Source organism: Neoarius graeffei, chromosome 7 (genome assembly GCF_027579695.1).
Source record: "Neoarius graeffei isolate fNeoGra1 chromosome 7, fNeoGra1.pri, whole genome shotgun sequence".
NCBI classification, from domain to species: Eukaryota; Metazoa; Chordata; class Actinopteri; order Siluriformes; family Ariidae; genus Neoarius; species Neoarius graeffei.
The window spans coordinates 100,063,804-100,207,982 of record NC_083575.1 but is presented as its reverse complement, the minus strand read 5'-3'; the positions used below and the strand labels follow the sequence as shown (position 1 = coordinate 100,207,982).

Here is a 144,179-nt window from a genome sequence, read left to right as displayed (position 1 = left end):
GGTTGAAATGAGAAGCCTCATGTTTGGAGAAAGGAAAACACTGCATTCCAGCATAAGAACCATATCCCATCTGTGAAACATGGTGGTGGTAGTATCATGGTTTGGGCCTGTTTTGTTGCAGCTGGGCCAGGACGGCTTGCCATCATTGATGGAACAATGAATTCTGAATTATACCAGCGAATTCTAAAGGAAAATGTCAGGACATCTGTCCATGAACTGAATCTCAAGAGAAGGTGGGTCATGCAGCAAGACAATGACCCTAAGCACACAAGTTGTTCTACCAAAGAATGATTAAACAAGAATACAGTTAATGTTTTGGAATGGCCAAGTCAAAGTCCTGACCTTAATCCAATCGAAATGTTGTGGAAGGACCTGAAGCGAGCAGTTCATGTGAGGAAACCCACCAACATCCCAGATTTGAAGCTGTTCTGTATTGAGGAATGGGCTAAAATTCCTCCAAGCCAGTGTGCAGGACTGATCAACAGTCACTGGAAATGTTTAGTTGCAGTTATTGCTGCACAAGGGGGTCACACCAGATACTGAAAGCAAAGGTTCACATACTTTTGCCACTCACAGATATGTAATATTGGATCATTTTCCTCAATAAATAAATGACCAAGTATAATATTTTTGTCTCATTTGTTTAACTGGGTTCTCTTTATCTACTTTTAGGACTTGTGTGAAAATCTGATGATGTTTTAGGTCATTTTTATGCAGAAATATAGAAAATTCTAAAGGGTTCACAAACTTTCAAGCACCACTGTATAGACGGGCAGCGGTGAATTTCAGTTCAGTCCCATGCGGATTCGCAAGTGCTGTGGTGTATTGTAAGAGATCACCTTACATTTCGATTTCATTCATTACATACGGTTTCTACCAGCTTTTTTTAGTTTGTATATATTTTCATTGTAAATAAAGTGTAAATATAGTGTTGTCAAGTTTGCTATCTTAGTTCCAGAAATTTTGTTTATTTGAGTGACTGAACTTGAACTTGAGGGGGCTAGTCAGCTAGCAAGAAAGCTGCGCACGGGTGCCAAGCATTGCTGATTTAATTTTGGCGAAGCCATTTGCCAGTCTTCCTTTTGAGGAAAAAATTAAAATTAAAGAGCAGGGTAGACCAACGCCTCAAATTGACTTGGTGAAAAAGGTAGGGAATAATACTCATTCCTTTCAGCTCTCCTGGTACGAGAAAGTGAATTGGCTAACAGCAAGTGACCCACATCAACAACAGTAAATAGGCTACTTTAGTAATATGTCATGGATGGACCAAAAATATAGAATCTATTTAAAATGTTTATGCTGAGTATATTATATTGGAATATATATTTTTCTGGATATGAATTAAACACAGCTACAATTTGGAAAACATTTTTAAACAAAAACACAGCCGAGAACATTTCACACTACAGACCTGGATTAAAAGTGAAGGGTTATCAAAATTGTCAAACATTTCTCAGTCAAAATAAGTAAAATAGAGGGAAAGTGCCATTGAATGAAATGTGTGGCACCCAGCTCTATGTTTGGCTCCCCAAGGTCAGTGCTTGTGCCTATTCCAGAACACTCTGCTGTTACTGCTGAGGTTCCTGACAAAGAGCTGCTTTCAATAATCAATTTTTAAACATGCCACAATTTTAAAATATAAAATGTTAAAATATACCCCCCCAACACCACCATCATGTATATTGGACAGTAGGCTAATGGGCCAAAAGAACCTGTTATTTCACAGTTTGTGACCCTGCCAACAATCAGCCAGATCAGAGGCAAGAGTATGGGCAAAATTGATGTGTTTTCTTTTAAAATCTGGAAATATCATAACCGATCAGCATCCCCTGTTTGAAAGACTACCAGCCACCACTGCTGTAGCATATCTACTGTTTCCCAGGTTTGCTTGCCTCACTCTGATCTCAGTGAGGTTCCTTTGTAAAACCCAGATTTAGTGCTTTTCATGGACGTCTCTGCTTCGAAAAAACCCAGACTCAGTTATAAGAACCTTGGTGGGTTTCACAGTGGTCTCTGCCCATGAACCCTTGTTTCAGGGTTGCTTCCAAGTCACTCTTCAGCACTTACAAGTCACTTAGTTTGGCTGCTGAACTCATCTACTCACAAAGGCCTGCAAATTAGCAGAAGGTAAGACAGTGATTATATACACAAACAGTAGGTGGTGTTCATCCATCATTGTTGACGATGACCAAGGACATCACGTGGTAGAAGAAGATGGGATGCGGTGTGTCCGACTGTGGCTGATCAGTCCGATGCGAGCTCGGAAGGCTCTGTCGCAGGTGGGGCACAGGTAGTCTGAAGGGATTGGAGGCAGAGAATTGGCTCTGGACTTGCGCAGCTCACGCTTCCTTTGCACCTCTGCAATCCTGTTCTGCTCATAAGAGATGGTGCCTTTGGTGATGCAGCTATGGCAGTCTGGGCGATCTTGTGCCTGTGTTTCCCAGGTGTTTGGGTTGATGCCAAAGCTCTTCAGGGAGGCTTTGAGCATGTCCTTGAAGCACTTTTTCTGCCCACCTTGTGAATGCTTGCCTTCCTCCAGTTCACCATACAGCGGTCTCTTGGGGAGGCATGTGTCAGGCATTCAGACAAGGCAAGGCAAGTTTATTTCTATAGTGCATTTCATACACAGTGGCAGTTCAATGTGCTTTACAGAGGTAAAGGCAAAACAGTAAACAATAGAAAATAAAATTACATAAAATAAAGGGGAAAGAAGAGAGAAAAATAAATGAGAATTAAGCAATAGTAGAAATAAAGTAATAAAATGAAGTAAAAGTTCAGTAAAAAAAAACAGCAGAATAAAATGGAATAAAAGTTAAGTAAAATTTAAAACATGCAAAGACTGTAAAAATTAAGTTTAAAACATGTAAAGATAATGACATTTATCAGTTAGCAAAAAGCATCTGAGAACAGCTTGGTCTTTTAATCTAGATTTGAAGCTGCCAACAGCAGGAGCATTTTTGATGTCCTCTGGCAGTTGGTTCCATAGCTGCACTGCATAGTAGCTAAAAGCTGCTTCACCACACTGTTTTAACAACAGGTTTTACCTGTAAATTTTGCTGCTGCGATCTGGTAGATCTGATTGGGTTAGGCCGCTGCAACATATCCGAGAGGTAATTGGGCCCTGTACCATTTAGAGATTTGTACACCAGCAGCAATGCTTTAAAGTCAATTCTGTAGCTTACTGGAAGCCAGTGAAGGGACCTTAGAATTGGAGTAATGTGCTCTGTTCTTTTTGTTCATGTGAGAACCCTCGCCGCTGCATTTTGAACCAGCTGAAGTCGTTTGATGGTCTTTTTTGGCAGGCCTGTGAAAAGGCCATTGCAGTAATCAACCCTACTAGAGATGAAGGCATGTATGAGTTTTTCCAGATCATTTTTTGACAAGTCCTCTTAGTTTGGAAATGTGTTTTAGGTGATAAAATGCCGTTTTAGTGATTTGCTTTCATATGACTGTCAAAGTTTAGCTCTCTGTCAATGAAAACACCAAGATTTTTAACCATATCTTTTGTTTTAATCCCCTTTGTGTCAAGAATAGTGGTAATCCTGAGTCTTTCATCTTTTTTTCCAAATAGAATTACTTCTGTTTTATCTGTGTTCAGCTGAAGAAAGTTTTGTGACATCCAGTTGTTGATTTGGTTGATGCACTGGTAGAGACATTCAAGGGGGGCATAATCATTAGGGGATAGAGCAAAGTAAATTTGGGTGTCATCTCCATAGCAGTGATACAAAATTGAGTTGTTCTTGATAATTTGTCCAAGTGGGAGCATATAAAGGTTGACTAGTAATGGTCCAGGGGCGGCACAGTGGTGTAGTGGTTAGCGCGGTCACCTCACAGCAAGAAGGTCCGGGTTCGAGCCCCGTGGCTGGCAAGGGCCTTTCTGTGCAGAGTTTGCATGTTCTCCCCATGTCTGCGTGAGTTTCCTCCGGGTGCTCCGGTTTCCCCCACAGTCCAAAGACATGCAGGTTAGGTTAACTGGTGACTCTAAGGCCAAGTTTACATTAGACTGTATCTGTCTCGTTTTCTTCGCGGATGCACTGTCCGTTTACATTAAAACGCCGGGAAACAGGAATCCGCCAGGGTCCACGTATTCAATCCAGATAGTGTCTGGTCCGGTGCTGTGTAAACATTGAGAATACGTGGATACGCTGTGCTGAGCTCTAGCTGACGTCGTCATTGGACAACGTCACTGTGACATCCACCTTCCTGATTCGCTGGCATTGGGATCACACACACAGCGGCTCAGTCCCGAATCACTGCTCATGCGCTTCACTCGCGCGCACTGTGAGCTGTGCAGGGCCGGCGTGCGCACCCTCCAGAGGGCACTCGCTGTTCAGGGCGGAGTGGTTTGGTGCGCAGGAGGAAGCGCTGAGCTGCACTGAGGTTTATTTACACATTTCAACCTCCTTCAGGTGCTTAAACTCAGTGAGAACATGAACATCGCAGCCAGGTGTGTTTATCTGCTGGAGAAGGTGTTCGCTTGCCATCCTTCCACTTGCAAGTGGTGAGTGACTTGCGCATGCCCGATATGCACTGGGATCATGTGACGTGCCGTATAATTAGTCATGTGATTAGCGTATCCGTGTATTGGCGTTGCTGTGTGCACGCGAATCATTTTAAAAACGTTAATCTGATGATCCGCTGATTCGAAATAATGTAAACAGGGCCTAAATTGACCGTAGGTGTGAATGGTTCTCTATGTGTCAGCCCTGTGATGACCTGGTGACTTGTCCAGGGTGTACCCCGCCTTTCGCCCGTAGTCAGCTGGAATAGGCTCCAGCTTGCCTGCGACCCTGTAGAACAGGATAAAGCGGCTAGAGATGATGAGATGAGATGAGTAATGGTCCAAGGATCGACCCCTGGGGGACACCACAGGTCAAGGACATTGATGTTGAGGTACAATTTCCCATGGTAACAAAGAAGCTTCTATCTTTTAAGTATGATTTTAACCAATTGATAACTTTACCAGTCAACCCAACCCAGTGTTCAAGTCGATATAGCAGTATGTTGTGATCAACAGTATCAAAAGCTGCACTGAGGTCCAGTAACACCAGGACCGATGTTTTGCCTGCATCAGTATTAAGACGTAGGTCATTTATAACTTTAATCAGTGCTGTTTCAGTGCTGTGATTGGCACGAAATCCTGACTGAAAGTTATCAAAGCAGCTGTTTGATATCAAGAAGGCAGTTTATTGATTGAAGACAATTTTTTTTTCAAGGATTTTCCAGATGAATGGTAGATTTGATATTGGCCTGTAGTTGTTCAATACTGAAGTATCCAGATTATTCTTTTTAAGTAGAGGCTTTACAACAGCTTTTTTCAGGGACACAGGAAAAATGCCAGTCTCTAGGGATGTATTTATGATCTGAAGCACTTTTCTTTAAATTCGTTTCTTAAGACAAGGATTTTTTAAGATGTTACCTTGACAGTTTCGGCGATAAACTTCCGCCTTCTTCAAAACAGTCACCAGATGTCGAGTGGTGACGTGCCTTATCAGCTGATGTTACTCTAAGGAGGCGTGAACGTCCCGCCCAATTTGACAGGTAGTTCACGCCTCCTGCTGTCAGGTCGCTCCTCCAGGACGGCGCTCCAGGTGTGCGACAGCGCGTACGCTCCCTCATCCCGGTTCATAGTTCTCTGCGCCCGCTTTCGTATCTCCACTGCCTCTCCTTAGAGTAACATCAGCTGATAAGGCACGTCACCACTCGACATCTGGTGACTGTTTTGAAGAAGGCGGAAGTTTATCGCCGAAACTGTCAAGGTAACATCTTAAAAAATCCTTGTCTTAAGAAACGAATTTAAAGAATAGTTTCAATAGGTAGACATAATGAACTTTCACTACATATATGATCTGAAGCACATCTATAATTATGAGGTGAAGAACAGACTTAAAGTTGGTGGGCAGAATGTCCAATTCAGATGTTGAGGAACTGAGATTTTGTACAAAAGTCCTCCTCCCACTCAGCAGAAAGAGCTCTGAGCTCAATGTCCGGCAAGGGAGTTGTTGCAGCTGGGGTCCTAGGGGTGGGTCCAGCAAAGGCTGGTGTTGAGGGATTGATCTGTGGGCCCACTTCTGCCAATCACATGTGGCCCCCATCACACCCCACCTCCCATCCCTGCCAAGTTAATGTTAAATGTCACCACTGTGCCACAGTAGGTTACATTACAACCAAGATGAAGTACATCAGCAGAGAGAGAGTTCCCAGCAGATTTGTTCAATGAGAGAAAATGGAAAGTCAACATGAGAAGGCAAAATTTGGCATGCAGGGGCATTAACATTACACTGAGAGCTGTGAGATATCACTACAAAGAGAGACCACCGCAACAGTCAGCTCCCAGAAAACTGCAGAAGTAAGTATCCAACTCATTGAGGGAATGTAAAATAGTTTACATTACAGTACGTACGAAAACAATTGATTTTTACTCTGTTTTTCCTTAATTTTCACAGCAATATCCTTGCTGCAATAGATGATCTGACAAAGACAACACCGAAATGAATGCCTGAGCTGTTCAGCAGAAAATCAAGGCAGATTTTGGTGTTGAAGTGAGCGCAACAAGTATACGCCGCGCTCGCGGATGGATGGGTTGGAAATTCTCCAAGACCTGTTTCTGCCCAATGCTGAAGGAGCGCAACAAAGAGGTGAGGCTGCAGCAAGCTTCTTAGTGGAAGGCGTCAGGGGAGACATGGCACAATGTGCTCTTCACCGACAAAACGACAGTTGCACTGGAGCACTTTGCAAGGCAAAGTTTCCACAGAAAGGACCACTTCGTTTCAAAACCACAACCAAAACACCCATTAAAGCTGCATGTATGGGGAATAATTTCCAGGCTGGGGGCAGGTCCCTTTGTCATCTTTGATGGGATAATGGACAGAACCTACTTCGAGGAGACCATCATAAAACAATTTGCGGGGCCATATGTCAAGAAATATTTTCGGTCTGATCACTGCTTTTTCCAGGACAATGATCCAAAGCACACCACAGCTGCAGCTTGCATGGCATCAGAGGGCATCAACTGAGTTAAAACTCCAGCAGTCACCGGATTTGAATCCAATTGAACTGGTTTGGCACTCCATGAAGGACTATATCCACAAAGAGGCAAAGTCAGGTACAAAACAGGAGCTAGTCCAGGCCATACATGTGTTCTGGGAGACGAAAATGACTGTGGATTTCTGCAACAGACTTATAACGGGTTTATCAAATGTGATAAATCTGGTTATTAGGAACAAAGCAGGGCATAGTGGGAAATGATAACTGTCTCTTGTCGGTTCAAATACTATACTGTTTTGTGATTTACACTGTATGTGTGCACGTTTTAATAAAAATACACAAATGGCACGAACCTCTCTACTGTCTCTTATTACACTAAAGAAAGGGCCTGACTGAGTCATTGCGTATTATTGAAAAAAAAGAACGAACGAATGATACACGGATTGTGTATCATTTGTTCTTTCCATTTTTAATTGGCAATGAAAAAATGACTGGTTTTTCATATTTCAAGTTTAGGCTCATATAAAAAAAAAATAAAAAATATGAAAAACCAGTCTTTTTTTTGTTTGTTTTTGTGTTAAAAACAATTAACAAAATAACCGGTCACTTTTTCATTTTTTGATTGTCGATTGAAAATAGAAAGAACGAATGATATACGGATTCAAACAATTAAGCTATACTTTCATCACAAACATGTTGTTTAGCATTCCCTATAAGGCCTACTTCATGAAACACTAATCAGTGGCTACATTCAACTTGTAATAGATTTCAGTAGTTAGTAAAGTCTTATAAGCAAAAAAAGTCCATTTTCAGTCATTCCAACATTGCCACCATTTAATATTGTCTAGCCTATTTGAAAGCAGGACCTACATGTAACACTAAAAAGTGCACAGTGCTTCATTGCAAGAGTTGCGTTTTTTTTTTTTTAAATATTTATTTTTGAGTGAGTTTGCCTTTGTTTAACAGTAGCTGGTGTAGAGGTTGGCAGAAAACAGGGAGAGAGGAGTGAGGGTGAAAAACCCAAGGCAAGAATCAAACCATGTTTCAGGAGTTACAAGACATGAGCAGTAACCACCAGACTACCAAGACCCGCAGTTTCGCCTGCTCCTGCACCCTGACAGACAGTTGCCTTGGAAACATGCTTAGCATCACTGATGTTGCCAAAAAGCAACACAAAGAACGTAGGCCTATTACAAAATGATACGAGGGCTGAGGATATTGTTCAGATGAATGATCGATTGTACAGAAAAACACTCAAACATAACGATAAACTATCCAGCTGGGTCTGATCACACTCTCCCCACGGAGATGTAGTATGTGCTTCAATATTAACTGGCTCTTTAAGAAAAGGACACACCAGTCTGCAGGCTTCAGTCTGAACCAGCTTTGTGAAACCGAAAACCCAGAGTTTTCTTCATCTCTGAGTCAACATACTCAGTTTCCACAAAACCTGCTTTCTGAAATGGAGCCCCGTGTAGCCGGTTCTTTCGCTGGTAGCATCGCTTGCGCAGGGCTGGGGTTACCCTGCAATTTTCAGGTTGTCACAAATTGTAACGATTAACGATGCAGCAAATACAAAATGTCTCTGAGTTAAAGTATCAAACTCATCGAAAATATGTAGTGAAGTACCGTAAAAGTGGAAGTACTGTAGGAGAAAAAAATAATAGCCTACACCAGTAAAGTACATATACAGCATTTTAGTACAGTAGTGAAGTAGTGTTACTTTGTTAAATCTCTGCCAAAGCAATGTGTAAAAACAGTCAATAAAATGATTTCATATCCAATATCTAATCTATCCTAATCGTTTTGGGAAGAATCATCATTTGTAGTAAACTATAATAGGCTATACAGTCAGCAACTTTTTTTTTTAAATTTTGTTACTGTATGTGCCACCCGTCCTCCTGGCATTTGGCAGTTTCAAATCTGATGTATTTGTTTAACTTGCATAATATGCATTTTTGCCTCCAAACGGAATGACTGTAGGCTATTTTTTTTTTTTTTTTTTTTATATGAGAGAAGTGCCATCTAATGGCGGCAACATGGAATCGAATGAATGGGCGTGTTTAGAATTAAAATAGGAGAGGGAGGGGGTATAAGCCCTGGCTGGCAGCCCGCTGGCTTTCAGCTGGAAACTGCACAGAAATGGCACGGCAGTCGCATGGCGTGCGGTTGGAATGGGAAAAATTCAGTGGCTCCTACTCATAAAAGAATTTGAATTTTTCCTGGTCTTTTCGGTGTTTCCGTGACTGGCCCTCTGCAGGCCCTTGGCCATCCCCTGACTGGTTCTTGACTGTCTGCCGATTGGCAGACACAATGACATAGTCAATGCAGTCCTGACTGGTGATGCCCCTAAGCAGCTTGTGTGAAAACCAGCTGCTATCCCTCCTTTTTCCATGGGGAGGAGCAGTGATTGTCCGTTTCACAAAGCAGGTTTATCAAATGCTGAGAATAGCTGATTTCAGTTAGTTAATTCAACCTGGAGGAATTTCACCGTGAGTTAAAAAGCCATACGATTTTAGTGCGCTCATACAGCAAGTTTGAATGTTTTCTGAAAGGAGCGCAACACTGCTGCAGCTGCCAATCACACTGAGAAATACTAATAGAAATGAAGTTACTCATCGGTTACAGCACAGTGTCAATATAATTTAAAATTAATTCAACAGATCTGACAGGTGATTTATGTATGTGAAGGGAAAATGGCAGGGACTATATGCACCTTGGTAGCCCAGGGGTTACACTGCATGCCTCATGATAGTGTGGTACCTAGTTCGATTCCGACTCGGAGCCTACTGCAATTTACTCCCCTCTCAGGCTCTAAGACCATGTATGAAGCTTTTTTTTTTTTTAATGGGTAAAAGCCGTTTCAGATCGAGGCACACTTTTCTGATCGCCCTGCATACTGTTGCCTACTCAAGCATCTCTGATATTGTATTAAAAAAACTCCCATAAGAAACATGGTGCAACACACAATATCTGGTGGGATGTGAGAGCATTTATTCATTGATAAAAACCTGAGGTCCGTTTCACAAAGCAGGTTTAGTGAAAACTCTGAGTCTGTAAACCTTGAAATGAGGGAAACTCTGGGTTTTCCGTTTCACAAAAGGAGGGAACTCAAACCAGGGAAAGAAGGGAAACTCAAGCCTGTTTCACAAAGAGAGGGAACTTAATCTCTCGGACTGTTACTGTACGGTACCATATACTGTAACAACCTCTGTGAATCTAACCTGGTCGGGACCAGGTTTTTATCAATGAACCGTGGATTTTTCTCTGTCTCTGCCCTCTTTCACAGACACACACCGCTTGATCTCTTCATTCATTCAATCAGCAGAAAGAGTTTTAGCATAGTTCTGCCATCTGTCATTCAAATAAAATCATTAAAATAAAATCAGTAGTTAGTAGGCATTGGAAGTCCATTAGGTAACTTTTTCATGAACATGGCATGTCCTTTTGATCACGATCCTGTTGATGAAGGTGCAGCAGTAAGCGCAGAGAATTAATTCTCCGGGAGATGATTATCAGACTGCACATAGATGTTCCAGCATTTCCAGACAGTTATCTTTTTGAGCAGTACTGTTTCACATCACAGTTCATAATACACAACCTAACTGTCCTCACATTTGCAACAATATCATAGTCATGCTCTCACATCAGATTGTGTGTTGCACCGCGTTTCTTATGGGAGTTTTTTTTTTTTTTTTAACACAATGTCGGAGATGCTTGAGTGGGCAACAGTATGCAGGGCGGTCAGAAAAGTGTGCCTCGACCTGAAACGGCATTTACCCATCTTTAAAAAATAAATAAAATAAAAAATTACACATGGCGGTCTTGCCTGAGAGGGGAATAACCTACAGTACGGTAGGCTGTAGGTCACGGGTCGGAATCGAACTATTATTAATGTAACAAGAAAGACAGTAGAAAGATGTTTGCCATTTGTGCATTTTTATTGAAGGTACAAACAGTGGTGCTATCACAAACAAACAAATACAAAAAAGTCACTAAAAGCCAAAGTGCTGTGACTCAGGGTCAACCTTTCGGGGGCTTCTCAGTCTCCTGTTGATCCGGCTGCGGATTTTTGACCACTGGTTTTGACTTTGGACTGAAAGAAAACATTATCTCATCTCATCTCATTATCTCTAGCCGCTTTATCCTTCTACAGGGTCGCAGGCAAGCTGGATCCTATCCCAGCTGACTACGGGTGAAAGGCGGGGTACACCCTGGACAAGTCGCCAGGTCATCACAGGGCTGACACATAGACACAGACAACCATTCACACTCACATTCACACCTACGGTCAATTTAGAGTCACCAGTTAACCTAACCTGCATGTCTTTGGACTGTGGGGGGAAACCGGAGCACCCAGAGGAAACCCATGCGGACACGGGGAGAACATGCAAACTCCACACAGAAAGGCCCTCGCCGGCCCCGGGGCTCGAACCCAGACCTTCTTGCTGTGAGGCGACAGCACTAACCACTACACCACCGTGCCGCCAGAAAACATTATTTTAAAGTAAATTGAAAAATTATAGTTCTTAACTGAATCATAAATTTAATATATATAAGACAACTTAATAAAATTGTAATTACAGCAATTTAATTTAATTCGGTTTTTCCACAGTTTATCCAAAGTATCATTTTTTTCAGTGTGTGTTCTGAGTGTTTGCACTTAGCAGTTTACAGGAGACAGAAAAACAGGTTCTGAATGTTCTGTTTTGGGAGATGCCTTTTGCATTGTTCAAAGACAGGTGAGAATGGTCCCTTTTCACTGAATGGGGGGTAGGGCAGCTTGCGCATTCCAGCCAAATGACCTGTTACGCATTACAAAAGGTTAGACGCCATACTGTAGTTTACCCTGTAAGGCCCTGTCCACACGGCAACGGATTCAGGTGAATCTGATAATTTTTTTTTTTATCGTTTCGGCCTGGCGTCCACACAGCACCGGCGTTTTGGGTGCCCCAAAACGATATTTTTTGAGAACGGGTTCCAGAGTGGAAAAATCTGGCAACGGCGCCGTTGCAAAGTTGTCTGGATGAGTAGAACGGATTTGTTTACGATGATGTCACAACCACATGACTAGAACAAGCAGCACTCTCGCGTGAATCATTCATAACAGCAACAATGGCGGTCCCCAGAGTAGTAGTAGTTTCAGTGCTGCAGTTGCTGCTAAGTTTATTCGCATTATTGAAGCAAAATGTACAGGTGTTATACCAACTAGGCGAGCAGCAGAGACACTTTAGTAAACTGTGTGGGTGTAGTACTGTGAGGGAATTTTAATGGATGAACATTATTATTCTCTGTGTTTCTGTGTGTTGAGCTCAAGTGGCCTATACTGAGATGTTTTTCCTATGTTGTAGTCGCTTTTCTGTGGCCTTGGTGGTAATGAGCAGGGTGCTTGAGTTCATCCTAACTACGCATCTTCTCATGATGTAACCACCTTTTCCTGACCTCGGTGGTGATAAGCAGGGAGCTTGAGCTCTCCCTAACTCGCATCTGCCTGCACATACCAGAGCATGCCAGGTGCACTCATTCGTAAAACTTCATAGAAAATCTTGAGCCAATCACATGAAGATGCAAGCAGTAAGCGAATGCCTTTAGAGTATAATAGATAGCAGCCACAAAAACACAACTCGGAGAGCGCGCGTATACTCATCACTAGAGGTGATGTTCTGCTTTAATTTTCTTTCTTTCCTTTCTTATATACCTTTGTATGATTTACTATAATAAATGACTGAAAAGACAACTGCTAAGCATTCTGAAGTATTTATTAGAAATTTCCATTACAATTTTGCGTCCCCTGGGTGGGCCCTATGCGTCTGATCCTCGGACAACGGAACACTCCCAAGGCTACGGTGCGGAGCTGAGAACTCGGATGAGAGACCAGGCCATCAGGGCTCACCAAACCAGTAAGTGATTTCTTTACACAAGAATGCAAAGTTATTAGTGGAAACAGTATTTAAAGAATGATACAAGAGACCGACAGAGATTTGTCCTAATCAATGAAGAATGATATAAGAGATGGACAGAGATTGTCCCAGTCAAGGAAGACTGATATACGAGATGGACAGAAGTTTGTCCGAGCCCAGGAGGACTGCTAAGCTGTGGTACCATCAATATGTTTGCCGAAACGGATAAACAAAATTTTGAGACAATAAACCACGAGTAGTTTATTGGGTTGTGTAAGAGAATTATCCACCCAAGTGATGACTGGGTAACGGCTCACCTACTTGAGGAGGGGAAGTACGGGTGCGTGTCTCGACGGACTCGCGTTCAGCAATTCGTGGGAATTGAATCTTGCTCCCTTTGTTCTGTGTGAACAACTGGCCCGTCTGGGGAACGGGATAGAGAGGTTCGATCGCGAAAACGCAAAGAGACACCAGTGTGCGCGCAAAATATTGATGAATTAACAGAGTACTGTCCCAGATAGCAGAGGGACGTTGAAACGGCGCCGATTCTTGGTCAGAATGGTCGGTTTCCGTCGTAAGTCAGAAAATCAACGCTGAAACGACGCCGTGAAATGTCAATTTCTCCACCGTCGGAGAAGGTCGATTTATCACTGTTGAATCACTGTGGGTAAAGGTTGATCTGTCGACCGTCAGAGAAGGTCGAATATACGATGTTGAACCATCGTCACTTTTGCCGGCCAGTTTTCAACATTGGTAGGATGAGCAACTAATTGTTCAGAATATAAATTCTGGCCCGTAGCCAGGGGGGATCGGAGGGTTAGTTCGATTTTCCCCCCCCCCCCAGACACACGCGTGTACACGCCCCTCAAGATTACTCAAGATTTATTCATTTGTTCATGTCCGATGAATATACATTGATTCACATTTAAATTTACAATATCAAATCCAGACTAATCAAAAAAGAAAAGTAGACTAAGTGAGGGCGAGTTAGAAAAACGGGTTCATTTCTCCTATGTTTATGTTTACACGTTTTGTTCAGACTGCTTTACACCCCAATCCAGTGGGTGGCGGTAATGCCCCCATTAGACCCCTTTCACTGACGTCACCCGAAACCGGAAGTAAACAAACCCTGCGCCATATTGGAAGACCAACAAACTCGTGATTAGGGGGAAATAACGGCAGCGTGCGGTATGTGAACCCACGAGGCACTTGGTTCATCAAAAACCTACAATGGTAAACTTTTGTGCTGTGTTAGGGTTCTAACAAAGCTGATGGGAAAGGTGAAAAGAAGTCTTTCTACAGAATACCAGCTGTGATTGAGACACAAGCAAACCAAGGAGCTTTCTGCCAGGAGACAGAGAGAGGATTTAGCTGCTTTATGCAGAGCGGATCTGAATACTTCAAGTCTATTTTGTTACTGGTAAGTCACTAGGCTAGAGTGTTTGTAGAGCATTTTTTTAAATGTCTAAATTAGAAGATTTGAAGTGTGCTCGTGTATTTGGGGGGTACGGGAGTAGGGGGCCAGATGAAGTCCACCTTTGGGGGAAAAAAGATCCCCCCAATGCTGGCTACGGGCCTGAAATTGCCACTGTTTGTCTTATCCTGCTTACACATAGATACGAGTAAATGATATAAGTATAAGTGATCATGATAAGTAAATGATAAAAAAAAGAACAAAAACCAGTTTACTTTCTTAACTCAGCAATGGATTTGACCTTCTACCTTTGAAAGTTTTTTTGCAAATAACTTAACATTTCCAAGATGATCATAAATTAATTCTAAGAAGATTGAAAGTGTTACAAAACCTGCATCTTATACCTAACTGGTGGGAATGGTGGTGTTACAACTTATCCTGGTGTTACTTTCATACCCGGTGTCTCTCATCTCTGTTGTATTGACTTTCATTTCAAGGCATGATATAAAAAAGGGCCAGTACGTATACGTAGCGATATGTCGTTGGATGTCCCACGCTGTCCCATAATGCAGTGCGATTACCACTGCTGTTTACTGGATGATGTCATTTTCGTTATATACCTGGGTGCACGTGAAACTCCCACACCACTCAGTTGGATCGCGACTCTCTTGTGGATCGGCCTGCTGTTACGCTTGGACCATTGAAACAACATTGAGAAAAACACTGGACCACGCTACATTTTCATTCATCCCTGGACATCTGGTACGTACCATTATTCAGTCACTATTAATAAAGGGAATTTCGAATACAATTTCAAGCAGTTTAAGAAGTTATGATGAACTTCAGTCATATCACGCGTTGGAGAAATTTCCCTCAACTAGTATCCATTTGAAACAACAACAATGCAGATGCATTATTCAATCGAAAAACGAGTCGAAGTAGTTGTCTTGTTGGAGTGAAAACTTAGCGTTGGTGTGAAAACTTAGCGTTTAAATCGAGCATGTAGGCCTAGGTCGCATGTCGTTTTGAGCTGACCTGTTCTTTTGTGTAGCCTCATTATTGTCTCATTATTGTCTTCATGCTACATTTTATTCTATCAGGTGTCTACCTTAGCCCTTTGTGGAGGAACCGACGTAGGGGTCACAGTGAGACGGATGCTGCATAGCCTCCTGGTCAACAGCTTGGCCAGCCAATTTAACTGGGCTGGAAAGGGGGAAAAAACTGCGTTTAAGGACACCAAGATCCATGATGTCCTGTTTGGTAGGTTATGCATGTGCACAAAGCTGTAAAAGAGGGTAAAATAGTAAGCTGTCGCAAGTACTTGCACACTACTTCTAAACGTTCTTTGATAACTCCTTCACTAACTGTAACATTACGATTATAACAACAACAACAACAAACATATTGTGAAAGATGCAAAGGATTAAAAAGGATTAAGAAACTCACCAGGCGCCTTACTCAGAAAAAGCAGGTGTGCAGGCAAGTCCAGGGAGGCTGACTGAGTGACGAATGGTCCGGTAGTGGCATTTCTATTTCCGCTTTATGTCAATAGGGAAATTAAAATGTTTTTTTTTAATCCCATTTAAATTGTCACAAGATTCACATCTATGGTCTCTGATTTTTACATATATTTTCTGTACTAGTACCATTACTTGCCACCTACCACTAGAGTGTGACGTGCATAGTCTTAACAACTCAAACTTTAACAATTATCACCATGCAAAGTCTCAATGTTGTTTTGTTCTTTTTCTTTCAGATGCTCTACAAAAGCAGCTGCCAGGGAGCACACACGCTACTTTTAGTGACGCAATCAAGAAGTGGCTTAAGTATGCGCCAGAGAGAGAGGGAGGGATGAGCAGACGTGAGGTAGGGTGGCATTTAGAAACCCATAGCCTACTGCTGACTTTCTTTATCAATGCTGCATCAAATTAATTTTGGTCATGTTTTTCTGTTTCCATGTACAGGTGTCTGCGCCGCAGGAGGAATAGGCCACAATTATAAATTATAAATAAATCATAAAATGTTTCTAAGAACTTGTTCAACTGTGTTCTGTTCCTTATAAATGTTAAAAGTTATGCCTCATTAGATAGCTTGACAAACATTAGGAGAGGTGCATTGTTGCATGCATTTTTATATCCTGTTGTACATTAAACAGGACGTAGCCTACGCATATTGATATAAATTTTCACTTTCATGGTTGAAGTATGCATGTGTGTGTTCATCCTAGGCAAGAGCCCCGATGCTTTATTGTTAGCTAGTTTAATTTAGCCTGTTTTGCTTAATTTATAGCCTTCCTGTTGTACATAAAACAGGAAGTAAAGTTGGATGAATCATTGCCGAAAATTAAACTATAAATCGACCGAAGTCCGTAGTTGAATAAAGGGTGAAAGGGAGTCTATTCTCTGTCGGCCACCATCCACTTTTCAACGTCGTTTCAACGCAAACTCGTATGAGCAAAGCGGTGTTGAATCAACGCCGGTGATCCACGATGATTCGACGGCGTATGGTTGAAGAATATGCCAATGATTCCCCATCGAATCAACGCCCTTTTGCTATCTGGGGTCCTCCTCCTCCAAATTCTGAAACAGAGAAACAGATTTTGTACACATGCGCGAGTTGTCTTTGAGGTTGTTGTGTTAAATGATGCTTACTTTGGTTCAAGGCAAAAGTCAGATAAATTGTTTACTAATAAGAACACACCTAAAAGATTGTGTCGCATTTTTGGACATAGTCCAACCTGTTCTTTTTGTGATCCTGATAAAGAAACTCAGCCGCTGTTGTCACAGCCGGTTAATATAACAGTGCACAATGGGGAACAGAAGCAGCAAGTTAGAGAAAGGAAAGGAAGAAGCAAGTAAGCCTGAGACTACATGTGCTATAATAAGAAGTGGGTGTTCCTATGACAACCCAAACATCCAGTTTATGAAAACCTCGTATGGCGAGGATTGTTTGGCACAGTTTGACATACAGTATGGGTAAAGGACTTAGGATTCCCTGAAAACGGCAGTTTTAGTCCCAGGCAGATAGGACAGTTAGAAGAAAAGTTGAAACAGAAGGAAAAAGAAGAGTCTGCAGATAATGTTAAGTTCTTAGGGGACTGGAGGGCGTTTTCTGCATGGAAAGAAGAAACACTTAAGAGAGAGTACAAAAGAGAGAAACGACAGGCAGGGCTTTCACCCTCTTCTCAGTGTTTGAAATTTCAGAAGGACCCTGACCTGGAGTCTGCCCCACCACCCCAACACACACTGCCTCCTCAGCAAGGTGGAGCATCATTCGCACAAGCGCTTCATCCACAGAGAAGGGGAGAAGTTGAGACGAAGAAAAAAAACTGAGCCTCCAGAATCTCCTCCAGCCTACCAGCCACCTTCAGCGTCAGCACCTCCCCTCGCTTCTCCATCACACACAAGATCCGGTCTTACATATGGCGATGGAAAAGATACTCTCCTGGACCTGACCACATGCTCACCAGTGGGTCCACAAGGCCATAATCTAAAGTCTGAAGTCCTTCATCTTCCAATGGTGGAAGTGGCTGATGGCGTGCTTTTAGTCCACAGACCCTGGACGACAGCTGACATGAAGGAAAGCATGGCTTCTCTTCCCAACGTGAGAGAGGTAGGAGGAAAGACATTTGGTAATGAGCTGTTGATATTTTGCAGAGAATTCCAACCGACCAGCCATGAACTTCGCCGCCTACTCATGATCAAGATGGGTATAGATTGGAACAAAGTTTCCAAAGAGTGGCCGGAAGCTGACCAGCGAATGACTACACCAGACTCGAGCACGGCTGGCAATAGTGAGTAAAGAGATACCATCACTGCTCTCTGTGCTCGTCTGGACAGTGCTTTTCCTTTAAACATAGACATGACTAAGATCAGTATGTGTAAGCAAGAAGATGGAGAAGGGGTGTCGGCATTTCTTGCCCGTCTCACCGCTGTGCATGAGAAACACAGTGGCCTGACCAGACCCGCGACCCTGGCTGGAGTGGAAGGCACTCCTGAGGTCTGGGAAGCGCACCTGTGGAACAGTTTCATGAGCGGTATGAATCCAGCATTGGCCAAGTTAGTAAAGCAGCTCTGTCTCCTGTGGGAAATCACCAGTCTCATCAAGATCGAGCAGTATGCTGTGCATGCAGAAAAGCTGCTGAAAGAGAAGGAGAAGACAAAGTCGACACAAAGAGACCAAGACCTACATGCCGCCACTCTCACTCTTCCAGACTGTTCAGCCTGGACAAGGAGGAAGAGGAAGAGGTCGAGGTAGGGTCCGAGGCAGGATGACCTGGGGTGACCCGTCCTGGATTAAAGGCGTAACCTGCTACAACTGCAATCGGAAGGGACACATGGCTTGAGATTGTCTCCACAGTAACAGACAGAAGCCCTGTGAGGAGTACAGCAAAGCAGACTGATGGGCGGACTCCGGGAATGGGCCCCACACAGAGAACAGGGGAGGTAACACATACACACCTGATGATACACATAGACAGGAGCATTCACATAATGTTAAACACATTAGTAGCAGCACCTGTATGCAACAGCAAGACTACACAGAAACGCCTGATACACTAGTCCAAATAGATACACCCGAAGTTGCATCAAGTTTGTTAAAATACACAACTACTCCCTTTTCTAAACTCCCTTGTACAGTATGCCCCTCACTGTGTGTGGGCATGTGTTAACCTTTTTAGTAGATTCTGGAGCAGGACACTCAGTGATACAACATGGGGTACTTCCAGTAGACCCATCGCTCAGCTCAAATTATATTCAGACGATGGGCATCTCAGGACGACCTGTAACCGAAACTTTCTCAGTCAACCTCCCGTGTGAAAGCGAGGGAGGAATAGTTACGTCCCACTCATTTCTCATCTCACATACATGTCCAGTAAATTTGTTAGCACACGATTTAATGTGCAAATTAGGAGTAAATCTCATGTCCACTCCAGATGGGCTAACTATTGAAGTAAGTGAAATGTGCGGTGTGCAGTATGGGTTTGGAAACCCTCTGTATGTGTATGTCTGGCGGCTCTGCTCAGATCAACTCACACAAACTCCAAAACACCTTGTACAGCTCACACACTTGAACACCTCATCAGTTGACACAGATTATATGAAAGAGGAAGATTTGCATTGCACAGCACATGTTCACCAAGGGCAAGATGTAGAGTTTGAAAAGACTTGGTTTGCAGACCCCCATGCACGTGAAAGATTGACCCTCAAAACTACATATTGGTCTAAACATTATTGTGCTGTACAGGTCCATTTTACTCGTTGTCCAAACAGCTGCATCAATGTTCATCGCAGTGTTCTCAAACATGTTATACATGGCCTCATAACAGAGGACTCTGAGGTCGACTGCTGCCAACATGATTTCTTTGACATCAATTCTATACCCCATGTCTCATTAGCAAGGCCATGAGCCGCCCATTGGAAAGATGTGGGGAAATGGGTCAAGAAGTGCGCAGCCAATGACAATGAATGGTCCCGAACAGAGGACCCTAGTGTGTTGTTTTGTCAAAGGCTTGGGGTCTACAAACAAAGTCATGCTGTGTGTGTGTGCATGTTAAGCGCAGCGTAATATTAGTCACTGATGACCAGGGTCCTGGGTACCCCGGCCATAGTGGCCTGTTTGTCTCTGTTTCCACAGGCATAACTCCAGCAGAGGTGCACCCCAAATTGGCGGGAGTTCCAAATTCCGTTTGGGCAAAGGGTAAACATGATGTGGGCCTAATAAAGAATGCTGAACCAGTGGTGATCACCCCCAAATCAGATTTCAGTCCTAAACAGACCCAGTACCCACTCAAACCAGAAGCAATCGCAGGTATAAAACTGGCCTTTGATTTGTTGCTGAAGGCAGATGTAATTGTCCCTTGCCCAGACTCTCCAGTGCACACTCCTATTTTTCCAGTTAAGAAGGCAAGAAAACCGTCCCAGCCCGATGAGTGGAGGTTTGTCCAAGATCTGCAAGCAGTCAATGCTGCGGTTGTTCTGCGCACACCTGACGTCCCTAACCCATACACTATTTTGGGCCAGGTGCCCACTGACAGTAAGTGGTTTTCAGTGGTGGATCTAGCAAATGCGTTCTTTTCTATTCCTATACATAAAGACAGCCAGTATTGGTTTGCCTTTATGTATGATGGTCGTCCATACACTTTCACTCGTTTGTGCCAGGGTTACTGTGAGTCCCCAACCATATACAACCAGTGCCTCAGAGACAGCCTCACTTCGTTAACTTTGTCACCAAGATCAGCTTTGCTGCAGTATGTTGATGATTTAATGATTTGTGCCCCAACTAAAGCTCAATGTGAGGATGACACCGTAATGCTACTGTGACACCTCGCTAAGGAAGGTCATAAGGCTAGCCTCACAAAATTACAGTTTGCAAAACAGAAGGTGCATTTCTTGGGGCATGATATCACAGGGGAGGGGAAAACGCTGTCTGCAGACAGAGTCTCAGCTATTCAGAAAATTCCCAAGCCGATCACTGTGAAACAAGTTCTATTTCGTTTCTCCTGACCGCCAGAGGCGGTGCTTTCAGCACATGGATATCCATCACACGAACGTGCAGGTCGAGTAATAGTAACAACAAAGTCACGTGTGACCTGGGTGACGTCACCCCGTGACCCCGGCATAAAAGACCGGTAAACCCAGGAAGTGACCTCTTGCATCTTCTCTCGTTTGCAGGTTGCGAGTTGGAATTTGGACAAAGCGCTGTGTTAGTTTCGTTACCTGTAGGGTTGGGGCTGTGCTTACGCATCCTCCAAGAAACTGCGTTAAGTCCACCAATTCTTTTTCTCTTGTCGTTATATTCGTATTGATTTGTTACTCCGTTAAGCTGAGTGCTCTCGCTCGGTGGAGTTAGCTGATTAGCCCTCCGGGGCGGTGTCCTCACCGCTGGAGGCCGGCTTGTTTTTTGTTCAGGTAAGCGGTTTTCATTCATTTAAATTAAAGCGGTGTTTCTCGCCGCTGTTATCAGTTCTGTGGCACACGGCGCCTATCCTTGTTAATATTATCAACCGCCTTGTTTTGTGTAGCCTTGCCTCCGGCCTGCTCACGGGCCGGCTGTCTTGTGTGTTGTATTCGTATTGTTTGTTACTCCATTAAGCTGAGTGCTCTCGCTCGGTGGAGTTAGCTGACTAGCCCTCCGAGGCAGTGTCCTCGCCGCTGGAGGCCGGCTTGCTTTTGTTCAGGTAAGCGGTTTTCATTCATTTAAATTAAAGCGGTGTTTCTCGCCGCTGTTTATCAGTTCTGTGGCGCACGGCGCCTATCCTTGTTAATTTTATCGACCGCCTTATTTTGTGTAGCCTTGTCTCCGGCCTGCTCACGGGCCGGCTGTCTTGTGTGTTGTATTCGTATTGTTTGTTACTCCGTTAAGCTGAGTGCTCTCGCTTGGTGGAGTTAGCTGACTAGCCCTCCGAGGCGGTGTTCTCGCCACTGGAGGCCGGCTTGTTGTCGCTCAGGTAAGCGGTTTTCATTCATTTAAATTAAAGCGGTGTTTCTCGCCGCTGTTTATCAGTTCTGTGGCGCATGGCGCCTATCCTTGTTATATTCCCGACCACGGGTGTGTTCGCCCGGTCGTTTTTCATTGCCGCCTGATTGTTTATTTTGGGATACTTACTTGGGATGTTCTCGCCCTATTTTTTAAGTTCCCTTCTGCCAGCCAGGTGTCATGGACCTATTCTCTCGCTGCGCCAACTGCCGGGCCCCCCTCGAGCCGGAGGACGGCCACCGCGAGTGCCCCTCGTGCCTGGGTATTGATCACCTGCGGCAGGGGCTGACGGACATGGCCTGCGCAGACTGCATGTGCCTGAGTGTGGCTGCGCGGACCGCCAGGCTGGCTCGGTTGGATCCTCCGTCTGACATCCCCCGGGCCTCGGGGGGACAGGACATGGTGTCGGCTGCAGCAGCGGGGCCCAGCAAGCACCGTGGGGCTCCTCCACGCATCTCCGCTTCTAAGGCGAAAAAGAAGCGCTCGGGCGATTTGGCTCGGAAGGTGGAGGTGATGTCCACCGAGCTGGAGGAGATGAAGGCCCTGCTGGCGAATCTCCAGCCTCCGCCACAGGGCAGCAGTGTTCCCGCAGCCACCCCTTCTGCCTGGCAGCCCGACCGTTCACCATCGCCACCGCTTCTGTCACTGGCCGTTGATGCACGCGGCCTGGATGAACTGTCGATCCGGGCGTCGGAGAGCTTTGACTGCGGTGGGTCTGACGGTCACGACTCCACCTCTCCGCCCGGTTCCCAGGCCACCAGCCATGGCACCGTGGCAGCGTCAGAAGGCGGACGCTCATCCATCCAGCCAACGCTGAGGGCTGCATTGGCCCGTCTGGGGTTGGACACGCCCCCGGTGGCCCAGCATCAGAGCGCTTTCTTCAGAGGTTCCACACAGCCTTCCTCGTTGTCTGTTCCGCCCTCGGCCCCATACATCGAGGAGTTACAGAGGTGTTGGGTGGACCCTAGACGCCTTTCCGACCTCCCTAGTGACTGCAAGGCCCTGGCAGCAATGCAGGACGCCCCAACCTACGGCCTCCAGCAGATGCCCAACACTGAGCCCTCCGTGGCTGCCCTCGTCCTTTCGCCCAACGAGGCTCTGCGGCCTGACGCCCGATGCCCCCGCACCCAATGCCGTGCGACCGATGACCTCATCGTGCGGGGATATGACACGGCAGCACGAATGGGTCGTATTGACAATTCCATGTCCAATCTGCTGCTGACCCTCGCCCAGACGCTGGAGGGGATGAGCGCGGCATCACGGGAGCTGTGCGACGCGGCTCTCCAGGCCTTTGCCTACTCGTCGCGGGAACTGGGCCGGCTGATGTCATATCTCGCCCGCCGGCAGATATGGCTGGCACAGTCCCCTCTGGCTGAGCCCGACCGGCGTGTGCTGCGCTCTCTCCCTGTTGTCCCTGGGGAGCTGTTTGGCGAGGCCACTCAGCAAGCCCTGGACCAGAGTGCCCAGGTCATCCAGGCGTGACAGCAGTTCGCTGGCCTCCGCCAGGTCCACCACCATGGCAATGCTGTCCAGTCCTTCAGGGGGCCCACACCGACTCTGTCTCGGCCATGCACCCGCCAGGAGACCAGACGGGTTGATGACTTTCGTCGCCCCACCACCTCCCGGACCCACGGTGCCGCCCCCTACACCCAGTCCACTCCTCGTCGCCCCCATGGTGACCGACGGGGGTGCTCTGGACGGCGCTGACATCAGCACGCTGGCGGTCGGCCGCTTTTCCAGCGAACAGCTCCAAAGCTGGAGAGTGTTGACCCCAGACCCCTGGGTGCTGGTGACCCTCACCGAGGGTTACCGCATCCAGTTCTGCCGCCGACCGCCGCGTTTTCATGGGGTCAAACACACCACCATGAGCCATCCAGGGAAGTCCCTCATCCTCCGGCAGGAAATCGCCACCCTCCTGGAGAAAGGAGCAATCTCTCCCGTCGACAGGCAGAGACAGCAAGGTGGGTTCTACTCCAGGTATTTTCTGGTTCCGAAGAAGGACGGCGGTATCCGCCCGATCCTCGACCTGAGGTCCCTCAACTCCCACTTGAAGACCATGAGATTCCGCATGCTGCGTACAGTGGATGTCTTACACCACATCCAGGTGGGCGACTGGTTTGCCACCATCGACCTGAAAGACACCTACTTCCATGTTCCCATTGCGCCACACCACAGGCAGTTCCTGCGGTTTGCCTTCGAGGGCCAGGCTTTCGAGTTCAATGTTCTGCCCTTTGGGATATCGCTGGCACCCCGTGTGTTCACCAGGTGTGTGGCAGCGGCATTGGCACCACTTCAGGCAAGGGGTTTGCGTGTCCTGCCTTACCTGGACGACTGGCTCGTCTGTTCACGGTCAGCAGCTCAGGCCCGCACCGACATCGCGACTGTGCTCTCACATGTCGCAGAGCTGGGGCTCAGGGTGAATTACAAGAAGAGCTCGCTGGTGCCCAGCCAGGAGACGACCTTCTTGGGCATGCACCTGGATTCGAGGTCGTTGATGGCAACCCCCTCCCAGACCAGGATCCACAACATCCGCCTGCTGCTTGGCCGCTTTGGACGGGGCAGGTCACTCGCCCTGAAGACCTTTCAGCGCCTGCTGGGCATGCTTACGGCAGCCTCCTCTCTGGTCCCGCTGGGACTCCTGGACTTACACCCGCTTCAGAGGTGGCTCAACGGTCTCCACCTCCACCCGGTGCTGCACGGGCACAGGCTCGTGAAGGCGACGGATACTTTTTTCAGGCTCCCCCATCCATGGAGGAGGAGGGCTTACCTTCTGCAGGGTGTTCCGCTGGCGGCTATCCCCTCCCGGAGGGAGGTTATCACCACGGATGCTTCCCTGGGAGGCTGGGGTGCAGTCTGGCAATGCCGGACTGTCAGAGGCTGCTGGAGTCCAGGGCAGCGACAGCAGCACATCAACATGCTGGAGCTACGGGCTGTGTTCCTCGGCCTACAGCACTTCCTCCCAGGCCTGGCCGGCAGACACGTTCTGGTGCGGACGGACAATGCTACGGTAGTGTACTACATCAACCACCAGGGAGGCACCAAGTCCCTCCAGTGCTTGGAAGTGGCCGGGCAACTTCTGCGGTGGGCCCATCGACATCTCTTGAGCCTGCGTGCCATGTACTTGCCAGGCACTGCCAACAGGGCAGCGGATCTGCTGTCCCGCCAGGACCCCGATCCCGGGGAATGGAGACTCAACCCAGTGGTGGTTCTCGCCATCTGGGAACATTTTGGCAGGGCAGAGGTGGACCTCTTTGCCTGCCAGGAGTCGACACACTGCCCTCTGTGGTTCAGCCTCCACGGCCCCAGTCCCCTGGGCCAGGATGCGCTGGCGCATGCTTGGCCGAGGCAACTGCTGTATGCCTTCCCCCCTCTACCACTGATCGTGCCAACCCTACACAGGGTTGTGATGGACCACCATGGGCTGCTGCTTGTCACCCTTCGGTGGCCAGGCCGAGTGTGGTTTCCCAAGTTGTTGCAACTTCTGAACGGCGACCCCTGGTGCCTGCCAGTGAGGATGGACCTGCTATCACAGCTGGGAGGGCAGATCTGGCACCCGGATCCAGCCCGTCTGCAGCTCTGGGTGTGGCCGCTGAAGGGCCGGACCCCCTGCTAGGTCTTTGTGAGCCGGCAGTGGTCAACACCATTGCAAGCTCTCGGGCACCCTCCACCAATGCCCTCTACGCCAACAGATGGAGGCTTTTCTCCAACTGGTGCTTAACTTGGGGGGAGGAGCCTACATGCTGCCCCCTGCCGACCATTCTACTGTTCCTCCAGTCTCTGTTTGATAAGGGTCTTACTCCTGCCACCATCAAGGTCTATGCAGCTGCCATCTCTGCTCAGCATGCCAGAGTTGCGGGAAGGACCGTGGGGTCCCACCCCTTGGTGGCACGTTTCTTGAAGGGTGCTCTCCGGTTGAGACCCCCCCGACGGAGCCGGGTACCCACATGGGATCTTCACTTGGTGCTGCAGGCTCTCTGCGACGCACCGTTTGAGCCCCTGCTCACGGCAGACATTTCATGGCTCTCCCTGAAGACTGCTTTTCTTCTGGCCATTACATCGACGAGGCGCGTCGGGGAATTACACGCGCTGTCTGTCAGTGGGGAGTGCCTGCAGTGGCACTCCGGCGACAGTGGGGTCACTCTGTGGCCTAACCCCTCTTTCCTCCCGAAGACCCTCTCTGCTACCTTTGTCAACCAGCCCCTTAGCCTTGCGGCGTTCAAGGCGGGCCATGGTGAGAGGTCGGAACTTTTGTGCCCAGTTCGCGCCCTCAGGGTGTACGTGTCCCGTACAGAGGGCTTCCGTAGGAGTGACGCCCTGTTTCTGTGCCACACAGGGCCGAGGAGGGGTCTGGCGCTCTCTAAGCAGAGGCTATCCAAGTGGATAGTCGAGGCCATATTACATGCCTACAGGCACAGTGGCTCCCCGATTCCTCCGGCTGTCAGGGCGCACTCTGCGCAGGGTGTGGTGACCTCATGGGCATCACTGAAGGGCGTGCCCCTTTCAGACATATGCAGCGCAGCCTCCTGGGCTTCCAGCTGCACCTTCACCAGGTTTTACCGTCATAATGTCGTCCCACATAATCTTGTGGTGACGGCTGTCATTCCAGGCCCGTCGCAGCAGCACTGAGTACGTGTAGGCACTCCTCATGACCTGGTTGATATTAGTCATCCATGTGCTGAAAGCACCGCCTCTGGCGGTCAGGAGAAATGAAATAGAATGAGGGTTATGTATATAACCGCGGTTCTATGAGTTTCGGATGACCGCCAGAGCTTGGCAGTCACTCGGAGTGTACACGAGAAGATTTGCCAAGAGGTCACTTCCTGGGTTTACCGGTCTTTTATGCCGGGGTCACGGGATGACATCACCCAGGTCACACATGACTTTGTTGTTACTATTACTCGACCTGCACGTTCGTGTGATGGATATCCATGTGCTGAAAGCACCGCCTCTGGCGGTCATCCGAAACTCATAGAACCGCGGTTATATACATAACCCTCGTTTTGTCATTTTTGGGTATGTGTTCCTATTGCAGAGCATTCATTTCGAATTATTCCATCCTGGAAAGTCCAGTGAGAGAGCTCGTGCACGGTTCGTCCCTCACCGCTTCGTCACCTGTTGTATGGACACCAGAAGCTGAAGAAGCATTCCTGGCCCTAAAAGGTGCCCTGCAGACCACACCCACGCTGGGACTGCCTGACCCTAATAAACCATTTGTTCAAACTGTAGATGAAAAGAAGGGTTTTATGACCTCTGTTCTTTTGCAGAAACACAGGGATAGATTGAGACCTGTAGCTTACTTCTCCAGCAGGCTGGATCCAGTGGCGGCTGGACTTCCTGTTTGCCTGCGTGCAGTTGCTGCAGCTGAAAAGGCGGTAACTGCCTCCAGAAATATTGTGGGGTATTCTAACCTCACCCTTTTGGTCCCACATGCTGTCTCCCTGCTTCTGTTGGAGAAAAAGATGTCACATTTGTCAGCACAGAGATGGTTGAAGTATAACAGTCATACTTGATATGCCGAACATCATTGTGAAATGTTGTACTGTTCTGAATCCTGCCTCTCTTCTCCCTACAGAGGACGATGGAAAGCCACATGACTGTGTTGCTCTCACTAACGATTTTTGTTCCCCCAGGGAAGATTTAAAGAGCGACCCTTTGGAAAATCCAGACATGATCTATGTGGATGGTTCAGCCTCCAGAGACGGGAAAGAACAAAGTAGGTTTTGCCGTAGTCTCAGATCATGAGGTCCTCAAGGCGTCACGTCTGCCCTCGAACCTGTCAGCGCAGGCTGCAGAGCTCTGTGCCCTCATTGAGGCATGCAAATTGGCGGCAGGGCAATCTGTCAATATTTTTATGGACAGTAGGTATGCATTTGGTGTTGTGCAAGATTTTGGCACCATTTGGAAACATAGAAATTTTCTCTCTAGCACAGGATCTCCCATTGCACATCATAAACTGGTCTCTGAGTTATTGGATGCTGTTCTACTCCCTAGAGCCATTGCTGTGTGTAAGTGTGCTGCCCATACTAACAATACTGATCTTGTGTCTCAAGGGAATGCCAGGGCGGACGCGGCAGCTAAGTGTGCAGCCTCGGCTTCCAGTTCACCCTCTAACCTTGCCTTTCCTCAGGTTTCTACCCCTTGTTTACAGCTAGCGGACCTTCAGAGCACTGCCACCCAGGATGAGAGATGAGTCTGGAAACAGGCAGGCTGTATCCTTGCAAACTCGGTCTGGGTTTGTCCCTTGGGCCATCCCTGTCTACCAAAATACATGTTCCCTTTCTATGCAAAATTGGCACATGGGCTCACCCATGTGTCAAAAGGGGGGATGGTAGCAGAAGTCACAAAGAGATGGTTCACAAAAGGGTTTTCAAATTATGCTGCAAAATTTTGCAAGCAATGCTTGATATGTGCACAACATAATGCAGGTCAAGGTATCAGACTAACTCAAGCAGCACACCCAATACCAGACAAACCATTAGATCACCTCCAAATGGACTTTATTGAACTGACACCTAGTGAAGGGAAAAGGTACTGCCTGGTAATAGTTGACATGTTTTCAAAATGGGTTGAAGTATTCCCCACAGCTAAATAAGACTCAGAGGCAGTAGTCAAAGCACTCCTTAGAGATGTAATTCCTAGGTGGGGTATACCTAGCAAAATCTCAAGTGACAATGGAACACCCTTTGTTAATGCAGCCCTAAAGAAAATAGGAGCATTCCTAGGGATAGACCTGAAACAACATTGTGCCTACCATCCTGCCAGTGCGGGAGCAGTAGAGAGGGAAAATGGGTCACTTAAAAATAAACTAAGCAAAGCTTGTGCAGAAACAAGGTTAGGATGGACAAAGGTCCTCCCTGTAGTACTCACACAAATAAGGATGCAAACTAGGCCTAAACATGGGTTAAGCCCATTCGAAATTCTGTTTGGACAAGTACCCAACACGGGGATAGGGCCAGCTCAAGGAACACCGCCGGACACCACACTGTGTGATGATGCAATGTTGAATTACTGTGCAACATTGTCCTCTGCTTTGAAATCTATCCACAAACAGGTAAAAGAAGCACTTCCCAAACCCGCTGAGGGACCTCTGCACGATCTACAACCAGGGGATTGGATCGTGGTGAAGGACTTCTGACAAACCAAGTGGAACAAGCCACGGTGGAATGGCCCATTCCAGGTCCTGCTCACGACCCCAACGGTAGTGAAGGTCACAGGCAGAGTGACGTGGATCCACGCTAGCCACTGCAGGAGGGTTCCTGAACCGGCTGAGCAGGAGGGAAAAGAAGGCCTAAGTGACCCAGATGCTGACTAAAGCTCGAGGAGAAAGAAGTGTTAATTGAGTACATCTGAGAACAGAACCCCAACCATAAGGTGGGACAAGTGGTAACCCGAGACTCAGGAGGAGAGGTATGCGATTATCATTTAGAAGGTGCCCTACATGACCGCTTTCCTGCCTTGATCTAAACCACGTGGCGAGCAAGTTCCGCGGGACTGAGCGTGACAGCACAGTTACACTGTTGCACCCTCAATAGAAAAGAGTATTTTAGTATCTAGTCAGTAAGACTACGTTCAGACTGCACCCTGAAACGACCCATATCCGATTTTTTTGCCCATATGCGACCTGTATCCGATTTGTTATTGACGATCTGATTTTTTCACATGCAACCCAGGCCGCTTGGATATGTGGTCCTAAATCCGATGCATATCCGATATTTTCACATGCGACTGCAGTCTGACTGGACAGGTCGCATTCATGCAACCTACACGTCATCAACAAGAGACAAACGTCACTATTCTGCATTGGCTAATCCCGCCTCTTTGGTGGAAAACAACATTTGTACAGTTTTCAGAATTTAAATAGACTTTTATAGAATTGATCAAGCTAATGGTGGATTTGGTAGGGACCTGGATGTTTATCTGTTAGCCTGATTAAATAAAACAGTTTCTATAACTGATTTATAACTTAAACCATCCTGTATTACAAGATTGTTCTGGAAATTTCCAGTAATTTGACACCTTCGGTCTCATTAGTCTGCTGCCCACATTAATCAGATTATTGTGTGAGTTCCGCCGCCGCCACAAAAACCACATCGCCAGGTCTCGCCTCATCTCCATCGCAAACTGCACTGGTGTTTCTGCACCTTGAGCCAGCGCTGAGAGAAGTTGCAGAATTCAGCTGGCTATAAACAATCTAAATAAATATTTATAAAAATGTAGAAAAAGTTTATTAATATGACGAAATAAATATGTGCAAATTATTAAGCCTGAATTAAGAGTTTGGTAATACAGCGGCCGTATCCCAAATGACTGCCTACTGAAGCTCGAGTGCACTATATAGAGTTTAAAAACCCATTACTTCCTAGTAACATGTAGTGCACTTATATAGAAATTAGAGAGACATTTAGGAGTCAACCCTCGTTACCAGACTACACGTTTTCATTTCAGTTCAGAAACAAAAACACACACGAGACCTCACACTTTAACACTAACCAGATAATTAAACAAACAAAAAAGAAATCATTAAACATGAAGAGCGCGCTTTTTTTTGTTTACGTATTACGTAGATGTGCTTATTACGTGTCAATTTGCGCATGCGGGACACTTTTGGGTCGTTTTCCATTCATATTAGAGATCGCATACAAGTCTCATATAATTGGTAATGTGAACGGCCTAACAAAAAAATCGGATTTCACAACAAATCGGATATGGGTCGTTTCAGGTTGCAGTCTGAACGTAGTGTAAAACTGGTTTCAGAAGTCCCGAGTTTCTCCAAGCTCTGGTGAGGTGGGACGAGGGCTGATAGGGCATGCCCGCCCTCTGAGCGCCAATACATGTCAAGAAGGGCAAGGGTTAACTCGGAGACCTAGTTAACATAAAATGAAGGGGGCAAATCATTATAAACTAGGTCCAGTCGTGGGCCTGAGCATCTTGATCCTACTGGGGCTCACGGGAGGATTCGTGTGGTGGTCAATACAGGGAACCCAGACTGACACAGAATCGAGACGAGGGAGACATCCAACTCATAATTTGTATTGGCAGTATGCTAATTTTACAGCTAAACAAGCTAACAGGTCAAATTGTCTAGTTTGCTCAACCCTGCCACACACCGTTACACAACCATTCGTGTTCGAGATCGCCAACACAACGGATGAAGACACTGCGCAAGCATGGCGAGCTGTGATGGAAGCTGTCTGTAATGATGTAGAAGACTGTAGTGTCACGTATCAAGGTGGGGGAGATGACCCGAGGGTAGAAATTAGTGTAAATGAACCAGGGAAGGGGATAAATTATACCTTATGCGCAGGGCGAAAGGGCGATCCGAACTCAAACCTCGTAGGGAAGGTCAAGGAAACTAGGTGTTCAACCATTTGCACTGTGCAGGGTTCAGTCCCAAATCCAAATGTGACCTGCATGGGACGAAGTGGCACTCTGTACAAGCAAGGCAGAAAAGCAATAACAGGAGGTGACTTAGGACCAGGAGGGAATCTAACTCAGTTAGCGGGTCCAACCTTCTATTACCCAGGCTGGCAATGGAAGTGTGGTCACTGTGTGTATAACTTTCTTCCAGTAGATTGGAAAGGCACGTGTGCCCTGATCCAATTAGATGCCCACCTAATAATAGCAACCCCTGAGATGAGTGGCAGACAGCGCAGAAGTGTCAACGATGATTTTCCTCCTCCAGAACATCAGCTGCAACCTAAAGTGAAGAAATTCTTCCAGGCACTGTTTCCACAGTACGGGATAACACAACTCTGGAATGAACTTGAGGTGGTCCATTATAGGCTGGCGCAGTTTGTGAATTCAACCATAGAGGCCATGGAGGGCGTGAGAACTGAATTGACCGCACTCAGATTAATGACGACACAGAATCGCATGGCCCTCGACATCCTTTTGGCAAAGGAAGGTGGAGTGTGTGTCATGATAGGAGAACACTGTTGTACGTACATTCCTGAAAACGACGGGAATCATGGTAACATCACTGAGGCACTGAACAAGATGCGCAAGGTTGCTGAACAATTATGAGCAGACGAACATGGAGGAGACAAAGACAGCTGGTGGCATTGGTTTAGTGGATGGAAGACTTTAATTCTATCCACCATACCAGTCCTGGGCTTAGTGATTGTGATGCTATGTTTGCTCCCTGTTCTCTGTCAATGTTGTATGTCTGTTTCAGAGGCAGCTGACAAATATCGGTTACCAGATGGTGAAAATAGACTCCGATGACTTGCCTGACTGGCCTCCAAACTCACATGAAGACTATAACCCACCGTTCGACGACATCAGCACAGTTGACATGAAATTAGTCCTGACTTAAAACACTTTCATTATGATTGTTTCCTGCTCTATTATTCCTGATCTATGTATATGGCTTGTTAGCATTCATTTAAGATGTCTATATCTTATAAAAACAGCCTTAGCATTATCCCTGTACACTCAATGACGTGTTAAGTCGAATCTCTCTGAGAACTCTTATCACTGAAACTGTGTACAGTTCTTTTCTTTCCTTTTAGCAATTATTATCCCATAGGATAAAAAGGGGGGGAATGTGAGGGAATTTTAATGGATGAACATTATTATTCTCTGTGTTTCTGTGTGTTGAGCTCAAGTGGCCTATACTGAGAGATGTTTTTCCTATGTTGTAATCGCTTTTCTGTGGCCTTAGTGGTAATGAGCAGGGTGCTTGAGTTCATCCTAACTACGCATCTTCATGATGTAACCACCTTTTCCTGACTTCGGTGGTGATGAGCAGGGAGCTTGAGCTCTCCCTAACTCGCATCTGCCTGCACATACCAGAGCATGCCAGGTGCACTCATTAGTAAAACTTCATCGAAAATCTTGAGCCAATCACGTGAAGATGCAAGCAGTAAGCGAATGCCTTTAGAGTATAATAGATAGCAGCCACAAAAACACAACTCGGAGAGCGCGCATGTACTCTCATCACTAGAGGTGATGTTCTGCTTTAATTTTCTTTCTTATATACCTTTGTATGATTTACTATAATAAATGACTGAAAAGACGACTGCTAAGCGTTCTGAAGTGTTTATTAGAAATTTCCATTACAGTACATAGACAAGTGACTCAAACCATTTCTTGCCTGCTTTCTATTGGATAAGAATCTTTTGAAATTGTTTACACATTAATCTGACTGACGTGCCAGACATACAATTTACACCTGCTTTGATGAACAGAAAGTACAGCCTTCCACACAAAGCAACAGTTACCTGACTGTGGCAGCGGGGGCATGGTCAAGCGCCGGCCTGTGACAGGAGGGCGGAGTCAGGGAAGGTAAGTGGCAGAATCACTACACCTGTCGTTAATGTTTGTGTGTCTTCCCAGTGACCGTGCCCTATTTAAGGAGAGAGCGCGAGAGCAGAGGGGGCTCTCTCCACACCTAGACGGCTGATGTGTGTGTGTGTGTGTGTGTGAGAGTACAGAGATGCGCTGAAAAGCTGAATAAAGCAAGTTTTGTGAACTCAGTTCTGTCCTGCCATCCTTCTGTGCTCCACCCACTTACACGAACTGTCACAGTGGTGCCAAAACCCGGGAAATGAGCACAGAAGAGAACAGCTCCATGGAGTCCTCCACCTTCGCCGACCTGATCCACGCCCTCACCACAGCCCACCAGAGCCAGCACCAGGCGCTGCTCGCCCTCCGAAAGGAGCAAGAACAACGGTTCGAGGCCCTGGTGCTGGCGCAACAGGAAGATTGTCGGGCGTTCCGGCACCTCCTCGCGTCGGCAGGGTCCACCATCTCCACGGGCCCTTCCCCCCTCACCCTCATGAAGATGGGCCCGCAGAACGACCCCGAGGCATTCCTCACGCTCTTTGAGCAGGTAGCGGAGACCTTGGGGTGGCCGGTGGAACAGCGCGTGGCGCGCCTCCTCCCCCTGCTAACGGGAGAGGCGCAGCTGGCCGTGCTACAGCTCCCCGCCGACTGCTGGCTGGCCTACGCGGACCTTCACCGGGCCGTCCTCCAGCCGGTGGGACGCACCCTGGAGCAACAGCGTCAGCGTTTCTGCGCTTGGAGGAAGTCGGCCGGCCGTTCGCGTTTGGCCAGCAACTCCGGGACGCCTGCTGGCAGTGGTTGAGGGCCGACAGCTGCAACGCTGAGGGACTCATCGACCAGGTGGTACTGGAGCAGTTTGTCGCGCGTTTACCAGCGGGAACTGCAGAGTGGGTCCAGTGCCACCGCCCGGCGTCGCTGGATCAGGCAATCGAGCTGGCGGAGGACCATCTGGCGGCTGTCCCAACAGCAGGACAGCAGACGACCTCTTCTCTCCTCTCTCTCCCCTCCTCCTGTGTCTCCTCCTCGCCCTATTCCCCCACCGCGGAGGTGGGGACCGGCGCCACCTCAGCCGGCCCGCCGCACCCTCCCGTGTTTCCCTTCTGTATCTGTCTCTCTCCCCCCTCAGGTGAGTGAGCCCCAGAGCACTAGTGCAGAGAGGAAGCCCGGGTCGGTTCGCTGGCGCAGCAGGGAGCCAGGCCACCTCCAACAGCAGTGCTCGGTAATGGAGGTGGGCGCGGTGGTTCGGATCCCTGACGCACTGGGAGCTGCCCTCGATCAGGCCAGAGCGTATCGCATACCGGTGAGTATCCAAGGGGATACATATCAGGCGTTGGTGGATTCTGGCTGTAATCAGACCTCAATCCACCAAAGCCTGGTGCAGGGCGAGGCATCGGGGGGAGCACAATTGGTGAAGGTGTGTGCGCACGGGGATGTTCACAACTACCCTTTAGTGTCGGTCCACATTTTTTTTCGAGGGGAAAAATTTGTAGTGAAGGAGGCGGTTAATCCTCACCTTACCCACTCTCTAATTTTGGGGACTGATTGGCTGGGATTTCGGGATTTAATGACTCATTTAGTGAAGAGTGGGTCCTGTCATTTAACAGGGGGAGGTCCCAGTGTCGCATTGGCGGGAGCAGCTGTCACAGAGCCATCTACGTCATCTCCGCGACAGAGTGAGGAGCCGCCGGCTCCTCCTCCCTCTCTCGGGGAATCCCTCGCGGATTTCCCGTTAGAGCAGTCGTGAGACGAGACTCTGCGGCATGCGTTTGACCAAGTGAGAGTAATCGATGGTCAAACGCTCCCGCCGAATGCCACCCTGTCCTTCCCCTACTTCGCGATTATGAAGGATAGATTATACCGAGTGATGCAGGACACTCAAACTAAATAGCGAGTCACGCAGCTTTTAATTCCGAAGAGCTGCTGGGAATTGGTATTCCAAGTGGCTCACTTTTAATCCCATGGCTGGACACTTAGGGCAGGATAAAACACTAGCCCGAATAATGGCCCGGTTCTATTGGCCAGGGATTCGCGGCGATGTCCGTAGGTGGTGTACGGCATGCTGCGAATGCCAGTTAGTAAATCCAGCGGCCATTCCAAAAGCGCCTTTGCGCCCTCTACCGTTAATCGAGACCCCGTTCGAAAGAATTGGGATGGATCTCGTCGGGCCATTAGATCGGTCAACACGAGGGGACCACTTTATATTAGTTCTAGTGGACTATGCAATGCGATACCCGGAAGCAGTGCCTCTTCACAATATCTCAGCACGCAGTATTGTGGAGGCATTCTTCCTCGTTATCTCCCAAGTTGGAATCCCGAAAGAGATTCTGACTGACCAAGGCACCTCGTTTATGTCACGTACACTGAACGAACTGTATGGGTTGTTGGGTATTAAGCCGATCCGCACCAGCGTGTATCAACCACAAATGGACGGTTTAGTTGAACAGTTCAATCGCACCCTCAAGAACATAATTAAAAAATTAATAAGTGAGGATGCACGTAATTGGGATAAATGGCTCAAACCCTTGCTCTTTGCAGTGCGAGAGGTCCCCCAAGCCTCCACGGGGTTCTCCCCATTTGAATTGTTATACGGGCATAAGCCACGCGGCATCCTAGATGTGCTGTGGGAAAATTGGGAGGAGGGACCTTCACCAAGTAAAAATGAAATCCAATGTGTTATGGACCTGCATGCAAAACTCCACACACTCACGCACCTAACTCAGGAGAATTTGCGGCAGGCCCAGGAACGACAGACTCGCCTGTATGACAAGGGTACGCGCCTTAGGGAGTTCGCACCGGGAGAGAAAGTACTTGTACTGTTGCCCACATCGAGCTCCAAATTAGTCGCCAAGTGGCAAGGACCCTTTGAGGTCACACGGTGAGTCGGGGATGTTGACTATGAGGTGAGGCGAATGGATAGGGGTGGGGTGCTACAGATTTACCACCTCAACCTGCTCAAACTCTGGAATGAGGAGGTCCCCGTGGTGTTGGTGTCGGTAGTTCCGGAGAGGGCAGAGCTGGGGCCGGAGGTGCAAAAGGGAACATTGGCATCACGTACCTCTCCGGTCCCCTGTGGAGACCACCTCTCCCCGACCCAACTCGCGGAGGTTGCCCAGTTGCAGACCGAGTTTTCGGACATGTTCTCGCCCCTGCCCGGCTGCACCAACCTCATAGAGCACCACATTGAGACACCCCCGGGGGTGGCAGTGCGTAGCCGCCCTTACAGGTTACCCGAGCACGAGAAAAAAGTGGTTCGGGAAGAACTCGAGGCCATGCTCAAAATGGGCATCGTCGAGGAGTCCCACAGTGACTGGAGCAGCCCAGTGGTCTTGGTACCCAAGGCCGACAGGTCGGTCCGGTTCTGTGTGGACTATAGAAAAGTCAATGCGGTGTCTAAATTCAATGCGTACCCAATGCCTCGTATTGAGTTGCTCGATCAGCTAGGCATGGCTCGTTTTTACTCGACACTGGATTTAACAAAGGGTTATTGGCAGATCCCCTTGACTCCATTATCCTGGGAAAAGACAGCCTTTTCCACACCGTTCGGCTTACACCAATTTGTCACACTTCCGTTTGGGCTGTTTGGGGCACCCGCTATGTTTCAGCAGCTGATGGACAGGGTCCTCCGCCCCCACGCCACCTATGCGGCCGCATACCTTGACGATATCATTATTTATAGTAATGACTGGCAGCGGCACTTACAACACCTGAGGGCCGTCCTTAAGTCGCTGAGGCGAGCGGGTCTCACAGCCAACCCAAAGAAGTGTGCGATTGGGCAGGTGGAAGTATGGTATCTGGGCTTCCACTTGGGCAATGGGCAGGTGCGTCCCCAAATTAACAAGACAGCAGCAATCGCGGCCTGCCCGAGGCCCAAGACCAAAAAGGGGGTGAGACAGTTCCTGGGGCTGGCTGGCTACTATCGTAGGTTTATACCTAATTATTCGGACGTCACCAGCCCGCTGACTGATCTCACTAAAAGGGGGCACCAGATCCGGTCCAGTGGACGGAGCAATGCCAGCGGGCTTTCTCTGAGGTAAAGGCTGCACTGTGAGGGGGGGCACTATACTCCCCTGACTTTTCTCTCCCTTTTATGTTACAGACAGATGCGTCGGACAGAGGGCTGGGGGCCATGTTGTCCCAGGAGGTGGAGGGGGAGGATCGTCCCATGCTGTACATCAGCAGAAAGCTGTCGGTACGCGAGGGGCGCTCCAGCATGATAGAAAAGGAGTGCCTCGCGATCAAGTCAGCGGTCCTCGCCCTCCGCTACTACCTGCTGGGGCGCCCTTTCACCTTCTGTTCGGACCACGCGCCCCTCCAGTGGCTCCACCACATGAAGGATGCCAACGCACGGATCACCCGTTGGTATCTGGCACTCCAACCCTTTAATTTCAAGGTGATCCACAGGCCGGGGGCGCAGATGGTTGTGGCGGACTTTCTCGCCCGTCAAGGGGGGGGGAGAGTCGGCTGCAGGCCTGATGGCTGCCCGGCCTGAGTCGCGCGGTGGGGGTATGTGGCAACAGGGGCGTGGTCAAGCACCGGCCTGTGACGGGAGGGCGGAGTCAGGGAAGGTAAGTGGCAGAATCACTACACCTGTTGTTAATTAATGTTTGCGTGTCTTCCCAGTGACCGTGCCCTATTTAAGGAGAGAGAGCGAGAGCAGAGGGAGCTCTCTCCACACCTAGATGGCTGGTGTGTGCGCGTGTGTCTGAGTGTGTGTGTGAGAGTACAGAGATATGCTGAAAAGCTGAATAAAGCGAGTTTTGTGAACTCAGTTCTGTCCTGCCGTCCTTCTGTGCTCCACCCACTTACACGAACTGTCACACTGACTATAATGGAGGCAGAGGGGAAAAGGGTCAGAAGACCCTCCAACAGACTGTTTTGTATGAACCACTGCATTGCATTCACTTTTGTATGCAGCTTTTCTTTTAAATAAACAAGTAACTGAACCATTTCTTGAATTTCTTTTTTTTATTGGATAAGACTGCTTTTCAAAATGTTCACACAATATAAAAAGTTATATAAATTATATAAAAATGCTTTTCAAAATGTTCACACACAATAAGAAAATTAAGTTATATAAAACTATGCACACTAATAAAACTAATTTGTACACACAGAAGACACGATTTCCTCACATAGTCACAGCCATCATCTTGTTGTTGTGTGTTTGTTCCTGTGAGTGCTTCATGCCGGGTAGAAGAAGGGGTTTATGTGCATGCGTCCTACTTCTTCTATTGTTCTGGTGTCTCCGATGGGACCATCTTACAGCACACATAGAGGTGTGGCATGTGTATTGCATCGTTTTCAGCAAGCATTGCGTTGCCATATGTACCTGATATTTTACTGATCTGTTGCCCATGTGGATGCGATTTTTTTTTTTTTTTTTTTTTTTTACCTGCTAAAAAAAAAAAATCTCGTTGTCGTGTGGATGTAGCCTTAGACCCATTGTTTCAATATTACATCACTTTTAGCGATTTTAACAAAAGGTCTGCAAACATTTTTTTTTCTCTCAAGACCACATTTACACCATAATGTAATCATATGAAAAATACCATTACAGACTGGTGGAGCAGCGTGCCAAAAATATGTATTTGGTCCAAGGTGTGGTTTTTTTTTTTTGTTTTTTTTTCATACGTCGCTGGCTCTTTTGCCAGTAGCGCATCACTTGCGCAGGTCTGGGGTTACCCTGCAATATTTGGGTTGTTCTACTATTATTATTATTAGGCTACCGCATAAAAGCGGTCACATTGTGTGCTCAATACCTGTGTACAGCGCTGAAATAAACGTTTTGCAATGAATAAGAAGTGTTTTGAGTTAACATATTTTTAACACTAGAAGGCCCAAAGTGCAGACTTTAGTCTGCAATGAAATCCCCCCCAAATTTGTGAATAAGTCTAACATACCATTACCTACCTCCCACTGTTGTGTAAAGAAGCTGTGTTACCTGAGAAATAGCCTCTTTGTTTCTAACCCTAACCAGACTTCACAATGTCACAACCAAGAAGGATCAGTTCTAACCCTAACCCCAAATCCTGGATCTAACCCCAACCTGAGCTCACCCCTAACCCAACCCCTAGCCTTAGCCCCTAGCCCAAAACCTAGCCTCAAATAATAATGGAATAATAACCCAAATATAACATGGGGTACTGACCAGGCACTTGTGGTGTATTGAGGATGGGGCTTGGGAAGGACAGTGCACAACACAGCCTTGGCCTAGGCCAGGATGTGGATCTTTCTGGAAACCCTAACCCAAGTATGTGATTGAGCAGGACAGTTCAGACACAGAGGCCACATCAGATGAGGAGGAAGACACAACACACATCAACTGCCCTTTTGCCATTGAATTCCTATCTCTTCTGGACTGCTTAAACATAACACAGCATGTACATGGTCCCACGCATGTCAAAGGCCACACCTTGGACTTGGTGTGCTCCACTGGCATAACCCCCCTCCATCTCCAGTGCCTGGACCTAGCTACATCAGATCACCATGCCATTCTTTTCTCTGTACCTGAGCCTCCACCCAGACTGCGCGTCAAACATACAATAACATTCAGGAATATCAAGCGTGTGCCTACAACTGCATTATCAAGCATGCTGGCATTACACCTTGCAACCAATCCCTCTGGCCACAGTGTGGATGCCCTTGCTGAGCATTACAACGAAGCTCTCTCACTCAGTCTGGATGCTGTAGCCCCTCTGAAGACCCGGTCCATTTCCTTCAGCCAGCCCACTCCTTGGTTTACCCCAGAGCTCCGCCTCATGAAGGCTGCTGGGTGTCGGCTTGAAAGGCTCTACAAAAAATCCAGCCTTGTTGTCCACCAAGAGGCCTACAAAGACCATGTCAGGAACTACAAAGAAGCCCTCTCTAAGGCAAAAACTTTATATTATTCCACCCTCATCAATAATCAACAGAACCACCCAAAGCAGCTCTTCTCCACTGTCAATTGCCTCCTCCGCCCTCCAGATGCACCCCAACCGTCTGATGCTGCCAAACTCTGCTGTAGGTTCCAGACATTCTTCCAGCAGAAGGTGGATGACCTTTACCGGAAGTTCCTCCAGTCTGGCGCGCCATGTCCACCTGCCTTTAACCTGAAGGACTGCGACTCAACCTCAGCTGCCAACCCACAACAGTGCTCTCTCTCCTCATTCTCTCCACTTAGTAACAATCAGATCATGGACTTAGTGTCTAAAGCTAAAGCCACCTCAAGTAAACTGGACCCACTCCCTACAGCCTTGGTAAAGGCATGTCTCCCCACACTATGCCCTACCATGACGGCCATCATTAACACCTCATTGACATCTGGTGTGGTGCCCTCCAGTTTCAAGATGGCTGTGGTGATTCCCACCCTCAAAAAACCCAGCCTGGACCTTGACGACCCTGGCAATTATCGTCCAATCTCCAACCTACCCTTCCTCAGCAAAATTCTGGAAAGAGCAGTGGCTGCCCAACTTCAACACCACATGTCCCATCATGAGCTTTTTGAACCCCTTCAGTCTGGTTTTCGACCCCACCATAGCACGGAGACAGCTCTCATCAAGATCATGAATGACCTACTCTCTGCTGCAGACAACGGCCACATCAGCCTTCTCATCCTCCTTGACCTATCTGCTGCTTTTGACACAGTCTCTCACACCATCTTGCTCCACCGTCTCCATGAACACTTGGGCCTCACTGACACTGCTCTCTCCTGGTTTCACTCCTACCTCTCCAGTAGGACACAATATATCACCATCAAGGACTTCACCTCAATCCCAGCTCCAGTCAACCACGGCGTGCCTCAAGGTTCAGTGCTTGGCCCCCTGCTGTTCACCATCTACATGCTTCCTCTTGGTCAGATCATCCGCCAACATGGACTCAGTTTTCACTGCTATGCTGATGATACCCAACTGTACATCAGCACCAAACCATCTGCTCATCTCCCTCCCCTACCACTTGTCCACTGCTTGCATGAAATAAAGACATGAATGGCCGCTAACTTACTGAAATTAAACAACAAAACAGAACTCATGGTGGTGGTCCCCCCCATCACTTTCCAAAGAAGTCAGTGACATCCTGCTTAATGTGGACGGCTGTACCATCAGGCCTTCAACAGAAGTGCAAAACTTGGGTGTTATCTTTGACTGCACACTCTCATTCCAGGCCCACATCAATAACACCACCAAATCCGCCTTCTTCCACCTCAAGAACATCTGCAGACTCCGCCCTTCACTATCCCACTCTGTTGCAGAAACTCTTATCCATGCCTTCATTACCTCACATCTGGACTACTGTAATAGTGTCCTTTATGGCCTGCCCACTAAAGCCCTGGACCGACTACAGCGCATACAAAACTCAGCTGCCAGTGTTCTTACACACACGAAGCGGTGGCAACACATTACCCCAACACTCAAGCAGCTCCACTGGCTCCCAGTGAAGTCTCGCATCACATACAAGATCCTACTCCTCACATACAAGTCACTCCATAATCTTGCTCCTCTGTACCTCTCTGACCTCCTCCAGCCCTACTCCCAATCAAGGTCTCTGAGGTCCTCTGGCAAGGACCAACTTGTCATCCCACACTCCAGGCTACGGACCTTTGGTGACAGAGCCTTTTGTGTTGCTGCTCCCACCCTTTGGAATAATCTACCTCTCCACATCCGCCAAGCCCCCACTCTGGCTATGTTTAAAAAGCATCTCAAGTTACATCTCTTCACTGAGGCCTATGGTCCTTAACCCTTCCCTCTCCCCCCATACCCAATTCCTTGACCTATCTCCTCTTTTGTAAAGCGACCTTGGGTTCCATGAAAGGTGCTATATAAAACTAAGTTATTGTTATTATTATTATTATCAACCCCCCTTGTAATAAAAAAACAAAAAGTTGCAGATGTGGGCATAACACCTGGATCCACAGAGAAGGCGAAAGATGGCACTGTGTGGTTTCACCACAAAGCTGGAGACTTTTCTGCTCATGAAACTCCACAGACAGCATTCAATGGATCTGGAGGGCCAACAGAGTTTACAACACATAAAATCATGAGTCGCCTTCAAAGCTTCCTGTGTTTGTCAGTATGTTGTTGGCCATCAGAGACTGCACAGTCCAGGAGGGCCGTAGAACAAATCCCAGCTGGCAGATGAATGTCTTTGAGCTGATTGCATTCCTCGCAATCCTTTTTCGAAGGGCTGCCAAGGGCTACATTGGCACCATGCAACTCATGTGGGCCAATAGATTCAGCAACCCAGATATCAAAGCCATAATGCCCCGTAACCGCTTTCTTGAAATAAAGCGATACCTTCGCTTCGACAACAAGGACACCCGCAAGGAGCGCATACAAACGGACAAATTTGCAGCAATTTCAGACATCTGGCAGGAATTTGTTCAGAATTGTGTGTCGTCCTACAGTCCAGGGCAACATGTTACCATGCATGAGCAGTTATTTCCTTCAAAGGTTCGTTGTCCCTTTCTGCAGTACATCGCATCCAACCCTGACAAATTTGGAATCAAGTTTTGGATTGCAGCAGATCTGGACACAAAATACATGTGTAATGCCATCCCTTACTTGGGAAAAGATCCCACTTCGTCCAACAGGAGAGAGGCTATCAGAGAATGTTGTTTTGAAATTGATGGAACCATTTACCATATGGACCAGGGAAGGACTGTAACTATGGACAATTTCTTCACCTCTCTGTCTTTGGCTAGCAGGCTTCTTCAACAAAAAACAACTCTGCTTGGCACCATCAACAAAAATCGTCAGGAGCTACCAGCAACTGCAAAGGAAACCTCGGAGTGCCAGTTGTACTCCACACAGGTGTTCACATCTGGAAGTGCCTTACTGATGGTGTTTGCAACAAAAAAAAGAAATCTGTCTGTCTTCTGAGCACCATGCAACAGAAAGTGGAAATTGTGGACACCCAAACCAAAAACCAAACACTGTTGTTGATTACAACCATTTCAAATGCGGCGTTGATTAGGGGTGTGCAAAAATATCGATACGGCGATATATCGCGATACTTTGTCTTCCGATTCAATATCGATACTCAATTTGAATATCGATTATTTTTTCAAATAATAAATCATGTTTCAGACGGGTTGTAAATCCAGTACGACTTCCGCACCTCCGCTCCGCGAGGTGTCGCTGTGCCGCTCCCTCACTGCAAGGCACTCTTCATCTTCTCTTTTTTTCCCGGCGGTTGCAGTGAGGAAAAAAAACAAGCAAGCATGGCTGCTAACGTAAACCTAGAGACGCCGCCGAACTTTAAGGCAGATGTTTGGAGGCACTTTGGATTCCAAAGGAAAGGAGAAAAAAACAGTGAGCCGGACAAAGAGTACACACTTTGCAAAACCTGTTTCGCTCCAATTAGATATTCAGGTAACACAACAAACTCGCGAACTTACTTAGCACGACACCACCCCGACATATTAGCTCAGCCGGAGCCACCAAAACCCAACCCGAAGCAAACTACACTGGACAGCGCCAAAGTCCTCCCATCTACTTCAGTGATGTGTGACTTACTGTAACTGTGAACTTAAGTTTGTCATTTAAGACCAAAGGCAAGAAGCTGCACTTTATCTTGCATTTTCAATTTTAGTGTGTGTGAGACGCTGCATTTTGAGTATTTACTCTAAGTTCAGAAGAAACATGATTCACTGAGGTTTCAGTTCAGTTTCAGTGTGTGGACACTGACCCACACTGCATTTTGTTTCATAATTGTGCTCAGGGAGACTAAGATGCCCACTGCACTTTTCAATGTGTTTCAGACAGTGTGTTGTTCCTGCAAAATAAGCACAAGTTAAATGTTCTCAGGTATATGTTCTCAAGTTTACAAAGAACAAATTGATATTAGTGTTAGCACTGAAATGTATGTGCAGTCTGCAGTGCAAGTTTTAAGTTTTCATAAAACAATTTGATTCTGCTTGTTAAGCAGCACTGATGTGTCCATGCTTACAGAAAAGTTGATAATACTAGCACAGAAATGGGAATTTTCTGTATGTTGTAGTGAAGCAACTCTTGGTTTTGCCAGCAGTGGAATAGAGACAAATATATGTCTGGCAAGAGTGTGTAGTTATGTATGTGAAATGTAATTTTACAGTGGTCAATAAATTCTGATTTTCTTCAGTGACACAGATATTGTGATGTGGTTGAAATTTCTTGCAATATATCGATTATCGCAGAATCGCTGTACCGTGATATTATCGTTATCGTGGGCAAAATATCGCCATAGTATCGTATCGTGAGGTATCTGGTGATACCCAGCCCTAGCATTGATGATATGGACCAGAAATTACGCAACTACTCCGTGCATGCAGGAACATGGAGATGGCCCATGGCTGTGTTTTACAACCTGCTTGACATGGCTGTCACAAATGCACATGTCTTGTACACAGCATGTACAAGATCCAAAGAAAGTCACCAATTGTTCATGCTGGAGCTTGCAGAGGAACTTCAAAACAGGCTTTTGCAGGAAAAGGCACAAGGGGAAAAACACAAACAGCAGTGTGAGATGAAAGTTTCTCAGAAGAAAAAGACACAGTGCCAGGTGCGCATACTCTGTAATAATAACAGAAGCACTGAACTTTGTGTATGCTGCCACAAATACACCTGTGGCAAATGTACCATAGGAAAGACTCACCATGGGAATGTGGAAACTGCTAGATGGGACAACTGTATGCTATATTTCTGTGCTTTGTATAGCCTCCATGTGTAGTGAGCCTGCTTTTCTTAGTGTGAAATAAACATTTATTTTCTTCCTGAAGTTATACCGTCTGTAGTTTTTCCAAGCTGAAATTGTGTTTTTTGGGGCACTAATTCCAGTCCTCTGTCCTCTGACATTGTGAGCTTGGCAGAGTAAATTGTCATTGAAATTAGGGTGTAACCTAAAACCAAATTACCATTCATGAATAGCAACCTCAGTGGGGGGTGGAGTGGCTGTTCACAATACAATGGAGACAGTTAGCACCTTGAGAGGAATACACAATTTTTGCAGAGAGGAGGGGGCATGCAGCAGAAGTGAAAATCTCTGGGCCTTTTAATGAACCGTGTTTATCACATAACACATTATCAACAAAGAAAGAAAAAAAAACAATGCCAAGGATCAGGAAAAGAACCACAGCGCTGTGATTAGTTAGGCTATCAATGACTGACAGAGCCCCGGCACATAACTAAGCATTATAAAGTTAAAAAATATTATTTTTATTGAAAAAACAAGAATGTAATGATTTCTAAAATGATTTTACCTAACGAAATTTTCTGCTTTAATCCACATTTGCTGGTGTTGAGCATTTTTTTTGTTTGTTTGTTTGTTTGTTTCTCAAAATCATCTCATCACAGATCACTCGCTGCTGGAGTGTGCGAGCTTCCCTGCCCCCTATTTGTTGAAAATCTTCTGTAGATGTCGGGTTTTATATTGATTTATTATAATTGTTAATAATTAAACGTGATAAATCTGGTTATTAGGAACAAAGGAGAACATAGTGGGAAATGATATGGTAACTGTCTCTTGTCGGTTCAAATACGATACTGTTTTGTGATTACACTGTATGTGTGCACATTTTAATAAAAATAGACAAATGGCATGAACCTCTCTACTGTCTCTTATTACACTAAAGAAAGGGCCTGACCGAGTCATTGCGTATTGCTGAAAAAAAAAGAACTAATGATACACGGATTGTGTATCATTCGTTCTTTCTATTTTTAATTGGCAATCAAAAAATGAAAAAATGACTTGTTTTTTCATTTCAATTTTAGGCTCATATAAAAAAAAAGATATGAAAAAGTCATTTTGTGTGTTAAAATAAAAAATAACAAAATAACCAGTCACTTTCATTTTTGGATTTTTGATTGCCATTTGAAAATAGAAAGAACGAATGATACACTGATTCAAACAATTAAGCTATACTTTCATCACAAGCATGTTTAGCGTGCCCTATAAGGCCTACTTCATGAAACACTAATCAGTGGCTACATTCAACTTGTAATAGATTTCAGTAGTTAGTAAAGTCTTATAAGCAAAAAAAAAAAAAAGTCTGTTTTCAGTCATCCCAACATTGCCACTATTTAATATTGTCTAGCCTATTTGAAAGCAGGACCTATATGTAACACTAAAAAGTGCACAGTGCTTCATTGCAAGAGTCACTTTTTTTTAAATATTTATGTTTATATTTATGTTTGCCTTTGTTTAACAGTAGCTGGTATAGAGGTTGGCAGAAAACAGGGAGAGAGGAGTGAGGGTGAAAAACCCAAGGCAAGAATCGAACCATGTTTCAGGAGTTACCGGTACAAGACATATGCAGTAACCACCAGACTCCCAATACCCGCAGTTTCGCCTGCTCCTGCACTGAAAAAAGTAACCTACCATATAGAATTTACCCAATAAATCTGAGGTAACAATTTGCATTGACTTATTTGGGGTAGATTTCATTCCATATATTGAGTATAAAATAACTGAAATAAAAAGCTATGAAATACTTAAATTGGGTAAAATTTACCTCACATTTATGTATCTATTCAACAGCTACTTTCTCACTGAAATTGGGTAAAATTATCTCGTTTGCTAGTACCGTAGGTAATACCTGATAATTACTAATCAAAGGTAATTAATATCACTTACGGTAGTAACCATTACTTATTTGGAGAAGGTAAGATGTACCCCCCCCCCCAAAAAAAAGACTTTCAGATGGTTCACATCTCAATGTTTTTAATCCATAAAATCATAAAAAACAGAATAAAGTGCAGTACAACAGCTTCACACAACATTTCAAGTAATGAACCTGTTTTATAACTCACTAACTAACAGCTTCAAATGTTTCTGGACTGACCAAATCTGCAGTCCAGGTGCATTTATACAACAAATAACTGAACCGCCTTGTTTATATGCAGCAATTATGCACCAAATGATCAAAAAAACACAAAATAAAGTGCAGTACAACAGCTTCACACAACATTTCAAGTAATAAACCTGTTTTACGGTATACCATAGCTCACTAAACTACCGTAACAGCCGGAGAGAGGAAGATGGCAGTATGAGAGTTCCCTGGCTGACTGCAATATTTCCTAAATATTCCTTGGCTGACTGCAATAATCGAGTAAATTTTATCTGGTTTGCTTAGATTATATTTACCACTCTCCAAAGTCACTTCTTAGTGCACACTGAAAAAAATTAACCTATAGAATTTACCCAATAAATCTGAGGTAACAATTTGCATTGACTTGTTTGGGGTAGATTTCATTCCATATATTGAGTATAAAATAACTGAAATAAAAAGCTATGAAATATTTAAATTGGGTAAAATTTACCTCACATTTATGTATCTATTCAACAGCTACTTTCTCACTGAAATTGGGTAAAATTATCTCTTGTTTGCTAGTACCATAGGTAATACCTGATAATTACTAATCAAAGGTAATTAATATCACTTAGTAACCATTACTTATTCGGAGAAGGTAAGATGTACCCCCCAAAAAAAGACTTTCAGATGGTTCATCATCTCAATGTTTTTAATCCATAAGATCATAAAAAAAACAGAATAAAGTGCAGTACCATACAACAGCTTCACACAACATTTCAAGTAATGTTTTTTTTTATGAGAGAAGCACCATCTAATGGCGACACCGTGGAATCAAATGAATCGGCGTGTTTAGAATTAAAATAGGAGAGGGAGGGCATATGAGCCCTGGCTGGGAGCCCCCTGGCTTTCAGCTGGGAACTACACAGCAGTTGCATAGCAGTCGCATAGCGTGCGGCTGGAACAGGAATTTACAGGAAAAATTCAATGGCTGTTTCCGTACAAGCAGTAGAAGACTGGTTTTCATGCAGCCAAACTATATGGGAAGAGGTTCACCAACATCTGGAAACTGTCAGTGCCTGGTATAAGGAGTATGCTGACAAGTAGTGGGCAAGCAGTCCAGACTTTTCTTCAGGTGACAGAGTATGGGTGGCAACTAGGAACCTCAGAGAACCCAACACCTGTAAGAAGCTCCAGCCATGATACTTTGGATGATTCAAGGTCATTCGTTGCATTAATGAGGTCTCATACTGTCTGGAACTAGTAAGAGAGGCAGCAAGGAAGGTGCTAGGGTGGTCATTGGGAAGGAGGAAGGAAGACAAGGAGACATGGTGGTGGAACAAAGAAGTGCAGGAAATTATAAAAGAGAAGAGTCTAGCAAAGAAGAATTGGGACAATCAGAGAGACAAGGAAAGCAGGCGGTTATACAGAGAGACAAGACAGAAGGCAAAAAGAGCGGTAGCGAAGGCAAAAGCAGATGCATACCAGGAGTTGTATGAAAGACAGGAGACCAAAGAAAGAGAGAGAGACCTGTACAGACTAGCTAGGCAGAGAAACAGGGAAGCAAGGGATGTACAGCAGGTAAGAGTGATGAAAGATGTAAATGGAAATGTGCTGACAAACAGAGTGTATTAAGAAGGTGGAAAGAGTACTTTAAGGATTTATTAAATGAGGAGAATCCAAGAGAGAAAAGGTCAGATTCATTGGAGACAGCAAATCAGAAAGCAGAGTTGGTTAGTAAGGATGAGGTGAGGGCAGCCATGAAAAGAATGAAGACTGGGTGTACTGTCCTTGCTGAAGTGTGGCAACTCCAACTATACAGTCAGCTAAACTCTCTTAAATCCATGAATGAGAAGAATGCCTGAATCCTGGTTTGATGATTTATTTTCACTCTTAACATTGAACTGGATCCAATAGGTGATAGACACAGAGTCTAGAGTAAGAGAGTGAAACTAGGAAAAAACAACAGAATAGCTTAACTAGTTACCATCCTAGTTTCCATACATATAAACTATACAACTGCCTGACAAGCTAACTGACTGATGATGAGAGACCACAGTGAGTAGCTAGCATTCTGCAAGCTAACAAGCTATCTACAGCCTTTTAACTTCATTTTTTTACAGCATAAATCAACATGAATTATTAATTACAACAGATATGTAATACATACAAGCAATGCTTCTTCCGGGGAATCAACAGTGAGAAGCCTCCATCTTGAATGAATGAATGTCTGCACCGCTCATCAATTTATCGTACTATCATCTACTTCCGGTTTTAGTGCAAAAAAAAAAATTCAAAATAAAAGTCTACCTGAAATAAAGATGTGCTAAAATAAATGAAATGAAACGTAAATGCCTGAAGGGCAGAACACTCCCCGTCTGTCCTTAAAGGTCACTATTAACCTTTAAATGTCTCTGAACCTTAAAGCTCAATCTTTGGTAAAAGAAGAACAACTTCTGATACTGGTCTCAGGAACATCTTCACAGAGCCTTGATCCGACGTCCTGAGTTCCACCTTCTGCACTTTGCCATCTCTCCCAGGAAAGACAGCCATGATCCTCGCCATAGGCCATGCGTTGCATGCAGCTTGGTTATCTTTCAGAATCAGAAACACTTTAATTGCTAGGTATGTGGACACACACGAGGAATTTGACTCCGGTTCACTTAGCTCTCATAGTACAAAACAGATAAAAAAGTGCATACACAAAACAAACAAGCAAACAACAACAACAAAAATAGGTGCATAGTGCAAAGTAATCCAGGTAAGTCAAGTATGGAATAGTTAAATAAATATAAAGTATACAGTGTGCACAGAATGACGGTATACATGTTCAGATATTTTACAAGTGATATTACTGATATATGAATCTGGATTTTAGCTGTTCATCACAGAAAGGATTTCCCTTTTGGTGCAATATGGTGCATAGTGCAAAGATGAATAGTAAATTTAAATAAGTATAAATATAAGTAACAGTGAGCACAGAATGACAGTATGAGTGTGCAGATAATTTTGCAGGTGATATTACTGATATATGAATCTGGATTTTAGCTGTTCATCACAGAGACAGCCTGAGGGAAGAAACTGTTCTTGTGTCTGGTTGTTTTTGCATACAGTGATCTATATCGCCTCCCTGAGGGGAGAAGATTAAACAGATTGTGACCAGGGTGTGATGGGTCCGCAGAGATGTTACCTGCCCGTTTCCTGACTCTGGACAAGTATAAGTCTTGGATGGAGGGTAGGTTGATACCAATAATTTTCTCTGCAGACATTATTGTCCATTGCAGTCTGTTCTTCTCCTGTTTGGTGACCGATCCAAACCAAACAGTGATGGAAGAGCAAAGAACAGACTGAATGATGGCAGAGTAGAATTGTGTCAGCAGCTTCTTAGGCAGGTTGAGCTTCCTGAGCTGGCGCAGAAAGTACAACCTCTGCTGAGCCTTTTGGTGGTAGTGACTGTGTTTGACTCCCACTTCAAGTCCTGAGAGATTGTGGAACCCAGAAATCTGAAGCTTTTAATGGCAGTCACAGTGTTGTTGGTGATGGGCAGCAGAGTGGGGGGGCTCCTCCTAAAGTCCACTGTCATCTCCACAGTTTTGAGCGTGTTCAGCTCCAGATTGTTCTGACTGCACCACCAGACCAGCTGTTCAACCTCCCGTCTGTATGCAGACTCGTCACCATCCAGGATGAGGCCGATGACTGTTGTATCGTCTGCAAATTTCAGGAGTTTAACAGATGGGTCTCTTGAGGTGCAGTCATTGGTATAAAGGGAGAAGAGCAGTGGGGAGAGCACACACCCTTGGGGGGCGCCAGTGCTGATAGTCCGAGTGCTGGAAATGATACTCCCCATCCTCACCTGCTGCTTCCTGTCAATCAGGAAGTTTGTAATCCACTGACAGGTGGAGGAGGGTACAGTGAGCTGGGTGAGCTTGGTGTGGAGGATGTCTGGAACAATGGTGTTGAATGCCGAACTGAAGTCCACGAACAGAATCCTGGCATATGTCCCTGCAGAGTCAAGGTGTTGCAGGATGTAGTGCAGTCCCATATTGATTGCATCATCCGCTGACCTGTTTGCCCGGTAGGCAAACTGCAGGGGGTCCACCAGGGGGTCTGTGATGACCTTCAGGTGTGACAACACCAGTGTCTCGAAGGACTTCATGACTACAGATGTGAGAGCTACAGGCCTGTAGTCATTCAGTCCTGTGATGGTGGTTTTCTTGGGAACTGGGATTATTGTGGAGCATTTGAAGCATGAGGGGACTTCACACAGCTCCAGGGATCTATAGAGATCTTGCAGTCACGTGACCGGAAAGTACACAACTGCCATCTTGTCGGTCAAAAACACCACTGAATACTGCTGCACTCGTGTGCAGAATGGATCAATTTCCACCGACGGACTACACGGCTCATTTTTCTCATGAACAGATAACTAGATATATGTCTAAAATAAACGATCTACAGATTTGTGACCCTTATGGCTTACTGGACGGAGTTTTCACGACCGGATTTTGAACTGCCAGCGGAATACCAGGACGTGTATAAATACCTCATTAACTTTCCCTCGCTGTTCAGTGGTGAAGCACTGCGTGCTTATAAATCTCTGGACAGTTATCTCTACAGAAATTCAGGATTTGTCAGCGACTCAGATGTGGCATCTTGTAAACAAGAATCCTCATTGGACGGGTAAGTCACTTAAGTATTGAGTATAGCACTGACCAGCCGATTATAGAATAGAATAAGGTAATTCCAGCTGTAATTCCAAATCATCCGTCTTGTTTACATGGATCTGGCGTTGGAGAGGTAGAGGCTTGGCAGTGGAGATTTGAGTAGCTGTTTTCTGAGCTTAGTCAACAGGCCAGCTCTGCAGCCTCGCTTTTGCTTCCGCTCCCGGCGCCACCTCCTTCACTTTGCTTCCGATAACAATCCACGGAGACCCCTCTGGTCTTGCTATCTCGTCCGGAATGTTTTTTTTTTTCTCGTCCAGAATGTTGTGCATGCAATGGAAATTGCTACAAACCGTCATTTTCTGCTGGATACCAATGTCCAGTAAGTCCATACGGTTGTAGTGCATATTGAAGTCCGGTACAGACGAACAACACGCAAAAATACACACAAAAAACATAAAAAACATGCACAGGTAGGGAGAGCTTGTAGCCGCAGCTGTTGTAGTAGAATTGTATATAGTAGGGTTTTCCAGAAGAAAAGGTAGAAGTAAAAGCAGAAGTAGAACCAGAAGTAGAAGTAGAAGGCGGAATATGGCGTTTGACCGACAAGATGGCGTCTGTCACAATCTGGATCGGCTGTGACGTCACATGCAAGTGCTCCATTGAAGATCTGGGTGAAGATGGGAGCCAGCTGATCAGCACAGACCTTCAGACAGGAGGGTGACACACCATCTGGGCCAGGTGCCTTCCTGATCTTCTGTCTGCGAAAAAGCTGACAAACATCCTCTTCACAGATTTTGAGTGCTGGTGTGGGGTCAGAGGCGAGAGGAGGCAGAATAGCAGGGGGTGTGAATGGGTCTTTAATGTCTGGGGGGGAGAGGTGTGAATTTGTCGAATCTGGAGTAGAACACATTCAACTCATCAGCCAGTTGATGGTTCATTGCAGTGTAGGGGGATGGTCTCCTGTAGTTAGTGATATTCTTCAGGCCTGTCCACACTGATGCCGGATCGTTGGCTGAAAGGCTGTTTTTGATCCTTTCAGCGTAGCTCCTCTTAGCTGATTTCACCTCTTTCGTCAGTGTGTTTGTGGCCTGTTTGTACAGGACTCTGTCCCCACTTCTGTAGGCCTCCTCCTTGGCCTGGCAAAGCTGTCTGAGTTTTGCGGTGAATCAGGGTTTGTTGTTATTGTATGTGTGGAAGGTCTTGGTGGGCACACACACATCCTCACAAAAACTGATGTAAGATGTCACAGTATCAGTCAGTTCATGAAGGTCTGAAGCTGCAGCCTCAAAAACACTCCAATCAGTGCAGTCAAAGCAGGCTTGTAGTTCCACTTTGGCCTCATCAGACCATCTCCTCACCGTCTTAACTACAGGCTTGGCATATTTCAGCTTCTGCCTGTAGGACGGGATAAGATGAACCATACAGTGATCAGATAGTCCCAAGGCTGCACGGGAGACAGAGTGGTATGAGTCCTTTAAAACAGTGTAACAGTGGTCCAGAGTGTTAGAGTCCCTGGTGGGACACTTAATGTGCTGTTTATATTTTGGCAGTTCGTGGCTGAGGTTTGCTCTGTTAAAGTCCCCCAAAACAATGAGCAAAGAGTCCGGGTGTTTTTTCTCCACATTGTTTATCTGGTCAGCCAGGTGCTGTAATGCCTCATTAACACACGCCTGAGGGGGGATGTAAACTCCAACCAGAATAAATGAGGAAAACTCTCGAGGAGCATAAAACGGTTTGCAGTTTATGAATAATGTCTCCAGATGAGGACTGCATGATTTATTTAGAACCGTGACATCAGTACACCAACCTTCGTTAATATAAAAGCAGACTCCGCCTCCCCTCGTTTTCCCCGTGAGCTCCGTTTTGTGGTCCGCTCGGTGCAGGTGAAATCCAGGCAGATGAAGAGAAGAGTCCGGGATGTGCTCACCGAGCCAGGTTTCGGTGAAGCACAAGGCAGCAGATCTGTTGTTGAGGATCAGCAGTTCGTCCATCTTATTGGCCAGAGAGCGGACGTTAGCCAGGTAAATAGACGGGAGCGCAGTGCGAAAACCCTGCTGCATCAGTCTGATGAGTGCACCGGCTCGCTTCCCCCGGTGTCTCCGGCGTCTTCGGCGTAATCCATAAAGAGCTGCTGCTCCTCCAACAAGTAACTCTGAAAAGATTTCCGGATTGATGAAAGCCAATGAAAGAACTTTACTGGTGGTTAATGCAATGTTTATGAGTTCTTCTCTAGAGTATGTGACAAGTGAAGAAACACAAGAAACACAACAAATACAGAAAAATGTAGAAAGTATGAGAGAGCGAAGTACTGAGGCAACCATCCGGGGTGCCATCTTTACCTTTCAGGAGCACAATTTCTCCTTCTTTCAAATCACATTGGGAGTCTCTCCATTTCCAGTGGGCTTGTAGAGTGGGAAGAAACTCCTGACACCAGCGAAGCCAGAATCTGTCGGCAAGAGCTTGCACTTGTCTCCATTGTCTACTGAAGAGATCCTTGTCTGTGAATTCTCCCTGTGGTGCTGTTACTCCAACCTTCTGGGTAAGTACCATTGCAGGGGACAAGATGTAAGGTGATTCTGGGTCAGTGGAAACAGGGACAAGAGGTCTGGCATTTATTATTGCAGTCACTTCCATCATGAGTGTGCACAGGACGTCATGGGTAAGTTGGATGTTCTCTTGTAGCAGGATGGAATCTAGGATCCATCTTGATAGTCCTATCATGCGTTCCCATGATCCCCCCCACATGAGTGGCTGTGAAGTTTGTTCCACAGTCTGACCTTATCTGCCTTGCTGGTCCTCGTATGGCGAAGAAACGTCTCAATGCATTAATGCAGCTGGATGTATCCAAGGAGTTGACGATCTCAATATGCACGGCCCGAGAACTCATGCAGCAGAAAAGCATTGCCCATTTCTTGCTTTGTGCCTGTCCACCTCGTGTATGCCTGGAGACGACTTGCCAAGGTCCAAAGATGTCCACACCAACATAAGTGAAGGGTGGGCATGTGTGTAAACATTCTGGAGGTAAGTCAGCCATTAGTTGTACCTCTGTTCTTCATCTCAACTTTCGGCACACAACACATTTGTGTAGGACAGAAGCAATAAGTCACTTTCCGCCTATAACCCAGAAGCCCGCTGCTCTGAGGGCCCCTTCAGTGAAATGATGGCCCTGATGTATCAGATTTTCATGGTACTGTGGCACCAACAGCAGAGAGACATGACTGTTCTTGGGCAAGATAACAGGGTTCTTTTCCGGCAAGCTCAAGTCTGCGTGTTTCAATCTGCTGCCAACACAGATCAGATCACCTTCAACAACAGGTCTGAGCTTCTGAAGGGAACTGTCTTTGGTTACGGCATGCCCATGTTCAAGAGCTGCAAACTCTTTTTTGTGTAGATGTCGGCCTGAGCAGTCCTGATAATAATGTGTTTGGCTTGAGACAACTCATCCACAGTATGTGGGAGCTTGCAGTAGTGCCATCCTTTACACTCACTGGACTTGTTGTGTCTGTAAGCTCTGGCTATGTGAATGAGTAGAGCAATAGCCCTGGTGAGTGCATGCATAGATGAAAAGCACTGGAAGCATCTGGCAGTAAGGCCTCTGTTTTGAGTCTGTGTCAGGAAGCTGCTCACTTCAGGGCATATTTCCTGATCTGATTCTGGGTTTACAAGTTTGAACGTTTGGCTTGTTTCTTTGTCTGTTGGACTTGGTTTCCACAAAAAGGCTGGGCCGGTGAACCACATTGTCTGTGTCAGTTGAGATGCAGGAACTGACCTGGATGCGTGGTCAGCTGGGTCGTCTTGTGCTGCCCTGGAAGATGCCATGTGATGTAGCTTGCTTCTGATGATGCTGTGTTGCATGGACAGATGGCAGAGACCGTGGTGTGCAACGTTCAGCTTGTGTTACAACATATTCCATAGTGCGTGTTGCAATTTCATTTTGCAAAACTATATGAGAAGATGAATCAGTCTTATTTGAACTTTCCAGTTCTATTCTTTCAGCTGCTTCTAATGCCTCGGCTTGGGCCATAGCTGCAGCTGCCCCTCTTTGAAGTGCAAGTGCATTGAGTTCAGCTTCTAACTTTGCTTTTCCTAGTTGTAGCTCTGCTTCTTTCGCTGCTCTTTCTACGTTTAGTTTTGCTTCTTCCTCTGCAAATGCAGCTCGCGCCCTTGCTGCTTCTGCTTTAGCACGCGCCTTTACTGCAGCACTTGATGTTGACGAGTAAGAGCTCTTTGATTTTCTTGTGCATGCAAATGCACTGTCAGCCCTTGCTAATTCCATATTTTTTTTATCTTGCTTCTGAAGATGTTGACACTCCAATTAATTACGCTTTTTCACTGTACTGTCCTCAATGAAGTGTGGCATCTCCAACTATACAGTCAGCTAAACTCTCTTAAATCCATGAATGAGAAGAATGCCTGAATCCTGGTTTGATGATTTATTTTCACTCTTAACATTGAACTGGATCCAATAGGTGATAGACACAGAGTCTAGAGTAAGAGAGTGAAACTAGTAAAAAACAAAAGAATAGCTTAACTAGTTACCATCCTAGTTTCCATACACATAACAAACTATACAACTGCCTGACAAGCTAACTGACTGATGATGAGAGACCACAGTGAGTAGCTAGCTGTCAGGGACCAAACAGGAGAGGAGATCAAATGCGCTCAAACCACAGTTTATTAATAACAGGGGAAAAGGGAGTTGGGAAAACGTGTGTGGGTGAAGGCCAGTGGCAGGAGAACTGAGAGGCAGGGATGGCAACATCTGAGGTCTCCCATCCAAGTACTGACCAGACCCAGCCCTGCTTAGCTTCTGCAATCTGACAGGATCAGGCATAGTCAGAGAGGTGTGGCTGTTGGCTGACAGTACTTGGGTTTCAGGCAGTCTCCCAGCAAGCAGTACCACAGCAGGCAGGAGTGAGAGAGCAGGACCAGGCAGATGGAGAGGCAGGCGAGCAGCAGGGCTAAGTGAGCTGGAGATCAGGCGAAGGTACAAGAGAGGCAGGCAAGAGGCAGAGTCGACAGAACGGAAGGCAGATCAGGTTACCGGGGCTGGAGAGCAGACAGATTCAGATGGAACAGGATAATTTCAGGAGTCAGAGTAGTTGGAACACAGAGCAGGTTATCAGGCTGAGAGTTGCAGACGATCTGACACAGAAGCTTGGGAGGACTGCAGCTTAAATACACACAGGGGGGAAGCAGGTGATCGGCAACAGCCAATGACAGTCACTGAAAGATAAGAGGAAGTGAGTGCGGGCGTGGCCGGTAATGCTGAGTGGAGATGTTACCTGAAGAGAGAAGCCCACAGGTAGGACCATGACAGAACCCCCCCTCAAGGGACGGCTCCAGAAGTCCCTAGCCACAGATCCACAAAGACGGGTGGGAGGAGGGGGAATACCGGTGGAGGGTCAGAACTCCTCTGACCGGTCAGAGTCCAAGGCCTCAGGATCTGGTTCAGGATTGGACTCAGGGACAGTAGCTGTGGGTGCATCTCCATTCCGACAAGGCCCCTTTCGTCGGCCCCTCCGGTTGGCTGGCTGGTCCGGATGCAGGCGGTGAAAGGTGCTGATGAGGGTACGGTCTAAGATCCTACCAGCAGGGATCCACATCCTCTCCTCAGGATCATAGCCCTCCCAATCTACCAGGTATTGGAGGCCCCTGCACCGTGACTTCAGCAGTCGCCAGACGGAGTAGACCAGGCCACCATCGATGAGACGAGGAGGAGGAGGAGAAGGTGCAGCTGGGACCAGCGGGCTCTCGTGCACTGGCTTGATCTTAGAGACATGGAAGGTGGGGTGCACTCTCATAGACTTGGGCAGTCGGAGCTGGACAGCAGACTGGCTGATTATCTTCAGGATAGGGAATGGTCCGATGAACCGAGGTGCTAGCTTACGAGACTCCACCTGGAGAGGCAGGTCCTTGGCAGATAACCACACCTTCTGGCCCACCCGGTAGGTGGGCGCAGGCATCCTCCACCGGTTGGCTCCAGTAGAGTAGCTGGTGACTGACTTGAGGAGTGCAGCGTGGGCTTGAGACCAGGTGCGGTGGCATCAGCATGCATAGGTGAGGGCAGCCAGGCAGGTGACCTCTTCCTCCTGGCTGGGGAACAGGGGTGGTTGGTAGCCATACACGCAGTGGAATGGGGACAGCCTGGTGGCTGAGCTGGTGAGGGAGTTGTGAGAGTATTCCACCCATAGAAGGTGCTCGCACCAGGCCCTAGGGTTGCGTGACGCCATGCACCGAAGTGCCTTCTCCAACTCCTGGTTAGTCTGCTCCGACTGGCCATTGGACTGGGGTCGGAATCCGGAGGTGAGGCTGGCAGTGGCCCCAAGTAAGTGACAGAACTCCTTCGAAAAAGAGGAGGCAAATTGCGGCCCCCGGTCTGAAACGATGTCCTTGGGCAGCCCATGGATGCGGAAGACATGTTGCAAGACGATCTGGGCAGTCTCCTTGGCTGACGGTAGTTTAGGGAGGGGAACAAAGTGTGCCATCTTGCTAAAGCAGTCCACGATGGTGAGTATGACCGTCATCCCGTTAGAAGGGGGTAGACCTGTAACAAAATCCAGGGAAATGTGGGACCAGGGTTGCATTGGCATGGGCAGAGGCTGGAGCAAACCGGCAGGGGGCCGGCTGGAGGACTTATTTTGGTTACAGGTAGGGCAGGCTCGGACGAAGTCTGACACATCCCTGCTCATAGTAGGCCACCAGAACCGTTGGGCGAGCAGGTGGTAGGTGCAAGTAAAACCGGGTTGGCAGGCTAGATGGGAGTCATGTCCCCATTGTATAACCTGGGATCGCAAGTCTTCAGGAATGAAGAGGCAACTTGCAGGGCATGCGCTGGGGCTGGGTTGGTCACAGAGGGCTTCCCGCACTCATTCTTCGATGTCCCAGGTCAGAGCAGCAATGATACAGGGGTCAGATAGTATGGGAGCCGGGTCCTTGGAGGGGGCATCATCCTTCTGGAACTGGCGGGAGAGTGCGTCAGGCTTGGTGTTGCAAGATTCGGGCCGGTACGAAAGGGTGAAATTGAATCGGTTGAAAAAGAGAGCCCAGCGGGCCTGTCTGGGGTTGAGTCATTTGGCGGTGCAGATGTATTCTAGATTCTTATGGTCTGTCCAGACCAGGAATGGGACTATGCTCCCCTCCAGCCAGTGGCGCCATTCCTCCAGGGCAAGCTTGACTGCCAGCAGTTCCCGATTGCCTACGTCGTAATTGCGTTCGGCCGGTGATAGCCGGCGGGAGAAGAATGCACAGAGGTGGAGCTTGTTGTCATCCATAGACCTCTGTGAGAGCACTGCCCCGACTCCCACATCTGAGCCGTCCACCTCAACGATGAATTGCCGCTCCTCATCAGGCAGCCCGAGGACAGGAGCAGTGGTGAACCGAGCCTTGAGGGTGGCAAAGGCTTCGTTGGTGGCCAGAGTCCAGGTGAAGGGCTGTTTGGTGCTGGTCAAGGCAGTGAGGGGTGACGCAATGGTGCTGTAATTATGAATGAATTTCCTGTAGAAATTTGCGAAGCCCAGGAACTGCTGAAGCTTCTTCCTGCTCTCTGGTACTGGCCATGAAGTAACTGCAGAGACTTTGACAGGGTCCATCTGGATGCTCCCTTCTGCCAAGATGTACCCCAGGAACCCCACAGACTTGGCATGAAACTCACACTTCTCTGCCTTGACGAAGAGGGAGTTTTCCAGGAGACAACGGAGCACTTGCTGGACATGCTGGGTGTGTTCGGACAGGGTTTTAGAGAAGATCAGGATGTCGTCGAGGTAAACGAACATGAACTTGTTCAACATATCTCGCAGGACATCATTCACCAGAGCCTGGAATACCGCTGGTGCATTGGTAAGGCCAAACGGCATCACCCGGTATTCATAGTGACCGGTGGGGGTGTTGAACATGGTCTTCCACTCGTCTCCCTCTCTTATCTGAACCAGGTGGTAGGCATTCCGGAGATCGAGTTTGGTGAAGACCGTGGCTCCCTGGAGCAGCTCAAAGGCGGAGGTAAGCAGTGGGGGAGGGTATCGGTTCTTGACAGTGATGTTGTTGAGACCCCTGTAATCGATGCAGGGGCGCAGGGATCCAGCCTTCTTTTCCACGAAGAAGAACCCAGCGCCGGCAGGAGAAGAGGATGGACGGATAAGGCCAGCAGCCAGAGAGTCACTGATGTAGGCCTCCATCACCTTCCTTTCCAGGGCGGACAGAGAGTAGAGATGACCCTTGGGTGGTGCAGTGCCTGGGAGGAGATCAATGGCGCAGTAGTAGGGCCGGTGAGGAAGCAAGGAAGTGGCCTTGGTTTTACTGAATACCTCCCGAAGGCTGTGATAACACACTGGGACATTAGTGAGGTCAGGGGCAGAGCTGGCAGGTGGAGTACGGGTGTTTAGGATGGTGGCTCGTAAGCAGGTCCGGTGGCAGTCCTTGCCCCATTCTCTTATCTCTCCAGTGGCCCAGTCAAGGTGAGGACTGTGCTGGCAGAGCCATGGATAGCCCAGGATGAGAGGTTGGCCAGGGGAATGGAGCAGGTGAAATTGGATGGTTTCGTGGTGGTTGCCTGACAGAGTCATTGGAACAGGGGCAGTGAGGTGGGTGGCGGTGCCAAGGAGATGGCCATCCAGTGCCCTGGCTGGAATGGGAGAGGATAGGTGATGGCTTCGCAGACCCAACTGGTGCGCAAGCTCAGTGTCCATGATGTTAGCCTCGGCGCCAGAGTCCACCAGGGCGGCCAGGGTGTGGGTGGAATCCAACAGACGAAGGCAGACTTGGAGCATAGGTTTCTGGCCGGTGGAGGATTGGATGGTCATTGAGCCCAGCCGGGCCCCTCCTATGTCCGGTGAGCTCGTCGCTTTTACTGGGCAAGAGGCAGCACGGTGACCGTCACCCCCACAGTACAGGCACAGATTGGAGGTGATCCGACGCTGGCGCACTGCCGGGCTGAGGGAAGCACGGCTGATCTCCATGGGCTCTGACTGGTCCAGAAGGCTCGGCGGAGAAGCAGCAGAAGACGTAGAAGGGGCTGGGTTACTCTGTGCGCTGGTGACTGGCTGATTCTGGCGGCCCCTCTCTCGTCGATGGGTCTGGACCCGGCGGTCAATGCGGACGGCCAGGGCAATGGCCTCATCGACTGTCGATGGTTGTTCGTACAAGAACGAATTGTCCTTCATGTAGTCGGCCAGGCTGTGTAGAAAAGCGTCCACCAGCACCTGCATGTTCCAATTGCTGCGCCGGGACAAGGTCCGGAAATCGATCGAGTAGTCAGCCACTGTTTGTCTGCCTTGGCGAATATTCATCAGTCCTCCGGATGCCTCTATTGACGACGAGCCCAGATCGAAGACCTTGGTCATCTCTGCTGCAAGCAGGGAGAAGGAGGCACACGCCAGTGTCCGGTGTTCATACTCTGCAGTCCCCCACAGGCGTGCGCAGCCAGTCAGACGAGTGATGACGAAGGCCACCTTCGCGAAGGTTCTGGGCTGCAGGTCGAACAGCAACTGGCAGCTGGTCAGGAAAGCATGGACTTGGGAAGGATCACCGTCAAAACACTCCGGACTGCCGACCTTGGGTTCCGGGGCATCGAGTGTAGCAGGAGCACCTTCCAGAGCTGGAATGTCAGCGGCAGGTATGACAGGGGCTGATACAATGAGGGGCTGCGGTGGTTGATTCGGAGGAGCAGGGGGTGCTAGGGCGGTGAGCAGCTGGAGTGCTTGGTCCAGTCATTGTTGCTGGAGCTGTTGCTGCTGCTGATGACCAAGCTGGATCAGGGCTGTAATGTCGGCAGACATCTGACTGACCTCCCGATTCGGGTCACTGCAGCCGGTCTAGGCCAGAGGGTTTGGGCACTGACTCCATGTAGTGGTCAGATCATTCTGTCAGGGACCAAACAAGAAAGGAGATCAAATGCACTCAAACCACAGTTTATTAATAACAGGGGAAAAGGGAGTTGGGAAAATGCGTGTGGGTGAAGTCCAGTGGCAGGAGAACTGAGAGGCAGGGATGGCTGGTGGTGACATCTGAGGTCTCCCATCCAAGTACTGACCAGACCTGACCCTGCTTAGTTTCTGAGATCTGACAAGATCAGGCATAGTCAGAAAAGTGTGGCTGTAGGCTGACAGTACTTGGGTTTCAGGCAGTCTCCCAGCAAGCAGTACCACAGCAGGCAGGAGTTAGAGAGCAGGACCAGGCAGATGGAGAGGCAGGCGAGCAGCAGGGCTAAGCAAGCTGGAGATCAGGAGAAGGTACAGGAGAGGCAGAGTCGACAGAACGGAAGGCAGATCAGGTTACCGGGGCTGGAGAGCAGACAGATTCAGATGGAACAGGATAAATTCAGGAGTCAGAGTAGTTGGAACACAGAGCAGGTTATCAGGCTGAGAGTTGCAGACGATCTGACACAGAAGCTTAGGAGGACTGCAGCTTAAATATACACAGGGGGAAGCAGATGATCAGCAACAGCCAATGACAGTCACTGAAAGATAATAAGAGGAAGTGAGTGCGGGCATGGGCGGTAATGCTGAGTGGAGATGTTACCTGAAGAGAGAAGCCCACAGGTAGGACCATGACAGCTAGCATTCTGCAAGCTAACAAGTTATCTATAGCCTTTTAACTTTGTTTTTTTACAGCATAAATCAACATGAATTATTAATTACAACAGATATGTAATACATACAAGCGATGCTTCTTCCGGGGAATCAACAGTGAGAAGCCTCCATCTTGAATGAATGAACATCTGCACCGCTCGTCAATTTATTGTACTATCGTCTACTTCCGGTTTTAGCACAAAAAAAAAGATTTCAATATAACAAACTACCTGAAATAAAGATGCACTAAAATAAATATATGAAATGAAACGTAAATGCCTGAAGGGCAGAACACTGGGAAAGCAATCGGACCAGATGGTATCCTGATTGAGGCTTGGAGATGTTTGGGTGAGATGGCTATGGAGTTCCTAACGAGATTGTTTAATAAGATCCTAGAGAATGAGAAAATGCCAAATGAATGGAGAAAGAGTGTGCTAGTCCCAATATACAAGAATAAGGGAGATGTACAGACCTGCAATAATTACAGAGGAATAAAATTGATGAGCCACACCATGAAGCTATGGGAAAGGGTATTGGAGGCGAGAGTGAGAAGAGAGGTAGCAATCTGTGAACAGCAGTGCAGGTTTATGGCAAGGAAGAGCATGTCAGATGCAATTTTTGCTTTAAGAATGTTAATGGAGAAGTACAGGGAAGGCCTGAGAAAGCTACATTGTGTGTTTGTAGACCTGGAGAAGGCATACGATAGAGTGCCGAGAGATGAGTTATGGTATTGTATGAGAAAGAGTGGAGTGAATGAGAAGTATATTAGAGTGGTGCAAGACATGCATGAGAACAGTGAAACAGCAGTGAGGTGTGCAGTTGGAACAACTGAATGGTTCAAGGTGAAGGTGGGACTCCATCAAGGACCTGCTTTGAGTCCTTTTTTGTTTGCCATAGTGATGGATAGCTTGACGGATGAAGTGAGGCAAGAGTCACCATGGAACATGATATTTGCGGATGATGTGATTTGTGGTGAAAGTAGAAAGGAGGTTGAGTTGGGTTTGGAGAGATGGAGGGATGCATTGGAACGAAGAAGAATGAAGGTGAGCAGTAGCAAAACAGAATACATGTGCATCAATGAGAATGGGGACGAGAGTGTAGTGAAGATGCAAGGAGCAGACATAAAGAAAGTTGGTGAATTCAAGTACCTGGGGTCAACTGTGCAGGAAAATGGGGGCTGTGATAGTGAGGTGAGAAAGAGAGTGCAGGCAGGGTGGAGCAGTTGGAGAAGGATTTTGGGAGTCATTTGTGATAGGAAAGTCCCAGCAGAAGTGAAAGGTAAGATGTATAAGACAGTAGTGAGACCAGCTGTGATGTATGGATTGGAGACTGTACCCTTAATGAAGAGACAGGAGGCAAAGTTGGAGGTGGTGGAGTTGAGGATGTTAAGGTTTGCGATGGGAGTGACAAGGTTGGACAGGATAAGGAACGAGCACATCAGAGGGACAGCACTTGTGGAGAGCTTGGGAATTAAGCTAAGAGAGATGAGACTGAGATGGTATGGGCACATCCTGAGAAGAGATGCAGAGCATGTGGGAAGGAGAATGTTGAGGATGGAGCTGCCAGGCAAACGAAAATGAGGAAGGCCAAAGAGGAGATACATGGATGTGGTGAGAGAGGACATGAAAGTGGCAGGTGTGGTAGAGAAAGATGCGGAAGACAGGGAGCAATGGAGACGAAAGATCCGCTGTGGCGACCCTTAATTGGGAGCAGCCGAAGAAGAAGAAGAAGATACCATCTGGAACTCCCCCCTCACAGCAGGCTAACACCCACATTTCACATCTCCAGTCTAAAACCTGCTATCCCGGGACCCCTTGCTGAGAATGCACCAGTCCAGGAACACCCAGCTCTCGACATAGAGGGTGAACCAGTCTACCACGTAAATAAGATCCTCAACTCAAGGCAAAGAGGAGGACAAATCAAGTACCTAGTAGATTAGGAGGGTAATGGCCCTGAAGAACAGAGCTGGATCACCATCAAGGATGTTCTAGACCTGCTCATCAAGCAAGAATTCCACACCCTATATCCGGACAAACCAGCATCCAGAGGTAGGGGGCAGGGAGCTCCTCGGGGGGGGGGGGGGGGGGGGGGGGGTGTCTGTCAGTAAATCAGCTGAGAACACTTTGATTACAAACATGGACACCTTGAACTGCAATCACCAAGTCTCACAGCACCCTCTGTCTCCTGACTACTGATCTCAGCTGATACTCATTTCCCTAATCACCACTCTCCCCATTTAAGCCTTTTACACATGCCACTTCAGTGTGAAGTATCATTCTGTTCCATTCAGTTCATACCAAGCAGTGTTTATTCTGACTGCCTCTCTATTTTTGACCTTTGCTTACTCTCTCACATTTTTGCCCTTTGTCTTTTCTCGACCACATTGTTCGCGGATTGCCGACCCTCACTTGCTACTGACCATGACTTCTGTCTCTCGACTTGGATTTGTCTACAGTTTGCTTTACACCTTCTTCTGCACATACATTTGTAAGTGCCTGAATTCTGACAGAAGCAGCAGCCAAAATGTGCACAGCATACTATCAACCGGAAATGGAAATACACATATTTTCCTCTAATAACATATTTATTTACAAGACATTCATTTAAAGAATAAATTACATTGAAATTATGATTTACTAGTGCATTCAGTATTCCATTCATTTCAGCTTAGTACAATATACATTTACATATAATATTTGCTTATGAAGATTTGAGAAATGTATTGATATTGTGACAGAAATAATTAATTAAAATGGAAAGTATGAATCAGTTAATTATATAAGTGATATTCTGTTCTTTATATCAAATAAAATATTTCCAAACTTTTTTCAGCAATTTTTTGGGGGGATTTTTTTGGGGAGGAACTATGTTTGCTTTCAGTATGTTTTTAAAAGAGTCCATTCCGTGTTGTGTATTGGACATTGTAGGATCTTCTTCGACTGTAGCGTCTCCTTAAGGCAGCACAGCAGCCACATAGCAGACACTGAAAGACAGAGAAAAAGAAAGAAAGCAAGATGAGAGAGATTGAATATAAGAATCTGAATCTTGATGTTGCTGAAATGTGTTACCTATTTCATCTAATAAACAAAACTAAAAAATCTTTAGTCTTTTAAAATTATAATAAAGATACTAAAGATTAACATTTTGGTGGCACTTACACAGAGTATAATCCAGCATGGTATGAGAATAATGGCTGCACTGCAGGGGATAATGATGGCAAGTGCCCAACTTGGAAACCCTCCCTTAGTGGGCTCAATCCCAGGGGTTGTGGGTGCTGGGGGGGTTGGGTAACTCACACCACTAACTAAGAATATCTGAGCAAGAAATCCACTTGGTACAAAACTGCTGAAAAAACTTCCTGAAATAACAAATTCTGAATCAGCCATAATCGTGGTCGAGTTACTCCTGAAAAGAATGAGACAAATTAAAGAATGTGAGGTGATATTTTAAAGTTCAATTTGATAATTTTTCCACATACAAACCTCCCTGAGAATAGATTTATATCATTACTTACATAAAGGTTGCTCTTGGGAAGGTAAATTGTTGAGAATTTGGAGAATTCAGAATTCTGTTAAGCTGAATATAAATGTAAAGATTACATACAGCTGTAATATTTCACATAATTTAGAAATTTTGCAATTGATTTTATTTTATTATAAAACATAAGAATAAATTACAAGATGAGCCATACTCACCAGGCCATTGATGGTGTCTTGGATTATATTATATGTTTCATTCTGTAGTTCAGTGTTAACAGCAAAGCTCACATTGCTAATTCCAAATCCAAAGCTAATAATGTATGAGTTGTTGTTAAATTCTAGAAAGAACATGCGAGGGTTATAACCTTTGAAATGTCACTACATCTCAAAATAACTTACAAAACTGCATAATCAGGAAAGAGGCTTACTCTGATAGGTGACATTCTGTACGCTGACAGGATTATACACTCTGACTGTTTTAGTATCCCATGCTAATCTGACACTTGAGTCCAGCAGAGCATTAGCAGCTTTGATAACATCAGACTCGCTTGGTATGTTGGTCAAGTTCTTAAACACTAGACGGATATAAATCAGCACAGTCCCCAGTCTGAAACAGGAGAGGAAGTAATATGTGGTTACTCCACACTATGTGCAGATAAAAGATGAATAAATGTGTACTAACAATAAAAAAATCAACTAAATGGAATTGATGGCCAGATAAATATGGATATATGACTTATTCATCAGAGTTGCATATGGTCAGATCTGACTATAAAACTAAGCAAATGCAAATTCCACAGTTTTCTTTTTCATAAATTTTGCTTATCTATACAATTAAACTCAAATCTACTTAGAGTGTATGTAAATTTTAGTATAATGTTTTAAAAACCTGAATTTTTTTTTTAATTTGCACTTAAAAAATAAAAAAGTCAACAATAATAGCAAGTTCAGTAGAGCAGTGTAAATACAAACAATAAAAATCTAAGCATAGAAAATTTATAATAGTAGTAATAATAATAATAATAATAATAATAATAATAATAATAATTATTATTATTATTATTATTATTATTATTATTATTATTATTATTATACAGTGTAGGTAATGAGGTATTGTATATGTGAACCAGAGGTGATGACATTGACCTTTATTACCTCACTAGTACTTCAGTTGATATGGACACAAACAACACACCTTTTATTTTCAAAGACATCTGAAGATTATTGCATATTTTTTTCAAGTTATGATATTATTTCATATCAACACTAAAACATACCAGATGTGATTTTGATTTATTTAATTATTTATTTGTTTATATATTTGTGATCAATTTATGTCCTGCATTTCAAAGTCCCAAGTTTGCTTTATAAGTACCTATGCAGCAGAAAATAATTTTTTTGGGAAAAAGAAAATGCTAACCATAACCCTAACCCTAGTTCTCAGATCCATATAGAAGGATACTGAGAACACAGGCATTGTATACCTTCACTTTTGTGCTGGTTGTGAGCAGGTGGTTCTCCCAGACTTGTTTTGAGAGGTGGGCCAATGTTGTTGAAGCCTTTCCAATGTGTTTGGCTATTTCTTGGTCAAGGGACAGGTTATCGGAGAGGGTAGAGCCCAGGTAAGTAAATTCGCTGGCCACATCAAGGACAGTGCTGTCTGTGGTGATACTTGGTTCTGCATTGCATCTTGGGTTTTGCACCAATACTTGGGTCTTCTTCAGACTGATGGTAAGGCCAAATTCTTTGCATGCTTTGGAGAAAAGGTCCACCAGCCTTTGCAAGCCTTCCTCAGATTGTGCTATGAGGGCGGCATTATCAGCAAACAGAAGCTCTCTGATCAACACTCGCTGTACTTTAGTCTTGGCTCTCAACCGTGCAATATTGAAAAGGCTACTATCGGATCTGGTTGTAGACGTCTTCATCAGTACTATCGGATGTACATGTACTATCGGATCTGGATGTAGACATCTTCATCAGTTGAGTGGAAAGCATGTTGTAGAAGGAGTGAGAAAAAGATACCAAAGAGGGTTGGTGCAAGAACACAACCTTGCTTTACTCTGCTTTTGATGGGAAAGGGATCAGAAAGGGATCCATCATAGAAAATCCTTGCCTTCATGTCATTGTGGAACGATTTGATGATCCTCAATAGGGTTGGGGGACAGCCAATTCTTTCAAGGAGCACAAATAACCCTTCACGGCTTACAAGGTCAAAGGCCTTGGTCAGGTCAATGAACACGAGGTAGAGTGGCATGTTCTGCTCCTGGCTCTTTTCTTGTAACTGTCTGAGGGAAAATATCATGTCAACAGTGGAATGATGTGCTCTGAATCCACACTGCAACTTGGGGTACACTCTGTCTGCTAGGATTTGGAGGTGTTTCAGGGCTACTCTTGCAAACACTTTCCCAATGATTGACAACAGGGATATGCCTCTGTAATTGTTGCAGTTGGAACGCTTGCCTTTGTTTTTGTACAGAGTGATGATTTTAGCATTGCGTAGGTCTTGTGGGATGTGAGCTTCCTGCCAGCATTGGATTAACAGTTGCTAGAGGTGTTTGATCAGTGATGAGTTTTTTCCAGCTCCGATGACTTCAGGTGGTATGCCATCACTGTCTGGGGCCTTACCCATGGAAAGAGAGTCAATGGCTTTAAGCAACTCCCTCTCTGTTGGAACTTGGTCAAGCTCAGACATAGTTGGGAAGGATTCCAGAGATTATATGGCTTTTCTTGTCACCTGATTCTCAGTGCTGTATAGTGCTTCATAGTGCTGAACTCATTGCTCAAGCTGCTTGGTCTTGTCTGTGATGAGCTCAACAGTGAGAGACTTCAGTGGAGCAGTCTTGTTGGCAGTTGGGCTGAATGCTGTCTTTATACCCTTGAACAGCTCTTTTAGGTTGCCTGTGTCTGAGAACATTTGGATCTTCTCTGCAAGGGATGACCAATAGTCATTGGCACACTTTCTGGCAATGTGTTGAGCATTGTTTCTAGCCACTTTGAAGGCATCAAGTGAGGAGGGTGATGGATGTGCTTTGTGGTGCAGAAAGGCTTTGCATTTGGCTTCCAGGAATGGAGCAAGGACTTCATAGCTCTCTTCAAACCAATCCTCTTGTTTGTGTTTCTTCTTGCCAAAGCATTCCATTGCAGTTTTGTAAATAGCATTGTAGATGAACTCCCACATCTTTGAGCTATCATCAAAGGGGCAGTTTAGCAGGGCAGATTCCAAAGAGGTCTTGAATTCCTCACAGAGCTGCTGGTTCTTCACTCTTGCTGCATTGATTTGGGGGGTCATCTTCTGCCTTGTGTTGTGGAATGGCTTTGGGTGTAAACAGAGGATGGAGCACACTAAGCTATGGTCTGTGTTGCAGTCTGCACTGTGGTATGAGCAGATGTTGTGCACAGTGTTCAGTTGGGTCTTCCTGGTGATTATCAGGTCAAGCTGATGCCAATGCCCTGATCAAGGGTGGTGTCAGGACACATGTCAGTGTTGTTTGTTGCAGAAGGTGTTCATCACACAAAGCTGGTGATATGTGCATATCTCAAGCAATCTCTGGCCATTGTCATTGATGGCACCGACACCAAATTTGCCTATGGTAGGGCTCCAGGTTTCATAGTCAGCTGCTATGTGTGCATTGAAGTCACCAAGGATGAAGATTCCTTCTGATGCAGGCGTGGTGGAAATTAGCCTAGATAGATCTTCATAGAAGCAATCTTTTTCATCATCCTCAGAACCTTGTGGTGAGTGGAGGCAACCTGCTTGCCAGGATCGATCCTTAAGCTCTACGCACCCAGTAGGGCAGGCAGATTGTGGCAGATCAGCACCCAATTAGCCAGGGACTGCCTGGCTTAAGGTGGGCAGTAGCTGTTCAGTGAGGTATGGTGGTCTCTCCCACCATCGGGGATGGCCCGTGGTGCTTGCAGTTACACCAATCACCACTGACTTATAACCCATAACTGTCATCCCCCATATTGTTTTGCTGTAGACAGACAGCACTGATTTTTTCTGCAGGAGTTGCCAAAAAGCCAGCAGGATCTACAGGCTGATTGTCTAAGGGGGTCCACTCTGGTTTTTCTGTCAGGCTGTACTGCCTTAACCTCTGTCTAAAAAGAGGGAAGCCTGCAAGGCAGCAGGTGCTATTTAAGCCATAGCTGGCACCCTAACAGGTGCTACCACTTCGGGTCAGAGTGGACCTGGGAGTGGTGACAATTAAGGGGTAACTCCATGCTCCCCATAGCCTCATCCATCCCTGGTTGGAGTCTTGTCAACGGATGCAGTTTAACGTCATGCCCAGGACTGATTTTATAGAAGGTAAAATATGGTGGAATCTTTACAAACAATGATAACAGAGATAATGTGGTAATAATTACATTACCCACCTTGACATGTAAAACTAATCCCATCCGAATAGGGTTGAACAGGGCCATCTGCTTTTCAGTGTTTGTTTAGCATTTTTTTAAGCATTTGGTTTGTATGAAATATGAATTTGTTTATTTGATTTGGTGGCTCTATATAAGTACTAAAATGAATAAAACCAAGTTTTTCCCTTGGATATTGGGTAGCCTGCTGAAAGCTTTCTTGTTATTGCTTCGCTGTACCAGGCAGTCCATCCATCCATTATCTATACCATTTATCCTTCAGAAGCCCAGGTGAGCTGGAGCCAATACCAGCTGACTTCAGGCAAGAGGTGGGGTACACAATGTGCAGGATGCAACTCTACCACAGGGCTTGCCACAAGAGGTGTTTCATGTAAATAAGATGTTTATGATGGTAAAATAGGGCGTGTTGTATGCATATGTCATGTAAATAAGTGACTCGGGTTAGTTTCTCACAGTGGAAGTTGATTCATTTTCACACAGTGAGTGAAAGCTTATTCACTCATTTTCATGTCATGCAACAATTTTGTTTATCAGAAGACAAACTGTTTCTGGATCATTCTGTGTTAAAATTTGCACTTGTTTCTGCACAATGTTGATGAACAAGGGCCAGTGCTTGCTTTAATGGAAGACACTTTTTAATGACACCAGGCCACATTCATTAATAGTGCACAGTGAAATTATATTATGAATGAAAGCACTTACATTGGAGGTGGCGATGAAGTGCTCTGCACAGTGGGGGATAGTGTCAAACCTACAAAAACAAGATCTAACTTATACTCTCAGTTAAGGTCATAGGTAAGGTACACAGTGAGTTCAATTATAGATAGTTATAAAGTTTATAAAATGAGTGTATCATATGCATTTAAAAGATAGAGCAAGTTGGTTAGTTTTGTAATGTTTTACCTTGGAAATTGTACAGCATGTTCCCAATAATTTGATCAAATTTGCTCCTGTAAATCAAATAATTTAGCATTAGATATGTGTAATTTAGTGTTAATTTTACCAAAGTTGAGTTTAAAAAGTTACTTGGTTACATACATGAAGTCGGTTTTTTGAGGAATCAAAGTAGAATTTACCAGATCAGCCAGGATTATGGTAAGCTAATAAAAAAGGGAGAACATTTACATGGATTTCCCCTACACAGCAAAACATACTTCAAAACATACTTCAGGTTAATCAATATGATGAAAAACATTGTGGGGTTCAGATTATTGTCCTGTTAATTGAGCTGAAGATCGAATCACTTCGGTTTTGTTTAAATTCAGCAAAATTTTATTAGATAGATAGATAGATAGATAGATAGATAGATAGATAGATAGATAGATAGATAGATAGATAAACCCCATTTCCAGAAAAGTTGATATTTTCCAAAATGCAATAAAAATAAAAAATGTGTGATTTGTTAATTCATGTGAACCTTTATTTAACTGACAAAAGCACAAACAAATGATTTTCATTAGTTTTACAGACCAATTTAATCATATTTTGTAAATATAAACAAAGTTATAGTGGAACCTGAGTTATCACCCAGGTTACACTATATCAGAATCAGAAACACTTTTATTGCCAGGTATGTGGACACACACGAGGAATTTGACTCCGGTTCACTTAGCTCTCATAGTACAAAACAGATAAAAAAGCGTATACACAAAACAAACAAACAAGCAAACAACAACAAAATAGGTGCAGAGTGCAAAGTAATCCAGGTAAGTCAAGTATGGAATAGTTAAATAAATATAAAGTATACAATGTGCACAGAATGACGGTATGGAGCACTTGCATGTGACGTCACAGCCGATCCAGATTGTGACAGATGCCATCTTGTCGGTCAAACGCCATATTTCCGCCTTCTACTTCTACCTTTTCTTCTGGAAAACCCTACTATATACAATTCTACTACAACGGCTGCGGCTACAAGCTCTCCCTACCTGTGCACGTTTTTTATGTTTTTTGTGTGTATTTTTGCGTGTTGTTCATCTGTACCGGACGTCAATATCCACTACAACCGTATGGACTTACTGGACATTGGTTTCCAGCAGAAAATGACGGTTTGTAGCGATTTCCATCGCATGCACAACATTCCGGACGAGAAAAAAAAAACATTCCGGACGAGATAGCGAGACCAGCGGGGTCTCCGTGGATTGTTATCGGAAGCAAAGCGAAGGAGGCGGCGCCGGGAGCGGAAGCAAAAGCGAGGCTGTAGAGCCGGCCTGTTGACTAAGCTCAGAAAACAGCTACTCAAACCTCCACTGCTAAGCCTCTATCTCTCCAATGCCAGATCCATGGTAAACAAAACGGACGATTTGGAATTACAGCTGGAATTACCTTATTCTATTCTATTCTATAATCGGCTGGTCAGTGCAGTACTAGTAATACTTAAGTGACTTACCCATCCAATGAGGATTATTTTCTTGTTTACAAGATGCCACATCTGAGTCGCTGACAAATCCTGAATTTCTGTAAAGATAACTGTGCAGAGATTTATAAGCACACAGTGCTTCACCACTGAACAGCGAGGGAAAGTTAATGAGGTAATTATACACGTCTGGGTATTCCGCTGGCAGTTCAACATCCACTGACACGGTTGTGAAAACTCCGTCCGGTAAGCCATAAGGGTCACTAATCTGTAGATCGTTTATTTTAGACATATATCTAGTTATCTGTTCATTAGAAAAATGAGCCATGTAGTCCGTCAGTTGAAATTGATCCATTCTGTACACGAGTGCAGCAGTATTCAGCTGTGTTTTTTACTGACAAGATGGCGTCTGTGTACTTTCCGGTCACGTGACTGCAAGATCTCTATAAGTGTTCAGATATTTTACAAGTGATATTACTGACATATGAATCTGGATTTTAGCTGTTCATCACAGAAAGGATTTCCCTTTTGGTGCAATATGGTGCATAGTGCAAAGATGAAATAGTAAATATAAATAAGTATAAATATAATATAAGTAACAGTGAGCACAGAATGACAGTATGAGTGTGCAGATATTTTGCAAGTGATATTACTGATATATGAATCTGGATTTTAGCTGTTCATCACAGAGACAGCCTGAGGGAAGAAACTGTTCTTGTGTCTGGTTGTTTTTGCATACAGTGATCTATATCGCCTCCCTGAGGGGAGAAGATTAAACAGATTGTGACCAGGGTGTGATGGGTCCGCAGAGATGTTACCTGCCCGTTTCCTAACACTGGACAAGTATAAGTCTTGGATGGAGGGCAGGTTGACACCAATAATTTTCTCTGCAGACCTTATTGTCCGTTGCAGTCTGTTCTTCTCCTGTTTGGTGACCGATCCAAACCAAACAGTGATGGAAGAGCAAAGAACAGACTGAATGATGGCAGAGTAGAATTGTGTCAGCAGTTCCTTAGGCAGGTTGAGCTTCCTGAGCTGGCGCAGAAAGTACAACCTCTGCTGAGCCTTTTTGATAATAGTGACTGTGTTTGTCTCCCACTTCAAGTCCCGAGAGATTGTGGAACCCAGAAACCTGAAGCTCTCAACAGCAGTCACAGTGTTGTTGGTGATGGTGATGGGCAGCAGAGTGGGGGGGCTCCTCCTAAAGTCCACTGTCATCTTCACAGTTTTGAGCGTGTTCAGCTCCAGATTGTTCTGACCGCACCAACAGACCAGCTGTTCAACCTCCCATCTGTATGCAGATTCGTCACCGTCCCGGATGAGGCCGATGACCGTTGTATCATCTGCAAATTTCAGGAGTTTAACAGACGGGTCTCTTGAGGTGCAGTCATTGGTATAAAGGGAGAAGAGCAGTGGGGAGAGCACACACCCTTGGGGGGCGCCAGTGCTGATAGTCCAAGTGCTGGATATGATGCTCCCCATCCTCACCTGCTGCTTCCTGTCAGTCAGGAAGTTTGTAATGCACTGACAGGTGGAGGAGGGCACAGTGAGCTGGGTGAGCTTGGTGTGGAGGATGTCTGGAACAATGGTGTTGAATGCCGAACTGAAGTCCATGAACAGAATCCTAGCGTACGTCCCTGCAGAGTCAAGGTGTTGCAGGATGTAGTGCAGTCCCATATTGATTGCATCATCCACTGACCTGTTTGCCCGGTAGGCAAACTGCAGGGGGTCCAGCAGGAGCTCTGTGATGTGCTTCAGGTGTGACAACACCAGTCTCTCAAAGGACTTCATGATTACAGATGTGAGAGCTACAGGCCTGTAGTCATTCAGTCATGTGATGGTGGTTTTCTTAGGAACCGGGATTTTTGTGGAGCGTTTGAAGCATGAGGGGACTTCACACAGCTCCAGGGATCTATTGAAAATCTTTGTGAAGATGGGAGCCAGCTGATCAGCACAGACCTTCAGACAGGAGGGTGACACACCATCTGGGCCAGGTGCCTTCCTGATCTTCTGTCTGCGAAAAAGCTGACAAACATCCTCTTCACAGATCTTGAGTGCTGGTGTGGGGTCAGAGGCAAGAGGAGGCAGAATAGCAGGGGGTGTAAATGGATCTTTAATGTCTGAGGGGGGAGAGGTGTGAATTTGTCAAATCTGGAGTAGAACACATTCAACTCGTCAGCCAGTTGATGGTTCATTGCAGTGTAGGGGGATGGTCTCCTGTAGTTAGTGATATTCTTCAGGCCTGTCCACACTGATGCCGGATCGTTGGCTGAAAGGCTGTTTTTGATCCTTTCAGCGTAGCTCCTCTTAGCTGATTTCACCTCTTTCGTCAGTGTGTTTGTGGCCTGTTTGTACAGGACTCTGTCCCCACTTCTGTAGGCCTCCTCCTTGGCCTGGCGAAGCTGTCTGAGTTTTGCGGTGAACCAGGGTTTGTTGTTATTGTATGTGTGGAAGGTCTTGGTGGGCACACACACATCCTCACAAAAACTGATGTAAGATGTCACAGTATCAGTCAGTTCATGAAGGTCTGAAGCTGCAGCCTCAAAAACACTCCAGTCAGTGCAGTCAAAGCAGGCTTGTAGTTCCACTTTGGCCTCATCAGACCATCTCCTCACCATCTTAACTACAGGCTTAGCAGATTTCAGCTTCTGCCTGTAGGACGGGGATAAGATGAACCATACAGTGATCAGATAGTCCCAAGGCTGCACGGGAGACAGAGTGGTAGGAGCCCTTTAAAACAGTGTAATGATGGTCCAGAGTGTTAGTGTCCCTGGTGGGACACTTAATGTGCTGTTTATATTTTGGCAGTTCATGGCTGAGGTTTGCTCTGTTAAAGTCCCCCAAAACAATGAGCAAAGAGTCCGGGTGATTTTTCTCCACATTGTTTATCTGGTCAGCCAGGTGTTGTCATGTCTCATTAACACACACCTGAGGGGGGATGTAAACTCCAACCAGAATAAATGAGGAAAACTTTCGTGGAGCATAAAACGGTTTGCAGTTTATGAATAATGACTCCAGATGAGGACTGCATGATTTGTTTAGAACTGTGACATCAGTACACTGTAGCTTTCCCTAGGTGTGGGTGGAGCACAGAGGACGGCAGGACAGAAATCAGGTTCAACAAATGGTTTTATTGTTCCACTTTTCAGGGGACACAATAGGTTTGACGCAGACACACGCACACACACACATCAGGTGTCTGGTTCGGGAGAGATCTCCTCTGCTCTCGCTCTCCCTCCCTAAATAGGGCGCGGTCCCTGGGAAGACACACAAACACGTTAATTGCTCTCAGGTGAAGTGAATCTGCCACTTACCTTCCCTGACTCCGCCCTCCTGTCACAGACCGGTGCTTGACCACGCCCCCACTGCCACATACACCAACCTTCATTAATGTAAAAGCAGACTCCGCCTCCCCTCGTTTTCCCTGTGAGCTCCATTTCGCCTTCCGCTCAGTGCAGGTGAAATCCAGGCAGGTGGAGAGAAGTGTCCAGGATGTGCTCACTGAGCCAGGTTTCAGTGAAGCACAAGGCAGCAGATCTTTTAAAATCTGTGTTGATTGTGTTGATGAGCAGCAGTTCGTCCATCTTATTGGCCAGAGAGCAGACGTTAGCCAGATGAATAGACGGGAGCGCAGCGTGAAAACCCCACTGCCTCAGCCTGATGAGTGCGCCGGCTCGCTTCCCCCGGTGTCTTCGGCGTCCTCGGCATAATCCATAGAGAGCTGCTGCTCCCCCAACAAGTAACTCTGAAAAACTTTCCGGATTGATGAAAGCCGATGAAAGAACTTTACTGGTGGTTAATCCGATGTTTATGAGTTCTTCTCTAGAGTATGTGACCAGTGAAGAAATGCAAGAAACACAAGAAATACACAAAAACATAGAAAGTACGAGAGAGCGAAGTACCGAGGCAACCATCCGTGGCGCCATCTTGCTTTTTTTGAGATTGTGTTTGTTCGCCAAGCTAAACAAAAATGTAAAAATACTCAGAATGTTTGTTTTAATAACCTAATTAATGTAAAATTAGATCATACTGTATGTACAGAGAGGTAATCAATGCTATTCACTTCACTTGTTAGTGGTTTTTCAGCACCGTTGATCTGAAGCAAAGACTGTTAAATGCTATTTTACATCTAAAGTGCTTATTATTAATGAATTTATTACTGATCAGGAGTTAAATATACTGTATTTAACAGAAACATGGATCAAGCTAAATTATTATGTCGCATTAAATGAAGTTAATCTTCCTGGATACAGCTACATACATTAGCCTCATCTAACTGGCTGAGGTGAAATGATTATCTTGGCATCTTGGTTGAAAACTACATAAAGGACCATGCAGGCAGAAATAACATCTGGGATAGAAACCAACTTGGAATGTGTTCAGGAGTACTATGCACAGTGGATCAATTGTTAGTGGACAGAACTAAAATGGATGAGGTGAGAGAAAGGAAGAGAAACTTGGCTGTGGCATTTTGTTTGTTTGTTTAAACTTTATTATACACAGAATCAAAGAAAGATAAACCTTATTTACATTGGAGCTGTGTTTAATTAAATGAATTATGTAGAAGTATAAAAATATAGATTAAAAAATATAAATATATAAATATATTCGGGGCGGGCGGCACGGTGGTGTAGTGGTTAGCGCTGTCGCCTCACAGCAAGAAGGTCCGGGTTCAAGCCCCGTGGCCGGCGAGGGCCTTTCTGTGCGGAGTTTGCATGTTCTCCCCGTGTCCGCATAGGTTTCCTCCGGGTGCTCAGGTTTCCCCCACAGTCCAAAGACATGCAGGTTAGGTTAACTGGTGACTCTAAATTGACCGTAGGTGTGAATGTGAGTGTGAATGGTTGTCTGTGTCTATGTGTCAGCCCTGTGATGACCTGACGACTTGTCCAGGGTTTACCCCGCCTTTCGCACATAGTCAGCTGGGATAGGCTCCAGCTTGCCTGCGACCCTGTAGAACAGGATAAAGTGGCTAGAAATTATGAGATAAATATATTCAAATAAAAATTAGCAAAGATTAATAATAATCATGAAACAATAATAAGAAACTACATTAAACAATTCTGCATAGCATCAGATAAAATAATATCGAAGGTCAGATTAGTGCCAGTACTTAAATACATACAAAATACACAGGCTAATAATTAACTTTAGACCAGTAATTATGAGTAAAATCCCCTCACACCTTTTACGACTACAAAAAGTCATATGACATGGTGAAGCATGAGTGGATGGAAAGATTCTACAGATGGATGAGAATGCCAGAAAAAGTTTTGAATGTACTGCAAAAACTAATGGAAGGATGGAAAACAAGACTAGAAGTCCAAGATAAAGGAAAGGTGAAAATCAGTTGAAAGTAGACTCTTTCATTTAACTTCTTCCTCATGTCATCTGAGGGAGTTTTTTCCTTGCCATTGTTGCCCCAGGCTTGCTTATCAGAGATAAATAAATTTATTATAGATAAAATTAGTTCATATGTTTAAAGTCCTGTGATCCTGCACAGGATAAGCAGTTACAGATAATAGATGGATAGGAGTTTAAAGTCTTTATTTTTCTGTAAAGCTGTGTGGCAGCGGGGGCATGGCCAGGCATTGGTTTGTGAATGGAGGGCAGGGTAAGGGAAGCTGAGTGGCAAAGTCAGTACACCTGTTGTCGATTAATGTTGTGTGTGTGTGTTTGTTGCAGTGATGGTGGAGGATAGAAAAGGAGGGACAGAGTGAAGAGAAGGGAGCTCTCCTGACCAGAACACGTGTGTGTGTGTGTGTGTGTGTGTGTGTGTGTGTGTGTGTGTGTGTGTGTGTGTGTGCAGCAAGTGAGTGAATGAAGCTGAAAAGCAATGAAAATAATAAAAATAAAGTGTGTGAATATCAGCTGCCATGCTTCAGTATTCCACCAACATCAGGACATACTACAGTGGTGCCAAAAGCCAGGAATACTGAAAGGAACCACACATGAAGTCCTCTCCATCTGAGGACCTCATCCATGCCCTCGCTACTGCCCAACAAAACCAGCACCAAGTGCTGATTGCCCTCCGAAAGGAGCAAGAACAATGCTTCAAAGCCTTGATGCTGGCCCAGCAGGAAGATCTCTAGGCATTCCAGCACCTGCTCGTGTCGGTGGGGTCCTTGACCACCACTGCAGTGGACCCTCCCCATGTGAACCTCACAAAGATGGGGCTGCATGATGACCCAGAAGTCTTCATTTTGCTCTTCGAGCAAGTGGCTGAAGCATGGGGGTGGCTGGTCAAGCAGTGCGTGGCATGCCTACTTCCTCTATTGACTGGCGAGGTGCAGCTCGCCATGCAGCAGCTCCCTGCTGGCAGCCAGCTCGTATATGCAGACCTGAAGCAAGCCATCCTGCAGCATGTCAGCTACTCCCTGGAACAACATCACCAGTGCTTCTGGATGCTGACATTAGAGGAGGTTGGCCAGCCATTTGCATTTGGTTAACAGCTCCAGGACACCTGTCACTGGTGATGACCACAACGCTGAGGAGATCATCGACCTGGTAACACTGGAGCAGTTCATTGCACAACTTCTGGAAGGAATGGCAGAGTGGGTCCAATGTCATCACCCAGCATCACTGAATCAAGCCATTGACTTGGTGCAGGACCATCTGGCAGTCCTCATTTCTTTTTCTCTCTTCTTCTCCTCCCCATCTCCTCTTCCCATCCCCACCCCATTCCCCCATTGCAGAGATGGGGGCCGGCTCCCCCCCAGCCAGCCTGCTGTACCTGTGGTGTCCTCCTGTCTTCCACCTTCCATGTCTGTGTCTTCTCTCCCCCAGATGAGTGATGCCCATAATGCCGGTGCAGAGGTGAAGCTTGGGCCAGTATGCTGGTGCTGTGGGGAGCCTGGGCATCTCCAGGGTCAGTGTTGGAGGTGGGAGCTGTGGTCCGGATACCCAACATGCCAGAGACCATCCTCAATCAGGCTGGAGCATATCCTATACTAGTGAGTGTTCAAGGGGATACGTATCACACGTTGGTGGGTTCCAGCTGTAATCAGACCTCAAGCCATCAAAGCCAGATGCAAGGTGAGGCATTGGGGAGAGCACAAGTGGTCAGGGTTCTGTGTGTGGATGGGGATGTTCACAACTATCCATTAGTGTCCATCCATATTCTATTTTGGGGAGAAAAGCATAGCATAAAGGTGGCAGTTAATCTGTGTCTCACCCACCTGCTGATTTTGGGAACTGATTGGCCGGATTTCAGAGGCTTAATGGATCACATAGTAGGGGGTGGGTCCTGTGATATGTCATGGGGGGATTCCAGTGTGGCATTGACTGGGGAAGCTATCACAGAGCCACATACATCAGCACTGCATCAGGGCGATGTGAGGAGTGAGGAGCAGCTCACCCTTCCTCCCTCTCTTGGGGATTCCCTTGAGGATTTCCCGTTAGAGCAGTTGCGAAACAAGACTCTGGACCATGCATTTGATCAAGTGAGAGTAATTGATGGTCAAACCCTCCAGCCAAATGTGACATCCTCCTTCCCATATTTCACTATTATTAAGGATAGGCTGTATCGAGTGACACAGGACACCCAAACTGGCAAACAGTTAACCCAGTTGTTAATCCCAAAGAGCCGTAGGGAACTCGTATTCCACGCAACTCACTTTAATCCAATGGCCGGACACTTAGGACAGGATAAAACACTAGCCTGAATAATGGCCTGGTTCTATTGGCCAGGGATTCATGGGGATGTCCGTCGGTGGTGTGTGGCATGCCGCGAATGCCAATTAGTAAATCCTGCAGCCACTCCAAAAGTGTCTTTGTGCCCTCTCCCTCTAGTCAAGACCCCCTTCAAGAGAATTGGGATGGATTTTGTTGGGCCATTAGATTGGTTAGCATGGGGATATCACTTTATTTTAGTCCTGGTGGACTATGCAATGCGATATCCAGAAACGGTGCCTCTCTACAATATTTCAGCATGCAGTATTGCGGAGGCACTCTTTCGCATTCTCTCCTGGGTCCAGATTCTGAAAGAAATCCTGACTGACCAAAGCACTATGTTTATGTCATGCACACTGTGAGAACTCTATGGGTTATTGGGAATTAAATCTATCCACACCAGCGTCTATCACCCTAAAACAGATGGCTTAGTGGAACAATTTCATCAAACCCTTAAAAATTTAATTTGGAAGTTTGTCAGTGAATATGAATGTAATTGGGATCAATGGCTCAAGCCCCTGTTATTCGCAGTACGAGAGGTCCCGCAAGCCTCCATGGGGTTCTCCCCATTCAAATTATTATATGGGCAAAAACCTCATGGCATTTTGGACATGCTATGGGAAAATTGGGAGGAGGGACCTTCACCTTGTAAAAACGAAATTCAATACAGTCTCAACCTGTGCACAAAGCTCCACACCCTCACACACTTAACTCAGGAGAATTTATAACAGGCACAAAAACGTCAAGCCTGGCTGTACGACAGGGGCACGTGCCTTAGAAGGTTTACCCTGGGAGACAAAGTACTTGTATTATTGCCCACATCAAGCTCCAAATTAGTCGCCAAGTGGCCAGGGCCCTTCAAGGTCACACAGCGAATCGGGGATGTTGACTATGAGGTGAGGTGAATGGATAGGGGCGGGGCACTGCAAATATATCACCTCAGCCTGTTAAAATGTTGGAACAAGGGGGTCCCTGTGGCATTGGCATTGGTAGTTCCAGAGAAGGAGGAGATGGGGCCAGAGGTAAAAGTGAAAGTAATGACTCAAACTGCTCTGGTCCCTTGTGGAGACCACCTCTCACTGGCCCAACTCACAGAGGTTGCCAGGTTGCAAAAGGAATTTTCCAATGAGTTCTCGACGCTTCCCGGCTGCACCCACCTCATACAACACTACACTGAGACGCCCCCAGGAGTGGTGGTGCGTAGCTGCCCTTACCACTTACCCAAACACAAACAAAGGTGGTTCAGGATGAACTCAAGGCTGTGCTCGAAATGGGCATAATCGAGGAGTCACACAGTGACTGGAGCAGTCCACTGGTTCTGGTTCCCAAGACCAATGAGTCAGTCTGGTTCTGTGTAGACTACAGAAAAGTCAACACAGTGTCTAAATTTGATGCAAACCCAATGCCTCACATTGATGAGTTGCTTGATCGGTTAGGTGCTGCTCACTTTTATTTGACACTGGATTTGATGAAGGGATATTGGCAGATCCCCTTGACTCCTCTATCCCAGGAGAAAACAGACTTTTCCACACTGTTTGGATCACACCAATTTGTTGCACTTCCTTCTGGGTTATTTGGGGCTCCTGCTATGTTCCAGTGGTTCATGGAGAAGATCTTCCATCCCCAAGCTGCCTATGTGGCGGCCTACCTTGATGACATTATTATTTACAGCAACAATTGGCCGCAGCACCTTGAACACCTTAGGGCCATCCTAGAGTCACTGAGGCATGCACGTCTCACAGCTAACCCAAAAAAAGTATGTGATTGGATGGGTGGAAGTATGGTATTTGTGTTTCCACTTGGGTCATGGGCAGGTGGGTCCCCAAATTGACAAGACTGCAGCGATTGTGGCCTGCCCGAGGCCCAATACCAAAAAGGGGGTGAGACAGTTCCTGGGGCTGGCTGGCTACTATCATTAGTTCATACCTAATTATTTGGATGTCACCAGCCCACTGACTGATCTCACTAAAAAGGGAGCACCAGATCTGGTCCAGTGGACAGAGCAGTGCCAACAGGCCTTCACTAAGGTAAAAGCTGCACTGTGTGGGGGACCACTTCTACACTCCCCTGACTTCTCTTTCCCCTTTATTTTGCAAACATACTTATCTGACAGAGGGCTGGGGGCCAGTTGTCCCAGAAGGTGGAGGGTGAGGAAAGCCCCATGCTGCATATCCGTCACGAGTTCTCGATGCATGAAAGTAAGTACAGCACCATCACAAAGGAGTGCCTGGCCATCAAATGGGCAGTCCTCACCCTCTGATACAACCTGCTGGGGTGCCCTTTGACCCTCTGTTCAGACCACACACCCCTCCAGTGGCTCCACCACATGAAGGAGGCCAATGTGAGGATTACCCATTGGTATCTCGCCCTCCAGCCAATTAAATTTGAGGTGGTCCACAGGCCGGGGGCGCAGATGGTGGTGGCGGACTTCCTGTCCTGTCCGGGGAGGGGGGGAGTTTGCTACAGGCTGGACGGGTCCCCAGCCTGAGTCGGGCAGTGGGGATATGTGGCAGCAGGGGCATGGCCAAGCATTGGTTTGTGAATGGAGGGCAGGGCCAGGGAAGGTGAGTGGTGAAGTCAATACACCTGTTGTCAATTAATGTTCTGTGTGTGTGTGTGTGTGTGTGTGTGTGTGTGTGTGTGTGTTTGTTGCAGTAATGGTGGAGGATAGAAAAGGAGGGAGAGAGTGAAGAGAAGGGAGCTCTCCCGACCAGAATACACGTGTGTGTGCGTGTCTTTGTGTGAGCAGCGAGTGAATGAATGAAGCTGAAAAGCAATGAAAATAGTAAAAATAAAGTGTTTGTGAACATCAGCTCCTGCCTGCCATGCTTCAGTATTCCATCCACATCAGGGGCATACTACAAGCTACTTTGCGACAATGTCTGTTGTTAAAAGCATTATAATAAACATTACTTGACTATAAAATTTCTAGGCATCACTTTAGACAGCAACCGGATGCAAGCTTCACTGCCTCTCAGAAAAATAAAATAACTTCAGAAAGGTCATGAGAAGTGCAGGAGGCAATAGCAATTTCAAAAAGAAATTGTTTCTTTGTTTGGGCATCTTAATTATGCAATGCATTTTATTCCCCAGGGACACTCCTTTGCATCCAGGCTTTAACCTCTCTAAATCTGTAGAGAGCTCCATGATAGGGTGGCAAGGAAAAACTCCCTCAGACAACATGAGGAAGAAACCTTAAGAGGAACCAGACTCAAAAGTCTTATACTAATACTTATACAAAATATGGCGCCCCCCGTGGCGAACGTGTTTGCGACGCGCTCCCGACACCGATTGTCTTTATTGTTTATTTTAGTAATTTTGATTGTGACAAATGCTCAGTGCTTGTGCACTAGGATCACCTACAGCAAAGACACACTTCTGGACATTGGTAAAATTCACCACGGGCCCAGTCCAGTCCTTCTGGACTGTAGCTTTCTTCTCATCGCTGACACCAACCGAAGCTACACCGACACCATCCGGCAGGCCGCATCATCACCAGACTTGAGTAGGCGAAACGGCCGACGATCCACGCACCCAAAACGGAGGCGCGGTAAGAGAGGCGGGCTACATGCTAGGCTAAAGGCTAGAACTACAAGACCACTGCTACCTAGCCTTCTGCTAGCTAACGTTCGCTCACTCGAGAATAAGATGGATGAGCTGAGAACCAGGATAACATCTCAATATGAGATCAGAGAGTGTTGTGCCCTCATTTTTATGGAAACCTGGACTACTGCAAGCCTGCCAGAACCAGCCATTGAACTACAGACCCACTCCATGCATCACGGAGACTGCACGGAGACTGCTTCTGGTAAAAACAAAGGTGGCAGTGTGTGTGTTTATGTTAACAACAGATGGTGTACAGATGTACAGGTGGTTGAAAAACACTGTTGTGCGGACATTGAAGTGCTGATGGTGAAGTGCAGACCCTTTTATCTACCGAGGGAGTTCAGTGCTGTGTTTATGCTGGCTGTTTACATCCCGCCGCGGGCCGACCACACTACAGCGCTCAGACTACTACATGACATCATCGGCAAATACGAGACCACACACCCAGATGCTGTGTTCATCGTGGCCGGGGATTTTAATCGTTGCAACCTCAGGACTGTGCTACCGAAGTACCATCAACACATGAGCTTTCCGATAAGGGACAACAACATCCTGGACCATGTCTACAGCAATGTGAGGAATGGCTACAAGGATGTGCCCCACCCCCACTTTGGACAGTCTGACCACATCTCTGTGTTCCTCTACCCAGCTTACAAGGCCCTTCTCAAACAAGCCCCCCCCAGTGAGTAAAACTGTTAAAGTTTGGAATGAAGAGACTGATCTGGTGCTCCAGGACTGCTTCAGTTCTACAAACTGGGATGTGTTTAAGACTACTGCTTTGAGAGAAGACTGTTCTGTGGATTTAGAGGAATATGCATCTGTGGTCACCAGCTACATCAGTATGTGTATTAATGACATTGTCCCCACCAAGCGCTGCAAAATATATCCTAACCAAAAACCTTGGATTAACAGTGAAGTACACTCCATGCTACATGCACACTCCACCGCTTTTGCCTCTGGCGACGCAGATGGATATAAAAAGGCCAGATATGACCTACGCAGATCCATCAGGGAAGCCAAGAGGCAGTACAGACTGAAGCTGGAAGGATATTACAACACCTCAGACTCCAGATGCATGTGGCAGGGCCTGCAACACATCACCAATTTTCAGCAGAAGAACAGCAGGGTCACAGCCAACCATAACACATCACCAGATGAGCTGAACGAGTTCTATGCTCGCTTTGACACCCTCAACACCAACCAACACAGAGGGATTCTACCAACAGAGGCAGCACAGAGCTCTTCACCTATTGTGACCATTACCAAGGTGAGCAAGGTTTTCAGGAGGACTAACCTCCGAAAGGCAGCCGGCCCTGACAACATCCCCGGCCATGCTTTGAGGGCCTGCTCCACACAGTTAGCAGAGGTCTTCACAGACATTTTCAACCTGTCCCTCTCCATGTCTTCTGTGCCCACATGCTTCAAGACCACCACCATAGTGCCCCTCCCAAAGAAAAACAATATAACATGCCTGAATGACCATCGCCCAATTGCACTCACTTCAGTTGTAATGAAATGTTTTGAGAGGATAGTCATGTCATACATCAAAAAGGGCATCCCAGACACAATAGACCCCCTTCAATTTGCATATCATCAGAACTGTTCAACTGATGATGCCGTCAATGCAGCCATCCACACAGCCTTGTCACACCTGGAACACAGGGACACCTATGTTCGAATGCTGTTTGTGGACTACAGTTCAGCCTTCAACACCGTCATCCCCAGCAGACTGACAGAGAAACTCTCCACCCTTGGACTGATATTCTCCCTCTGCTGCTGGGTCCTGGACTTTCTCACAAACAGACCCCAGGCTGTCAGAGTCGGTACCAGAACATCCAGCACCAAGACAGTGAGCACAGGGAACCCCCAAGGCTGTGTGCTCAGTCCACTCCTGTACACCCTTTTCACCTACAACTGCACCCCCACCCAGAGCAACACTTCCATCATCAAGTTCGCTGATGACACCACTGTCATTGGGCTGATCACCGGCAGAGATGAGAGCCTACAGGGAGGAGGTGGCTCAGCTGGTCTCCTGGTACCAGGAAAATAACCTCTCCTTGAATGCTGAGAAGACCAAGGAGATGATTATTGACCCGAGGAAGAGGAGGAGAGACCAGCACGCCTTGCTGCACATCAACGGGACACAGGTGGAGAGGGTGAAAAAATTTAAATTCCTCAGAACTCACATCAGTGAAGATCTCACCTGGACACACAACACACAGCAGACTATCAAGAAGGCTCAACAGAGACTCTTCTTCCTGAGGAAGCTGAGAAAATTTGGACTGTCCACCAAACTCCTCAGCAACTTCTACAGGTGCACAGTGGAGAGTGTCCTGACAAATTCCATCACTGTGTGGTACGGGAACTGCACACCTCAGGACAGAAAGGCTCTCCAGCGTGTCATTAAAATGGCACAGTTCATCTGTGGAGCTGTCCTCCCCCCACTACAGGACATTTACAACACCCAGGTCACAAAAAGGGCACAGAGCATCATCAGGGACCAAACACGCCCACAACACAGACTATTCATGCTCCTACCATCTGGCAGATGCTACAGGAGTGTGAAAGCAAGGACTACTAGACTGAAAACAGTTTTTACCCCCAGGCCATCAGGCTTTTGAACCACAGATTATAATCACCATCTACCTCTATATTTCCATCAGGCTTTTGAACCACGGATTATAATCACCATTACCTCTATATTTCCATCAGGCTTTGAACCACGGATTATATTAGCAATTTTGCACAAGACATTACACAGTATATCTACCTCTATGTTTGCACATTGTTTGCCTCTCCTTTTTTTTTAAATGTTATCTTCATTTTTCATTCTACCTTTATATTTTGCATTCCATATGCACTTTATATTTTATATATATATATATATATATATATATATATATATATATATATATATATATATATATATATATATATATATATATATATATATATATATATATATATATTTTTATATTGGTAAGCATAGTTTGGTCGGGCAGTTGCAAAATAAGAATTTCATTACCCAATAATAAACCGCTGTGTCTGTTATTGTGTATATGACAAATAAACATCTTGAATCTTGAAAAGGGAACCCATCCTCATTTGGGTGATAACAGATAGCATGATTATAAATAATTTGCTTCTATAATGGTGTCCTATAGAGTCAGAAAGTACAACTGTGTGACTAGAAAAATCATTATAGTTTTAACATGAGGTCTGTTTGTTGAAGTTATAAACTGTTCATTGCTGCTTTGAGCTTCTTCATTTTGAAGAGCAGATAAGTTGATTATTAGGCTTTTTTCCCCTCTCTCTCTCTCTCTCTCTCTGTCTCTCCCCACAATATTTATGGGGAGCTATACCTATAGGGTTAACATGAGTTGTCAGATTGAGTGGTGATGTCATCGTTCTGTGATGCAGGACCTGGCCTCATGACTAATTGAGAGCATGGAGGGTGTAAACAAACCCACTGTTGCTGGGAAACATGAACCTATAGAGTAAGTCAACTGGACTCCAGGGCTTGGATTCTGGAGTTCATTGTGGCAAGTGATGCTGGACAAGGCTGAAAAGGAGTTATTCGGGTCTGCGGGTGCAGCTGCTGGGCTTAGACTCACACTGGGCAGTGGAGTGGCTGGAGCTGGGACTGCGCAGAGGTGCGGGCAGCATTTCCATTTTCAGTGGCTTCCCTAGGAGCAGAGGAGGTGAAAAGATCTGCAGCTGGGGGCTCGATATGGATGCCCCCCGTGACAATGCAAACAGTTCTTCAAAGGAAGCTCCAATTGAAACCATGATGCCATATATTAACATGATTTCCAGGAGCCTGGTCACAGGCCATTCGTTAATCTTAGGCACAGAAAACTCCTACTCACCAAACGAGAGCTCCAGCAAATGGAAATGGTGCTCACTTACAAAATGGCTTGCAGAGGAAGCAGCAAAGGTAGGCAGGTTAAAGCAGCTCAAATAAGGTGCTCTATGAGAGATTTCCCAATAAAATGCATCAAAGGGAATCAGCTGAGCTGACAGCTAATGTGGGCTGGCTTGAGATCAGCTGCAGTCAGCTGATGCAGCTGGGATGGAGGACTGAGCTTGACTTTGTGGCCTGCCAGAACTACGCTATGCTCAATTTCTGTTTGCCAAGACCAAATGTGTTGATTTTATCCAGTGTTCTGGAATTTTTTCCTACCTATGAAAATGTCCTACCAGAGTTGACTGCACAAGCACACAATGGATCATTTACTATTTCATACATGCCCATACATACATGCTCCCATTGAATGAATTGAATTGTTTGCTGCCTTGAGATGAAGAAACAGGGCTAGTTTCTAGCATTTTGTAATATTTATGCAATTATTAATTTATTTGCCTATATGTGAGATGTTTCTTTCTAGATGTGTTGTCATGATCCACCCGGAAACTTCCAAGTCATGACCTACTCTATATAAACACAGCATTGAGAATGACACTACATGGAAATATACGCATCATCATGTCTAGTCGAGTTTGTGTTTTGTTTTTCTCTCTTGCACTTCTCTTTTTTTAACTTTTGGATTCCATCTTTTGGATAACAAGTTTTGCCTGTCATTTTTGGATTACTGACTTTGAATTGTGGACTCTGTTTCCAGCTTATGACTTTACCTGCTGTGCTTGGATTACCCCTTGGATGGTTTGACTTTGGATTTTGTTTTTGCTTGCTGTTCTTGGACTCTCGCAGAGGAGGATATTGACTGTGTTTATTGTGACTGCTTCCAGCCTGCACTCTTCCTTGCTGAGTCTTCACTTCACTTCTAGACTTGCCAAGGTATGTCTCAGTCTTTTTCCCTGTGATTTATGTAGCTGCTCATTAGGTCCTAATCTGTACCTATGACCTTCAGGCTGTGATAGAATATTTCTGCCACACAATGGATCCAGCAGACTATGATGTGTTCAAAGCAGCATTGGATAAACAGGGCTCAATACTCAGAGCTCATCAGCAAGAGATCGTAGTAGTCCACCAGGTCATAACCTCCATTACTGAGACTTTACAAAGACTCTCTTCCCAGATGGAGAGCCTTCAGGCTTTGATCACTGGCCGACCAATGCCAGTGCCTATCAGCCAACTGGTGGCTCCTGCATTACCACTTCCCCAAAAAGCTGCCTGCTCCACAGCTGTACAATGGTGCACCCAGGACCTGTTGTTCATTCCTTTCTCAGTGCTCCTTAGCTCTGGAACTTCAGTTGTTTGCCTTCCCTTTTGAGAGCTCTTGTGTAGTGTGTCATCATGCTTTTAACAGGAAAGGCACGTGAGTGGGGGACAGCGGGTTGGGATGACAGGGCTCCCTGCTGTTCAAGTTTTAAAGAATTTTCAGAAGAAATGCAGAAAGATTTTTGACCAATCTACCATGGGCAGGGAAGTGGCTAGACACCTAATGGGGCTGAAGCACAGAAGTAGGTTAGTTCACAGTTATGCCATTGACTTCCAGACTCTGGCCATGGAAGTGGATTGGAAAATGAATCCCTTATACAACACCTTCTTTCCTGAGCTAAATCATGCCATCTTGGATGAGATTGTGCTGCATGACCTTCCTGAGAGTCTGGATGGCCTGGTGGACCTTGCTGGTTGGGTGGATGCTTGTTTACAGCTATGACATCAGAGAAGAAGCTGTAGGTTCAAGCCTAGGACCATCACCCCTCCATCAGAGGGTGCCACTGCAGATGAATTGGAACCCATGCAATTAGGCAGGATCCAGGTAACTCCAGAAGAAAGAAAGCACTGTTATGAGACCAGTTCCTGCTTTTACTGTTGACAGTCTGGACATTTCATCTCCCACTGCCCAGTAAAAGGGTCTACCCACCAGTAGCTGCTTGGATATGGGTGGGAGTTTCAACATGCTCTGTCTCTGCTGAGAGCTCATCATTTCCTGTCAAGATAGTTTTCAGAATAAGATTCAATCTGTCAAAGCCCTTGTTGACTCTGAGGCAGATTAGAGTTTTATCAAGACTTCCTGGGCAGAGGAGCTGAGCATTTCCTTGCAGGAATTAGATTGTCCCCTTGTGACCATAGCACTGAACAGGGCTGAATTCAGTCCCATGTCATGAACCCTGTAACTTTGAAGGCTTCAGGGAACCATGTAGAATCAATTTCTTTCTATGTCATGAATGATTCTCTTGATGTATGGTGTGGCAGCGGGGGTGTGGTCAAGCACCGGTCTGTGACAGGAGGGTGGAGCCAGGGAAGGTGAGTGGCAGAATCGCTACACCGGATGGTAATTAACCTGTGTTTTGTGTGTGTTTTCCCCAGTAAACTGCTCCCTATTTAAGGAGGCTGAGAGAGAGCAGAGGGAGCGCAACCCGGGACCAGACGGAGAGTGTGTGTGTGTGTGTGTGTGTGTGTGTGTGTGTGTGTGTGTGTGTGTGTGTGTGTATGGGCTTACTCCGACTGAAAAGTGGTGTAAATAAATAGCCTTATCTGCCTCAAAACGTTGTCCTGCCGTCCTCTGTGCTCCACCCACACATTATTCACGCTACAGTGGTGCCAAAACCCAGGAAAAGGTGGAGCACCAGTCCTGCAGCTCCATGGAATCCTCCCCATTCGCAGACTTGGTCCACGCCCTCGCCACGGCTCAGCAGAGCCAGCACCAGGCACTCGTCACGCTCCGAAAGGAGCAGAAGCGCCGCTTCGAAGCCCTGGTGCTGGCCCAGCAGGAAGATCGAGAGGCGTTCCGGCGGCTCCTCACGTCGGCGGGATCCACCAGCGCCCCGGCCACGGGCCCGTCTCCCCTCACCTTGACCAAGATGGGCCCGCAGGACGACCCCAAGGCTTTCATCACCTTGTTCGAGCAGGTCGCCGAAGCCTCGGGGTGGCCGATGGAGCAGCGCACGGCGCGCCTCCTCCCCCTCCTGACGGGAGAGGCGCAGCTGGCCGCATTACAGCTCCCTGCCGACCGCCGGCAGGTCTACGCCGACCTTAGCCGGGCCATCCTCCAGCGCGTGGGGTACATGCTGGAGCAGCAGCGTCAGCGCTTCCGCACGCTGCGGATGGAGGAAGTCGGCAGCCCGTTCGCGTTTGGCCAGCAGCTCTGGGACGCCTGCTGGCGGTGGCTGAGGGCCGAAGATCGCGACGCCGAGGGAATCATCGACCAGGTGGTGCTGGAACAGTTCATCGCCCGCTTACCAGCCGGAACCGCAGAGTGGGTCCAGTGTCACCGCCCAGTGTCGCTGGATCAGGCCGTAGGACTGGCGGAGGATCATCTGGCGGCTGTTCCGGTGGCAGGACAATTGACGACATTGTCTTCTCTCTCCTCTTCTCTCTCTCTTTCTCCCCCCCTCCTCCCGTGTCCCGTCCTCGCCTCATTCTCCCACCATGGAGGCGGGGGCCGGCTCCACCCCAGCCGGCCCGCCACACCCGTGGTGCCCTCCCGTTTCTCCCTTCTGTGTCTGTCTCTCCCCCCCCCTCAGCTGAGTGAGCCCCAGAACACAGCTGCAGAGGGAAGGCCCGGGCTGGTTTGCTGGCGCTGTGGGGAACCGGGCCACCTGCAGCAACAGTGTGCAGCGATGGAGGTGGGGGCGGTGGTGCAGATCCCCGACGCGCCAGAAGCTGCCCTCGATCGGGCCGGAGCGTATCGCATACCGGTAAGTGTACAAGGGGCTACATATCAGGCGTTGGTGGGTTCAGGTTGCAATCAGACCTCGATCCGCCAAAGCCTGGTGCAAGACGAGGCATTGGGGGGAGCACAAGGGGTGAAGGTGTTGTATGTGCACGGGGATATTCACAGCTACCCGTTGGTGTCAGTCCACATACATTTCAGAGGGGAAAAATCGATAGTGAAGGCGGCGGTTAATCCTCACCTTACCCACTCTTTGATCTTGGGGACTGATTGGCCGGGATTTCGGGGTTTAATGGCACGCCTAGTAAAGAGTGGGTCCTGCCGGTCGACAGGGGAGGGTCCCGGTGTCGCTTTGGCTGGAGCTGCGGTCGCAGAGCCATCTACGTCATCTACGCGACAGAGCGAGGAGCCGCCGGCCCCTCCTCTTTCTATTGGGGAATCCCTCGTGGATTTCCCACTGGAACAGTCGCGAGACGAGACTCTGCGACACGCGTTTGACCAAGTGAGAGTAATCGATGGTCAAACGCTCCAGCCGAACGCCACCCCGTCCTTCCCCTATTTTTCCATTTCGAAGGATAGGTTATACCGAGTGACGCAGGACACTCAGACGAAAGAGCGAGTCACCCAGTTGTTAATTCCAAAGAGCCGCCGGGAATTGGTATTCCAGGCGGCTCACTTTAATCCCATGGCTAGATACCTCGGGCAGGATAAGACACTCACCCAGATAATGGCCCGATTCTATTGGCCGGGGATTCGCGGCGACGTCCGGAAGTGGTGTACGGCGTGCCGCGAATGTCAGTTAGTAAATCCAGCGGCCATTCCAAAAGCGCCCTTGTGCCCCCTACCATTAATCGAGACCCCGTTCGAAAGAAATGGGATGGATCTCGTCGGGCCATTAGATCGGTCAACATGAGGGTACCGCTTTATATTAGTTCTAGTGGACTATGCAACGCGATACCCGGAAGCGGTGCCTCTTCATAATATCTCAGCATGCAGTATTGCAGAGACCCTCTTCCACGTCATCTCCCGGGTTGGAATCCCGAAAGAGATTCTGACTGACCAAGGCACCTCGTTTATGTCACGAACACTGAGCGAACTGTATGGGCTACTGGGTATTAAGCCAATCCGCACCAGCGTTTATCACCCACAGACGGACGGTTTAGTTGAACGGTTCAATCGCACCCTCAAGAATATTATCAAAAAATTCGTAAGTGAGGACGCACGTAACTGGGATAAGTGGCTCGAACCCTTGCTGTTTGCAGTGCGAGAGGTCCCCCAAGCCTCCACAGGGTTCTCCCCATTTGAATTATTATATGGGCGTAAGCAGCGCAGCATCTTAGATGTACTGTGGGAAAATTGGGAGGAGGGACCTTCACAGAGCAAAAACGAAATTCAGTACGTTATGGATCTGCGCGCAAAACTCCACACGCTCACCCACCTAACTCAGGAGAATTTGCGGCAGGCCCAGGAATGGCAAACCCGCCTGTACAACAAGGGCACGCGCCTTAGAGAGTTCACTCCGGGACTCGTCCTGTTGCCCACGTTGAGCTCCAAATTAATCGCCAAGTGGCAAGGACCCTTTGAGGTCACACGGCGAGTCGGGGATGTTGACTATGAGGTTAGGCGAACGGACAGGGAGGGGGCACTACAGATCTACCACCTCAATCTGCTGAAACTCTGGAACGAGGAGGTCCCCGTGGCGTTGGTGTCGGTAGTTCCGGAGAAGGCGGAGCTGGGGCGGGAGGTCCAAAAAGGGACATTGGCATCACGTACCTCTCCGGTCCCCTGTGGAGACCACTTCTCCCCGACCCAACTCACGGAGGTCGCCCAATTGCAGGCCGAGTTTTCGGATGTGTTCTCGCCCCTGCCCGGTCGCACTAACCTCATAGAACACCACATAGAGACGCCCCTGGGGGTGGTAGTGCGTAGCCGTCCTTATAGATTACCCGAACACAAAAAAAAGTGGTTCGGGAAGAACTTCAGGCCATGCTCGAAATGGGCATCGTCGAGGAGTCCCACAGTGACTGGAGCAGCCCAGTGGTCTTGGTTCCCAAGGCCGACGGCTCGGTCCGGTTCTGTGTGGACTATAGAAAAGTCAACGCGGTGTCTAAATTTGACGTGTACCCAATGCCTCATATTGATGAGTTGCTCGATCGACTAGGCACGGCTCGCTTTTACTCGACACTGGATTTGACGAAGGGATATTGGCAGATCCCCTTGACTCCATTATCCCGGGAAAAAACGGCCTTTTCCACACTGTTCGGCTTACACCAGTTCGTCACACTTCTGTTTGGGCTGTTTGGGGCGCCCGCTACGTTTCAGCGGCTGATGAACCGGGTCCTCCGGCCCCACGCCACCTTTGCGGCCGCTTACCTAGACGACATCATCATTTATAGTAATGACTGGCAGCGGCACCTGCAACACCTGAGGGCCGTCCTTAGGTCGCTGAGGCGGGCGGGGCTCACTGCCAACCCGAAGAAGTGTGCGATTGGGCGGGTGGAAGTACGGTATCTGGGCTTCCACTTGGGTAATGGGCAGGTGCGTCCCCAAATTAATAAGACAGCAGCGATTGCGGCCTGCCCGAGGCCCAAGACCAAAAAGGGGGTGAGACAGTTCCTGGGGCTGGCTGGCTACTATCGTAGGTTTATACCTAATTATTCGGACGTCACCAGCCCTCTGACTGACCTCACTAAAAAGGGGGCGCCAGATCTGGTCCAGTGGATGGAGCAGTGCCATCGGGCTTTCTCTGAGGTAAAGGCTGCACTGTGTGGGGGGCCACTTTTACACTCCCCTGACTTCTCTCTCCCCTTTTTGTTACAGACGGATGTGTCGGACAGAGGGCTGGGGGCCGTTTTGTCCCAGCAGGTGGAGGGGGAGGATCGCCCAGTCCTATACATCAGCCGGAAGCTGTCAGTGCTTGAGGGGCACTACAGCACAATTGAGAAAGAGTGCCTGTCGATCAAGTGGGCGGTCCTCGCCCTCCGTTACTACCTGCTGCGGCGCTCTTTCACCCTCTGTTCAGACCACGCGCCCCTCCAGTGGCTCTACTGCATGAAGGATGCCAACGCGCGGATCACCTGTTGGTATCTGGCACTCCAACCCTTCAACTTCAAGGTGGTCCACAGGCCGGGGGCGCAGATGGTCGTGGCGGACTTCCTCTCCCGTCAAGGGGGGGGGAGTCGGCTGCGGGCCGGACGGGCGCCCGGCCTGAGTCGGGCGGTGGGGGTATGTGGCAGTGGGGGCGTGGTCAAGCGCCGGTCTGTGACAGGAGGGTGGAGCCAGGGAAGGTGAGTGGTAGAATCGCTACACCTGACGGTAATTAACCTGTGTTTTGTGTGTGTTTTCCCCAGTAAACCGCTCCCTATTTAAGGAGGCTGAGAGAGAGTAGAGGGAGCGCAACCCGGGACCAGACGGAGAGTGTGTGTGTGTGTGTATGGGCTTACTCCGACTGAAAAGTGGTGTAAATAAATAGCCTTATCTGCCTCAAAACATTGTCCTGCCGTCCTCTGTGCTCCACCCACACATTATTCACGCTACATATGGATTCTGGGATATATGGATTCTGTCACCCCACTCTCACATATTCACTTGGGTTTGTTGACAGTGGAGTGGCTGGCTGTTTTATGTTCCAGGGCTCTCTCATGTCTGTGTTACCTTCTGGCTCTCCCTTTTAGTTATGCTATCATAGTTAGTCTTGACAGAGTCCCCACTTGCACTCTGCACAAAATGTATGCTGTTCTTAGCCATTAGGTGACAATGGACACACCTAACAACCTGTGTTTCTCTCTCTGCCCTCTCCCCCCCCACACTCTCCCTCTGTCTGTCTCTCTCCGTCGAGTTACATGTTGATCCTGAGAAACCAGTGCTGACCTCTTCTGCTCTTTGGACCTGCCTGATCAGTCCTGATGCCCAACATCTGACTGGAGTCTCTTTACAATGATCCTTTGGAGGATGGCCCCATATGAACAGTTGAAAGACACACTTGGAAGATGGCTCTGGACACTTACAGTTTTGCTATGGTAGCTGAGGACTAGAATTGATAAGTTTAGGACTACAATTTTCATGAGCAGTCTTGCACTCAAACTTCCATCAATGAACAGATTAGATAAAACTCTAATCTATCTCAGAGTCAATGAGGGCTTTGACAGATTGAATCTTATTCTGAAAAACTATCTTGACAGGAAATGATGAGCTCTCAGCAGGGGCAGAGCATGTTGAAACTCCCAGCCATATCCAAGCAGCTACTGGTGGGTAGACCCTTTTACTGGGCAGTGGGAGATGAAATGTCCAGACTGTTGACAGTAAAAGCAGGAACTGGTCTCATAACAGTGCTTTCTTTCTTCTGGAGTTACTTTAACAAAATAGACATCATGTTAAAACTATAATGAATTTTCTTGTTACACAGTTGTATTTTGTGACTATAGGACACAGTTATAGAAGCAAGTTATTTATAATCATGGTATATGTTATCACCCAGTTGAGGATGGGTTCACTTTTGAGTTTGGTTCCTCTCAAATTTTCTTCCTCATGTCATCTAAGGGAGTTTTTCCTCATGATCATCACCTCAGGCTTGCTCATCAGTGATAAATGAATCTATTAGGGATAAAATTAGCTCATATGTTTAAAGTTTTTATTTTACTGTAAAGCTGCTTTGCAACAATGACAGTTGTTAAAAGTGCTATACAAATAAACTGACTTGACTTGAGCCTATTGTGCTTTGCATCCCATGGTTATGCTTACACAACCCCCACATCAACTGGAGTGATGGGATCATCCTCTCTTGGAGTACTTGCTGCTTGGCTACCTGCCTGTCATTGGCTCAGATTCCTTGGCCTCTCTAGTTACCAGCCCTGATAAGACCATGGATCTTTTTAATGTTCCTCCCAAATATCTGGACCTTCGCTTGTGTTCAGTAAGGCTCATGCCACTCTCCCTCCCCCCATTGGCCATGAGAGAAAACTTGATTGTCCCATAGAACTGTTACCCTGGATCATGCCTCCAAAAGGACAAATGCATTCTCTCTCTCCTCTGGAGAGAGAGGCTATGGAGAAATACATCTCTGAGTCTCTAATGGCTGGCATTATCAATCTGTCATCATCCTCGACAGGAGCAGGGTTTTTTGTGGAGAAGAAACATAAGTCTCTCAGGCCCTGCATTGACTATTGGGGATGAAATGAAATCACGGTCAACCAGCACCCCTTACTAATGTCCACAGCCCTCCAATTGCTACAGTGGATTCAGTTTTTCCCCCAAATTGGACCTCTGAAACACCTACCACTTGGTGCAAATAAGAGAAGGGGTTGAGTGGAAGACTGGATTTAATATCCCAATGGGTCACTATAAATATTTAGTTCTTCCATTCAGGCTTGCTGATGCATCCTTCTTCATCTAAGCTCTAATCAACAAGGTCCTAGGAGATTTCATTAACCAGTTCGCCTTCATATATATCAACAATATCCTTGGACTAACCATGCTGTGGGTGCCTTTATTTCATTAAAGAGTAGGTTCACCATGGCGCCCATTCTCATCATTCCTGACCTAGCCACTCAGTTAGCCCTCAAAGTGGATGCCTCAGACACTGATATTGAGGCTGTCCTGTCTCAGAGATCAGCCAAGGACAACAAGGTGTGCCCCTGAGCATTCTTTTCTCATCACTTGATTCCTGCTGAATGCATATATTGCATAGGAGATTGAGAACTGCTAGCAATCAAGCTGGCTCTGGAGGAGTTGAGGCATTGGTTGGAGGGGACTGAGACTCCATTTATCATAAGGATAGAGCATAAGAATTTTGAATAAGTCTGCTAAATGGCTTAACTCACACCAAGCCAGATGGTCTTTGTTCTTATCCTGCTTTAACTTTGTGGTCTCTTTTTGACCAGGCTGCAAGAATGCCAAACTTGACACTCTCCAGACAGTTTTCTCTGGACTCTCAACAAGGCACTGTTGAACCCATTCTTCCTGCCCACTGTCTAGTGGCCACTGCTTTTGCAACATAGAAACTATGTCCAGAATGCTCTGTTTGGTGATCTGGGACCAGGTAATGCCCACCCAACAGTCTTTTTGTGTGTGCCTCTTTGTGTGCATTCTCAGGTGCTTCAGTGGGGACACAGCTCTCTTCTAGCCTGTCACTCAGGGGAAGCTCAGATTCTCTCCATCCTCAGACAATGTGTCCTGTGGTCTACTATGCAGTGGGATGTCAGATCTTTGTGGCAGCCTGTGATGTCTGTCTAGAAACAAGATGAACAACCAACTTGTGGCCAGACTGCTAAGACCCGTATTAGTGCCTCTCTGTCCCTGGTCCTACATCGTGGTGGATTTCATGGATTTCACCAGCCTCGTCAGCTCCAAGGGTAACACCTGCATCCTGACAATCATCAATTGTTTCTCCAAAGCAGCTCACTTCATCCCCCTCCCTAAGCTGCCTTCAGCTAAGGATATGGTGGAACTGTGAATCAACCATGTGTTTAGGGTTCATGGTTTGCCTGCAGACATTATGTCTGATAGAGGCCCTCAGTTCTCAGTACTCTTCTGGAGGGAGTTCTGTAAACTTATTGGGGCCACTCCCAGCCTTTTCTCTAGTTATCACCCACAGACCAATGGGCAGATGGAATGTATGTATCATAAATTTGAGGTCACCATATAGTGCTTGACATCCAATGATGTTTCCTCCTGGAGCCAGACTCTCCCTTGGACAGAATACACCCATAACAGCCTTCCCTCATTGTCCACTGGGGTGACCCCTTTCCAGTGTTGCCTTGGTTGCCAGCCACTTCTTTGTCCCAAGCAGGAGAAGGAGGCATCTCTCCCATTGGCCCAAGCCTTTATTTGTGATTTCCATCACTGTTCACTGGGTCCAAATCTGAGCCTATGACCTTCAGTCTGTGACATGTAGTCTGTACATTATAGATGTGTATTTCTAATGACATGTGTTGATTTAGATTTTAGTGTTTTTATCTCTAATAAGGTACTACCACCTTAAACACTAAAGGAAGCACATATTAACACTGGTAGGATATTCTCTCAAGATAGGAGAAAATAACAGACATAGTTATAATTTTATGCTACAGGTAAGAAAATGTTTTAGGAAGTCAAGTCAAGTTATTTGTATAGCGCTTTTAACAATAAACACTGATGCAAAGCAGCTTTACAGAATTTGAATGACTTAAAACATGAGCTAATTTTATCCGTAATCTATCCCCAATGATGAAGCCCATGGTGACGGTGGCAAGGAAAAACTCCCTCAGACAACATGAGGAAGAAACCTCGAGAGGAACCAGACTCAAAAGGGAACACATCCTCATTTGGGCAACAACAGTCAACATGACTATGACATTAACAGTTTTAACAAGAAGTCAGTTTTGTTGATGTTATAACTCTTCATTGATGGAAACTTGAGTGCAAAACTGTTCATGACAACTGGAGTCCTAAAGTTAGCAAGTCAACTGTAGTCCTCAGCCATAAAAGCATTACTGTAAGAGTCCAGAGCATCCTCCAGGTGTGACTTTCAACTGTTCACATGGGGCCGTCCTTCACAGGAGTGATGTGATGAGACTCCAACCAGGCACAGGGCATGAGGATGGATCAGGCAGGTCCGAGGAGCAGAAGAGGTCAGCATCTTGATCTCAGGATTGACATGTAACTCAGAGGGACAGATTTGGGGGGGAGAGAAAGAGAAAAAACACAGGTTGTTAGGTATGGCCAATGTCACCTGAATAAGTAGGAACAGGATACATATTGCACTGAGTACAAGCAGGGACTCCGGCAATTAACTATGACAGCATAACTGAAAGGGGAGAGCCAGAAGGTAACACACACATGAGGGACCTCTGGGACATAAAGCAGCCACCCACTACACCGTCAACAAACTCGAGTGAGCAAGCAAGTGGGGGACTGACAGCATCCATACATCCCAGTTTACCTAAACACTATGTCTGAGGACCCTCCCGATCTACACCTCATCTCATCTCATTATCTCTAGCCACTTTATCCTTCTACAGGGCCACAGGCAAGCTGGAGCCTATCCCAGCTGACTATGGGCGAAAGGTGGGGTACACCCTGGACAAGTCGCCAGGTCATCACAGGGCTGACACATAGACACAGACAACCATTCACACTCACATTCACACCTACAGTAAATTTAGAGTCACCAGTCTCTGGTTAGGTAACCTGCATGTCTTTGGACTGTGGGGGAAACCGGAACACCTGGAGGAAACCTACATGGACACGGGGAGAACATGCAAACTCTGCACAGAAAGGCCCTTGCCAGCCACGGGGCTCAAACCCTGACCTTCTTGCTGTGAGGCAACAGCGCGAACCACTACACCACTGTACCGCCCCAGATCTACACCTTTACCTCATAAACACCACTAACACAAGGCTTGACTAAACAGATATGTTTTCAGCCTAGACTTAAACTCTGAGACTGTGTCTGATTCCCAAACATTACTTGGAAGGCTGTTCCATAACTGTGGGGCTTTGTAAGAAAAGGCTCTGCCCCCTGATGTAGCCTTTACTATACGAGGTACCAGAAGATAGCCTGCACCTTTTGATCTAAGTAGGCATGGCAGGTCATAGAGGAGCAGAAGTTCACTCAGGTACTGTGGTGTGAGACCATTCACTGTTTTAAAGGTCAATATTAGTATTTTATAATCAATACGAAATTTGATTGGGAGCCAATGCAGTATGGATAAGACAGGCGTGATGTGGTCATATTTTCTAGTTCTAGTAAGGACTCTTGCTGCTGCATTTTGAACTAACTGGAGCTTGTTTATGCACTTATTGGAACATCCAGACAGTAAGGAATTATAATAATCCAACGTGGAGGTAAGGAAAGCATGAACTAGTTATTCCACATCATGTAGTGACATTAAATTTCTTATCTTAGCAGTATTTCTGAGATGAAAGAAAGCTATGTGGGTAATGTTATCAATGTGAGTTTCGAATGAAAGACTGGGGTCAATCATCAATCCAGGGTCTTTTACTGCTGCATGTGAAGAAACAGAAAGGCCATCCAGAGTTACTGTGTAATCAGAAAACTTACTTCTAGGTGCATATGGTCCTAGTACAAGTACTTCAGTCTTGTCAGAGTTAAACAAAAGGAAGTTAATAAGCATCCGGTGTCTATCGTCCTTCACACATTCCTCAATTCTATTAAGCTGGTGTCTCTCATCAGGTTTACAGAAACATGCAACTGTGTGTCATCAGCATAACAGTGGAAACTAATACAATGTTTACAAATAATATCACCCAGAGGTAACATATATAAAGAAAAAAGCAGTGGACCCAAGACAGAACCTTGTGGAACACCAAACTTTACCTCAGTATGTCTAGAAAAAAATCACCATTTACATCAACATACTGAGAGCGATCAGTTAAATAAGACCTGAGCCAGGAGAGGGCCGTTCCCTTAACTCCCACAACATTTTCTAGTCTATCCAGAAGAATGGAATGATCAATGGTATCAAATGCTGCACTAAGGTCAAGCAACACAAGCAGTGAGACACAGCCCTGATCAGACGCCAACAGTAGGTCGTTTACTACTTTAACCAGAGCTGTCTCTGTGCTATGATGAGGTCTAAATCCTGACTGATACATTTCATGGATGTTATTCCTATGTAAATATGAGCATAACTGCTGTGCCACAGCTTTTTCAAGGATCTTGGAGATAAAGGGGAGGTTTGATATTGGCTGATAATTGGACAGCTGACAGGGATCAAGGTCAGTTTTTTTAATCAGGGGTTTGATAACTGCTAGTTTAAAGGATTTGGGTACATAGCCAATCATAAGAGAAGAATTTATTATTTTTAGAAGCGGTTCAGTTACTTCAGGTATTATCTGTTTGAATAGACATGTGGGTAAGTGATCTATTACACAAGTTGAGGCTTTTGATGCCGAGATTAATGAAAGTAATTCAGTTTCTCTAAGGGGAGTAAAGCATTCTAATTGCTGATCTGATACAGTTATATTGTTAACTACAGGGTCACTTACGGCGGCACGGTTAGCGCTGTCGCCTCACAGCAAAAAGGTCCTGGGTTCGAGCCCCGGGGCCGGTGAGGGCCTTTCTGTGTGGAGTTTGCATGTTCTCCCCGTGTCCGCGTGGGTTTCCTCCGGGTGCTCCGGTTTCCCCCACAGTCCAAAGACATGCAGGTTAGGTTAACTGGTGACTCTAAATTGACCATAGGTGTGAGTGTGAATGGTTGTCTGTGTCTATGTGTCAGCCCTGTGATGACCTGGTGACTTGTCCAGGGTGTACCCCGCCTTTCGCCCGTAGTCAGCTGGGATAGGCTCCAGCTTGCCTGCGACCCTGTAGAAGGATAAAGCGGCTTGAGATAATGAGATGAGATGAGATGAGGGTCACTTACATTGTCTGACCTTAAATTAGTAGTTTGAATTTTTTGTCGGATATTCTCAATTTTGTCATTAAAAAAATTCATGAAGTCGTTGCTACTACATACTGCAGGTGTGCATGTGTGGACTTATTCCTGGTTAATTTTGCTACAGTATTAAATAGGAATCTAGGGTTATTTTTGTTATCTTCTATTAGGGAGGAGAGATATGTTGATCTCGCAGCACTAAGAGCTTTTCTATACTTCAGGAAGCTCTCCTTCCAAGCTAATTTGAACACTACCAATTTTGTTTGACGCCAATAACGTTCAAATTTTCAAGTGGTCTGTTTTAAAGTGCGACTGTCATTATACCAGGGTGCTAATTTTTTGTCTCTGACCATTTTCCTTTAAAGAGGAGCTATATTATCTAAAACATGGCGGAACATTGACTTAAAGCATTCAGTTGCCTGATCAAGTTCTGCAGGGGCTGACAGTGACCCAATCAAAGTTGATAACTCTGGGAGATCATTTATAAAGCTCTGTGCAGTAGTTGATGTGAATGTATGTTTAATACAGTAGCATGGTGAGGTGCATATATTATTATTCCAACATATTTTGAAAGAGATGAGATAATGATACGAGATAACTTCAGACTGTGGAAGTATGACTATATTTTCTATGTTTAACCTGAATGTTAGTATTAGATCGAGGGTGTGACCACCATTATGGGTTGGTCCTCTGACATTCTGATTAATCCCTACTGAATCTAAAATGGACACAAACGCTGTTTTCAAAGGGTCTTCTGGATTATCAAAGTGAATATTAAAATCTCCGATAACTAAAGCTTTGTCTAAGGAAATAACCAGATCTGAGATAAAATCTGCAAATTCAGAAAGAAACTCAGAATATGGCCCCAGGGGCCTGTAAATAATAAGCAAGGGAATTAACTGGGTAGACTTATTTTTCGAGGATACATACATTATATGAGTATGAAGAACTTCAAATGTATTAAATTCATAACTAGGTTTGTATGTTATACCTAGATAATCATTATAAATAACTGTGATGCCTCCTCCTCTGCCAGTTAGACGAGGCTGGTGTATATAACTGTATCCAGGAGGACTCACTTCAATTAATGCTATATATTCATTTGGCTTAATCCATGTTTCAGTTAAACACAGTACATTAAAATCCTGATCAGTAATGAGTTCATTAACCTTTCACGCTTTAGATGTCAGAGATCTAATATTTAATAGCCCAACCTTTAGATCAAAGGTGCTGGCAGCAGCTGTACCATCAGTATGATCTAATTTTATATTGATTAGGTTACTGGAATGAACTCTCTGAATATTTCTACTTTTTTTGTTGAGCTCGGGGAACAGACACAGTCTCGATGTAATGGACCCTGAGTGACGACTCTGTGCAGCTAGCAGACAGTCGGTTTAGCCTGTTCGTCTGCTCCCTGGCCTTGGCTCTGGATTGTCAGAAATTAACTAGGCCTGTTTTAGGAAGGAAAAAAAATCACACCACCATCAGGAGTAAGCAATGCCTGTGCCTTTTAGTCGGTATCATGTGTTGTTGTCTGAAAGATGAAAATATCAATGGCCAAAATATGCAGTGGGAAATATGCCAAATAACTAAATTCATTAATAGCATATTAAATAGCCCAGTATTGTGTAACCTATTAAATATGTTGGAGGTGGATTAACAGAGGTAATCTTAAGAAGAGTGTTTACTTAAAAACATGCAGACAGACAGATCCAACTCACCAAGCAAAGGCAAAGTTGTAAAAAGGCAATGGTCAGATGAGGCACAAACAAAGTATGAAAGAATAGGCAAAATGCAGGGTCAAAACAAACAGAACAAAGTCAGGAGCCAGAGTAACTAAACAGAGATTCAAGGCTTGGTATGGACAGATAATAAACACTGCACATATTCTTTGCAAAATCCTTGTGTGTTGGGAGTCCTTTGAAGCACACACCATGACTGCACTCTGATCAGGGAAGGGTACACGTAATGATTAGTCTTAGTGTCATATGCAGCATGCTCCGTGCACGCGAACAAGAGCCACACCTCGTGCCAAGCCAAGCTCATGGATACAGAGATGTGAAAGAGACATACATTTAATGTCGTCAAATGTCTTTTTTTAAATTAACAATAGCAAGGGTATTTTTTTATTTCACTGTTGTAGTGTAAATGGTCAGTATGCAACATTTGTGAAGAGTTGCAAAGTGTTTATTCCTGCTGACTACTTTTAAAAAGATACATTGTTGGATAATAGCATTTGTGTTTTATTGCTGTTTAAATGTATGCTATTATACAGCTATTTAATGCATATGCCGGGTAGTTGTTCAATATGTCTGGAATTCTGGAATACTGGGCGGCACGGTGGTGTAGTGGTTAGCGCTGTCGCCTCACAGCAAGAAGGTCCTGGGTTCGAACCCCGGGTCCGGCGAGGGCCTTTCTGTGTGGAGTTTGCATGTTCTCCCCGTGTCCGCGTGGGTTTCCTCCGGGTGCTCCGGTTTCCCCCACAGTCCAAAGACATGCAGGTTAGGTTAACTGGTGACTCTAAATTGACCGTAGGTGTGAATGTGAGTGTGAATGGTTGTCTGTGTCTATGTGTCAGCCCTGTGATGACCTGGCGACTTGTCCAGGGTGTACCCCGCCTTTCGCCCGTAGTCAGCTGGGATAGGCTCCAGCTTGCCTGCGACCCTGTAGAAGGATAAAGCGGCTAGAGATAATGAGATTCTGGAATACTAACAGACATACTGGCTGTCAAAAAACACCTCTGGTGCCTAGTCAGCTGGTAATTAATGCCTTTAAATTAAGTATTTAAAGCAGTTAGCCTGTTGTTGTTGCCTGTTGTCACATTTTAATACAGTATGATGCTGTTGTTGTGTGGATGTGTATGTATTCTCCTTACACAGGACATCAGTTGAGTGCTACACATGGCTAAAAGAATGTGGTTGAATGCAATCTAGGTCACCTCCGAATTTGGGCTGACTGATCAGATCCCACTGTGCATTCAGAGCACATTTGAACCCTTTCACAAGTGTACTTGAAGCTATCCACTTCAGCCAGAATGCATTAATACCAGTGAGCACATAGTGAGGTCTGATATAACTGCAATAGAACAGGTGTCATGTACACTCACAACATTATTGATGATGCTCTCCACTTGATTGTAGGTGTCGTTCCTGAGTTCAGGGTTCTCTGGCATGCTGATGTTATTGATGTTGATTGTGAAGATGACTGCATAGGAGGTGTCTGAAATATCTGTGGAATTATTATTATTATTATTATTATTATTATTATTTAGAATAATTAAGATCTCAAATGGATAGGAAAACTATGTGTATTGTTGCAGCTGTACTGTGATAAATTCAGAAAGCATACTTTCATAAGTGAAGTTCAGTACATTTACTGAATCACTGAAATTTGTGATTCGAGTACTCAGCAGAGATGTGATAGCATTAATGAGCAAATTCCCACTGGGAACAAAAGATGAGGAGTTGAACACCAGTCTGGGCTGAACCACAGCTGAACCAGATCTGAAGAGAAAAAGCATTGTATAAGTAAAATATCAAGAGAATATTCTGGCCAAACTATGTAATTCTTATTAAAAGTAAAGGTAAATGCTTGTCATACATCATCCTCAGTTGACTGAGGAAGTTGATTGGTGTATTAGTATCTCCATCTTGGAAGCTGTACTCAATGTTGCCTTGAATTTGTTTTTCTGAACTCCTGCTTAAAAAGTATAAAAATGGTCTTCTGAACAATATCTGTGCAGTAAGCAGTAGAGGAAGTATTCTCAAAACAGAAATCAATGCTGCTTTCAACTTACGTGAAGTTGGAGGTTGTTGGTGTAAATGGCACTGCACCAGGTGCATTGAGAAATGTGGTTAGCTGGAGAATGTAAATAAATTTCATTTGTAATAGCAAATATTTAGACAATTCAATTTTGACATCTTTAGATATTTGTAATTTAGCAATTGTTTGTGCACTCACTTTTTGATATGTTGACCAAAACTAGAAAAATTGACAACTGTGGTGCAATAAGCATGGATTTTATAAAACTGGATTTTATGGGCACTTAGGGAGGACATTGCATAATATAGTTGAACCTAGTATTCAAGAAGAAAATATTGGGTTTCTACCCAGGCCATGAAGCAATTTACCAGCTCTGTAGTCTTGCACAGATATGGGATGGGTCATATGAGTATGGTAATTGAGTAGACATGTGTTTCATGGATTGAGAGAAGCACTCTGATCATGTGCATCATCATTTGTTGTAAGGAATATTACAGAAGTATGGGATATTTCAGATAGTAATTGGGGTAAATTTAAAAAAGTGTGTTGCTCTATTTGGGTGAGGAGAGAGACATTACAATATTGAGATAACTGAGATATTATTCACAGATAACACAGGTATATGGTACTCAAGGTAACTTCCCTGTTATTTGCAAATGATGTTCTCTTGGCACTAATAAAAGAGGAACAATGAAAATTCCCTGGACATTTGATTAAGTGTGCAGTAGCTGGGATAATGGATTAAGGCAGATATTGAACTCCATTAAGAGCTTGTATTATTTTCCACTTATGTTTGTTGTTTTTTGGACAGGATATCCAGATGCAGATGAGGTTGGATTGGTGTCCTTTATATCACACTAGAGTTCACATCCCGGTTATTTGCAAACAACGTTCTCTTGGCACCATTAAAAGAGGACCAATGAAAATTCCTTGGACATTTGATTAAGCGTGAAGTAGCTGGGATAAAATTCTGTTATTCGAAAGCTGAGTCCATTGTTTTTGTCCTTGAAAAAGGTGCCATGCTTCCTTTGGATGAAAGGAGAGACATTGCCCCTTGTGACATTTAGTGGAATTTTTTAAAATTATTTTTTATTAATCAAAAGCAGTCAATATAGACAATCAGCAACCATACATGCTATAGAGACAGTAATATGATGAAAACATATAGACCATAAAATCAAAACAAAAACCAAACAACACAAGAGGGAAGTGGGGGGGGGGGGGGGGTGAGGAGGCTTTGCTCTCTGTTCTGAAAACATCATAAGCAATACAGGAATCCATCTCTTTAGGAGTTTCTCTTTCTGGAGCCTTAGGTTGTGAGCTATCTCCTCCATCCTATATAGTTCCCATACTCAATCTTTCCAAGACTGAAACATTGGAACAGTGGGTTTCAACCAATTTACAGTGATCCCTTTAACAGCTGCTACTAGGAGGATTTGTAAGAGGTACATATCTTCTCTATGTTCAAAGCCCTGAGGGACAGCTCTCAACAAAGCATACAGGGGCTCTTTAGGGATATTTATATGAAAGATATCAACCAGTGGGGAAAATATATCATCCCAGTATTTCTTCAGCTTTTCAGAGGACCAGAAGGTATGAAGAAAGTTTGAATCAGCCTCGCCACAATCCCTCCAGCAAGAACTAGTGGTTGAAGAACCATACTTCCCTATTATGTGTGAGGTGCTAAAAAAATCTAACTACCATTTTCCATCTGAATTCCCTCCAACTATTAGAACATGTCACCTTATGTGCCTCTGTGCTAATTTCAACTCATGTGTCTGGCATACATGTCAACCTATACGGAATGTCCGTATTTTATACGGATTTGATTCAATAAACGTAGTATACGGGCGTATAAATAAAGTTATATGGATTCTTTAAAAAACTTCAATATTTATTTTGAGCTATAATCAATTCCCACGATGATAAAAGAGCGCATAACATTCATTTACAAACGTACTGTACACCACAGAAAGCACAAACAGCCAGTAAAGAGTCTTATGAAATTGCGCGTTATCTTGTGGTAGCGAGACTTCGTTCCACTTTTGATCATGCGCACACCGCATTGCGAGAATCCCGCCAACCAGGAAGTAACATTTTGTCTGAAACGCGTATTTCCACCTGAGCGACTTTCACTAGCGACTGAAAAGATTCTGAATGGGCACTCCGGCAAAATCAACACAGACACTTGCTGTGACATGCAGCCTCGTGAGGTATTGGTGCAGAGCGCTAAAAAAGCTGTCATGGAGTACAATTCAGAACATTAGAGTGACACTTTGTGGTTTTGTCGAACACTGGAGCTTTGTATTCATTTTGAAGGTTTATTGTTATTAATATTGAATAAAAAGTAACTTGGATATATCATTGTTAATTATCATTCAAATTTTAGGTAAATTATTTTAATTTGCATCTTATACGGATTTTATAAGGGAAATACGGATTTTGGAGGTTGGTTATACAGGTTTGATTGACCAAAGGTTGACATGTATGGTCTGGAGAGATATCTAGATGAAGCTCTGTTTCCCATTTTAGTTTAATGGATAATGTATCACAAGTTTCCATACTCTGGAGGCAATTATATAGACACGAAATAGTCTTTCTACCCAAGACACCAATAAAATATTGTTCTATTGCAGATGGTGAGAGAATTCTTTCAGAGTTCTCAAGTTTATTAAGAAACTGCCTAATTTGTAGAAATCTGAAGAAATCAGTATTTGGAAGTTCAAATTCTTCCTTGGTTTGGGAAAAGGGCTTAAACCTGTTTGACTGAATTAACTGGTGAATGTAAATAAGACCATATCTAGCCCAGTGTTTACATTTAATGGAATTGCGATATGATTAATAGGTCATGGAACAAGATTGTGTGAGATTGATAAACAAATAAAACCAGCAGCAGCAGCATTGTGACAGTCACTGTACCAGTCTATGCTAGTGAAGCAGGATCTCGGTTGGTGGACAAAGCTTGGAGTAGAATCACTGCTCCTCCACATCAAGTATCACCAGTTGAATTGATTTTAGCACATTTCATGGATATCCATTGCTTGGCCCCTGCTAGAGCTCTATCAGACACACCCTAGTTAATGGGGACCAAAGGGCAGACCTAAGCTCTGCTGGAGTGGGGGTATCTGTATGTCTCACTTGAAAGAAGTGCTCAAGATTAGCTATACTGTTATATAGCAGGATTTCATGACATTTCATGCTGAATCAACGTCTGATCAGAAGAGTATGCCTTGTTATGCACATGGTCGCCTCACATCAGCTTTATTGTTATATGCTTTCAGAATAAAGACTATACAATCAAGTTCTTGTGCCAAAGTAGCATGCTCCTACAGCAAATACAAAGTACATTGTATCTGTACACTCACCGCATTATTGATGGAGTTCTCCACTTGGGTGTACGTGTCATTCCTGAGTTCAGGGTTCTCTGGCATGCTAATGTTGTTGATGTTGATTGCGAAGATGACTGCATAGGAGGCGTCTGAAATACCTGTGGAATAAACAAAATGTCCAATAGAACAGGTTAGATCTCATACGGATGGGAAAATAATATTAATACTAAAGTGTGATGGATGAAAAAAAGCATACTCTCATAGGTGAAGTTCAGCAAACTTAGTGAATCACTGAGATTTGTGAATTGAGAACTCAGCAGGGATGTGATGGCACTGAGGACCAAACTCTCACTGGGACTGGGAGTAAAGGAGTTGAACACCAGTCTAATCTGAACCACAGCTGAACCAGATCTGAATACACAAATTATTATTATTATTATTATTATTATTATTATTATTATTATTATTAATTTATTTATTTTAATCCAGAATGATGAATGAATTATCTGTTTTCTTAAAAGGCCTGAAATGGTCTTACTTCATTATTGGAGTCACTGCAGAAGGCAACATTGGAACTGTTGCAGTTGATGAAGGAATGGATGTAAAATAACCTGGAAGAAAACAAGTTTTCTTAAAAGGGAAATTCAATAAAACATCCATTCATGCTAACTCAACAAAAACCCAACAATCTGAAAACACAATTTTGCAGCATAGCTTACCACTATGGTTCTGGAGCTCACGGAGAAAAGCCATTGGTACATTACCATCTCCATATTGGAAGATGTATTCCATGTCACCTTCAATCTGTTTTCCTGTACTTCTGTTTAGAAAAGCAAACATGTCGATGGCATTCATACAGTATCTATAACTGTGTAGTAAGCAGTAGAGGAAGCATTCTCAAAACTGAAATCAATGCTACTTTCAACTTACGTGAAATTGGAGGTCTTGGGTGCAAATGGTAATTCACCAGGTGCATTGAGAAGTTTGTTTAGCTGGAGAATGTAAATATTTTTAGTTTTGTACAACAAATGATGTGAAGATTCAAATTCTACACTTGTAGATTTTCCAGATTTAGCATTTGTGTGTACAATAAGTTTTCAATGTGTTGAGCAAGAGTGGAAAATTTCCCCAATGATTCTTGATGAACATGGTTTCGAAATTTGATAACGGAAACACCCTTGCATTAAAAACTGATTTTAATGATGTTCCCAATTTTTAGTGATATGGGTGCATGCTTATCCAATCTACATATGTTTTGTTGTTTTTTTGTTTGTTTGGTTTTTTTTGTATGTAGAGAACCCTATGAGGGTGTGCTGCAGCATTTGGTGTAAGAGGCACTGCAGGAGTATGGAGTATTTGTGGCACTACTTTATGATCCAGTCTCTGTATGAATGCAGTGAGAGGAGAGTTATGTCTGCTTTCTTGGTGTTAAGCCAAAATGGTTTAAAGCAGATATTGAACTCCCTGAAAGGCTTGTATTATTTTCCACTCATGTTTGTTGTTTTTTGGACAGGACATCCAGATGCAGATGAGGTTGGATTGGTGTCCTTTATATCGTACTAGAGTTCACCTCCTGGTTATTTGCAAACGATGTTCTCTTGGCACCATTAAAAGAGGACCAATGAAAATTCCTTGTACAGTTGATTAAGTGTGCAGTAGCTGGGATAAAATTCAATTATTCGAAAGCTGAGTCCATTGCTTTTGTCCTTGAAAAAGGTGCCATGCTTCCTTCGGGTGAAGGGAGAGACATTGTCCCTTGTGACATTTAGTGGAATTGCGATATGATTGATAGGTCATGGAACAAGATTGCGTGAGATTGATAAACAAATAAAACCAGCAGCAGCATTGTGACAGTCACTGTACCAGTCTATGCTAGTGAAGCAGGATCTCGGTTGGTGGACAAAGCTTGGAGTAGAATCACTGCTCCTCCACATCAAGTATCACCAGTAGAATTGATTTTAGCACATTTCATGGATATCCATTGCTTGGCCCCTGCTAGAGCTCTATCAGACACACCCCAGTTAATGGAGACCAAAGGGCAGACCTAAGCTCTGCTGGAGTGGGGGTATCTGTATGCCACACTTGAAAGAAGTGCTCAAGGTTGACTACACTGTTATATAGCAGGGTTTCATGACATTTCATGCTGAATCAACATCTGATCAGAAGAGTATGCCTTGTTATGCACATGGTCGCCTCACGTCAGCTTTATTGTTATATGCTTTCAGAATAAAGACTATACAATCAAGTTCTTGTGCCAAAGTAGCATGCTCCTACAGCAAATACAAAGTACATTGTATCTGTACACTCACCGCATTATTGATGGAGTTCTCCACTTGGGTGTACGTGTCATTCCTGAGTTCAGGGTTCTCTGGCATGCTGATGTTGTTGATGTTGATTGTGAAGATGACTGCATAGGAGGCGTCTGAAATACCTGTGGAATAAACAAAATGTCCAATAGAACAGGTTAGATCTCATACGGATGGGAAAATAATATTAAAACTAAAGTGTGATGGATGAAAAAAAGCATACTCTCATAGGTGAAGTTCAGCACACTTAGTGAATCACTGAGATTTGTGAATTGAGAACTCAGCAGAGATGTGATGGTACTGAGGACCAAACTCTCACTGGGACTGGGAGTAAAGGAGTTGAACACCAGTCTAATCTGAACCACAGCTGAACCAGATCTGAATACACAAATTATTATTATTATTATTATTATTATTATTATTATTATTATTTATTTATTTATTTATTTTAATCCAGAATGATGAATGAATTATCTGTTTTCTTAAAAAGGCCTGAAATGGTCTTACTTCATTATTGGAGTCACTGCAGAAGACAACATTGGAACTGTTGCAGTTGATGAAGGAATGGATGTAAAATAACCTGGAAGAAAACAAGTTTTCTTAAAAGGGAAATTCAATAAAACATCCATTCATGCTAACTCAACAAAAACCCAACAATCTGAAAACACAATTTTGCAGCATAGCTTACCACTATGGTTCTGGAGCTCACGGAGAAAAGCCATTGGTACATTACCATCTCCATATTGGAAGCTGTATTCCATGTCACCTTCAATCTGTTTTCCTGTACTTCTGTTTAGAAAAGCAAAAATGTCGATGGCGTTCATACAGTATCTATAACTGTGTAGTAAGCAGTAGAGGAAGCATTCTCAAAACTGAAATCAATGCTACTTTCAACTTACGTGAAATTGGAGGTCTTGGGTGCAAATGGTAATTCACCAGGTGCATTGAGAAGTTTGTTTAGCTGGAGAATGTAAATATTTTTAGTTTTGTACAACAAATGATGTGACGATTCAAATTCTACACTTGTAGATTTTCCAGATTTAGCATTTGTGTGTACAGTAAGTTTTCAATGTGTTGAGCAAGAGTGGAAAATTTCCCCAATGATTCTTGATGAACATGGTTTCGAAATGTGATAATGGAAATACTCTTGCATTTAAAACTGATTTTAATGATGTTCCCTATTTTTAGTGATATGTCATGGTTGCATGCTTATCCAATCTACATGTGCTTTTTTGTATTTAGAGAAACCCTATGAGGGTGTGCTACAGCATTTGGTGTAAGAGGCACTGCAGGAGTATGGAGTATTTGTGGCACTACTTTATGATCCAGTCTCTGTATGAATGCAGTGAGAGGAGAGTTATGTCTGCTTTCTTGGTGTTAAGCCAAAATGGTTTAAGGCAGATATTGAACTCCATGAAGGGCTTGTATTATTTTCCACTCATGTTTGTTGTTTTTTGGACAGGACATCCAGATGCAGATGAGGTTGGATTGGTGTCCTTTATATCGTACTAGAGTTCACATCCTGGTTATTTGCAAACGATGTTCTCTTGGCACCATTAAAAGAGGACCAATGAAAATTCCTTGGACATTTGATTAAGTGTGCAGTAGCTCGGATAAAATTCAATTATTCGAAAGCTGAGTCCATTGCTTTTGTCCTTGAAAAAGGTGCCATGCTTCCTTCGGGTGAAGGGAGAGACATTGTCCCTTGTGACATTTAGTGGAATTGCGATATGATTGATAGGTCATGGAACAAGATTGCGTGAGATTGATAAACAAATAAAACCAGCAGCAGCATTGTGACAGTCACTGTACCAGTCTATGCTAGTGAAGCAGGATCTCGGTTGGTGGACAAAGCTTGGAGTAGAATCACTGCTCCTCCACATCAAGTATCACCAGTTGAATTGATTTTAGCACATTTCATGGATATCCATTGCTTGGCCCCTGCTAGAGCTCTATCAGACACATCCGAGTTAATGGAGACCAAAGGGCAGACCTAAGCTCTGCTGGAGTGGGGGTATCTGTATGCCACACTTGAAAGAAGTGCTCAAGGTTGGCTACACTGTTATATAGCAGGGTTTCATGACATTTCATGCTGAATCAACGTCTGATCAGAAGAGTATGCCTTGTTATGCACATGGTCGCCTCACATCAGCTTTATTGTTATATGCTTTCAGAATAAAGACTATACAATCAAGTTCTTGTGCCAAAGTAGCATGCTCCTACAGCAAATACAAAGTACATTGTATCTGTATACTCACCGCATTATTGATGGAGTTCTCCACTTGGGTGTACGTGTCATTCCTGAGTTCAGGGTTCTCTGGCATGCTGATGTTGTTGATGTTGATTGTGAAGATGACTGCATAGGAGGTGTCTGAAATACCTGTGGAATAAACAAAATGTCCAATAGAACAGGTTAGATCTCAAACGGATGGGAAAATAATATTAATACTAAAGTGTGATGGATGAAAAAAAGCATACTCTCATAGGTGAAGTTCAGCACACTTAGTGAATCACTGAGATTTGTGAATTGAGAACTCAGCAGAGATGTGATGGTACTGAGGACCAAACTCTCACTGGGACTGGGAGTAAAGGAGTTGAACACCAGTCGAATCTGAACCACAGCTGAACCAGATCTGAATACACAAATTATTATTATTATTATTATTATTATTATTATTATTATTATTATTATTATTATTAATTTATTTATTTTAATCCAGAATGATGAATGAATTATCTGTTTTCTTAAAAGGCCTGAAATGGTCTTACTTCATTATTGGAGTCACTGCAGAAGGCAACATTGGAACTGTTGCAGTTGATGAAGGAATGGATGTAAAATAACCTGGAAGAAAACAAGTTTTCTTAAAAGGGAAATTCAATAAAACATCCATTCATGCTAACTCAACAAAAACCCAACAATCTGAAAACACAATTTTGCAGCATAGCTTACCACTATGGTTCTGGAGCTCACGGAGAAAAGCCATTGGTACATTACCATCTCCATATTGGAAGATGTATTCCATGTCACCTTCAATCTGTTTTCCTGTACTTCTGTTTAGAAAAGCAAACATGTCGATGGCGTTCATACAGTATCTATAACTGTGTAGTAAGCAGTAGAGGAAGCATTCTCAAAACTGAAATCAATGCTACTTTCAACTTACGTGAAATTGGAGGTCTTGGGTGCAAATGGTAATTCACCAGGTGCATTGAGAAGTTTGTTTAGCTGGAGAATGTAAATATTTTTAGTTTTGTACAACAAATGATGTGACGATTCAAATTCTACACTTGTAGATTTTCCAGATTTAGCATTTGTGTGTACAATAAGTTTTCAATGTGTTGAGCAAGAGTGGAAAATTTCCCCAATGATTCTTGATGAACATGGTTTCGAAATTTGATAACGGAAACACCCTTGCATTAAAAACTGATTTTAATGATGTTCCCAATTTTTAGTGATATGGGTGCATGCTTATCCAATCTACATATGTTTTGTTGTTTTTTTGTTTGTTTGGTTTTTTTTGTATGTAGAGAACCCTATGAGGGTGTGCTGCAGCATTTGGTGTAAGAGGCACTGCAGGAGTATGGAGTATTTGTGGCACTACTTTATGATCCAGTCTCTGTATGAATGCAGTGAGAGGAGAGTTATGTCTGCTTTCTTGGTGTTAAGCCAAAATGGTTTAAAGCAGATATTGAACTCCATGAAGGGCTTGTATTATTTTCCACTCATGTTTGTTGTTTTTTGGACAGGACATCCAGATGCAGATGAGGTTGGATTGGTGTCCTTTATATCGTACTAGAGTTCACATCCTGGTTATTTGCAAACGATGTTCTCTTGGCACCATTAAAAGAGGACCAATGAAAATTCCTTGTACAGTTGATTAAGTGTGCAGTAGCTGGGATAAAATTCAATTATTCGAAAGCTGAGTCCATTGCTTTTGTCCTTGAAAAAGGTGCCATGCTTCCTTCGGGTGAAGGGAGAGACATTGTCCCTTGTGACATTTAGTGGAATTGCGATATGATTGATAGGTCATGGAACAAGATTGCGTGAGATTGATAAACAAATAAAACCAGCAGCAGCATTGTGACAGTCACTGTACCAGTCTATGCTAGTGAAGCAGGATCTCGGTTGGTGGACAAAGCTTGGAGTAGAATCACTGCTCCTCCACATCAAGTATCACCAGTTGAATTGATTTTAGCACATTTTATGGATATCCACTGCTTGGCCCCTGCTAGAGCTCTATCAGACACACCCCAGTTAATGGAGACCAAAGGGCAGACCTAAGCTCTGCTGGAGTGGGGGTATCTGTATGCCACACTTGAAAGAAGTGCTCAAGGTTGACTACACTGTTATATAGCAGGGTTTCATGACATTTCATGCTGAATCAACATCTGATCAGAAGAGTATGCCTTGTTATGCACATGGTCGCCTCACGTCAGCTTTATTGTTATATGCTTTCAGAATAAAGACTATACAATCAAGTTCTTGTGCCAAAGTAGCATGCTCCTACAGCAAATACAAAGTACATTGTATCTGTACACTCACCGCATTATTGATGGAGTTCTCCACTTGGGTGTACGTGTCATTCCTGAGTTCAGGGTTCTCTGGCATGCTGATGTTGTTGATGTTGATTGTGAAAATGACTGCATAGGAGGTGTCTGAAATACCTGTGGAATAAACAAAATGTCCAATAGAACAGGTTAGATCTCATACGGATGGGAAAATAATATTAAAACTAAAGTGTGATGGATGAAAAAAAGCATACTCTCATAGGTGAAGTTCAGCACACTTAGTGAATCACTGAGATTTGTGAATTGAGAACTCAGCAGAGATGTGATGGCACTGAGGACCAAACTCTCACTGGGACTGGGAGTAAAGGAGTTGAACACCAGTCTAATCTGAACCACAGCTGAACCAGATCTGAATACACAAATTATTATTATTATTTATTTATTTATTTATTTATTTATTTATTTTAATCCAGAATGATGAATGAATTATCTGTTTTCTTAAAAAGGCCTGAAATGGTCTTACTTCATTATTGGAGTCACTGCAGAAGACAACATTGGAATTGTTGCAGTTGATGAAGGAATGGATGTAAAATAACCTGGAAGAAAACAAGTTTTCTTAAAAGGGAAATTCAATAAAACATCCATTCATGCTAACTCAACAAAAACCCAACAATCTGAAAACACAATTTTGCAGCATAGCTTACCACTATGGTTCTGGAGCTCACGGAGAAAAGCCATTGGTACATTACCATCTCCATATTGGAAGCTGTATTCCATGTCACCTTCAATCTGTTTTCCTGTACTTCTGTTTAGAAAAGCAAAAATGTCGATGGCGTTCATACAGTATCTATAACTGTGTAGTAAGCAGTAGAGGAAGCATTCTCAAAACTGAAATCAATGCTACTTTCAACTTACGTGAAATTGGAGGTCTTGGGTGCAAATGGTAATTCACCAGGTGCATTGAGAAGTTTGTTTAGCTGGAGAATGTAAATATTTTTAGTTTTGTACAACAAATGATGTGACGATTCAAATTCTACACTTGTAGATTTTCCAGATTTAGCATTTGTGTGTACAGTAAGTTTTCAATGTGTTGAGCAAAAGTGGAAAATTTCCCCAATGATTCTTGATGAACATGGTTTCGAAATTTGATAAGGGAAACACCCTTGCATTTTAAACTGATTTTAATGATGTTCCCAATTTTTAGTGATATGGGTGCATGCTTATCCAATCTACATATGTTTTGTTGTTTTTTTGTTTGTTTGTATTTTTTGTATGTAGAGACCCCTATGAGGGTGTGCTGCAGCATTTGGTGTAAGAGGCACTGCAGGAGTATGGAGTATTTGTGGCACTACTTTATGATCCAGTCTCTGTATGAATGCAGTGAGAGGAGAGTTATGTCTGCTTTCTTGGTGTTAAGCCAAAATGGTTTAAGGCAGATATTGAACTCCATGAAAGGCTTGTATTATTTTCCACTCATGTTTGTTGTTTTTTGGACAGGACATCCAGATGCAGATGAGGTTGGATTGGTGTCCTTTATATCGTACTAGAGTTCACTTCCTGGTTATTTGCAAACGATGTTCTCTTGGCACCATTAAAAGAGGACCAATGAAAATTTCTTGGACATTTGATTAAGTGTGCAGTAGCTGGGATAAAATTCAATTATTCGAAAGCTGAGTCCATTGCTTTTGTCCTTGAAAAAGGTGCCATGTTTCCTTGGGGTGAAAGGAGAGACATTGCCCCTTGTGACATTTAGTGGAATTGTGATATGATTGATAGGTCACGGAACAAGATTGCGTGAGATTGATAAACAAATAAAACCAGCAGCAGCATTGTGACAGTCACTGTACCAGTCTATGCTAGTGAAGCAGGATCTCGGTTGGTGGACAAAGCTTGGAGTAGAATCACTGCTCCTCCACATCAAGTATCACCAGTTGAATTGATTTTAGCACATTTCATGGATATCCATTGCTTGGCCCCTGCTAGAGCTCTATCAGACACACCCCAGTTAATGGAGACCAAAGGGCAGACCTAAGCTCTGCTGGAGTGGGGGAATCTGTATGCCTCACTTGAAAGAAGTGCTCAAGGTTGACTACACTGTTATATAACAGGGTTTCATGACATTTCATGCTGAATCAACGTCTGATCAGAAGAGTATGCCTTGTTATGCACATGGTCGCCTCATGTCAGCTTTATTGTTATATGCTTTCAGAATAAAGACTATACAATCAAGTTCTTGTGCCAAAGTAGCATGCTCCTACAGCAAATACAAAGTACATTGTATCTGTACACTCACCGCATTATTGATGGAGTTCTCCACTTGGGTGTACGTGTCATTCCTGAGTTCAGGGTTCTCTGGCATGCTAATGTTGTTGATGTTGATTGTGAAGATGACTGCATAGGAGGCGTCTGAAATACCTGTTGAATAAACAAAATGTCAAATAGAACAGGTTAGATCTCATACGGATGGGAAAATAATATTAAAACTAAAGTGTGATGGATGAAAAAAAGCATACTCTCATAGGTGAAGTTCAGCACACTTAGTGAATCACTGAGATTTGTGAATTGAGAACTCAGCAGAGATGTGATGGTACTGAGGACCAAACTCTCACTGGGACTGGGAGTAAAGGAGTTGAACACCAGTCTAATCTGAACCACAGCTGAACCAGATCTGAATACACAAATTATTATTATTTATTTATTTATTTATTTATTTATTTTAATCCAGAATGATGAATGAATTCTCCATTTTCTTAAAAAGGCCTGAAATGATCTTACTTCATTATTGGAGTCACTACAGAAGACAACATTGGAACTCTTGCAGTTGATGAAGGAATGGATGTAAAATAACCTGCAAGAAAACAAGTTTTCTTAAAAGGGAAATTCAATAAAACATCCATTCATGCTAACTCAACAAAAACCCAACAATCTGAAAACACAATTTTGCAGCATAGCTTACCACTATGGTTCTGGAGCTCACGGAGAAAAGCCATTGGTACATTACCATCTCCATATTGGAAGCTGTATTCCATGTCACCTTCAATCTGTTTTCCTGTACTTCTGTTTAGAAAAGCAAAAATGTCGATGGCGTTCATACAGTATCTATAACTGTGTAGTAAGCAGTAGAGGAAGCATTCTCAAAACTGAAATCAATGCTACTTTCAACTTACGTGAAATTGGAGGTCTTGGGTGCAAATGGTAATTCACCAGGTGCATTGAGAAGTTTGTTTAGCTGGAGAATGTAAATATTTTTAGTTTTGTACAACAAATGAAGTGACAATTCAAATTTTACACTTGTATATTTTCCAGATTTAGCATTTGTGTGTACAGTAAGTTTTCAATGTGTTGAGCAAAAGTGGAAAATTTCCCCAATGATTCTTGATGAACATGGTTTCGAAATGTGATAATGGAAATACTCTTGCATTTAAAACTGATTTTAATGATGTTCCCTATTTTTAGTGATATGTCATGGGTGCATGCTTATCCAATCTACATGTGCTTTTTTGTATTTAGAGAAACCCTATGAGGGTGTGCTGCAGCATTTGGTGTAAGAGGCACTGCAGGAGTATGGAGTATTTGTGGCACTACTTTATGATCCAGTCTCTGTATGAATGCAGTGAGAGGAGAGTTATGTCTGCTTTCTTGGTGTTAAGCCAAAATGGTTTAAGGCAGATATTGAACTCCATGAAGGGCTTGTATTATTTTCCACTCATGTTTGTTGTTTTTTGGACAGGACATCCAGATGCAGATGAGGTTGGATTGGTGTCCTTTATATCGTACTAGAGTTCACATCCTGGTTATTTGCAAATGAAGTTCTCTTGGCACCATTAAGAGAGGACCAATGAAAATTCCTTGGACATTTGATTAAGTGTGCAGTAGCTGGGATAAAATTCAATTATTCGAAAGCTGAGTCCATTGCTTTTGTCCTTGAAAAAGGTGTCAAACTTCCTTTGGGGGCGGCACGGTGGTGTAGTGGTTAGCGCTGTCGCCTCACAGCAAGAAGGTCCGGGTTCGAACCCCATGGCCGGCGAGAGCCTTTCTGTGCGAAGTTTGCATGTTCTCCCCGTGTCCGCGTGGGTTTCCTCTGGGTGCTCCGGTTTCCCCCACAGTCCAAAGACATGCAGGTTAGGTTAACTGGTGACTCTAAATTGACCGTAGGTGTGAATGTGAGTGTGAATGGTTGTCTGTGTCTATGTGTCAGCCCTGTGATGACCTGGCGACTTGTCCAGGGTGTACCCCGACTTTCGCCCGTAGTCAGCTGGGATAGGCTCCAGCTTGCCTGCGACCCTGTAGAACGGCTAGAGATAATGAGATGAGAGATGAGATTTCCTTTGGTTGAGTGGAGAATCCTAGATTCCTATTTAATACTTTCACAAAATTAACTGGGGATCATACCCCTATAGACACATGCACACCTGCAATATGTAGTCGCAACGATTTCATTAATTTTTTCAATTATAAAATTAAAAATATCCAAAAAATTTTCAAACTACTATTTAAGGCCACACAATTTAAATAACCCTGTTGTTAACAATATAACCAGATCAGCAACTAGAATGTTTTACTCCCCTTAGAGAAATCAAACTCATTTCATTAATCTTCAGATCAAAATCTTCAACTTGTATACCAGATCCTTTACCTACACCGTTCTTCAAACTGATCATACCAGAAGCAATTGAACAGCTTCTAAAAATAATCAATTCTTCCCACAGAATTGGCTATGTACCTAAATCCTTTAAGCTAACAGTTATCAAACCCCTGATTAAAAAACCTGGCCTTGACCCCTGTCAGCTGTCGATTTATAGGCCAATATCAAACCTCCCCTTTGTCTCCATGATCCAAGGAAAAGCTGTAGCACAGCAGTTATGCTCATTTCTACATAGGAATAACATCCATGAAATGTATCAGTCAGAATTTAGACCTCATCATAGTACAGAAACAACACTGGTTAAAGTCGCAAATGACCTACTTTTGGCATCTGATCAGGGCTGTCTCCCTGCTTGTATTGCCTGACCTTAGTGCAGTTTTTGACACCATTGATCATTCCATTCTCCTGGATAGACTAGAAAATGTTATGGGAGTTAAGGAAATGGCCCTCTCCTGGCTCTGGTCTTATTTAACTGATCACTATCAGTTTGTTGATGTAAATGGTGATTTTTCTAGACATACTGAGGTGAAATTTGGAGTTCCACAAGGTTCTGTCTTAGGCCCACTGCTTTTTCCTTTATATATGTTACCGCTGGGTGACATTATTTGTAAACATGGTATTAGTTTCCACCGTTATGCTGATGAAACACAGCCTTTGTTCCTGCAAAGCCATATGAGAGACACCAGCTTAATAGAATTGAGGAATGTGTAAAGGATATTAGACACTGGATGGATATGAACTTCCTTCTGTTTAACTGTGACAAAACACAAGTACTTGTACGAGGACCCCATGCAGCTAGAAGTAGGTTTTCTGTTTACACAGTAACCCTGGACAGCCTTTCTGTTTTTTTTTTTCACATGCAGCAGTAAAAGACCTCGTGTGATCATTGACTCCAGTCTTTCATTTGAAATTCACATCAGTAACATTACCAGGATAGCTTTCTTTCATCTCAGAAATATTACTAAGATAAAAAATATAATGTCACTACATGATGCAGAAAAACTAGTTCATGCTTTTGTTACCTCTAGGTTGGATGATTGTAATGCCTTACTGTCTGGATGTTCCAATAAGTGCATAAACAAGCTCCAGTTAGTTCAAAATGCAGCAGCAAGAGTCCTTACTAGAACTAGAAAATATGATCACATCACCCCTGTCTTATCCACACTGCATTGGCTTCCAATCAAATTTCATATTGTTTATAAAATACTACTATTGACTTTTAAAGCACTGAATGGTCTCGCACCACAATACCTTAGTGAACTGCTGGTTCTTTATGACCCACCGCGCCTACTTAGATCAAAAGGTGTAGGCTATCTGCTGGTACCTCGTATAGTGAAGGCTACATCAGGGGGCAGAGCCTTTTCTTACAAAGCCCCACAGTTATGGAACAGCCTTCCAAGTAGTGTTTGGGAATCAGACACAGTCACAGTGTTGAAGTCTAGGCTGAAAACATATCTGTTTAGTCAAGCCTTTTGTGAATAGTGTTCATGAGGGAAAGGAGTAGATCTGGAGGGTCCTCAGGCATAGAGTGTTTTGGTAAACTGGGATGTATGGATGCTGTCATCCCCCCACTCACTCGCTCACTTGGGTTTGTTGATGGTGTAGTGGCTGGATGCTTTATTTTCCAGGATGCCCGCATGTCTGTGTTACCTTCTGGTTTTCCCCTTTTTATGCTGTCATAGTTAGTTTTGCCAGAGTCCTTCCCTGCACTCAGTGCAAAATGTATCCTGTTCTTGCTCATTAGGTGACATTGGGCATTCCTCATAACCTGTTTTCTCCTCCCCCCCATTTGTCCCTCTGAGTTACATGTTGATCCTGAGACACCAATAAGATGCTGACCTCTTCTGCTCCTCGGATCTGCCTGATCCATCCTGATGCCCTATGTCTGGCTGGAGTCTCATTGCATTGCTCCTCTGGAGGATGGCCCCATATGGACACTTACAGTAATACATTTATGTCTGAGGACTACAGTTGACTTGCTAACTTTCAGAATGCAGTTGTCATGAACAGTTTGCACTCAAGTTTCCATCAATGAACAGTTCATAACTTCAACAAAAGAGTCTTCATGTTAAAGGTATAATGATTTTCCTGTTTTCACAGTTATACTTTGTGACCCTAAAGGACACAGTTATAGAGGCGAGTTATTTATCATCACGCTGTCTGTTATCACCCAAATGAGGATGGGTTCCCTTGTGAGTCAGGTTCCTCTCGAGGTTTCTTTCTCATGTCATCTGAGGGAGATTTTCTTTGCCACCTTTGCCACAGGCCTGCTCATCAGGGATAAATTGGGGATAAATTAGAGATAAAATTAGCTCATGTTTTAAGTCTTTTTGTAAAGCTGCTTTGTGACAATGTCTATTTGTTAAAAGTGCAATACAAGTAAATTTGACTTGACTTGGCCATGTGGGCTCACCACCTGCCTAGACAGGCACCAGGGTCAGGTGCATTGTGAGCCAGGTGGCAGGCAAAGGTGGGACCCTGGGCATACTGATCCTCAGCAGTGCAGACTAGTTATTGGGATGTGGAATGTTGCCTCTCTGGCAGGGAAGGAACTTGAGTGGGTGTGGGAGGTGGAGCAGTACCAACTAGATATAGTTGGGCTCACCTCCATGTGTAGGACCAGTTCTGGAACCAAACACCTGGAGAGGGGGTGGACACTCTCTTTTTCTGGTCTTGCCCAGGGTGAGAGGTGCCAGGGTGGTGTGGGGATAATCATGAGCTCCCAACTGAGTACCACTAGGTTGGAGATTTCTCCAGAGAATGAAAGGGTCACCTCCATGCAACTGCAAGTTGCTGAGAGGAAAAATATGACTGTTATTTGTGCTTATGCACCAAACAGCAGTGCAGACTATTTGGCCTTCTTGGAGTCGCTGGCTGGTGTTCTGGAAAGGATGCTGACTGGGAACTCCGTAGTTCTCTTGGGGACTTCAACACTCATGGGCAATGATGGAAAAACCTGGAGGGGGCTGATTGGGAGGAATGGCCTGCTTGATCAAATCCCCAGTAGTGTTTTGTGGTTGGACTTCTGTGATCATCATGGATTGGCCATAACAAACACCATATTCAAGCATAACGTGGTTCATAAGTGTACCTGATACCATAACACCTTAGGCCAAAGATCGATGATTGATTTTGTGGTTATATCATCAGATGTGCAGCTGTATGTCTTGGACACTTGGGTGAAGAGAGGAGCAGAGCTGTCAACTGATCACCACCTGGTGATGAGTTGTATCAGACAGCAGGGGAGGCTGCCAGACAGACCTGATAAACCCAAGCGTGCAGACAGGGTGAACTGGGAACATCTGGCAGAGTCCTCTGTTCATGAGGTCTTCAATTCCCACCTCGAGAAGAGCTTTTCATGCAGCCTTGAGAAGGTTTTTGCTCTTCTTACAAAGACATAGCGTGTTTTACTTATATAACATGGATATATTTAACTGTAACACGCAACCAGGAGCCAGTTTTCTCACTTATTTGAGAGAGGAGCTGCTGGCCCTGAAAACAATGGGACGAGCCGGGATACGACACCCCATCCTGGCCGAGCTGAAGAGGAAACCCAGGGGCTGCAAAGCCAGAGCTAAGCTAAAGGCTAGGCTAGTGGACAACCAGCGGCACTACAAACTATCCATTCCCTCCATTGTCATGGGGAATGTGAACTCGCTGCCGAATAAAGTCGACAAGCTATCCGCTCTGAACAACCAGCGGATTTATCGGGAGAGCAGCTTATTTATCTTTATGGAGACATGGCTAATACACCTTGTACCAGATGCTAACGTGGACCTGCAGGGATTCACTGCTGTGAGAGCCAACAGAGACACTAAAGCATGTGGGAAAAGCAAAGGTGGGGGACTCATCATTTATGTTAACAACCGCTGGTGTAACCCGGGACATATCTCCGTAAAGACAGTTTTATGTTGCCCAGACTTGGAGCTGCTAGCTGTTAGCCTGCGGCCATATTATCTGCCGAGGGAGTTCAGTCACGTGATCACCATCTGTGTTTACATCCCTCCGAGGGCAGACGCAGTCACTGCATGTGAGAGGATTCACTCTGTCACAGCAAGGCTGCAGACACAGCACCCTGAGGTATTTATGATCATTTCTGGGGACTTTAATCATGCTACGTTGTACTCTACTTTGGCTGCTTTTTACCAGGCTGTGGATTGTCCAACAAGGAACAACAGGACAATTGACTTGCTGTATGCTAATGTGAGGGATGCATACAGAGCCACACCCCTCCCCCCACTAGGGAAGTCTGACCACAACCTGGTTCATCTACAGCTGAAGTACACCCCCCTGGTTCAAAGGCAGGCTGCAACAACTAGCTCCATCAGGAGGTGGTCCCCTGAAATGGAAGATGCCCTCAGGGACTGCTATGACATCACGGACTGGGATGTGCTGCTTAGCCCACACTGTGAGGAGATAGAGGGGCTGACACACTGTCTGACAGATTACGTCAACTTCTGTGCAGACGTGGTCTCCCCCGCTAAGACTGTATGGTGTTACCCTAATAACAAGCCATGGGTAACACAGGAAGTCAAAGCTGTCCTCAACAGGAAGAAAGCCACCTTCAGGAGCAGGGATAGGGAGGTGATGTAAGCAGCACAGCAGGAGGTGAAACGCTGCATGAGGGAAGCTAAGGACAGCTACAGGAGAAAGGTGGAGCAGAAGCTGAAGGAGAACAGCATGAGGGAGGTCTGGGAAGGTGTGAAAACCATCACAGGCCACAATACAAAGACCAGAGTCATTGAGGGGACAGTGGAGAGGGCGAACGAGTTGAATGACTTCTTCAATCGGTTCAACCAGCCCACGTCCCCCCCACCCTCTCCCTCACTGCAGCCATCTCTCCTTCTTCCCTCAACACACCTCCCCCCAGTCATCACAGCAGCCCCCTCCTCCCCCACCTCAACACAGACTCCTCCATGCATTACTGCAGACCAGGTCAGAGGTCAACTGAGGAAGCTTCACCCCAGGAAAGCAGCAGGCTGGACAAGGTGTGTCCACGACTACTAAAGACCTGCACTGCTGAACTGGATGAACCACTCCAATGCATCTTCAACCTCGTCCTGCAGCTGGGGAGAGTGCCAACCCTCTGGAAGACACCATGTATCGTTCCAGTTCCCAAAAAGAATCAGCCCAGCGAGCTGAACGACTCCCGACCGGTGGCACTCACTTCACATCTGATGAAGATGTTTGAGTGGCTCTTCCTCAGCCTCCTCAGACCCCAGGTACAACATGCCCAGGACTGTCTGCAGTTTGAGTACCGGGCAGGTGTTGGTATGGAAGACGCCATCCTCTACCTGCTACACCGAGCCTACTCGCATCTGGATCAGGGAAATGGCACAGTGAGGATCCTCTTCTTGGACTTCTCGAGTGCCTTCAACACCATCCAGCCCCTATTGCTTCAGAACAAACTGAACAGGATGCAAGTGGACCCCTGCCTGGTCACCTGGATCTCCAGCTACCTCACTGACAGGCCGCAGTACGTCAGGCTGAAGGACATCACATCTGACACTGTAATTAGCAGCACCAGAGCACCCCAGGGCATGGTGCTGGCCCCTCTTCTCTTCACCCTATACACCGCAGACTTCTGCTACAACTCAGAGCTGTGTCACATTCAGAAGTTTGCCGATGACACAGCCATCGTTGGGTGTATCGGTGACGACAGACAGGAGGAGTATAAGAGCCTGGTGAGGGACTTTGCTGTGTGGTGCAACAGGAACCATCTGCAGCTCAACACCTCAAAGACCAAGGAGCTGGTCATTGACTTTGGGAGGTCCAGACCAAGGTCACTACCAGTTCTGATCGAGGGAGTCGAGGTGAAGGCTGTGGATTCCTACAAGTACCTCAGGCTGTGGCTGGACACCAAGCTGGACTGGACTTGCAACACCAATCACTTGTACAGGAAGGGACAGAGCAGGCTATACTTCCTTAGGAGGCTGCGGTCCTTTAACATCTACAGGAAACTCCTGTGGATGTTCTATCAGTCTGTGGTCGCCAGTGTCCTGTTTTACACCGTGGTGTGCTGGGGGGGCAGCGCATCCAAGGACACATCCAGCCTGGACAAACTGATCAGGCGGGCTGGCTCTGTGGTCGGCATGAAGCTGGACTCTCTGGTGACGGTGGCAGAAAAGAGGTCTATGGACAAATTATTGAATATCATGGACGATGCCAGACACCCTCTGCACACCGTCATCAGCAACCAGAGGAGCCTGTTCAGTGACAGAATGCTCCTTCCCAAGTGCAGGACGAACAGACTCCAAAACTCCTTTGTCCCTCACGCCATCAGACTGTACAACTCCTCTCTGGGGGGGGGGAGGAGAAGTAACAGGAGGACAGAGGACGGAGCAGTAGCCTAGCCTAACAATAAGCAATACCGGACAATGTGCAATATAATGTGCAATATTAAGTGCAATATCTTTCCTGCTTCCCCCCCACACACACACACTTACCCTAACCCCACTTCTTCCCCCCTTCCCCCTCCTCTCTTCCCCATATCTTATTCTTTTATATTTGTATATGTAAATACTTAATTTATTTTAATTTGTCTAGAAGTTTTCTCTATTTCTTTTCTCTGTTTATCTGTAATGATGGTGCTGGAATCTTAATTTCCCTGAGGGAACCCTCCCAAAGGGATCAATAAAGTTTTATCTAATCTAAGCTAATCTAATCTAACCATTAAAAGAGGATCAGTGAAAATTCTTTGAACATTTGGCTAAGTGTGCAGTAGCTGGAATAAAACTATTTTTCTCCAAGTCTGAGTCCATTGCTTTTGTCCTTGAAAAAGGTCTCGTGCTTCCTGTGGGTGAGGGGAGACACATTGCCCCTTGTGACTTTTAATGGAATTGAGATATTATTGACAAGTCATGGAACAAGATTGTGTGAGATTGATCAACAGATAAAACCAGCAGCAGCATTGTGACAGTCACCATACCAGTCTATGCTAGTGAAACAGGATCTCAGTTGGTGGACAAAGTTTGGAGTAGAATCACTGCTCCTCCACATCAAGTATCACCCATTTGAAGTGATTTTAACATTTTATCATATCACCAGTTTAGGTGATTTTGGCACATTTCATGGATATCCATTGCTTGGCTCCTGCTAGAGCTCTATCAGACTCACCCCAGTTAATGGGGACCAAAGGGCAGACCTAAGCTCTGCTGGAGTGGGGGTATCTGTATGCCTCACTTGAAAGAAGTGCTCAAGGTTGGCTACACTGTTATATAACAAGGTTTCATGACATTTCATGCTGAATCAACGTCTGATCAGAAGAGTATGCCTTGTTATGCACATGGTCGCCTCACGTCAGCTTTATTGTTATATGCTTTCAGAATAAAGACTATACAGTCAAGTTCTTGTGCCAAAGTAGCATGCTCCTACAGCAAATACAAAGTACATTGTATCTGTACACTCACCGCATTATTGATGGAGTTCTCCACTTGGGTGTACGTGTCATTCCTGAGTTCAGGGTTCTCTGGCATGCTGATGTTGTTGATGTTGATTGTGAAGATGACTGCATAGGAGGTGTTTGAAATACCTGTAGAGATAAACAAAATGTCCAGTAGAACAGTTTAGCTCTCATATGGATGGGAAAATAATGTCAACCTTTGTTACTGTAAAGTGTGATGGATAAAAACCATACTCTCATAGGTGAAGTTCAGCACACTAAGTGAATCGCTGAGATTTGTGAATCTCAACAGAGATGTGATGGCACTGAGGACCGAACTCTCACTGGGAGTGGGACTAAAGGAGTTGAACACCAGTGTGATCTCAATCACAGCTGAACCAGATCTACAAGGAAAAAACATTTTGTTGAATAACTTTTAAAATTTAGGATGAAAAACTATTTCTCCATTACATACACATTAGATCTTACTGTACTATTGGAGCAGCTGCAGAAGTCACCATCAGGTCTCTTGAAGTTGATGGAGAAATGGTCCTAGAAAATGCTTTAAAAAAGCAACTTTTGTGTCAGGTGAAATTAATAAAACATGCATTCTAGTTCAATCAACAGTATAAGACCAATCAAAAGGCACAATGATGTAATGCAGTGTACCGCTTTCTTTCTGGAGCTTATTGAGGAAGCTGATCAGTGCATTAGTGTCTCCATCTTGGAAACTGTACTGCATGTAACCTTCAATCTGTTTTCCTGTATTCCTGCTTAGAACATCAGAAAACTCTACTTGAAATCAGAACAGTGACAATAAGTTTTCTCAGAGCATAAATCACTGCTCTCTTGAACTTACGTGAAGTTAGAAGACTTTGGTTCAAATCGGTCTTGCCCAGGTTCATTCAAAAGTGTGTTTAGCTGTTTCAATGACAATAGGTTATTATTATTATTATTATTATTATTATTATTATTATTATTATTATTGTATTATATAAGTTTTTAGAGATGTAATATTGTGTTTTTAGATGTTTTAAAATGAGCAACTTAACATTCGTGCCATTGTGTATGTGTTTAATAAAGTTGGCAAATGTCTTGCTTACATCCAACAGAAATTTATACAGTGTACTGTAACCAAAATACATATGATTTTTTAAGGATGAATTCCACAAATTTGGTTTGTCTTGGTAATGTTATATGGTTTTACAATATAGTGTACTGAAACAGTTTTGATCAGAATAATATATTCTGCTTATTTTCATAAAAATATTTATACCCACAGCATTATTAATGGAACTCTGCACTTGGGTGTCAATGTTGTTGCTGAGGTCAGGTTTCTCTGGCATACTGATGTTACTGAGGCTGAATGTGAAGATGACTGCATAAGAACTGTCTGAAATTTCTAGGGAATAAAGCAAATTCCTTTTAGAATGCCTAAAAAAAATGTACATTTCATATGGATGGGTCAATGAAGTGAACAGTTGTATTTTGTGTCCACAACAAGTTAGTAAACAAAACCTACTCTCATAGGTGAAGTTCAGGACTTTTATTGAATCACTGATGTTTGTGAGTTGAGAACTCAACAGAGCTGTGATTGCGTTTTGGACCAAGGTCTCACTGGGAATGGGAGTGGAAGAGTTGAACATCATCCTGGTTTGAACCACAGCTCTGAAGAGATCAAGCATAATGTAGATTATGTTTTCTTTCAGACTTCAATTTGAATATTTCCTTCTTTATTTATATAGTTATATAAAAATTGAACATACTTTATGGAGAGAGGTATTGTATAAGTTGTAAGGATGGGAGAACCCATATAGATTGTTGATTCTGCTGTTGATGTATTGGTTGAAGTGGCAGCTTCAGTTAATGTAGTTACAGTTGTGGTTGAAATTGCAGTGTTCTCAGCTGCATTTGCTTCCATTGTACTTATTTCAGTAATAGGTGAATTTGTTAGAGTTATTTCACCAACTGTAGTGCTTTTAATTAGTGAATTTAGCAAAGCAGATGTATTTGAATGTCTAGCAATTGTGAAAGGCCGTTGTGTGGAACCAGTGGCAATGGTCAAATCTTCCTTGGGTGTTGTAGATGCTGGTGATATAGGTGTAGTTGATAGAGTTGGCACTGGAGTTGCTGGCACCAATGTTGTGGAGCTGAAACCTGTAGTAGTTAGCATTATATGTGTTGTATTTGATGTTAAATTTCTATTACCTTGATCTACTGTAAAAGGTGAAAAAGTAGATTCTGCATTTACTGTTTCACTTGAAATACTTGAAGTTACAGAAGTTTGTGAAACATTTGAATATATCGTTGATAGTGCAACTGGGTGAGCAGAGGATGAAATTGCAGTAGTCAATTCTGTTTTTGATGTTAGAGTTCTTTGTGCTATGTATGTGGGTGTAGTTTTTAGAGTATCCACTGTAGTTGTAGATGCTTCAGTTGTAATCTTTGGAGCCAGAGTGGTTGTAGATGCAGTTGTTGTTTCTGTGGTTGCTGTATGATATGTTGTGGACATAGTAGCAACACTTACTTCAGGTGTTGATTTTTTAGTTATTAGTGGTAGAGTTGTTGGTGTAGATGGTGTTTCCTCTGTAATTGTTGGTGATTCAGTTGTTGTGTTTGGAGCTAGAGTATTTATTGATGTTGTTTTTGCTTTTGTTGTTTCAGTGAGTGTTGCACTCTGTGTTGAAGATTTAGAGCTAGAGGGATGTTCCCATGTCAGTTTTGTAAATGACGGTAAAGTTGTAGTTGTTAGTGTTTCTATTGAAGGGGATAGAGTTGAAGAAACTGTTTTTGCTTGTGTTGGTGATGTTACATTTGCAAGTGTAGCTGTTAGTGCCCCCTCTGTAGTTATTGGTGCTTCAGTTGTAGTCCTTGGTAGCAGAATAATTTCAGATTCAGTTGATTCTGCTGTTGTTGTTTTTGTTGTCCATGTGTGCTCAAGAGTGGCTGTAGATACAGATCTGGTCATTGGTGGAGTTGAAGGTCTAGTTGTTGGTGCTTCAGTTGTAGTGCTCAGAGCTTTACTAATTGTAGATGTAGTTGGTACTGCTGTTGTGGGCTCAGTAATAGTGTTTATTTTTGTTCCTGTCATTATAATTGCTGATGGTACAGGTACAGTTATATATGTTCTCTGAGCTTTTGTGGTTGTTGGTGTTGTCATTAGTGTTACAATTGTAGGTGTATTTGTTGGAGTTTCCTCTGTAGCTGTTGGTACTTCCATTGTGGTGGTTGGAGTGGAAATAGTTTCTGGTACAGTTGAATCTTTTGGTTGTGTGGTTTGTGTAGGCTGTCTTGTGAATATAGTGGTCACTGTGGTTGTTGGTGTTTCTTTAGTAGTTGTTTGTTCTTTAGCTTCAATGCTGGGGGCTGGAGTAGTTGTTTCTGATAGTGTTAATTCTGTGGTTGTTGTAGCCTGTTTTGTGGATTCTGTGGTACTGGATTGTTTTGTGTTTGGTGTTAAAAGTGAAGGCGGAATTGTTGGAGGTTTTTTTGTAGTTGTGTGTTCTTCAATTACAGTGCTGGTGGTAGGAGTAGTTGTGGCTGCAGTTGATTCTGTCATGAATTCTGTCTTACTGGTCACTTGTTCTGTTGTAATTGTTCTACCTGCTGCTGTTAGAGTCTGTGTTATGGATTCAGTGGTGGTGAACACTTCTAGTGTTTTAGTTGGTGGTACAGTTGTAGGTGTATTTGATGGAGTTTTCTCTGAAGTTGCTGGTACTACAGTTATAGTGGTTGTAGCTGTCGTGGTCATTAAACTAGTTGATTCCATTTTTGTTGTTGTTGGTTCTGTGGATGTTGTAGCCTGTGTTGTGTATTCAGTGATAGTGGTCCCTTCTATTGCCAGTGTTGTAGTTGATGGTTCAGTTGAATGTGTAGTTGATGGAGTTTCTTCAGTTGTGCTTGGAACTATAGTGGTTGTTAATTCAATTGATTTTTCAGTTGATTCAGTTGATTCTGTTGTGTATTCAGACTTACTGTTCTCTTCTTTTGTTCCTGTAATTGCTCTTTCTGATGTTGTTGCAGCTTGTGTTGTGGACTCAGTGGTAGTGTTCACTTCTACTGTTATTATTTTATTTGGTAGTACAGTTGTAGTTGATGGAGTTTTCTCTGTAGTTGTTGATACTTTATTTGTGGTCATTGGTGCTATGGTGGTTGTTAATATAGTTGATTCTGTTGTTGTTGGTTCTGTTGTTATTGTAGCTCGTGTAGAATCAACTGTAGTGGTCACTTCTTTTTTTGATACGATTGTAGGTGTAGTTTGGTTTTCCTCTGTATTTGTTAAAGCTTCAGGTGTAGTGCTTATAACCAGAATAATTGTAGATGCAGTTGATTCTCCTGTTGGTGATTCTGTGGGTATTAGAGGATGTCTTGTTAAATCAGGTTTAGTGGTTGCTTCCATTGTCTGAATTGTAGTTTGTGTCACAGTTGTAAGTGTAGTTGATGGAGATTGCTTTGTAGTTGTTTGCGATTCAGTTGTGATTCTTGGTACTATGTTGGTTCTTAATATATTTGACTCTGCTTTTGCTGGTTTTGTGGTTATTGTAGCCTGTGTTGTGGATTCAGTCATAGTACTCAGTTCCATTGTCAGTGTTGTAGTTGGTGGTGGAGTTACAGTAGCCTGTGTAGTGAATTCTGTTGTAGTGATTGCTTCCATTATTCGAGTCATTGTTTTTGGCAGAGTTGTAGGTCCAGGTGATGGAGTTTTCTTTGGAGATATTGATGCTGCTGGTGTTGCTTCTGCTGTTCTTGGCTCTGTGGTTGTTCCAACCTCCATTGTCGATTCAGTAGTCAAGGTCACTTTCATTTTTTGACTTGCAGTAGGGGACAAAGTTGTAAGTGCAGTTGAAGGAGTTTCCTCTGTAATTATGGATGCTTCAGTTGTGGTGCTTGGAGGTAAGGTTCTTGTTAATGCAAGTGATTCTGCTGTAGTTTGTGGCACAGTTGTAGGTGTAGTTGATGTAGTTTTCTCTGTAGTTGGTCCTTTAATTGTAGTTGTGCTTAGAGCGAAGGTAATTGTTAATCCAGTTGATTCTGCTATTATTGATTCTACTGATGTGGATTCAGTGGTAGGGGTCACATCCAATATTAAAGTTGTAGTTGGTGGTACAGTTGTAGGTGTAGTGGATGGAGTTTCCTCAGTTGTGTTTGAAGCTATGGTGGTTATTAATCCAGTTGATTCTGCTGTTGTCGATCGTGTTGATTCTGTAGTTGTTCTAGCCTGTGTTGTGGATTCAGTGATAGTGGTTGCTTCTGTTGTTGGTACAGAAGTTACTTTAGTTGTTGGTGTCCCCACTGTAGTTGTTGATGCTTCAAGCTTAGTGCTTGGAATCAGAATATTTATAGATGTGGCTGATTGTGCTGTTGTTTGTTTCATAGATGTTGTAGCCTGTGATGTGGATTCAGTTGTAGTGGTTGTTTCCATTGTTCGAGTTGGAGTTTTTGGTGGAAATGTAGGACCAGGTGATGGGGATTCCTTTGTAGATGTTGATACTGCTGGTGTTGCTTTGGCTGTTGATGGCTCTGTGGTTGTTGTAACCTCCATTGTGAATTCAGTAGTAGTGGTTGTTTTCATTTTTCGACTTGTAGTAGGGGGCACAGTTGTAAATGGAGTTGAAGGAGTTTGCTCTGTAGTTGTTGATGCTTCAGTTGTGCTGCTTGAAGCTAAGTTACTTGTTAATCCTGTTGATTCTGTTGTAGTTTGTGGCACAGTTGTGGGTGTAGTTGATGGAGTTTTCTTTGTAGTTGGTGCTTCAGTTGTGCTTGGAGTTAAGGTAATTGTTAATCCAGTTGATTCTGCTGTTGTTGATTCTGCTGATGTGGATTCAGTGGTAGGGGTCACATTCAATAGTAAAGTTGTAGTTGGTGGTGTAGTTGTAGGTGTAGTTGATGGAGTTTCCTCATTTGTGTTTGAAGCTATGGTGGTTATTAATCCAGTTGATTCTGCTGTTGTGGAATCTGTTGGTGTTGATTCTGTGGTTGTTCTAGTCTCTGTTGTGAATTCAGTGATAGTGGTTGCTTCTGTTGTTGGTACAGAAGTTACTTTAGTTGTTGGTGTCCCCTCTATAGTTGATGATGCTTCAAGCTTAGTGCTCGGAATCAGTATATTTATAGATGTGGCTGATTGTGCCGTTGTTTGTTTCATAGATGTTGTAGCCTGTGATGTGGATTCAGTTGTAGTGGTTGCTTCCATTGTTTGAGTTGGAGTTTTTGGTGGAATTGTGGGATCAGGTGACGGGGATTCCTTTGTAGATGATGATACTGCTGGTGTTGCTTCAGCTGTTGATGTCTCTGTGGTTGTTACAACCTTCATTGTGGATTCAGTAGTAGTGGTGACTGTCATTTTTCTATTTATAGTAGGGGACACAGTTGTAAGTGGAGTTGAAGGAGTTTCCTCTGTAGTTATTGATGATTCATTTGTGGTACTTGGAGCTAAGGTACTTGTTAATCCAGTTGATTCTGCTGTTGATTCTGCTGATGTGGATTCAGGAGTAGGGGTCATATTCAATATTAGAGTTGTAGTTGGTGGCACAGTTGTAGGTGTAGTTGATAGAGTTTCCTCATTTGTGTTTAAAGCTATGGTCGTTATTAATCCAGTTGATGCTGCTGTTGTGGATTCTGTTGGTGTTGATTCTGTGGTTGTTGTAGGCTGTGGTGTGGATTGAAGCACAGTGCTTGCTTCCATATTTTTTGCTGTAGTTTGTGACATAGTTATCAGTACAGTTCGTTGAGTTTCGCCTGTACTTTTTGATTCAGTTGTAGTGCTTGGAGCTAAGGTCACTGTTAATTGAGTTGATTCTGCTGTATTTGATTCTGCTGGTGTTGTGTCCATGGTTGTTCCAACATCCATTGTGGATTCAGAAATAGTGGTCACTTTCATGTTTCCACTTGTAGTAGGGGGCACAGTTGTAAGTGGAGTTGAAGGAGTTTCCTCAGTAGTTGTTGATGTTTCAGTTGTGCTGCTTGGAGCTAAGTTACTTGTTAATCCAGTTGATTCTGCTCCAGCTTGTGGCACAGTTGTGGGTGTAGTTGATGGAGTTTTCTTTGTAGTTGGTGCTTCATTTGTGCTTAGAGTTAAGGTAATTGTTAATCCAGCTGATTCTGCTGTTGTTGATTCTGCTGATGTGGATTCTGTGGTAGGGATCACATTCAATAGTAAAGTTGTAGTTGGTGGAATAGTTGTAGGTGTAGCTGATGTAGTTTGCTCATTTGTGTTTGAAGCTATGGTGGTTATTAATCCAGTTGATTCTGCTGTTGTGGATTCTGTTGGTGATGATTCTGTGGTTGTTGTTGCCTGTGTTGTGGATTCAGTGATCATGGTTGCTTCTGTTGTTGGTACAGTTATTATAGTTGTTGGTGTCCCCTCTGTAGTTGTTAATGGTTCAAGCTTAGTGCTTGGAATCAGTATATTTATAGATGTGGCTGATTGTGCTGTTGTTTGTTCCATCATTGTTGTAGCCTGTGATGTGGATTGAAGGATAGGGCTTGCTTCCATTGTTTTAGTTGTAGATTGTGGCACAGTTATCGGTATAGTTAGTTGACTTTCCTCTGTACTTTTTGATTCAGTTGAAATGCTTGGAACTAAGGTCACTGTTAATTGAGTTGATTCTGCTGTCATTGATTCTGCTGGTGTTGTATCCGTGGTTATTCCAATGTCCATTGTGGATTCAGAAGTAGTGGTCACTTTCATGTTTCCACTTGTAGTAGGGGGCACAGTTGTAAGTGGAGTTGAAGGAGTTTCCTCGGCAGTTGTTGATGTTTCAGTTGTGATGCTTGGAGTTAAATTACTTGTTAATCCAGTTGATTCTGCTGCAGTCTGTGGCACAGTTGTGGGTGTAGTTGATGGAGTTTTCTCTGTAGTTGGTGCTTCAGTTGTGCTTAAAGTTAAGGTAAATGTTAATCCAGCTGATTCTGCTGTTGTTGATTCTGCTGATGTGGATTCAGTGGTAGGGGTCACATTCAATACTAAAGTTGCAGTTGGTGGAATAGTTGTAGGTGTAGCTGATGTAATTTGCTCATTTGTGTTTGAAGCTATGGTGGTTATTAATCCAGTTGATTCTGCGGTTGTGGATTCTGTTGGTGTTGATTCTGTGGTTGTTGTTGCCTGTGTTGTGGATTCAGTGATCATGGTTGCTTCTGTTGTTGGTACAGTTATTATAGTTGTTGGTGTCCCCTCTGTAGCTGTTAATGGTTCAATCTTAGTGCTTGGAATCAGTATATTTATAGATGTGGCTGATTGTGCTGTTGTTTGTTCCATCATTGTTGTAGCCTGTGATGTGGATTGAAGGATAGGGCTTGTTTCCATTGTTTTACTTGTAGATTGTGGCACAGTTATTGGTATAGTTAGTTGACTTTCCTCTGTACTTTTTGATTCAGTTGAAGTGCTTGGAGCTAGGGTCACTGTCAATTGGGTTGATTCTGCTGTCATTGATTCTGCTGGTGTTGTCTCTATGGTCGTTGCAATTTCCATTGTGGATTCAGAAGTAGTGGTCACTTTCATGTTTCCACTTGTAGTAGGGGGCACAGTTGTAAGTGGAGTTGAAGGAGTTTCCTCGGTAGTTGTTGATGTTTCAGTTGTGCTGCTTGGAGCTAAGTTACTTGTTAATCCAGTTGATTCTGCTGTAGTTTGTTGCACAGTTGTGGGCATATTTGATAGAGTTTTCTTTGTAGTTGGTGCTTCAGTTGTGCTTAAAGTTAAGGTAATTGTTAATCCAGCTGATTCTGCTGTTGTTGATTCTGCTGATGTGGATTCTGTGGTAGGGGTCAAATTCAATACTAAAGTTGTAGTTGGTGGAATAGTTGTAAGTGTAGCTGATGTAGTTTGCTCATTTGTGTTTGAAGCTATGGTGGTTATTAATCCAGTTGATTCTGCTGTTGTGGATTCTGTTGGTGTTGATTCTGTGGTTGTTCTTGCCTGTGTTGTGGATTCAGTGATCGTGGTTGCTTCTGTTTTTGGTACAGTTGTTATTATAGTTGTAGGTGTCCCCTCTGTAGCTGTTAATGGTTCAATCTTAGTGCTTGGAATCAGTATATTCATAGATGTGGCTGATTGTGCTGTTGTTTGTTCCATCATTGTTGTAGCCTGTGATGTGGATTGAAGGATAGGGCTTGTTTCCATTGTTTTACTTGTAGATTGTGGCACAGTTATTGGTATAGTTAGTTGACTTTCCTCTGTACTTTTTGATTCAGTTGAAGTGCTTGGAGCTACTGTCAATTGGGTTGATTCTGCTGTCATTGATTCTGCTGGTGTTGTCTCTATGGTCGTTGCAATTTCCATTGTGGATTCAGAAGTAGTGGTCACTTTCATGTTTCCACTTGTAGTAGGGGGCACAGTTGTAAGTGGAGTTGAAGGAGTTTCCTCGGTAGTTGTTGATGTTTCAGTTGTGCTGCTTGGAGCTAAGTTACTTGTTAATCCAGTTGATTCTGCTGTAGTTTGTGGCACAGTTGTGGGCATATTTGATAGAGTTTTCTTTGTAGTTGGTGCTTCAGTTGTGCTTAGAGTTAAGGTAATTGTTAATCCAGCTGATTCTGCTGTTGTTGATTCTGCTGATGTGGATTCTGTGGTAGGGGTCACATTCAATAGTAAACTTGTAGTTGGTGGAATAGTTGTAGGTGTAGTTGATGGAGTTTGCTCATTTGTGTTTGAAGCTATGGTGGTTATTAATCCAGTTGATTCTGCTGTTGTGGATTCTGTTGGTGTTGGTTCTGTGGTTGTTGTTGCTTGTGTTGTGGATTCGGTGATCGTGGTTGCTTCTGCTTTTGGTACAGTTGTTATTAAAGTTGTTGATGTCCCCTCTGTAGTTGTTAATGGTTCAAGCTTAGTGCTTGGAATCAGTATATTTATAGATGTGACTGATTGTGCTGTTGTTTGTTCCATTGTTGTTGTAGACTGTGATGTGGACTGAAGGATAGTGCTTGCGTCCATTATTTTTGTTGTAGTTTGTGGCAGAGTTATTGGTATAGTTGGTTGAGTTTCCTCTGTACTTTTTGATTCAGTTGAAGTGCTTGGAGCTAAGGTCAGTGTTATTTGAGTTGATTCTGTAGTCATTGATTCTACTGTTGTTGTTTCTACGATTGTTGTGGCCTGTGTTCTGGATAAAATGGTTGTGGGCAATTCAGTTGTCAGTGCCATAACTGTTAATACAGATGTAGGTATCACTGATGTGCTCTCCTCTCTAGTTTGTAATGCTTCAGGTGTAGTGCTTTGGAACTGAGTACTCATAAATGCCACTGATTCTGCTGTTGTTGTTGATGGCATTTCCTTTGTCACTATTGATGCTTCCCTTGTAGTGCTTGGAGCTAATGTAGTTGTTAATCTAGAGGATTCTGCTGTTATTTTCTGTGTGGTTGTCTCAGCCTGTGTTGTGGATTCAGTAGCAGAGGTCACTTCTTTTGTTAGTATTGTAGTTAGTGGTACAATTGTAGGTGTAGTTAATGGAGTGTCCTCTCTAGTTGTTGATGATTCAATTGTGGTGCTTGGAGCTAAGGTAGTTGTGAATCTAGTTGATTCTGCTGGTGATGGTTCTGTGGTTGTTTCAGCCTGTGTTCTGAATTCAATAGTAGTGGTCATTTCTGTTATTGGCACAGTTGTAGCTATAGATGTTGGTGTCCCCTCTGCAATTACTGATGTTTTAGGTGTCATGCTTTGAACCAGTGTAGATGTAGATGCTGTTGATTCTGCTGTAGTTGATTCTGAGGTTGTTATAGACTGTGTTGTGGATAAAATGGTAGTGAACAATTCAGTTGTGGATGCTGTAATTGTTGATGGTACAGTTATAGGTATAGTTGTTGGGCTCCCCTTTGTAGTTGTTAGTGCTTCATTTGTAGTGCTTGTAAACAAAGTATTTGTGAATGTAGTTGATTCTCTTGTAGTTGATTCTGCTGTAGGTGATTCTATGTTTGTTGCAGCTTGTGTTGTGGATGCAGTGATAGAGGTCAATTCTGCTATTGGTGTTGTAATTACAAATGGGACAGTTGTCGGTGTTGTTGTTGGGGTTGCCTCTCTAGTTGTTGATGCTTCAATTCCATTGCTTGAAGCCAGGGTAGTTGTAGATGCAATTGTTCCTTCTGTTGTTGTTTCTGTAGGAGCCTGTGTTATAGATTCAGTGTTAGGGGTTACTTTTTTTGTGAGGGCTATAGTTGGTAGCCCATTTGTAGGTGTAGTTGATGGAGTTTCCTCTGTGGTTGTTGGTGATTCTGCTCTCATGCTTGTATCAATGGTGGGTGTTAATCTAGTTGATTCTGCTTTTGATGCTTCATTTGTAGTGCTTGGAACTGAAATAGTTGTATATGCAGTTGTTCCTGCTGTTGTTTGATCTGTAGTTGCTGTACCTTGTATTGTGGATTCAGTAGTGATGGTTGGTGTTGTAATTGATGGTACAGTTGTAGTTGTTTCCTCTGTAGTTGTCTGTGTTTCAGTTTTAGTGCTTAGAGCTAGAGTATTTGTTGATGCAGTTGTTTCTGCTGTTGTTGATTCTGTGCTTAATGTAGGCTGTGTTGTGGATAAAGTGATAGCAGTCAGCTCAGTCACTGGTGTTGTAGATGTTAATGACACAGTTGTAGGTGTATTTTCTGGAGTTTCCTGTGTAGTTATTGCAGTTATAGTGCTCAGAGATCGAGTAGTTATAGATGCAGTTGTTTCTACTGCCATTGCTTCTGTGGTTGTTGGAGATTGTTCTGTGGATTCAGTGGTATTGGTTGGATCTGTTGTTAGTGTATTTGTTTGTATTTTTTCTGTCTTCGTTGATAGTTCAAGTGTAGTGCTTGGAACCCGACTCCTGGTAGATGCTGATGATTCTGCAGTTGATTCTGTTGCTGGCTGCATTGTGGATTCAGTGATTGCCATCCTGAAGTCAAAGCATCATGTATCAGAGATTATCATTTTATGGCCAAAAGAAAGCAATAAATAATTTTATATTTTTACATTTGCACTTTTTCAAAATTTCTAAATTCACCTTTTATGCAGACAATACCCAAGAAATAAAGATTTTGACAGCTCTACTTACGTTTGGCTTCTGATCCCACTAAATACCAGCCACAGATACACTGTTACAAATAGAGTATATTGTTGTTATTATTTTAAGGTAGTAATGGGAATTAAATTATTTTATATTTCAGATAAAAGAAAAAAAACACTGAAATCCAGAAAGGCCTACACTTCACAATTGATAACATTTATTTAATTGCATGATAAAGATTTGTATAATTTCAAAAAGGACAAATTTAAAAATTTTGAGTCTATTTCAACCTCCCACAAGCATGATTATGATAATGGCCCTTCCTATACATCACTTTGTTATTTTCTGTGTGAAGTATGTTTCTGTGATGTTTTTTTTTTTTTTTTTAATTCAGAGTTTGTTGTGCTTACATTTTATATAGTACAATGGACAGGAAATGTTTAATATACAACCCCGATTCCAAAAAAGTTGGGAAAAAGTACAAATTGTAAATAAAAATGGAATGCAATAATTTACAAATCTCAAAAACTGATATTATATTCACAATAGAACATAGACAACATATCAAATGTCGAAAGTGAGACATTTTGAAATTTCATGCCAAATATTGGCTCATTTGAAATTTCATGACAGCAACAAATCTCAAAAAAGTTGGGACAGGGGCAATAAGAGGCTGGAAAAGTTAAAGGTACAAAAAAGGAACAGCTGGAGGACCAAATTGCAACTCATCTCATCTCATTATCTCTAGCCGCTTTATCCTTCTACAGGGTCGCAGGCAAGCTGGAGCCTATCCCAGCTGACTATGGGCGAAAGGTGGGGTACACCCTGGACAAGTCGCCAGGTCATCACAGGGCTGACACATAGACACAGACAACCATTCACACTCACATTTACGGTCAATTTAGAGTCACCAGTTAACCTAACCTGCATGTCTTTGGACTGTGGGGGAAACCGGAGCACCCGGAGGAAACCCACGCGGACACGGGGAGAACATGCAAACTCCGCACAGAAAGGCCCTCGCCAGCCCTGGGGCTCGAACCCAGGACCTTCTTGCTGTGAGGCGACAGCGCTAACCACTACACCACCGTGCCGCCCCTCAAATTGCAACTCATTAGGTCAATTGGCAATAGGTCATTAACATGACTGGGTATAAAAAGAGCATCTTGGAGTGGCAGCAGCTCTCAGAAGTAAAGATGGGAAGAGGATCACCAATTCCCCTAATTCTGCGCTGACAAATAGTGGAGCAATATCAGAAAGGAGTTCGACAGTGTAAAATTGCAGAGTTTGAACATATCATCATCTACAGTGCATAATATCATCAAAAGATTCAGAGAATCTGGAAGAATCTTTGTGCGTAAGGGCCAAGGCCGGAAAACCATACTGGGTGCCCATGATCTTCGGGCCCTTAGACGGCACTGCATCACATACAGGCATGCTTCTTTATGGGAAATCACAAAATGGGCTCAGGAATATTTCCAGAGAACATTATCTGTGAACACAATTCACCGTGCCAGCCGCCGTTGCCAGCTAAAACTCTATAGTTCAAAGAAGAAGCCGTATCTAAACATGATCCAGAAGCGCAGACATCTTCTCTGGGCCAAGGCTCATTTAAAATGGACTGTGGCAAAGTGGAAAACTGTTCTTTGGTCAGACGAATCAAAATTTGAAGTTCTTTATGGAAATCAGGGATGCCGTGTCATTCGGACTAAAGAGGAGAAGGACGACCCGAGTTGTTATCAGCGCTCATTTCAGAAGCCTGCATCTCTGATGGTATGGGGTTGCATTAGTGTGTGTGGCACGGGCAGCTTACACATCTGGAAAGACACCATCAATGCTGAAAGGTATATCCAGGTTCTAGAGCAACATATGCTCCCATCCAGACGACGTCTCTTTCAGGGAAGACCTTGAATTTTCCAACATGACAATGCCAAACCACATACTGCATCAATTACAGCATCATAGCTGTGTAGAAGAAGGGTCCGGGTACTGAACTGGCCAGCCTGCAGTCCAGATCTTTCACCCATAGAAAACATTTGGTGCACCATAAAACGGAAGATACGACAAAAAAGACCTAAGACAGTTGAGCAACTAGAATCCTACATTAGACAAGAATGGGTTAACATTCCTATCCCTAAACTTGAGCAACTTGTCTCCTCAGTCCCCAGACATTTACAGACTGTTGTAAAGAGAAAAGGGGATGTCTCACAGTGGTAAGCATGGCCTTGTCCCAACTTTTTTGAGATGTGTTGTTGTCATGAAATTTAAAATCACCTAATTTTTCTCTTTAAATGATACGTTTTCTCAGTTTAAACAATTGATATGTCATCTATGTTCTATTCTGAATAAAATATGGAATTTTGAAACTTCCACATAATTGCATTACGTTTTTATTTACAATTTGTACTTTGTCCCAACTTTTTTGGAATCGGGGTTGTATTTGATACTGATAACAGTGATGAAAACAGAAGAACACACCTAAAAAATCAACAACTGCACTGGAAAATCCAACATATGCATCTACAACTATAACACAAACAATGACAACAGAAGTGACCACTACCACTAAGTCTGTAAATGATACATTTTCTCAGTTTAAACATTTGATATGTCATCTATGTTCTATTCTGAATAAAATATGGAATTTTGAAACTTCTACATCATTGCATTCCATTTTTATTTACATTTATTACTGGCATCTTATTGTCTTGTAAAATCAAATCTGTGGGTTATTTTCTTCTCCTACAGTAAGCCTTCAGTACTTCATCAATTGATGGAGTCCAACTCTAAGACCATTGCACATGTCACTATCAAGTGTGGCATATAGCAAGGTGATGCACTGTCTCCGCTGCTGTTCTGCATAGGCCTTAACCCCCTCAGCCAGATCATCACAAAGAGTGGATATGGACACAGATTCAGGAGTGGAGTGACCATCAGCCACCTCCAAGACATGGATGACATCAAGCTGTACACCAGGAGTGAACGATATATTTATGCACTGATCCACCTCACCAGGATCTACAGCGAGGACATCAGGATCTCATTCGGATTGGATAAGTGTGATTGCATGGTGGCAAGGAGAGGGAAGGTGATTAGGAGTGATGGGGTGGACTTACCAGAAGGCAGGATAGCAGATATACAGGACAGCTACAAGTATCTGAGTATGCCACAGGCCAGTGGGTGCCATGATGAGGAGGCAAGGGGGTCAGCAATGACCAAATATGTCCAAAGGGTAAGACAGGTTCTCAGAAGCCAGCTCAATGGTAGGAATAAGATCCAAGTCATCAACATGCATGCCCTCCTACTCATCAGAAACCCAACTGTAATAGTAAACTGGCCACAAGAGGAGATAGATGCAGCTGATGTCAAGACATGAAAATTCCTCACAATGTATGGAGGGTTCCACCTGAAGTCCAGCACCCTGAGATGCTACAAGTCATGGAAACAGGGAGGGTGAGGATTGGTGAATGTCAGAACCATGATCCAAGATGAAACAAGTAGCATCCATGAATACATCAGAAATATGTCCGTCCGTTCCCCCACTTTGCACCTGTCTTTGGCTTGTCATTTATGTTGTCTATTGTACTTAGATACAGTAGCTATATATTTAGATAGCTAGATGTTCTAGATAGCTAAATGTCTCCTTAGACAGCCATAGATCATTCTTTATATACCTTGTTTTGTAACCTATTTTCTCTATAAGTGCACCATAGGGAGCCTCAGGGAAACAGTATTTCAATGCACTGTATACTTGTATGTGGATGTATTGAGAGTAAAGCTCTCTTGAATCTTGAACATTGAGGGTGATGAGGATGATGAGATAAAATTGTGGAAGACCAAGCCTCTCCATGGGATGTATCATCCATAGATAGAGAAAGTGGCTGACATCAAAAAGTTCTACCAGTGGATAGAGAAGGCTGACTTGAAGGACAGCACAGAGGCTCTGATCACGGCAGCACAGATGCAGGTGTCTACGACAGTAGACAGGACCCAAGGTGCAGGCTGCGCAAAGATGCCCCTGAGACAGTCCAGCACATATTAACAGGGTATAAGATGCAAGCTGGGACAGCATACCCTGAGTGACATTACCAAGTGGCTGGGATAGTAGATTTTAAATTTCCCTGAGGGAACCCTCCCAAAGGGATCAATAAAGTTTTATCTATCTACAACCCTGATTCCAAAAAAGTTGGGACAAAGTACAAATTGTAAATAAAAACGGAATGCAATGATGTGGAAGTTTAAAAATTCCATATTTTATTCAGAATAGAACATAGATGACATATCAAATGTTTAAACTGAGAAAATGTATCATTTAAAGAGAAAAATTAGGTGATTTTAAATTTCATGACAACAACACATCTCAAAAAAGTTGGGACAAGGCCATGTTTACCACTGTGAGACATCCCCTTTTCTCTTTACAACAGTCTGTAAATGTCTGGGGACTGAGGAGACAAGTTACTCAAGTTTAGGGATAGGAATGTTAACCCATTCTTGTCTAATGTAGGATTCTAGTTGCTCAACTGTCTTAGGTCTTTTTTGTCGTATCTTCCGTTTTATGATGCGCCAAATGTTTTCTATGGGTGAAAGATCTGGACTGCAGCCTGGCCAGTTCAGTACCTGGACCCTTCTTCTACGCAGCTATGATGCTATAATTGATGCAGTATATGGTTTGGCATTCATGTTGGAAAATGCAAGGTCTTCCCTGAAAGAGACGTCGTCTGGATGGGAGCAAATGTTGCTCTAGAACCTGGATATACCTTTCAGCATTGATGGTGTCTTTCCAGATCTGTAAGCTGCTCATGCCAC

At 44.7% G+C, this 144,179-nt stretch overlaps 2 protein-coding genes across 2 annotated transcripts; both read right to left on the bottom strand.

Moving 5' to 3' along the window:
* Nucleotides 1–64,715: 64,715 nt before the first annotated feature.
* On the bottom strand, nt 64,716–132,699 carry wu:fc34e06 (mucin-2). Its single transcript, XM_060926666.1, has 45 exons — nt 129,189–132,699; nt 128,945–129,090; nt 128,703–128,824; nt 128,282–128,343; nt 128,092–128,192; nt 127,912–127,984; nt 127,678–127,826; nt 127,451–127,572; nt 118,564–118,625; nt 118,353–118,453; nt 118,172–118,244; nt 117,910–118,064; nt 117,690–117,811; nt 116,312–116,373; nt 116,101–116,201; nt 115,920–115,992; nt 115,651–115,805; nt 115,431–115,552; nt 114,052–114,113; nt 113,841–113,941; nt 113,660–113,732; nt 113,369–113,523; nt 113,149–113,270; nt 111,790–111,851; nt 111,579–111,679; nt 111,398–111,470; nt 111,114–111,268; nt 110,894–111,015; nt 109,515–109,576; nt 109,304–109,404; nt 109,123–109,195; nt 108,841–108,995; nt 108,621–108,742; nt 105,290–105,351; nt 105,094–105,189; nt 104,842–104,996; nt 104,600–104,721; nt 70,946–71,007; nt 70,811–70,857; nt 70,610–70,658; nt 65,962–66,140; nt 65,750–65,871; nt 65,569–65,630; nt 65,213–65,459; nt 64,716–65,037 (listed from the first exon to the last, which is right to left on the bottom strand). The coding sequence occupies exons 1-45, from the start codon at nt 132,224–132,226 to the stop codon at nt 64,942–64,944; spliced, it is 7,677 nt and encodes a 2,558-aa protein (XP_060782649.1). The 5' UTR covers nt 132,227–132,699; the 3' UTR covers nt 64,716–64,941.
* Nucleotides 132,405–137,344, bottom strand: LOC132888960 (mucin-2-like). Its single transcript, XM_060925042.1, has 2 exons — nt 132,641–137,344; nt 132,405–132,419 (listed from the first exon to the last, which is right to left on the bottom strand). Exons 1-2 carry the CDS (start codon nt 137,342–137,344, stop codon nt 132,405–132,407), a joined length of 4,719 nt encoding a protein of 1,572 aa, XP_060781025.1.
* Nucleotides 137,345–144,179: the final 6,835 nt, after the last annotated feature.

What these genes read in the sequence shown, in the direction of transcription:
- wu:fc34e06 (XM_060926666.1), bottom strand. Translation starts at nt 132,226, where the DNA reads ATGAAAGTGACCTTGACTACTGAATCGACAATGGAGGTTGGAACAACC. An exon ending in CCTGAACTTCACCTATGAGA is followed by an intron (nt 128,825 to 128,944) that starts GTAGGTTTTGTT and finishes TTTATTCCCTAG; the next exon opens with AAATTTCAGACAGTTCTTAT. An exon ending in CCAACAACCTCCAACTTCAC is followed by an intron (nt 105,190 to 105,289) that starts GTAAGTTGAAAG and finishes CTTTTTAAGCAG; the next exon opens with GAGTTCAGAAAAACAAATTC.
- LOC132888960 (XM_060925042.1), bottom strand. Translation starts at nt 137,344, where the DNA reads ATGGACGCAAGCACTATCCTTCAGTCCACATCACAGTCTACAACAACA.